Here is a 115,734-nt window from a genome sequence, read left to right as displayed (position 1 = left end):
GAACAAGCAATGGTGCAGTAATCAAAATCTGGGTGCTCAAAGGCCAGGACTGATCAGGCAGAGAGATCTGCGTGGGAGCTGGAGATTCTGGGGAGGCCATAGAGAAATTTGAAAACAAGGCAAGAATTTTAAATTTGAAGTACTGTTAGAGGCATAGGTGGGATGGGAACACAGAACCAAAAGAAAATATTCAGTTTTGCTATGGCAGTCCCAAAGAAAGCTAGCGGAAGAGAAAATGGCACATTTATCTGAATAGGTACAAACATTTATATCAAAAAACAGAAAAATGCATCATTTGTGGAGTTACTGTTTCTGTTGAAGATGTTTCTTAGAGCCATGTTGGACTCATACAAACAAGGAACAACAGTAGGCACACAGAATGTGGAGAAATTTAGGAGGCTTGGCAGCATCTGTGGAGAGAGAAACCAGGTTCACTTCCGAGTCCAGTATATTGTGTGCAATTCTGGTCTCCCTGCCATAGTAAGGATGATGTGAAACGTGAAAGGTTCAGAAAAGGATGTTGCCAGGGTTGGAGGGTTTGAGCTATAGGGAGAGGTTGAACAGGATGGGACTGTTTTCCCTGGAGCATCGGAGGCTGAGGGGTGACCTGATAGAGGTTTGTAAAATCATGAGGGGCATGGATAGTATAAATAGACAAGGTTTTTTCCTTGGGTCGGGGAAGTCAAGAACAAGAGGGCATAGGTTTAGAGTGAGGGGGAAAGATATAAAAGGGACTAAGGAGCAACTTTTTCACACAGAGGGTGGTGCGTGTATGGAATGAGCTTCCAGAGGATGTGGTGGAGGCTGGTACAATTACAACATTTAAAAGGCATCTGGATGGGTATATGAATAGGAAGGGTTTAGAAGGATATGGGCCACGTTCTGGGAAATGGAACTAGATTAATTTAGGATATCTGGTCAGCATGGACGAGTTGAACTGAACGATCTGTTTCCTATGCATCTCTATGACTTCTTCAGAAGACTTCTGAATTATGCCGGACTCAAAACACTTGCTCTGTTTTTCTCTCCATAGATGCTGCTGCAGCTGCTGACTTTCTCCTGCATTCTCTGTATTTGTTTCAGATTTTCAGCATCTGCAGTATTCTGCCTTGATCAAAGGAGCGAGAGGCCCAGTTGACCCTTTGAGCTTGCACCACCATTCAGTAAGTTGATTTTAAAATGTTAATATTTTCTCTGTACCCAGATTCTGCTGACCGTTCTTTTTCTTTTGATACCCATTTCCAGCACTTTGTTTATAATTCATTTATGTATATATTTGAGGGACAGTTGTGGCTGGGAGACGTACTTACCATTCAAGCAGTTTAGATGCGTTATGGACAAAGTTAAAAACCACACAACACCAGATTATAGTCTTAACGGGTTTACTTGGAAGTATAAGCTTTCAGAGAGCTGCTCCTTCATCAGGTCGCAACCTGAAGTGCTCAGAAAGCTAGTGCTTCCAATTAAACCTGTTGGACTATAACCTAATGTTGTGCACATCGGATGCTGCCTGAACTGCTGTGCTCTTCCAGCACCACTAATCCAGAATCTGCTTTCCAGCATCTGCAGTCATTGTTTTTACCTACCTGATTTTTAACTTTGCCTACCCCCAGTCCAACAGGGGAACCTCCAAATCATCGATGTGTTATGACACACCTCTGGAGCAGGTAGGAGTGTGAACGGCTTTTTCCCGAAACGTCGATTTTCCTGCTCCTCGGATGCTGCCTGACCTGCTGCGCTTTTCCAGCACCACTCTGTTCTAGTCATGATTTGCACAATCACTTGATGAAGGAGCAGTGTTCCGAAAGCTAGTGTGCTTCCAATTAAACCTGTTGGACTATAACCTGGTGTTGTGTGATTTTTAACTTTGTGCACTCTAATCTAAACTGTGAACCTGGTCCTCCTGGCTCAGAGATAGGAACACTACCACTGTTCCTTTGTGTTTGGGAGATGATTACTACAGGGGTGGCCGGTCCAGTGTTTTTTATCAATGGGAAGCCAGTCACTGAGTAAGTCGCTACAATGTTGGAGCTACAGATCTGACCAATCAGCGCGGCATTCCGTCCGGCTTTTGCTACACTACGTTCGGTCCTTTGTGACGTCGCGTCCCGCTGATGTCACAACGTTCGGGCCGTGCTGCGGCAGTGATACGTGGCGTTCCATTCTCTTCCTCTCTGGCCTGAAGCTCAGCGGTCCGGCTCTACCATGGCCACGGTACCGGAGCTACAGGCGAAAATCCGAGCTCTCGAAGACGAGCTGGCGGCGGAAAGGGCCGGGAAAGCCGGCTCGGGGGAGCAGCCGTGCCAGCGCAAGAAAATAGAGAAGATGAGCGCGGAGGTGGTGGATTCCAACCCTTACAGGTGATGCTGCATTCTACATTGGCCGCTTGTCTCATGCACCCCGCTGTGAAAGTCTTCCTTTTACTCTCCCGTTACTTGTTAATGTTTCTGCAGTGAACGAACCATGACTTGTAAGTTACCATATGGTGCCAAGTCATTCCCAACTTAATCGCAGCTACTGCAGTCTGACACAACTAACAAATAAATACACTTGTTGTAATGTTGGTGTACGTAAGCTTTCTTCTGTTGATTTAAAAGCTTACAATTTTACTAGTAAGCTGGCCAGCCCCATATCTTGAACTCATCCAGCACTTTTGTCAGGATCGTTCTAATGTCCATAACTGGTTGATATTTGTCAGTGTGTGTGTGTGACAGACTGACGGTGTGTTTGTGAGAGAGTGGAGTGTGAGTAATGTGTGTGTGAGTGACAGTGAGCGCGAGAGAGAATGAGTGAGAATATGCACCTTATTTTAAAAGGGAATCAAAAAGGGCAATTATAGGCCAGTTAGTTCCAAATCAGTTATTGGGAAAATCTTGAGAGTCTATAATAAAGGATGTATCAGCAGAGCATAAATATAACCAAACAGAATTGTAACGGAAAAATTACACCTGATAAATTTAGTGAATTCTGACAGGGAGGATGGATAAAGGGGAGACAGTGGATGTAATATATTTGGATTTTCAGAGGGTATTTGATAAGGTGCCACACGTTAAGTTATTTAAAAAGGGTTTGAGGGTGTAGTAAATTGGCATGAGTGAGGATTGGCTAATTAGAAGAAAACAGAGTTGGGATAAAGGGGACATTTTCAGGATGTCAGCCTGGAACTAACAGAGGAACTAACAGGGAGCAGCGCGGGAGCCACAATTATTTGCTTCATACGTTAATGACTTGGATGAGGAAAGTGGATGACACATGAATAGGTGGGAAGGTAAGTGGTGAGGAGAACACACCAAGTCTCCAGACGGATATAGGCAGGTTAAGTGGGTGTGTTAAAAACTTGGCAGATGGACAATAATGAGGGAAAATGTGAAGTTCAGCACGTAGGCAGGATGGAGAAAGACTTCAGAAAGCTGCACCCCTAACCCATCACTGGCCTACACTGACTCCCTGCCCTTCTCTTTGTTTTGAGTTCTCATGCTTATGCTTATTTAAATCCCTCCATGACCAAGCATCTCTTTCTCTCTCTCTTAACCTCATCTGTTCTGAAAATCCAGGATTTGACAGCCCTTCGCTCATTCAGCCCCCATCCTGGCTTCCTTTGATCTATGATTATTAGCCATACCTTTAGCTGCTAAGGCCCTGGATGGTGGAAAAACTATAATTGTTTTGGCCAAAGGTCAGAGACCAATGTTTACCCAAGACTGGCTACTAATTGAGTGTAGATTAGATTAGCGTGGTGCTGGAAAAGCACAGCAGGTCAGGCAGCATCCGAGGAGAAGGAAAATCGACATTTCAGGCAAAAGCCCTTCATCAGGAAGATTCAGCACCACTCTAATCTAGACTCTGATTTCCTCAATCTGCGGTCCTCAATTGTGCCTTGCTAATTGAGTGTGCAAGCTATGCAAATGTAGACATTAGAGTGTTCTCAGTTCACCAGGTCAAGCATGTATGTAATATTATCTTATTAACTTGTATTGATATGCAAAGCAATTTCTTTGTTCTGAAGTTAATGCAACATAGGAATGTTTACAATCCAGATAAGGCCTTCAGGTGCAACAAGACCTCTCCAGCTCCCTCAGATGGCTGAGCAAGCCATTCAGTTCTAAGGGTGATCCTGCTACCCTCCTTGAGGGCAATTCGAGATGGTCAAGAGTGCCTTCATGCTGTGAATGAAATTTTAAAAATCTTGAATGGTCCTTTCCTCAAGACTCTGAGTCATAGAATTTCTGCAGCACAAAAGGCAGCCATTTGACTCACCATCTCTGTAACAGCTTCCAAATGAGCAACTCACTTAATCCCATTCTGTAACCACCGTCACACTGTAATCCTTTCTCTATTGTTCTCATTCACTTGATTTTCAACCAGTGATCCCAAGTTTGTTTCATGTAATGTACAACATTTATGCAAAGAGCTGATTATATCTTCAGGAAGTTACATTGGGAGCTCTTCATGATATTCCAGATCCCTATTATTGTGTGAATTGATAAGTACTTGTGAAATAGGTGTAGGAGTAGACCATTTGGCCCTTTAAACCTGCTATACTGTTAGAAACGATCGTGGATGATCTTCTGTACTAGCTCTGTTTCACTGTCCTCTTCCATATTCCTTGATTCAGGATTAAAAGTTTGTATCTCCCATTTTAAATATATTCCACCGGAGAGAAATCACAGCCCTTGGAGTGAAGAGACTTCTCTTCTCAGTCCTAACTGATCATCCCATGACCCTGAGACTTAGTGCCCCAGTTCTCTAGATTTCCCCTGCCAGCGGAAACAACCTTTCCATGTCTCCGTCTTCAGATCCCAGTTGACAATAATACTGGACAAGTCAATCTCAGCGTGAAACTTGACTTCGTAGATTGTAAATTTTATTTTTGCAGTTTGGTTAGTGTGGCGGTTGACTACTGGACATATTCACGGCAGGCTGTCAGTGTCCTTTAACAGGACAACACAAGTTATCTCACTAAAGAGAAACAAAGTTTCCTTTTATATAAGGTTTAGAAAGCTCTTAATATTATCAGCAAAAAAAGGAAGGTTTAATCTTGTTCCTTGCATCACCTTTACAGATATTGGGTCCCAGTAAAATATCACCGCTGTCCTAACGCTTTAAGTCCCTTCCTCACTGACATCCCAGCTTTGCTGGTTTAGACATTTATTCACAGTTCTGGGTGCCTACATTCCTTTCCAGTTCTGACAGCTTAACCCTCTCTTCAGTTCTGTTGGCTTTCAAACTTTTACATAAACTCTTATAACTTGTAGACTTCACAAACTAACCTGTCTTCCTTCTCGGGTGAAACTGTTCCTCTGAACTGAAACCTGATTGTGAACTCAAACTACTTGTGGCCTTTGGTCAGTTTTTCTGTCATAAGATCTGACCAAATTTTGAAGTGAAGAAGTTCAGTTAACATCGCCGGTATCCTGCTAGGTGCTGAACCTAAGTCATGTGTTGTCTTTAGTTATCTGTTCCAAATGACTTTATGTTTGAAAGAAATGTCTTCACATCACTGAAACCATTTGTCTACTTCTACTTTAAAATCTAAATTTCGAAATGATGATATACTGTACTACTACATCACACCTGTCAAACTCCACCCAAATCAATAATATTTCACTAAGATTGCCTATTATTCTTCTAAACAATGGGAATACTTCATCTCTCAACATAGGACAGCCTTCTTGTGCCAGGAGCCAATCTAATGAACCTTTGCCACACGGGCTGTAGTGCTGGTACATCCTTCCCTTCGGGGGAACCAAAGGGTTGCATGGGACGCAAGATGCGATCTCACCAAAGCCCTGTGATGTTGTTGAGAATTGATTAAATTCAGTTTACATTCTCTATTTTATTCTAACTTCAAAAACTTTCTATTTTACTCAGTCGGCTGATGGCTCTCAAACGGATGGGAATTGTTGCAGATTATGAGGTGAGCTGACTTTGCAAATAAGCGGTGACTGCGTGACTGTTGGGTGGTTTCGTGATGATAAGACTGACTTTGTTTTTCATTCTATATGTACGAACAGAAAATTCGGGAGTTTGCAGTGGCAGTAGTGGGTGTCGGTGGGGTTGGAAGTGTGACAGCTGAAATGTTGACAAGATGTGGCATTGGTAAGGTAATACAAACTCTCTGCTTCCTTTTTGACCTTCATTCTACGGACTGAATAAACGACAAAACCATTCCACGCAAACTTTTAAATTTGACATTGTAAATCTAGCAGGCATAAGCGTTTTTATATTTCATACTTGTCATATCATATTGTCCAAGGGTGTAAGAAATAGACACTTCCTGAAGAGATTAAGAGTGTGAATGTTCTGAAGCAGCACAGTGCAAGATGTCCTTTAGCACGACCATAATATAGGAGTATGTTACACTGTTAAGTGTATAAACAGGAAGAGACCCTTTGGACTTTCGAGACACATGGTGCTAATCTGTGATGTAACTCCATATACCTGCTTTTACCCCATTTCTTGTAATACCTTTGGTTGTTAAAAGAACTACCAATCAAGAACGAGAAGGGGAGAAACTGTTCCTGCTCATAGAAGTGGCGTGAATGACAGGACTTAGATTTAAAGTGACCTGCAAAAGAAGCAAGGGTGGAGTGGGGAGGAAAACCTTTTCACTCTGAGAGTCGTTACCGTCCGGAATGCAGTTCCTTGAAGTGTGACGGAGGTGGGTTTGATGGGGCCGTCGAGAGCATTAGGTTATTTCAACAGAAACCAGGTTCTGTGGAAAAGGCAGGAGAGTGGTGCCGAGTCGTAATGCCCATTTGGAGAGCTAGTACAGCATGATGGGTGGAATGGCCTTCTGCCCTGAAATGCTTCTGTGAAGTTCAGTTGTTGGTCAAATGAAGCGGGTGACTGGATCAACCCGAGTGATCTTTCCTTTCCTTTCCTTTTCTAACTTGCAGCTCTTAATCTTTGACTATGACAAGGTCGAACTGGCAAATATGAACAGACTTTTCTTTCAGCCTCATCAAGCCGGCCTCAGTAAAGTGGAAGCAGCTAAACACACACTGAGGTAAAGCAATTGTCATTACCACCGAGAGACTCGTGTTCCTCCCTCTCCTTGAGTTGGGAATTCAGCAGTGAACCCATTCTATTCTTTGTTTGATGGAAAGATCCAATTTGCATTATCCATGGAACTTTCCATGAATGTGGTCATGGAAAAGCAGCTGCAGGGGTGAAAGACTGTCTCCCACCCCTACTACCACAACCACCACGGTGGCTTTGTTGGTATCAGGCATTCAGAGCTTTTGAGTCAAAAGCTGATGATTGTCACTGACCTGGATTGGTCACTCTCTGAATAGATATTATCTGATCTTTTGGTATTTCCAACATTTTCTCTCTTCATTATTACGATTTGAGCAACAGACGTACCTAGCTGTGCCCTAAATCATGACAGCAGATGAGCAGTCCATAGATGTGCAGGCCAGGTGAATTGGCCCTGCTAAATTGCCCATAGTGTTAGATGCATTAGTCAGAGGGAAATGGGTCTGCATGGCCTGATTGGGCCGAAGGGCCTGTTTCCACACTGTAGGGAATCTAATCTAATCTCATGAGCAAGATTGAAGAAACTTGTGTGCAATGTTAGTTTTTGTGTGTGTGTGAGAGAGAGAGAGAGAGAAACAATACCTGCACCCACATTTCTGCAGTTGGATTGATAATTCAATATTGTGAGAGCTGCAGTCACCCACAGTGCTTTCTGACAAAGGGGACACATCTGAAGTGTTGACTCATCTGCTTTTAGTTTTTGTCCCCTAATCTCTTGAGAATTTCCAGAATTTTCTGGTTCTCTGCCATCCATCACTGTTGGAATGAGCTTTCTCAAGTTCAGTGAAAGGGGAGGACCGAAGGCTGACCGGGTGGGGGAGGGGTGAGGTTATTAGTGTAAATGTAAGAGAAATCTAAGCTAGAGGTTATCTGTATAAGGTAACCACTAAATAAATCCAATGGGCAATTCCAGAGAAATGTCTTTAACCTGAAAGAGAGTGGAATGTGGAACTTGCTACCACTGGATAGTGCAAAATAGATCTTTCCTCTCCTATTTGTAATAAAGAAATTTTTGACTTTAGCCATCTGAGTTTGAGTGTATCATTTGTCCCTTAGTGAAAGTTTAGGAAAATGAGAGGTGATCTGACTGAAAGAAGATTCTGAGGAGATTAACAGGGTTGGTGCTGAGAGGATGTATCCCCTCATGGGAGAGGTTAATATTAGGGGACACGGTTTAGCGATGAGGGCTCTGCCATCAAAGATGGAAATGAGGAGAAATTTCTTACAAGGATCATGACTCTGTGCAATGCTCTGCCCAAAGAGTGACAAAGGCAGAGTCATCTAGTGTGGAAACAGGCCATTCAGCCCATCGAGGGCACCCGAAGGGCATCCCACCCTATTGAGTCATTTTGAGGCAGAGGGAGATAGAACCTTTGTTAGTCAAGAATATCTGGAGGGGGGTGGGGGAGGAGCAAGTAGATTAGAAATTACGAACAGATCAATCATGATCATGTGGAATAGCATATGTTCATAAAACCAATCCTCCCCTCAATTTGTCATCTTTAATCATCTCATCCTCAATCCTTTAAAGGATCCACTGGGTCATGGTAAAGTATAAGTGCCTTGCACCTTGTATCCAATGTATAGTGTGCAATAGTATCATTATTAATATTGCTAATGTGGTTAGTTTGACAGCCCATCAGGAGCTGAATGGAAATGATCTGTTTCTTGTGTTTTCAGGAACATTAACCCTGATGTTCAGTTTGAAACTCACAACTACAATGTCACTACAATGGACAACTTTCAGCATTTTATGGATCGAATCCGGTTAGTCCTGAGCTGCAAAGTGTGAATCATGCTCCCTCATTTTCCAGATGCCACTTTAAAGTGCTTTTTCTGTCGGATCTTCACAATCAGACGGAAGCTATTCAGCCCATTGTCTGTGCTGGCTCTTGAAAGGCAAATGTCCAGTTACTCTCTCACTCGGTGTTCGCTCTGGTGTGCGTATCTGTCCCAGGGATGATCAAACTGGTTTTGTACGTAGGCCAGATGCATTAGGGGTTGACGGTCCTACACTTCTTATAAACATAAGAGGCGTGGCAGCCAATGTGTACACGCAAGGCTCCGCAAGCACGGGGGTGGTAATCTCCAGAGTGGTGCTGATCAAGGATAAATAATCCGGAAAGCCGACTGGGCTTGTACTTGCTGGAGTTTAGAAGAATGAGAGGGGGAAATCTCGTAGAAACATGAAATCCTGGACAGATTAGATGTGAGGAGAATGTTCCCGATGTTGGAGAAGTCCAGAACTAAGGATCACAGTCTAGGAATAAAGGGTAAGCCATTCAGAACTGAGATGAGGAAGAATTTCTTCACTCAGAGTTGGGAACCTGTGGAATTCTCTCTGACAGGAACCTGTTGGGGTCAGTTTGCTAGATATATTCAAAAGGGAGCTGGGCATAGCCCTTGTGGCTAAAGGGATCAAGGGATATTGGGAGAGGGCGGAAATGGGATACTGAGATTGCATGATCAGCCATGGTCATATTGAATGGTGGTACAGGGGTAGACCATTTGGCCCTATTTCCCATGTTATCCCCTCAGCCTCCCTGTACTTATCCCTCAGCTAACAGGGAGAGCATCCCATTCCAAACCTCTCACTGATGCTTGGTGTTCTCTGGATCTGCTGCTGGGAGAGGCTGGTCAGTGTGTGGACACACTGACTCCAGGGGCTGTTGCAGTGCACAGACCTGGAACATTCACACAGCAACTGGGGAATTGAGGGATTCGTGTGGAGAAGACCTCTGCTCTGCCAAATCGCCCAGCAAAGTGTTGACAGTCTTGAGGTTTTCAGTATGAGCTTGTCGCTCACAGCGAGAATGAATCTTGCTCAGGGTAAGTGCCTGGAGTCTGTAGCAGTGTAGCCAGCACATGGTTCTGGCTGATCAGGAGATTCTCCCCCTCCTGCTACACCAGGAGGAATTACAGATCGACAGTTGACCTGTTTAGTCACTTTATAGAAATGTAGTTAACAGGAAGAGGAGTAAGCTTTTTATTTGCAAAAACTGGAAAGTCTTGATGACTGTGATCAATGTGGTATCACATGAACAGTTTGAACTTGAACAGATGAACTTCACAGGTGTGATAACCTTCACATCTCTCACCATTTATCGTGTGGGTGAGCTTCAATATGAATCTCTTCCAATTAAGGTTCTTCACAAAGTAATCGTGATCAAAAACAGATCTTCACAGATTGTAACTTAACTGTGAATTGGTGCCTGTGAAACCACAGAACAATTTTACATAAACATGTAAAAAACAAGGAAAACAGGAGCAGGAATAGGCCATTCGGCCCAGCGAGCCTGCTCCACCCTTCAGTGTAATCATGGTTTATCATCCAAGTCAACACCCTGTTCCCACTTCCCCTCTTGCATGAGGTGGGACTCGGGCCAGGAGGTAGAGATTGCTATCCACTGCACCACATCCTCCTGTGGTTTTATTCAGTAGGGTAACCTGGACACAGATGCCATAAGTTTTCTTTAACATTCTAAGTAAGTTGCCTGAGTGTTTTGAGCATATTCCCCGCTTTCCAACCACACATACCCCTTGGTGATACGTCATTTATGTTATAGTTCTTTCCAGCCTGAACTGTTCTGCAACAGGTTAACCCGTCCCATGTGATTCTGGTTGCCATTAGGAACGGTGGGTTGCAGGAAGGACAGCCTGTGGACTTGGTACTGAGCTGTGTGGACAACTTTGAGGCCCGAATGGCAATCAACACAGTAAGTTGGCTTCAATCTTCATCTGATTCAGAGTCACTGAAGTAAATGTAGTGGCACTTTTTCAGTTTTCAAATGCAAATTTGAGTTCTCAAATGAACTGATTTTTTTTTTTGTGGGGGGGCGGGCGCGGACAGAGAGTTATAAGATGATGTTTCTCTTCTGCTGGTTGTCCATCTTTGACATGTGTTTATTGGATTACAGGCGTGCAATGAGCTTGATCAGGTGTGGATGGAGTCCGGGGTCAGTGAGAATGCAGTGTCGGGACACATTCAGTTTCTTATCCCAGGACAGACGGCCTGTTTTGCAGTAGGTCCATTGCTGTTTATTGTGTTTCTGTTTCCAAATGTTGCAAATGACCCTTGTCTAAGCTAAAGAAGGAGAACGAGAGGGGCAGGGGGAAATCTCATTGAAACCTCTCTAATTTGCACAGTACTAGACTGGGTAAGCACAGGGTGGATGTTCCTGATGTCTGGGGATTCACAGTAAGGATACAGGGTGGTCCATTAAGGACTGAGATGAGGAGAAATGTCTTCACCCAGAGAGTGGTGAACCTGTGGAATTCTCTGACACTGGAAACTGTTGAGGTCAAAACATTGAAAGTTTTCAAGCAGGAGATAATATAGTTAATGTGAAAGGGATTGAATGGTATAGGAAGAAAGTGGGAACAGGGGACTGAGTTGGATGATCAGCCAGGATCATGTTGAGTGATGGATAAGCAGGAGGCTAGAAGAACACAGCAAGCCAGGCAGCATCAGGAGGTGGAGAAGTTGATTTTTTAGGTGTAACCCTTCAGTATCTGCAGTTTTTCTTTTTGTCTCGAACCAATATTGAATAGTGGAGCTGACTCAAAGGGCCGAATGACCTACTGTTTGTGTAAAATTATTTCATGTTTTCTCAAGCACAAGGTTACATTTGATCGGGGGTGGGCAGATCTGCTTTTGATCACGACAACTTAATAGGCAGCCGCAGCTGAGAGAGATTCATATCAAAGCCCACCCACGTGACAAACAGCGAGAGATGTAAAGGTTGACACACCTTCCTTGAACTGTTAAACTCATCTGTTCAAGTTCAAAGAGCGTTCACGTGATATCACATTGATCCCAGTCATTGAGACTTGGCAGTTTTTGCTGAGAGTGTAAATGTTTTGGACGTATCTAATTCTAATCGGCACACTTTAGGAAGGGTGTGAGGATGCAGAAACTGGTTCCTGTGTATGGGAATGATTCCAGGGTGGAGAGGCTTCAGTTTGATGGATACACTGGCATTGTTCAGCCTGGAAAAGTAAAGGTGGGAGGTGTCAGAGGCAGGAGGGAGCTGGGTAGAATAGAAATGGAGATCCAGGTATCAGCACTTTTTAACTGGGTATCATGGGATATGGCCCAAGGCAGGTATATCTTATTGAATGTTGAATCTTCTGGAATGACAGAGCAGGCTCAAGGGGCTGAATGGCCTGCTCCTGTTCCTATCCATTACAGAGATTCAAGTCTGGAGAAATTGCCCTGTCTTCACTCTTAACTTGCTACTTAGCCTACTCCTTAGTTTCTCATTTCCTTTGGAGACTATTCAGTAAGTCCTTCCCAAGGTCCTGCTGACATGGACTTCTCTCAAATCCGAGCGCTGAAAAATTCTCTGTTTTAATAATCTGCAGAACTCTCATCCAAACTCTCTTCTGGTTTTGGAAACTTTACCGACTAAGCCCTTCTCCTGAGGAAACTGGTTATTCAGCCTCACAGCTCCAAGATGCGCCAAGCGAGTAATTTGTTTTATTTAACCACCAAAATGGTCCATTTGTTTCATGTTGTGTTACTATCCAGAATAAAATAAAATCTATCAGACCTCTGTGTAAGTAATTCATTTACTTGAAACAGTCTGAATCTTACAATAAGTTGGAAAACTGGTTAACTGTTGTTAATTAAACTCTATCCCCTTGATCCCAGAGAACATTGAACAAGTTTTCAATCACTTGAAGTTTTTCTTTACTAAGCTCGACACGTTGTGACATTGCCTGTTGTGTGTGGCCCCTTTGCAGTGTGCCCCCCCACTTGTGGTGGCTGCGAACATTGATGAAAAGACGCTGAAACGTGAAGGGGTGTGCGCGGCCAGTTTACCCACCACCATGGGCGTCGTAGCTGGGCTGCTTGTACAAAATGTCCTGAAGTAAGTCAGACTTTAAATTGCTATGTGTGGAGGGTGGAGTGTATCACAGATCACAGAATCCGTACAGTGTGGAAACAGGCCTCTCGGTCTAACAAGTCAACACCGACCCTTTGAAGACTAACCCACCCAGACCCATTCCCCTACCCTATTATCTTATATTTACTCCTGGCCAATGCATCTAACCTACACATACCTTTACACTACAGGCAATTTAGCATGCCCAATTCACCTGACCTGCTCATCTTTGCACTGTGGGAGGAAACCGGAGCACCCGGAGGAAACCCACACAGTCACGGGGAGAATGTGCAAACACCACACAGGTGCCTGAGGCTGGAATCGTACCCGGGTCCCTGGTGCTGTAAGGCAGCAGTGCTAACCACTGAGCCACCGTACTGACCTGCAGACATGCTGTGTGAGTGTGTGTGTGTGTGTTTGTGTGTGAGTATGTTTGCTGACAGTGGTTTGGTGTCCAGAATGATGCCTATGAGTGTTAGCTGAAATTTCCAAGGGCTGCACTAGTTTCAGGCAACAAACACCCCTGAAACTAACTCAACATCAGCATATCTAAGTTAGAGTTACATATGGCTATTTAATGAGCAACTCTGTTTTCTTTTCAGGTACCTTCTAGGCTTTGGCTCTGTGAGTTACTACTTGGGCTATAATGCAATGCAAGACTTCTTTCCAACAATGGCAATGAAACCAAATCCGAACTGCGATGATCAAAGCTGCCGGCTCCGACAGGAAGACTACAAGGTGGTCCATCAGTTTAAGCAGTAGTCCGTCCCTAAGGTGTGCCCTGTTCACAGACGTCGATTCCTGCTCCTTACGCCCACACCCTTTCGCTGTTTATTTTCTTTTCGATTCCCTGGTCCTTGCACATCATGTGGCCATGGAGATGGAAGGTTTGCCAATTATTGAGCTGCTTGTGTTGCTCTGACCCAGCCATTTGGCAGGCTGGTGGAACTTGGCACTTAACCACAGCCCTTCAGCTCTTTGCTTCCTGAGAGAATTGCAGTTCGTACAAAGGAACTAACTCTTTCAGCTGCTATGATCCCAGCAGATGATAACACTCGATAAATGAGATCCCAACATGAAACCTGGCTTGATAGATCATTTGTTTTGATCAGTTAATGTGATGACTACAAAAGATTTTTTTTAATAGAAAGATCAAGTTGGAAGACAGTTGAAGATCTTAAAACACACTGCAAATCAATGCTTCAACTTGTTTCCCAAAACTCATGGCCGTCAGTGATAATTCTATTGCTAAATTTAAATCGGAGACAAATTTTTATTCAACAAGGGCATCAAGCGATATGGGCCCAAGGCAGGCATATCTTAGTGAATGACAGAACACTCGAGGGGCTGAATGGCCTGCTCCTGTTCCTATCCATTACGGAGATTCAGGTCCAAAGAAATTACCCTGTCTTCACTCTTAACTTGCTACTTGGCTTTCTCATTTCATGTGGAGACAATTCAGTGAGTCCTTCCCAAGTCTGCCGGCATGGACTTCTCTCAGATCTGAGCGCTGAAAATTTCTCTGTTTTAATAACCTGCAGAACTCTAACCCAAATTCTTTTCTGGTTTGGAAGCTTTACAAACTCAGCCCTTCTCCTGAGGAAACTGTTTTGTTGAAGTACTGCTAGAAAACTAAACTTGCTTCTAAACTCTATCCTGGAGTCCTCTGTAGTGAACTAGACTGAACTGAAAAGGCAAATGGTCTTCACTGTTTACTCAACCTGTCACAGCTGCCCATTAACACCACAGGGATCTACGGTCACCTGCTAATGACAAAATGCTAGATTTAGTCATTGTTCAGGAAGAACACTTTGACCTTTACGTTTGAAAAGAGAATTCCTCACTAAAATAACTCTCATATCTTCTATTTTGAAATGCAAATTCCAAAAATGGGAGTTGTGTATATAAAATAAATATACATCTTTTCATCTCACATCCCAACGGATAGATGGTTTATTGCTTTCACTTAGAAATATCAGTGGGGAACAGTGCCTGATCTTTTAAATTCCTGCAGAGATGAGTTTAGAGTTAAAAAGAGGTCTCTCTCTGCTCAATTTAACAATATACCTCCGGTCTGACATCAGAGACAGCAACCTCCCCTCTGACCCCTCCATCCTCTTATCATGTGATCGTAGCACTTTGTTGTGCTTTCTGGGATCTGCAGTGAGGTCACCCCCCCCCCCAAAATTACCTTCAGACAGAACCCTCCCAGTCAACAAGAACAGGCACTGTCAGCCCCTTTTAAACGAGGTTCAATTTAAACTCAAGCACCAGAAGTGAAAGGAAATTTCTGTTCAACTTCTTTCCTTCCTTGTTTACCTATGGTCAAAACATTGTGTTCTGCATGTGTAAGACTTTGTGGAAGGTGGATAAGTGACATTCCATTTCTCTCTCCAACAGAAGAAAGAAGCAACGCATCCAAAGCAACAATTAGTTGAAGAGGATGAACAGATTGTACATGAGGAAAACAACTGGGGTAAGACTGGGGTAACTTGGGACGGTGTAGTGGCTCAGTGGTTAGCACTCCTGCCTCACAACACCAGGAACCTGGGTTCCATTCCACCCTCAGGTGATTGTGAAAACTCCACACTGATATTCTCCCTGTGGTTTCCTCCAGGTGCTCAAGTGCCCTCGCAGAATCCAAGGATGTGCAGGTTAAATGAATTGGCCATGCTAAATTGCTCCATAGTGTTCAGGGATGCACAGGCTAGATGGATTAGCTATGGCAAAAGTCAGGTTACGGGTTCTGGGTGGGAGAGTTGGTGCAGACTCAATGGCCTGTATCTGGACTGTTGGGATTCTGTGATACTAAGATCCATTTGAGTGCGGCTGATTTTATTAATATAAATATTTAATTATTGTCAAAACCCCGCGGGTCCAGATAGTTCTGGGGGAGGGGATGATGAAAGTTCAAGATGTTCTCATCCTGGCGACCTGTGGTTGTGCAGAAGGTCCTGTGCTGATTGGAGCTGAGCCAGAGTGCAGTTGGACAGATGGTGGAACTTTACAGCTGTAGAGTGAACAGCTGGCACAGTGCATCACAACTTCCCTGGACTTGATCTTTTCCAGTGCATCTCTCTCTCTCTCTCTCTCTCTCTCTCTCTGTGTCTCAAGCCATCACTGCCCAACTGCTTGAATTCTGTCCCATATCAGGGACTACTTATACATCATGATGATAACTACTGGTTGTGACCCCCTTTTTCCTGAGATTTTGAAATGGGGCTTCTCTCTATCCTAGCCCTGACTCCACTTAGAGTCTCTGTCTAGTAACAGCCATTATGTTTCTGCATTCTGGATTTTCAGCCTTCTCCTTTGATTTGAAAACTTTTCCATCAGATCTATCTTTTCTTTCCCTCTGACAATCATCTTCCTTGAACTTCTCCCAATTCTTGATTCCCACAATTATCAGATGTTGAATATCTGGGGGGGTTTTCACTGGATAAATCTCGAAGTAGTTGTGAAGGAGTAGGGACTGGACGAGAACTTAGCCAGGCTTTTGTGGAGTTGTCCTGATGAACATAACACCCTTATGTCCACAATACCACCTCATTCCCCCACATCTGGTATGGATTCTCTCTCTCTTTCTCCCCTTTTCTCTCTCTCTCTTTCCCCCCTCCGTCTCCCCCCCTCTTAGTACAGACTGAGGTAGGCCAAGCTTTCCAGTTTGAGAAATTGAGACACTGCACTTTTGTTTGTAAATATATGTTAGCTGGAGACCTATAACTGATTTTGCTTTTTCAGTGCCCCTTCACAGCGTTTCATTTTAAGAATTATCTTAGCAGGTGTCCAGAATGATTTGATTGTGTTGTGCTTTTTAATTTGTGCAGGTATCGAGCTAGTTTCGGAGATATCTGAGGAAGAATTGAAAGCTGCATCCGGCCCTGTGCCTGACCTTCCAGTGGGAATCACCGTTGCATACACGGTGCCTGATAAGGTACGTCTAAATGTTAGTACTGTAACAAGACAAATCATCATCATAACAAATGGTTTTTAAAAGTGTACCATTATAATTCCTTAGAGTAAAGCTGTGTGTTGGAATAATGTTGAAAGAAAATTGATTTTAACAGATCCTTCATTTCGGCTATGTTTTATTTTTTTCTGTGACTGTGCCAATCTGCATTAGCCCTGCATCGGGCTCCTTGGAAGGTTGGGCTGCCCACCTGTTTTGGGCTTTTGTCCCTCGCTTATAGCTGTTAATGAGCTAGGAGAATGATTTCAACTTTACAGTGACTGATCATTTTCACTTGCATTCTTGCTTACTGTTTGTCCTGTAAGCAGGAGGAGGACACAGCTAACAGCGGAGAGACTGTACAAGAGACGGAGCAGAGTCTGGAGGAGCTCATGGCTGCAATGAAACGCCTTTAACATCTTCATCAATGCAATCAAGTTGTTACATATGATGGAAATGAATCAGACCATTTTCAACATGAAGACTGCAAGAGTAGTGGTCCTGCCTCTTAGCCAGGAGGCCCAGGTTCAAGACCCACCTGCTAACATTTCTCATCAATCTGTTCGGAAAATATCTTGACACAAAGACCTTGTTTGACAGAGCTGATTTGTGCAAGTTACTGTCATCAATAACAGTAAAACATGGTGGTTCCATTATATTTAATTTTTTTTAATGGCTCGCAGTTTATGTATTGTCATCTCTTTGTACTCCCCCAAAGCTAGTGTGTGTAAATGTATGACTGTATATAATTAAATAAGACAAACCTAAGTGACACAATAAGTTGCAGTTGACTAAAATTTTAAAAAGTTGTTAACAACAATATAAAAGAGGAGAAAATAGAACTTCGATTACCCACACTTTCAAATGTCCACAATTTCTGTGGGAATTGGGAAGCCGATAAAAACCTAGGTCTCTGGATTCCTATTCCAATAGGATAAGTATTGGTCAGAACCTGGCAGAATTCACTTTCCCTGCAGCAACTCTGCAGACCTCTGGCATTAATGTAGGATTGAGTTGTTTGTTTGAAATTATTATTTTTGAGGAAGAGTCTTTTCTCCTCGCTGACTCGTATTAACTGACTCTGAAACTGATCTGGGCAACCTACTGAAAGCCTGGCAACAAGTCCTGCTCTTATTACTAGGCAGAATGTACTGCAACTAATATTGGAATCTGAATCTTATACTTGTACAACTAACCCTCTTGCCATAACTGCTAACTTCAGAATACAGGGACCAGCAATCCCTCTAATTTTCTTTCTGCTTGCACGTCTCTGAGGTCTGTGAGTAGCAGCAACATGTAGAACCAGAAGTCAGTGTTGTGAACTGAAGTGAGTGGATCAGCTGTACACCTGCACGGCCTACAGGAACTGTTGGCCGGATAGAGGAACAATGGTTCCATCATACAGAGCAAAACAAAATGTCAGCTGTAATTAATAGCCAAAACTTGGGCCTTAACCTAAAGTTGTCACTGCTGGTTTTACACTTTAAACTGTGGAATACATACTGTACAAGTTTTGATCTTACTGTATTGGTGATTTTAGAGAGACCCAAACAAACCATAATACTGGCAGAGTTTAGTAGAACTCAGATTTCTACAGTTTCCTCATTTCCCCTCCCCCCCCCACCTTGTCTCAGTCAAATCCCTCGAACTCAGCACCACCTTCCTAACCTGCAATCTTCTTCCTGATCTCTCTGCCCCCACCCCACTCCAGCCTATCACCGTCACCTTAACCTCCTTCCACCTATCGCATTTCCAACGCCCCTCCCCCAAGTTCCTCCTCCCTACCTTTTATCTTAGCCTGCTGGACACACTTTCCTCATTCCTGAAGAAGGGCTTATGCCCAAAACGTCGATTCTCCTGTTCCTTGGATGCTGCCTGACCTGCGCTTTTCCAGCAACACATTTTCAGCTCTGATCTCCAGCATCCGCAGCCCTCACTTTCTCCTCAGAGTTTAGTGGACTCAGGTTGCAGAAAATGAATGAGCTCTCTGGTAAATGGGCCGGCATTGACACTGAGCAGACATTTTTGGAGGAGGAGAGACCAGTGTTTTCGTGGAGCTGAAAGGAGCACATGAATGCTCCTATTACCTCCATACACTGAGGGGGATTTAAAAACGAAAAACATACCTTTTCAGAGCAGACCTTTTAAATAAATCAGGAGTAATGTGCTCTTTGCATGTCTGGCTTATGTCCCTGTGACATTTGTCTGCGTAGAAGTAATACTTTCACAGCTAAGTTGTATTTCACTTGTTCGAGTAGAAGGACTAAACAACTTCCTGCAAAGTGAATCAGGGCAAATGGTTCTCCAGTTTTTCCAACACCTAAGATGATTTGTGTTCATCTCACTTGCCCTCCATGTTGGTTTAAAGTTTTGACAGAAGTCACAAGGTGCTTTTGAGATTTTTTTTTATTAATCCACGGAATGTACATTGGTGTTACTGACCTGACCAGTATTTACTACCCATTCCCTATCTGCCCTGGATGTTATGAGATATTAGTGAGTATTTCTCAAGGCTCTATAGGGGGTTCAGCAGCTATATGAAGCCAGTTTTGGTTGCATATGTACCTTAAGCTTTCTGTGATGCTGATGTGAATGTTTCACAGTCACACACATGCAGTTGCACTCTTAAGGTTTGAAGGACAGTCAGGCTAATGTTTGATAATGTTTCCACAGAATCTGCTCAAATTAGATTCCTGATGACTCAGTGGTGAACAGTAAATCTGGTCCAAGCAGCCATAAAGGTGGCAGAGGAGAGAGCTGAACATTAAGTTATCTCGCTGCTTTCACCGATATCTCATGGTCACAAAGACAATGGAAGGAAGGAAGGGAGGCTGTAACGGTTGATAAAGCCTGCTCCTTGCAGTGATGGTTTCAGTATCAGTTCTCCCATCTCTAACTGAGAATGGTTTTATAGTAATGTTTTCAATAAATGTCAAGGCTACAGAATGTTCATCTATCCTCACTGGTTTTTTGTCAAAGTAACAGGCCAACACGAGAACCGTTGTCCTATGCATCATTAGACAATCTTAGGCTGTAGTTTTTACCAGCAATAGGTATTTTCAAATCAATCTGTTCAGGGATGTTAGGGGACATCTCTGGAATAGTTGGGACTTAAACCTGGGTCTCCTGGCCCAGAGGTAGGGACACTACCATTGCATCACAATAGCCCTTATTCCCATAATAGAGCAATGCACTGCGGCTATTAAGAATCATAAAATCTCTACAGTGTGGGAACAGGCCATTCGGCCCAACACATCCACACCAATCCTCCAAAAAGTAATCCACCCTGACCCATTCCCCTACGTTTACCCCTGACTTATGCACCTAATCTACACATCCCTGAATACTATCAGTCATTTAGCATAGCCAATTCACCTAACCGACACATCTTTGGTCTGTGGGAAGATAGAGCTGAAAATGTGTTGCTGGAAAAGCGCAGCAGGTCAGGCAGCATCCAAGGAACAGGCGAATCGACGTTTCGGGCATAAGCCCTTCTTCAGGAAAGATACCCATGGGAAGATACCCATGCTGACACAAGGCAAATGTACAAACGCCACACAAACAGGAATCAAACCCAGGTCTCTGGTGCTGTGAGGCAACTGCTATCCACTCAGCCACCATGCCGCCCATAAGAAGCTGAAAACTAAAATTGGAAACGTTCAGCAGGCCTGTGGAGAAATGACCATTGTGCAAATTAGTCCCTGTAACTGGTGCTGAAGCTGAAATGTTGACCCATTTGTGTTTTTCCTACTGGTGCTGGCTGACCTGCTGTGAATTCGCTAAATATGTAAACAGTGACACCACTCTGACAGCAGGAGAGAAAAGCACGACACAGCATTGTAGTGAGAACCACGTTATGGAACCAGAGGTAAGGCACTACTCGAGTGCAGCATCCAGTTATGTACAGGTCGCTCTGCTAATAACGCACAGTGTGTTAATGTAAATTCGCTATAACAGGATTGACGAATTGGGGACACTTTCTATAGTGCGGATGTTTAAATTATGTATTGATTATAATATGATTCAGGCCTCAATTGTTTAAATGGTGCTGCCATTACACTATTTTCATATAACACAGAATTGCACAAGAATAGAACTATTGCATTATAGCAGAAGCAACTGTATAGCAGCATAAATAAAAACACAGTGCTGAAGAGAGCGAGTGTCTTACTCTAGAATATGAACAAACATGGGATACCAGCAACACAGAATAGTAGCCTAGTGAAATAGTGCAGCCTCCAAGAGTACAAGTAAAGATGCCCAACACCACTGAGAGCTGAGACAGTACAAAATCCACAGAAAATGCAGTGACCACAACATGCTCAAAAGTGTACTAATATGAATATGCAAGGAATGAAGGGATATGGACCAAGGGCAGGGAGAAGGGATTAGTTTAATTTGGCATTATGTTCTGCACAATATCGTGGGCCGAAGGGCCTGCTCCTATGCTGTACAGCTCTATATTGTTCTCACAACATCATTTTTTTAAAGCACTTCTCAAGTTCTAGACCTGCTGGCCAGTCTAAGATTTATCATAATTGTCCAGGGTAATCTTTTCTGGAAAATTTAGCAGCAGATAGGCTTTATCTAGAACTTGCAGAAAACAGTCTTGGTTCCAGTAAAACAATCAAGAAGCTTAACATACTACAACGGATGGATAGTTTGAGTGAATTTTATTGTATCCAGTTACATCAGATTGATTGCATCTGCAAGTTCTGCACCAAAATAATAAATGCGCTGTGCATTATTCCATGTCATTAGGGGTGGTAAATAGATTTCAAATTCTTTGTTACAACTTCATTTACAATACTGTATTTTCAGGACTTAATAGCTTATTTCTCAAACAGTAGGATAACATTACATTGCACTATAAATCTAAATACTTCACATGTAACTTTAAAAAATTAACAGTTTTTTTTGCCTATTGGCAATTTTCAATCAAGGCACATTTACCCACATTTCCCCTTGTACCATCTCAGGTTTGCTTTGAAGGGAAACATTCCACAACAACAATGGAACTCAAAATTCAGGCAGTTGCAAGACTTTGTGACTTTAAACATTCGCACATCTGCTGCACAAAAGATTAAGGACAATATCAGGACGATAACGTAACAATGCTCCAGATTACTTCACATTTCAGCGGTTAGACCGAATCAAAAAGGGAGCGTATACTTTAGTGGTAAGTCGGAGTTACTTCTGAAGGTGAGAAAAGATGCCGTAAGACAAAGTGGTAGCAAGGCAAAGTTAGAACTCACTAACATCTCGGGAATGAGAAACTGCAACGGTCAGGTCAGTGTACACACTACTACAATGTAAACTTTACTCTTTACCATCCACTATGCTTATGAACCTCCCACTCTGGGATTATCTAACCTGTTGCTTGTATCCCATCACTCCTTTTTTCCCTCAAACTTCAATAACTGTGCTATTCACCTCAAATACTGTCAGAGAATTCCACATTCTATCTACTCTCTGGGTAAAGAAGTTTCTCTCAAATCCTTCACTAGATTGATTACTGACTCATTCAATTTATTAGAAGATATATGAATTTATCACTTTCAGATTTTCCCACAAGTGGAAATATCTTCTTTGCTCTGTCAAACTCCATAAATGTAAAACTCTCACGTCAGATCACCTCTCCAGGACCAGAGCTCTAGTCTGTTCCGCCTTTTGGGTTATAATTTCTCAGGTTTGCTATGGTGTGTCATTTCTTATTTCCACTTTCTCCAAGGAGTGCCCCAATTTCCTTTTTTAAACATGAAGTCTCCTGCAGTATTCATCTTATTCTTCCTGTGGCTTAACAAGCATTCAATATAAATTTAACACTGTCTCAGTACTTTCAGTTCTGACCCTCTTCTGGAAGGGAACTTTCATGCTTCACATTTTTTCAAAGCCTTATTAACCTGTGTTGCTAATTAACCTTTGCTAAACCCTATGTTGTTATTTATAATGATGTGAATCAATCCCCTAGAATCCTTTGTGCCTTTCTCACTCTACTCATTTCTCAAGAGCCACGTAGTTTATGTTACTCTCACCAATATGTATCACGTCACAATTGTCTACATTGAAAGTAGCTTGTCAATTACAAATCCATCCTACAAATTTATTAACTTGTTGGGTCTTTATTGCAGTCCTCCTTAGTGCAAACAATACCTTCCATGAGTTTCCAGTTAATCAACGGATTTTACACTTGTTAACTCCCAGTGGCTTACAGCTCTTCAGTACTGTCCCTTACACAGGCTACAAGAGCAGCTGTAAAATGGAGGATGCAAGCAGTCACTTGGGTGAAGTGAGACCATGGTCTGAATTGGAGACAAGGTGAGGGATTTCTGGAGGCAGTGTGCTGTAGGATTACCAGTCATTGGAGGTCAGCAAGGTTAGTGTTGAACAGGATACTTTGTTGAACAGATGGAGGATGCGGAGTTTTGGATGAGCAATGGGAGGAGTGCATCTGAACTGTTGAATGAGCTCACAAAAACAGCTGTATTGGCCAAAAGGACCTTTCCCTTCATTGTGAGATGAGGGTTTCCATGGCAAACGGCACGATAGCCAGATATTTATGTCCTATATTTAATATTGAGGTATTGAGCATATCACTGAAATGAGCAGTTGTGTTTTGCTTCACAATACTGCATTTTCAATAATATAAAGAACTTTCACCTGCAGCAACTAAAAAAAATACATCAACATTCTTTTGTACAGTTATTATCTTGTTACTCTCCTTCAAGGTGATCTGTGGAATTTTATTTTGGAAGTATTAGTTTAGGTTTCCTTGAAAAACGTTTTTCCTTTCAAAGAAAGGAGGTTATTTAACATTGCTATATTTAAGCCTGTTTAAGACTGAGACAAATTTATACTCAATTGGAATAAAAACAAAATCAGCACTGATAAAAACCTCAAATGTTGCTCACAGAAAGCTTTGTTGCTTTCCCCAAGCAGTGTTATTGTTCAGTAATGAAATCTTCTTTTACAAATGTGTTCTGCTAATTCAGGACACCTGTAGGGTAACATGATACCAGTTACTAGCTGAAAGGACTTTGCTTTCCATTGTCACAGCTTTACTGCTTGAACCTAATTTTTCTTTCTGATAAATTTCTTTATGTAATTTGTATCTCCTAACATGATTACTTCAGTTTCTTAGAAAATTACCGCTGCAAATTTAAATATAACTCCATTTTAGGCTTGACATAGCATATAGTAATCAAGGCAGCTGTAAAAACGGAAATAACAATATCACCTTGTCCCAATATTTTTCATATTTACAGGTTCTGCAGTCCATTTCTATCCATGAGTCATCTGTATCCCAGTTCTAGGTAGGGATTAGAAACCAGCGCATTTCTTAAGCTGAAAGTGTCTCCCGTGGATGAATGTCTTGAAAGAGCTTTTCCACCAAGCAATGAGGCCTCAGCTTCCTTAATATCCATTGCTCTTTTGTATAGCTCAGCAGCTTTTTCAAAATTGGCCTCCTCATAACTGTAAATTGCAAAATAACATCAGTCTTGCATTGTGGTACATTGATGTGAAAGGGTGTCTGAAAACTACTTAATATTGCAAATATCGAATTAAACAAATTTTTTTTATAAGTTTCTCCACTTTGCATCCTTTTCCTTACTGCCCTCTGAGCTGTAACTTTGTAGGTCACAAGTTCATATCCATGGTTTTCAACAGCATCCGATCTTAGTTCAATTGAAGCTCATTTAGAAACACCAAAACTACATGAATACCTAGATTTTTTTAAAGTGGCTTTTTCTGGTAGTATTTCTACTCTGTAGAATTTGTTTATCATTATGTGTATAATACATGGACATCCTGTTCTCCCTGACTCTCAATCTTCCTGCACAAGGTGGTCCAATAATATGCCCTCCTACACATTCACATGTATGTCAATCCTGACAATTACGTTTCAATACATTGAGCTGTTTTTCACTCCCTCAACTCCATTCTCCTGCCTTCTCCCCATCACCCTTGATCCCTTTACTAATCAAAATCCTAATCAAGGTGTCAAACCAATACTTTACTTGGGTTTGCAAAATTGCAGCTTCACTCATTTCCAACCTCAGCCAAGTAAAACTTCAGTCAATTCTGTTGTGCCATATTTCAGCACTTGAGATGTAGCATGACAATGTACAAAGTGTACACAGGCACTGGCATAATGTTACCAAGCTAAAACAAACTCGCAGCAGTGATATATTTCTGACAACTATAAAGACCATGCTCGGTGCAGCTGTTACCTTAGCACTGCTAGATTCTTCAGTGTCTCCCCCACTCTGGGATGAGAACGACCCAAGCTGTCCTCATAAATTTTCAGAGCACGTTCATACAGTGGTAAAGCTTCAGCGTGTTTTTTCTGTGGGGAAACGTGACACATTTATGGATTTTTTTTTAATGTTAAAGGATTAAAGATTGTTTTACATCAAAGTTGTTCACACCTCAATTATGAAATTGTGTATCATATAAATGATTTTACACTCTAGATTATTTATTCCACATCCAATTGTTTACACTTGGCAAATCACCCATGATGCATGGTATGTTCTCAAAGTACATTGTAAAGTAACTAGTGTCTTTAGAGCAACTGGTAAAAGACTTCCTGGTTAGCTAGTGTCAGCTGGATTCTTGCATCTGAGATAATAGACCACTATTTCAAGAATTACAATTTTTATACATTTGACATCTTGCAAGCACAAGCAACCTTCCCACACTATTAAAGATATTTTTAGTCACTCTTTTCAGATATGGTATGACCCACCTCTTGAGCAGGTGGGACATGAACCCTGGCCTTCTTGTCCAAAGATACAGACACTCACGCTGCACCCACAAGAGCCCTCCCATACGATGATATCTTTATTGTAAAATGTAGAAAATTATGGGAGGTGAATGTTCAAATTCAGGATATGTACTCCAGATAGGTGAGGCTTTGCGGCAAGGCAGTAACTCAACATCAGCCCTTATTATTTGGCCTAGCTTTCCTGATTGCTCGTGTTTGTTTTATATGCCCTGATGTTCCCTCCCTTCCACACTTCGAATACATGACTGAGAGTTCAGAGCCTTGCCCCTCACAATAATGTTTGTGATAATAGTCATGTCCACATGCAGCATTTGCACAGTAATAAGGATTTTCATCCCCCTGTCCTCGGTGTTTTATTCAAAACCACCTGTATTAGTAAGTTTCCTGAAATCTACTTTTGTTTCTGTTCACCTTTCTTAAGCCTCGCCTAATATAACTGTACAACAACATAAAGCAGAGTAACAGCCAGGTATCGTGAGGCTAACAGTTAACATACCAACTGACAATACAGAACAGCCAAATTCACCAGGGCAGTTGCCACACTTGGGTGCTTCGGGCCAAAGGACTTCTGACGAATTTCAACTGCCAGCTGACATAAAGGAACAGCCTTGTCCAATTTTCCCTGCAAATTCAGACAAGGATTAATATGCTAAAAAACAGTTTTGGTATTAAAGGCAACAAATAAAGCAAGAAATATTTCATGCACTTGATGGCTTATAAGCTACAAGCTCTATGGTAATTTATTTGTTCCTTGAAATTAGTCATTTGAAAAACAACTATTTCACATCCTGCCATATAAATCCATCTGCTGTTACATATACAAATGAGCATTAAATATTGTTGAAATAGAATCAATGGATTTTTACACTGGAAAACTGCAGTAAACATCAAATGTACCTCTCACAGTATAAATATAGTTCTCCTTTTAATTAGTATTCACATTACATTTAACTGCATTACAAATTATCCTGATGAATCTAAAACCAAAAAATTTGACAAAATATTTTTTCCGGCAATACTGAAGTTCTGCACTACCAAACTACCAGCTGTCAATAAAACTTAGTGATGTTGTCAGGTGATTTCAAGGGAAATATATAAGAATTACTTTGTATTCCTGAAACAATCTGCAGGTGAACTAGAATTTTATAAGCATCATATTCTAATGCATAAATTTGTGAATTGCACAAGTACATTTCAACGATCCTTACAGAAATACAAAGATTGCACCCCTTGGAATTATAAAAATTGAGGGCTGATTTGATCAAAGTTTTCAAGGGGAAACTGATACTATAGATAGAGAGCACCTATTCCATTGGTTGGGGATTCTAAGGCACAAGCATGTACACTAAAAACAGGAGCCAGATCTTTCAAAAGGGAAATTACTGAAACAATTTTGCAACAAAGGGCAGCACAAATTCAGAAATACGTTCCACAACTGGCAACTGATGCTAGTCATCTGTTAAATTTAACACTGAGATCAACAGACGGTGTTGAGGGATATGGAGCAAGGAGAGCTGTAGAATAATGTTAGAATCTTGTTGAATAGCAGAACAGGTTCAGCTGGCCTCCTTCTGTTACAATGTTCCTCGGGTATGTCACAACGTTTTAGTAATTTTCCTGCCTCCTTGCCTTGCCCCACACTTGCAGAGTGGTGACCTTCAAGCTATGTATAAGCAATTGACTTTCGCTAATAGAGAGAGATGCTTATGGCCCTTTGTGGATTATGGCATAATGTCAACTAGGAGAAAGTGAGGACTGCAGATGCTGGAGGTCAGAGTCGAGAGTGTGGTGCTGGAAAAGCACAGCAGGTCAGGCAGCATCTGAGAAGCAGGAGAGTCGTGTTTCAGACAAAAGCCCTTCATTCTTGCTATGCTTTTCTAGCACCACTCTCTCAACTATAGCATATTATCAATAATTTTCATTTATGGGATCAGCTATATTAAATTATGAAATCATTAAATTATAAAATTATTTAAAAATATATTTACTTTTCTTTGCAAAACAACAATCCTCTTTAGTTTTCCAATTCCTGCAGCATAACACTAATATTCACTCATTTTTGACTTAGATTCATTTCTACTCTAACTGATATATAAGTTTAAGAGGTCAATATTCAGATATGGATAGGGGATATGATTTGGTCTCAATCAGGAATGGGCAAAATTGCTGGTCTCTTAAACAAGTTTATGATACTTAAAAAATGCAATCTACAATTTTAAGGCTCTCTCATCAGGGATGCTGCAAGATGCATGGGAAAATAAACATTTTAAATACTTTAAGGCAGAAATGAAGGGATGAAAGATTATTAGTGATACTCAGGAATACAGAGTTGAGATTAAAAATCAGATCCGCTATGATCTTATTGAACAGCAAAGCAAGCTCGAAGGGCTAAGTGGCCTTCTTTTGTTCCCTGTTCATATGTTCGCAGAGATCAGGAGTTTTCAAAACAAAAATTCAGCAATCCATTGCAGTATGGTTAACTCACTCGCTTTTTATACAACACTGCCAGGTGTTTCACAGTATAAGCCACAGAGGGATGATCAGGTGCCAGGGCTATACGCCGAATATCCAGTGCCCTCTCATACAGCTCCTCAGCTTTCTCATGGTCCTTCTTCTCATTGTATAAAGCTGCCAGGTTATTCAAAGACTGTGCACAGTCAGGATGGTCACAACCAAGGGTCCGCTCCCTCATTTCCAATGAACGTTTAAAGAAGATTTCAGCTGTCCTATGTTGAAATTGTAAAAGAAAAACAAATAAAAAATCTTCTGTGATGCCTGTAGCTGTATTTCTGACACGTTAACTAAAAACTAGGCTTTGAATCCAGTGTAGGGAACCATTACAGCTTACCAATTTTACTCCACGATTACGGATTTTCCTTATAATTTTATTGTACGGGAGACAAGATTCTTATTTGAAGATAGACAATGGCATACACAACCATTGGCATTGGCATTTTCCTTGTCAAAGCTTTCCGAGAACAAGCTCTCAGCAGAATGCACCCCAGCCCACTGAGACACACTCAATCAAAGCAGCTTTGTGCTTGATACCGGAATCCCAGAGCATCATGTTTTCAATACAGATGGGAAAATATTCTGCAAACTAACTTTCCAGGGACAAACCACTCAGTAAAATTCTATTCCACAACCACAACTTGCATTTACATAGCATATAGGGTTACATCATTCAGCCATTCGGACCATCAACCATGTTCCACATTCAACTGCATCATCGTCGATCTTCTACATCAGAGCTATTTTCCTGCACTATCCACATATATCTTTTGATACCTTCAATATCTAGAAATCTACCAATCTCAGCCTTGAATATACTCCATAGTGCTGTGGGGTAGAAAATTCCAAAGATTCACCATGCTCTGAGCAAAACAATTTCTTTGTCATTGCAGTCCTCAATAGGACTACCTCCTGTTAGAGTCATAGAGATGTACAGCACAGGTACAAACCCATTGGTCCAACTTGTCCATACTGACCAGATATCCTAAATTAATCTATTCCCATTTGCCAGCATTTGGCCCATATCCTTCCAACCCCTGCCTGTACATATACCCATCCAGATGCCTTTTAAAATGTTGTAATTGTACCAGCCTCCACCACGTCTTCTGGCAGCTCATTCAGTCCACGTAACACCCACTGCGTGAAAAAGTTGCCCTGTAGGTCCCTTTTAAATCTTTCCCCTCTCACCTAAACCTAACCACTAGTTTTGGACTCCACCACCCTGGGGAAAAAGATCTTTGGTATTCATCCTATCTATGCCTATAAACTTCTATAAGGTCACCCCTCAGCCTCTGATGTTCTAGGAAAAGTAACCCTCCAACCCTGGCAACAGTCTGAAATGGTGTCCCCTGATTCCAGAAGTGAAAGCCAGAGAAAACATTCTTTCTGCATCTACCTGTTGAGCCTTGTAAGAACTTATTACGCCATTAAATCACATCTAATTTTTCTGAACTCCAGAGCATTCTGTCTCCTCAAACTCCCCTCAAAAGACAATTACATCACCCCAGGGATCAGTGTGGTGAACAAACTTGGACACTGAGCCACATATTAGGAAATGTTAGTCTCTCTGATGGGTTTTTAAGAAGCATCTTAAACTAAGCAGACGTGCAAAGATGATAAGAAAGAGAATTCTAGAACTTGGAGTTTAGGCAGCTGGATGCAGAGAGATTGGGGGATATTTCAATACATTCAAATCAACACCGAACATGCCGTTTTGCATTTTACTTAAAAATGTTTTGTTAATTTTATGTGATTGTGAACTAAGGAGCAATACACGGCTCCACACGGACACCAGAGTACTTCATCACCAGATCTCTAGCGTATCAGATGAAGTTGAGCAGACTCTGTTCAGGTTTTTGTTCTTGAATACCGACAGGGAGAAGATTCTCACATTGCTGGGCTAAGTTGAGGAGACAGGGAATTGATGTTTTGGAAAGGTTGAGATCTTTCAGTATTGTTCTGTACAAGATTTGACATTTGCACTAAAACACTAAGAAATATCATCACTGAGCAGGGATAATCAAGAGTACATAAGATGTGTACAATTTTACACGTATGTTTCCGGGTTCTCTGGTTTCCTTCCACAATCCAAAGATGTGCAGGTCAGGTGAATTGGTCATGCTAAATTGGCCATAGCACTTGGTGCATTGGTCAGGGGTAAAGATAGAGTAGGGGAATGGGTCTGGGTGAGTTACACTTCAGAGGGTTGGTATGGACTTGTTGGGCCAAAGGGCCTGTTTCCATACTGTAGGGAATCTAACCTTCTAATTCTAATCTATTCTGAGCACACCATTGTGAAATTAAGGAACTGAGAAGTGGTGTAATCCAAGGTTTATTCTGATCTTCATTGTTGGTCAGTTGATAATCAGACACACAATGATAAATCATTCATTAAATTTCCTTACTCAATATTGTTTTGAAGGTAGTAGAGAACTCCCAGTTCATTCAGTATGCGAGCAGTGTCTGCCGACTCTGTCCCAAGTGTAAGCTCCTCCAACTGTAGAGCGCGGCGGCGAAGAACAGCAGAACCATGCTGAGGTATAAAATATCACTGTTTAAACTTTGCAATTAAGCTTCAAATACTTCAATACAGCAGACATGCAAAACTCCAAAATCCTCCTTTGGGCATAAACGTTATTGCAACCACTACTAACCAAAGTGCTTTTCAAGAAGAAAGAGAAAGCAGTGAAGATAACAGCAGGACACTACAATCAGATGTGTGAGGAGATAAAACAAAGCAGAAAAAGTAGAGCAAACTTCAGGCTGAAAGGAGAGGGCTGGCTTCATAATCTAATACTAGAATGGAGGAAATAGGAGACAAAGCATGCTTTAAGTACAGCGACTTCACACAGGTTTATTAGAGATCACCATCACAGAGTGAAACACAGCCAGAAAGAGGTTAGTGTGCACTGACACAAGAGAGATGATGGCCACATGGAACTTCATGTCAGTGAGAACATGGATAGCAGAATTCTAAATGGAACATTTTGATTAAAAATGAAGAATACGTTGCTCAATCGAATTACTACTTTATCAGACTGCTCACCACCATGAGCAATCAACACTATCAACCTCTCCCTACAGCTCAAATCTTCCAACCCTGGCAACATCCTTGTAAATCTTTTCTGAACCCTTTCAAGTTTCACAACATCCTTCCGATAGGAAGGAGACCAAAACTGCATGCAAAATTCCAAAAGTGGCCTAATCAATGTCCTGTACAGCCGCAACATGACCTCCCAACTCCTGTACTCAATACCCAATAAAGGAAAGCATACCAAACGCCTTCTTCACTATCCTATCTACCGGTGACTCCACTTTCAAGGAGCTATGAACCTGCACTCCAAGGTCTCTTTGTTCAGCAACACTCCCTAGGACCTTACATAGTGTATAAGTCCTGCTAAGATTTGCTTTCCCAAAATGCAGCACTTCGCATTTGTCTGAATTAAACTCCATTTGCCACTTCTCAGCCCATTGGCCCATCTGGTCCAGATCCCATTGTAATTTGAGGTAACCTTCTTCGCTGTCCACAGCACCTCCAATTTTGGTGTCATCTGCAAACTTACTAACTATTCCAGTGCCATATTCCTAACCATGCCCTGAGTTCATTTGCCTTCCATGTTAGGCCTCTTGCATTGAAATAAATGCAGTTTAATTTATCAGTCCTACTTTGTTCTTGTCTCTGCCTGCCCTGACCGTCTGACTCGCTTTTGTTCTCAACTGTACCAGTCTCAAACTGATCTCTTTCCTCACTATCCCACCCACCACTCCCCCAACCCCCACCCCAAATGTGTACCAAAAGAGCTGACAATGACAACATTTAAGAGGAATTTAGACAGATACATGAACAACCAGGGAACAGAGGGATACGGACCATGTGCAGGCAGATGGGATTAGTTTAGAATTGTATCAAGATTGGTGCACCAAGGACCTGCATGTCCTTGGTGGAATGAGAGGGGGAGTTAAAGTGTTGGGCTACGGGGTGGTTGGGTTGGTTGGTCCGGGTGTCCAGAGGTGTTCTCTGAACAGTTCATCCACTTTACCAACACCTTCCACCCCGACCTAAAATTCACCTGGGTCTACCAAAGTCAATTAATTAAAGATTCCAACTCCCTTCACTATTTCTGGTGCTTAAGTTACTGTTTGAGAGAACAGCAGTGTAATTATTTTTTTATACAGAATCCCTACAGTGTGAAAACAGGCCATGAGCCCACAAGTCCACCCTCTGAACAGCACTGCACCCAGGTTCATCCTCCTCCCCTAACCTTGCATTTCCCATGACTAATGCAGATAACGTACACATTCCTGAAGTCTATGGGTAATTTCCCATGGCCAAACCAGCTAACCGGCACATCTTTGGTTTGTGGGAGGAAACTGGAGCACCTGGAGGAAACCCACGCAGACATAGGGAGAATGTGCAAACTCCACACAGACAATCACCCAGGGGTGGAATCGAACCTGGGTCCCTGGCCTTGTGAGGCAGCAATGCTAACCACTGACCCACTGTGCTGCTTTAACGGTCAGCTAAGTCTGGTAAGGACTGTATGCAAGGTTCTCTCTAATTGGGTGGGTGGAGGGAGTGAAGCAGAAGAATTAATTTTGTCTCATGTCAAATTGGAGATTCATTGAACTTACAGTAATTGGCAAAAAAAAACAACAGCAACATGAGAAAAACCTTTTTCATGCACATGGTTAGGATTTGGAATGCACCAGTTGCAAACATGATAGTGCAAGGGAAACTGAGGCTTTCACAAGGGAACCAGATCATTACCCGGAAAGGAAAAATTTGCAGAACTATGGGGAAAAGACAGGGGAGTGGCACAAGTTGAACAGCTGCATCCTAGGACCAATACAGAGTTAAAGGGCTGAATGAACTCACTCTGTGCTGTAACCATTCTAGGATTTGGCAAATATCTCGAACAAAGGATTTGGGTGATGACAACTCTGCATATCAGCAATAATCTCATCAGCAAGAGAAGGAAGTATGGAGATTTTAAAAAGTAGCATCCACAACAAACCTCGAAAATAAGTGTGTTGAATCTTTAGATTTATGGCTTGACTATAGCAATACTTTAGTCCCTGTGGCTTTATCAGCATTCCAAATAAAAACAAAGTAGGTTTCTCTGAATTGACAGTGGACTTTTTGGGCTTAAGATTTTTTCCCTTTTTTGCTGCTTAGAATAAAAACTGAAGTAGTTTTAAATTTGGCAATATAAATAGGTTCCATAAAAGAACCCTAACTCTAATCTACTTCCACAACAAGGAAACATTGAGAACTATAAAAGCTTTCTTCTATTCCAAGGACACATTGCACAAGCGAAATAAAATGCCATTTAAACGGTTGTCCTGTAATTCAAATACATATCTGAAATCAATGGACAGAGAACCCAGCATTATAATTCAGTCAGACTACTTACATCTTTCATCCCTTACCATGTTTCCTTTCTGTGTGGAAACCTTCTGTCGGATCTTCATAGACCGCTTTCTTAATGGCTCCACTTGTTCATACCTCAAAATATGAAACAGTCTGTATGAAATTGAATTGCAGTAACTTAACACTGGCCTCTCTCAGGGATTTTTTTTTAAAAAAGGAGAAACAAAAATTTCATTTGGAACTTCAGAGCATTGCTGAAATAAATGCATGACAGTCCATCAGTAATAGCACATTAGTGAGCAAGTGAATATTGTGGGAGCTTCCAAATATCTGAAAAGAGATTTTAAATAGGAAAATGTGAAATGCCCATTCTGACAAAATGAATAAGATAAATCTAAATTGTGAGGCATTACAGAGCTCTGAGATGTGGGGGAATCTCAACATCCTAGTGCATAGAGTTAGAGAATCACACAGCACACAAACAGACGCTTCAGTCCAACCAGTCCACTCTGAACATAATTCCAATGAATCATAGAAGATTAGTATGCAGGTACAGTAAGTCATTAAGAAAGCTAAATATTGTTCATTGCAAGAGGAACGGAATATAAGAGCAGGGAGGTTATGCTTCACTTATACAGGGCATTGCTGAGAAAATTGGGAAGGGGAGGAAGAGGAGAAAGTTGTCTGTCCAAGGCAGCACAATCTCTCAAACCAGTACCGATGCTAAGCCAAAAGCATTCAACACTTGTGAATAAATTATCATCATCTTGGGATGGTTTTCAAATTATAATAAGGTGCATTATGCACAGAGGAGAGGTTACGGTATGATTTTAGTAAAAGGCATTTCTACAAAATAAAGAAAATCTTCTGGAAAGATAGTTATGGCTTGAGGTCCTTCACAGCAAAATACACCTATATACCTGTATTAGCTACACGGTAACATCCATTAATATAAAAGGTGCCTTAGAGTACCAAACTTACATCAAGAACTCACTTATTTTGTTTCTGATAAAGCATTGCTAGAGCATCCAGCTCCTGAGCCACCCGGGGATGAACCGAACCATGGGCATTTTCACTGATTTCTAGTGCCTGCTTGTACAGCTGCTCTGCATTTCCAAACTTCTTCCACTGTACATACACACCAGCCAACTGGTGCAAGGACTGAGCCACACTGGGATGATCAGGATCCAATGCACTCTCTCGGATCTCCAGAGAACGCTGCAAGGGTGTTACGGCCTATAAATGGAGAAAGTTACACACAGTTAACATATTTTGCTTCTGACCCAGTCATTTACCAAGTTTAGTTTATCATACAATGATGACCCATACTTACAGCTCGCAAGTTAAAGTTACAAGCTGTGACTTGAGTTGCAGTACTGTATTAGAATTAATGTTTTGTGGGACAGTATTAACTTTATAAGGATAAAGCCCATAAACCATGCAAGTAAGACAATGCTGCAGGAAAAAGTTAAATCATTACTCTTATTTACATGGCAACTTTAATGTAATAAAGAAAGTTTTAAAAGGGCAACTGCATCCCTTGGGAAATGAGAAGCAGAAAAACATTTGAGGCATCTAGCAACAAGAGTTTGTGCAATTTGATATTTTGAGGACAGGGAACATATCAAGGTTAGTGAGGAAAAGGTTGATATATAAAGGGAATTCACTGGTGGGATATAATGCAGACATCCTACAGCATTATACAACACTTGGTTGGTTTGAAGCAAAATCAGTACGAGGGGACAGGGTTTAAAAATAAGAGACATTCCATGTAAGATGAAGTGGAGGAGAATTTAGGGACACGAGTCTTTGGAACTCCCCCAGAGAACAGTGAAAGCAGAGTCACTGAATATTTCAAAGGCAGGGGGAAAACAGATTCTTGACTAATAGGGAACTCAGAAGTTATGGGGGTATGCAGGAGCATGGAATCAAATCAGCCACAATCTTACAGGCTACAGAGACCAAATGCTTATTCCTGCAACTAATTCTTACGTTCATTAGAAACTCAACAGATTGCAAGTAAATAACTGGAATATTCAATAGTGATAGTGCAGATAAACATTCAACAATGAAAAGGAGATAAGAGAGAGACAAGAAACGCACGGCAGTGGAAACAAATGAACAGACCTGGATGTGCAGTTTAAAGCTCAGAACAGGATCAAACAGGATCCCTAAGTTAGGTACAGTCCGATTCAGCATAAATTAGCAGTAGAGAAGAAAAATAAAACTGGGTGGTGAATTTGGGGAGTTGAAAAGAATGCAAAGTTTATTCGGTTAAAGAGAGATATAGACATTAACAGACGGGGCCCTGAGAATAAAACAAAACAAAGAACTGTGGATGCTTGAAATCTGAAGCAAGCAAAAACAGAAGTTCTTGGCAAAACTCAGCAGGTTTGGCAGCATCTGCGGACCTTTAGAGTCACTGGACTCAAAATGTTAGCTGTTTTTTCTCTCACAGATGCTGCCAGACTTGCTAAGTTTCTCTAATGAGAATTATTGGCTTAAAAAAAAATCAATTTTGACTCTTCATTCAGAACAGTGTAGATGCTGAGTCTTGTTTATTGTTAACCTAAGAATACTTAGACAGACAGCTGTTCCCCAATTTCTACGTCAGCTGAAAAAAAATTCATCATAGCCTGGGATTTAGAACCGCGACTCTCTGGTTTGTAAAATTTGGAACCACAAAAAAGTACTGTTGCCAATCAAGCCAACAAACGAGCTCTCATATTTGAAATACATTTCACCTATACACTCTAAATTGCTGCTGAAGCTTCTTCAGTAGGGTGGGCTGTTCAGGTCTGGGAGACAGACTAAAATGTATACTCAGTCCCACAAAGACAGTGAGAGATTAATCAGAAGCTCCATCAGCTTATTTAATAAATATTTAAAATTCAAATCACTCGGCTCTCCTGGGTGACCATGATGTGGAGGTGCCGGTGTTGGACTGGGATGGGCAAGGTCAGAATTCACACAACACCAGGTTATAGTCTGACAAGATTATTTGAAATCACGAGCTTTTGGATCGCTTTCCCTTCATCAGGTGATGAAGGAGCAATGCTCTAAAAGCTTGTGATTTCAAATAAACCAGTTATACTAAAACCTGCTTTCATGTGACTTTTGACCTCCTGAGTGATCACAGTGTTTGAATCCAGTGGAAGGTCTGTGCAGAACACAGCTTCTCTACTGCTGTTAATGTAGTTTGGACAGAGCTGATTAATAGAACCATTTGAAACAGTCAGTGACTTATTTTAAGATGTGAAAGCTGGGTAACTTAGGTCCACGTTAAATATAATATTCTGTTGCGTTTTACTCATCAAGTTTTCTCTCCTATACCTTAACAGGACTTATAATAAGTACCTGACTCAGTAGGCCCAAGTCTTTCAAAAAGCGCCCTAATGTTTCATAGAGATCTGCCAAACGTGTGATCATATCTTCGCCCTCACATTTTTTTTCATACTGCTTTAAAGACTCAAAATAAGCAGCAGCCATAGAAGTTTTATCCATTCCCACATATTGCCAGTACGAAAGCAGCTCCACAAAATGGCCCCTGAAAGACAACATACAAATGGTTGAAAAGATGCACAGAAGATCTGCACCAAGCTAATAGGAAAACATTTTTTGACACAAGTACAGGAGAATAAACCTAGTTGGTGCAAAGTTTTAGCATATAAGCAATTAACAATATGATTACATACTATTTCTATAGAATTGTCACAAGCATCTGAGAAATGTTTATAATTACAATCAAGACAGTGTTGTCCACTACTTTAATCACCAATCAGATATGACAAAATCGCAAACTGCATTTCTAATTAGCAATTAAAAAGAATAATGTGCATAATTATTGGGCATGAATAAAATTTATATTCAGATGTCATATCTATGTGAATTTTAACCCTTTTGGGTAGTTTACAGTAATATGATAAACTGAAGAGTTAGCAGGTTTTGAGAAGATTTGTAGCGCAGGTTGAGGTTCCAGATGTAAGTTTACTCACTGAGCTGGAAGGTTTGTTTTCAGACGTTTCGTCACCATACTAAGTAACATCTTCAGTGAGCCTCCAGATGAAGGTGACGAAACGTCTGAAATTGAACCTTCCAGCTCAGCGAGCAAACCTAAACTGAAGAGTGGCAGGGTGCAAATGTTTTACTTCTTTACTTCCTAAAATGTGGTAGGTGGCTGTGAAGTATATTTACAAATGTTACACAGATCTACCTATATTTCAAGTGGAAAAAAATCTTCTACTAAAGTCAGCACATGCAGCTAAAACAGTGTCACCAAGGCCACACTGTGGCTATTTAACAATTTCTAATTGACAGCAGGGATATAGTGTCAGTCATAATTTATTCAATGCTGCTATTCCTTCTTTCCATTCTCTTGTTGACAATCCATTTAATGCCTTAGTTTGGTATTATATAAATGAACCAAGAATATTAAATCTGTGGTTTAGGTATTCACTGCAAGTGAAGTTACAACTACACAGATAGACAGAATTAAATTTATTTTGCCTCTAGTCTTTGGAGACACATAACAAGAAAGCATTTCATGTCAAACAGAAACAATTACATTTTTCTTTCGCAGCAACCTTTGTTGTAAGATAATTTACATAAATAAATAAGATGGAATTCTCATTTAGTCCTTCCACATTATGGAGCAAAATGCCAAACTAGACAAATATGATGTTAACACAAAACAGCCTTCACAAATTTTCATTAGTCGTCAAATAAAAATTTCACTTTTCCAAAACTTGTAATGGATAAATGATACTGTTGAAGAGGATGTTTAATTACTTGTAATAATCACATGTCAAAATTCAATGTGTACAAACCCCAATTAATTACAAGATTAGGCAACACAGCAAGACTCCAGAAATAGGCTCTCAGTTTCCTGCTTTCAAAAGGCACTGAGGTGAAATTGTGTTAAAATAATTACATTTGGTGTCTTTTCCAGTCTACTTCACTAAAGACTTTCAGTCTCAAGCTTCTCGAGATTAATCTCATAGCAAGTGTTTAATAGCATGATCTTTGCAGCCACTATCTTTTAAAACGATAACTGAACTTTCAGTGACCAACTGAAAGGACCATCAAATAAGACTTCAAAATTTACATCTTTTACTGTAATACAAACTGAAAACAGCATTTGCAAAATACAATTTCAGTAGACAACGTATACTCTAAACTACAGAAAGAATCCCCTCCAATTAAAATTTAAAACACCAAAAATTTATAATTATACTTTATTCTGTCCCTTAGATCCCTCCATTATCCTGGAACTAGCCCAAAGTGATTAGTAATTATCAGGAATTTAATTCCTTTCTTTTCCTTCCTCAGTCAGGTAACTCACACTGCCTGAACTGACTTTCATGGAGAAGGATGAGTTGATAACGTTCTCATCACATTTAATTCCTCGTGAACAATTCCTACAGGCAGTACTGCATGGAGACTTAAACCATCGAGACTTACTGTCTGTAACTCATCCAACTCTTGGATCCGAACAGACAAGCACTAAGATAAGAAAACATTTTGTAAGTCAATCTACAATGGCTTCTTATGGACTCTTCCCCCTCTCAAAACTCATCTCCGAAGCAACATAGATCACATGGGCCTCGTATCCACAAATATTAATTAGCTATTATTTGAATTCCCACTTTCATTTGTTACCACAGAGCGGTGAACCCCTGTTAATTAAACTAAACACTCAGAAAAGGCCGCCTCGCAATCTGTTAAAGTACAAGTGACAGAGAACTTCCAAATTCCACTATTTAAGGAAAGTAACATCAATTTATTTTTTAACTGTAAAAGTGAACATTAAACAACTATTCACAACTTTAAGCCCCCCTTTCTCTTAACTGCTTATCATCTGCCTCCAACTCTATAACAATATGCTATTCCTATAAAACACTTAGCAAAATGACATCAACTTAATTTCAAAACCACACAGTCACTGCCATCTTTTGTGTCTTTCTTCTTCTGGCTGAAGATCTTCCTGGGTTGTCTTATTTCCTTTTAATGCGAGTATGTTTCATATGAAAAGGTACCTTTGATAGAAACTGCTTCCTAATGTCTTGGAGAGCAAGATGTTAGCTCTCCATAAGTTTGCCTCGACGGCTGTTACTCTGACCAATTTTCAAAAGGTTCGCATTTTATACCATCCCCTCCCCCATATCGGATCATCTCATTGGTTTTATGTCGGCAAAACAATAAATTCAAACTCGATTGGTTTTTTTGTACCTGGAGCATAATTTAAACTGATTGGTTAAATTCGAATTGCTGTCAAAACAGCAACCAAAACACAGGTATCTATTTCACAGTCAAATGTTACAAATTTTCAATTACTGCCATCTAGTCATGTACACAGATGCTTGTAATCTCTCCAGTCCAGAACATCACACTCTCTCTTAAAGGAACAGTACACACCTTCAACTTCATAACACATTCTACCTTGAAAATAAATGGACAGTTTAAAGTGCAAGTGTTTACAAAATATGATATTCCCAACACTTTCCTGGGACTTTAGAGACCAACAGTCTATCCACATCAGCACAGATGTTTTATCATTGTTATTAGACTTGAAGAACTTGCATCATCTTCTCAGTAAACACAACCTTCCCATCATTAATCTTCAACAGCTACAACCCACTCTGTCTCACTAACAGCAGAGTTTAGAGGCCACATGATCACTTTTATTCCTCCATTTTTCCTAAATTGAAAAGTCAGTCCCAAAATACAAAAAATATCTCTTTATATTTGTTAAAGAGCCCAAAATGCTCTTTCCTTCAACAATACTTTCCTTAGTTTCATATTGAAGCAGTTCTCAGCATTAAATCCAAAGAAGAGCCTAACAGCTAGTTTCTTTTTAATGCACTGATCATGTGCCTCCATGTAATTTTACAATTCTATTATATAACTGCTCAAAAAGAAATTAAAGTCTGTTTCATCACAGAATTGGTACAGTGCAGGAGGCAGCCATTTGGCCCATCAAACCTGCAATAGTTCTATCCATGCACTTTACCAATCCAAATAATCATCCAATGCTTTCTTAAACGCTTGAATTAAACCTGCCTCCACCAGATTTCCAGCAGTGCATTCCATGGCCTGACAAGTCACTGTGTGACAACCTTTCTTCTCATGTCATCCTTACTTCATTTGCACAGATTCTGCACAATAACGTAGACACAAATCATTCTTTTCTATCTTTACTAACTACAGGAGCCGGTTCATTTATCTTGTTTCTCCATGAAGATTTCAAATGATTTACTCCCATTAAATGAACTTTCTGCTGCGTTCTTATGTTCATATCATACAAACAGTTGCTGATGTTACTTCTTCAACAAAAATAAATGTCTCGAAAACAACAGTACAACGTACAGAACAATACAGTTTAGATGAGTATCGTTGTTTTGTTAAACTCTTTAGGTAATAAATCTGAATTAATAGGGCTACGTGCAAATTAACTTTTACCAATGGCATGACATTTCATTTTAATCAAAGAAATGGGTTAACAATTCACATGATCACATAATTACATTTGTTGTGAAGTCTTCACAGTAGATTGTGAACCCAATCAAATTATATTCTCCATTTCCACAGAGTCCAAACTATCAAGACTTAATACAGCCACCCTGGTTTTAAGAGATTCCCCAAAATAAGGATCAAAGCTTTTTTTGAAAAGGGGGATAATGACTGAGTGGTCCAGTTTCCTACCTCTTGTAAAGATTCTGAGAGACAAAAAGGTTCAGCAGGCAATTGTGCAGTTTCTGTTTGTCTCCCAGTTGCTGGAAGAGCCAGGGAAGTTCATCAGCATCACGCCAGGTTACTCTGCCCTGACTGAAAAGCCACAGATTAGTTATGAATAACATGTGCCATACAGTCACAAAGAATAACATTTTATACACTGAAGTAAAACAGGAACTGCCAAATCAGTGATTTAACAATCCATTCAACAAACTTATCTAGAAGACATAAAATAATGTTAATTATAATCCCAAGTATTATAAAGAAAGCAAAATAGCAATTTAGTGTAGAGAGGCTCATATCTGTGGTTTCATGTGGTGGGATTCCAATTTCATTGTATTATATCTGGCAGCATAATACACACAGTATCCATCAGCATTAGGACTGACCTGAAACATTAAGTCACGTTGTTTGTCAGGTTACAATTAATCCTATAGATGGATTGTTACCCTAAAACATTAACTCAGTTTGTCTTTTCATGTGTACTGCCAGGCCTACAGAGAACTTCCAGAATTTTGTTTTTAAACCCAATAAATGAATCATGTTCATTATCAATTTGAGTTCATCCAATGTCCTGTTACCTGTATCTTAACTCAGACCAAGTTCTGAGCAATCGTGATCCTCACTGACCTACAATGGCTCCATGAATGACAACACCCCAATTTTAAAATTGGTAGAAAGAATGAGAAATGGCGAGATAAATATAATAGTACAAATTCACAAGGAGTGCGAGAACAGAAAGCCTTGACCACCCTTTACACATACACAAAGTCAACGCAAGTGATAGGACATATTGGGAAGACTGTAACAAGGCATAACGGGTACTTGGTTTTATGAATGGGTGAATACAGGACAGAATCAAAGAAGGTAAGCTAAATCTTTATAAAATCTGGTATGGCCTCAGCTGGATAACTGTATCCAATTCAGGGCACAATTCTTTACAAAGAGAGATCAAGGTTTTAATTACTAGAATGATACCAGGGATGAGACACTTCAATTACAGGGAGAACTTGAGAAGCTGGGAATCCTTCTCTTTCAGTAGTGAAGACTTAACATAGGTATTCAAAATTATGAAGTGATTTGACAGAGTAACTAAGGAGAAACCATTTTCAATTGCGGAACAGCCAGTATCCAGAGGGCACAGATCTAAGATAACTGGCAGAGGAACTAAAGACAGAATAAGGAAACATTTCTTTTCACATGGATTATTGTGATCTGAAATATGCTGTTTGAATTGGTGGTGAAAATAGATTTAATAATAACTTTCAAAAAGGATTTGTGGATATATTTGGATGCAAGACCTTTCCAGGATATTATTGGTAAAGATTGAGGAAACGGGACTAATTGGAGAACTATTTTAAAGAGTTAGCACAGACACAATGGGCCAAGTACCCTCCTTATGTTCTGTAAGCTGGTGTTTGATTTTATAGGAGTACCAAGGTATACCAAGCCAAGTGTTTCTTTATTAGAAAAGGGCAAGAATGCAAGAGTGAGTGTCTGCATATTATATTTTCTAGCAAAATCTAAGCTGGTCTGGCTGCATCTGTGGAGAGAAAGCGGAGTTAACGTCGAGCCCAGAATGTTGACTCTGCTTTCTCCCTGCAGATGCTGCTAGACTTGCTGAGTTTTTCATTTTGTTTCAGATTTTCAGCTTCCACAGAACTTTGGATTGTTAGTTTGTTTTTTTAAAATATTTTCTAGCACCTGGTTAAAAAAATAACATTAGTTAAGGCATGGAATCAATATGCCTACAAATCCCCTCTGTTGGAAGGATGTAAAGAGAGAGAAGAAAGTTTCTTTTTTAAAAATTGTAACTAAATTGTGATTAAGTTGTTATATACCCTTGTGATTACTTATAGGGCTAATAAATACCTCATTTGATGTGAAAAATATTGCACAAGTTTTTCTCTGTACACTGTAATAGTGTCGGACTCTTCTTTTTCCATATATTGCAATCTCACTGCTTCCCAAGCCTTCAAATAAATCATAAGATCATAAACATTAAACACAAAGTAACATCTGAACTTTACCCACAATGTAGATTGTTACAGTCACTAGAAACAGAATGCATATCTAACACTTTGATGGTGCTCAAATAACTGTGAATACATCAGGAAAGGAGTCAATGTGGTATCAGCATTGATGCTCATACCCAAGTCAAATCATGGGTTCACACTCCACTCCAGAGAATTGAGCACATAACCTGGACTGACACTCCAGCCAAGTAAGGAGGGAGCACTATACTGCTCAAATGCAAGTTTTGTCTATACTTGCAGATCATAGAATTATAGAATTCCTACACTGTGGAAACAGACCATTCAGCCCATTGAGTCCACACCAACCTCTGAGCAGCGTCCCACCCAGACCCAACCCCCTACCCTATCCCTGTAACCCAGCATTTACCCTGGCTAATCCACCTAGCCTGCACATCCCTTGCCACTATAGGCAATTTAGCATGGTCAATTCACCTAACTTGCACATCTTTGGACTGTGGGAGGAAACCAGAGCACCCGGAGGAAAACCATGCCGACGCAGGGAGAATTAGCAAACTCCACGCAGGCAGTCACCAAAGGATGGAATCAAACCTCTGTCCCTGACACTGTGAGGCAGCAGTGCTAACAAGTGAGCCACCATGTAGCCCGATCGACATAAAACATCTTATACATCTATTCAAAGAATAATGCGGACAGGTCACCCATTGCTGCAGCCATCCTTGCCCCATGGAAATATCACTAAACAAAAACAGTTTATTTGATCATTTATCTCATTGCCACTTGTGGAATCTTGATGCATACAAATTGATTGTCATGTTCTGCCCTGTAAATTCATTGGCTGTCATGTCTTCTTCCATAATTTCATTGGCTGCGTCACTGGGATAGTATAAGATTGACAACAGCATGACATAAATTCAAATAATTTCTTGCCCAAAAAAAGAATGTTCCAAGTGTGGTTGACCTATAATATTTACTACTATTTATTTCCCAGTTAATCAGCTGTCAGCAAATTTTCTGTATGATAGTGGGAGTTACCAGAAACCCAGAAGCTAATTTTGTGAGCTTAATGCTTTCCTAACTATGAAAATTCTATTCAGTCCTGTCACGGTTCTATACATCTGCGAAAATACAATAGCTTAAGTGTTTGCATGCCTTCGGAATCTTGAAGAACAGGGAGGTGAATGCTATTTGCAAGTAAGTAATCTTACCTGAAGATGCTGAAACTTCAGCAATCCACAGCTGTATGTTATCACATACGTGCCCTGCAAACTATGAAGAAGAGAGGCTAATATAGGCCAGGAAAGTTCTGGGTAAATCTCTAATAGTTCACCTTCGCTAACACCATTGTGACTCACATAGATTAGACAGAGAATCTGAAAAGGAAGTAAGAGATAAAGGTTAGAAATGACAAAGACAAACTTATCGACAACACAAGAAGCATTTTAAAGAATCTGACTTAAAATCATCCTGTTGGTTGAAAATACGTTAAAAATGATTTTAAACAAAATATACACTAAAATATGTGCTTTAACCACTCAACGTTTACTCACACGACTTCCACACAATTACAAGCGAACAATCATGCATATAACTTGCATTTTCTCAACAAATGTAACAGTTTTAAATATTTTAAACATTTGAGTGGGTTCTACTTAGGTAATGGGAATATAAAATATCAGATAAACATTTATTTTTCTTTTCAAGACTTTTTCAAATTAGCAATATGCTTGCCTCTTCTTCAGAAACACAGAAATCAATTTCTAAATTACAGAAAATTTGATAATCTTGAATTGAAACAGCAAACCTGCACAACTTTGATGTGGACAAGATTGAAAGCAAATTCAAATCCTTTAGCAGGGTTAAAATAAACAAGCCACACTTGACATTACTATTAAGAAGTTTTGATTTACATTCCTTTATAAGTAAAATAATTACATTAAGACAGAAAAAGTTCTAAAAATACGTGGTGGCAGCAAAAACTTGCATGTATGGTACTAATTAAATATTAAAATTACAAATTTAGCCACCAGGCAAACAGATTCAGGTTAGAGCAACTCAAGGTGTTTCACAACCAACTAATTATTGTTTATAACAAAAACAGGAAGTGCTGGAGAAACACAGCAGGTCTGGCAGCATCTGTGAAGACAGACACAGAGTTCATATATCAATCCAATATGACTCTTCTTCAGATTGGGATTTTTCCCCCAATTACTTTTGGTACCCTGCAAAGCTTCTGACCGTGGCGAAGAGTAAGGCTGTAAGGCACAAATCCGTTTTTTTGGGAGAATTTCTTTTCATTCCTTTACAGTGATCTCCACAATATTTTTTTCATGCTGGCTGCCAAATTGCGATAGCGAACAATCAGCCTAATGCACCTTAAGAAACGATGTCAAAACACAATTGGAGTGTTCCACTTTAATGAATTTCAGACCAATCACATGTTGCAACCATTAAAATTCTTAAGTACTTGAAATCAAGATTAGATAGTTAAAATATACCAAACACTATTAATAACATATTATAAGGTCCACCACATCCAAGAAAAACATTTCTTCAGATAATCAATTCCTTTCAGTTATTTATGGTTTATTTTAATTTAATTCCAGGAAACCTTCTCTGTTCTTTATGTGATTTTTAAAAATGTTTGCAATAATCTAACTTTACATCTGTACACTCCTCCAAATTGAAAGTAATTTGCTGACAATTGCCAAAAAAGATCTTCTCACCTCTCTCATCAGCTGCTTGGCCCTGTCAGTAGGTAGAGATTGCTGTATAGATTGCAGCACAAGTCTGTATAAAGAAACTGTATCCTGACACTGGAAACATTTCTGGAGAGTTTGATCTATATCTCCCAAACCTTTGATACTAAACAAATACAAATGCAGTTAACCTCAGTATCTGCAATTAAATAGGTTGAACTTTTTCTGAAATTGAAGAAAATGCAGCACATTCCCTTTTATAAAAGCAACTACTTAAAGTTTATGCTACACAGAGTATGATGATATAATTTCTTGAAGCAAATGCATCATTAATTATTACTTAAATACTTCATACTAAATTCATTTCTGTGTCCAGTAGCAGCAGGAGCTGAGCAACATAAAAGTTGATGATTACAAAATGTAGAATTAATGCTTTAAAATAAAACACCGAGCAGAAATAAAGCATACATTTAAAAATGTTATAGTTATGTCCTTTAGGGAAAGAAACTGTCATCCTTACTGGTCAGGCTTACATGTGACTCCAGACCCACAACAATGTGGTTGACTCATAACTGTCCTCTGGACAATTAAGGATGGCCAATAAATGCTGGTCTAACCAGAGATGCTCTCATCCCATGAATGAATTAAAAAGTTGCTAATTACATTGGTCTATATCTGTGTTAAGAATAATGGTGATGATTCATTGCTTAACGTTATCTGGAGTATATAGCATAGCAACCTCCAGAGTTAGCACACACACAGTCAAATGCAACTATTTTTATTTTATTCCTTCACTGGATGTGGGCACTTTGACGAGATCAACAATCATTAATTGCCCACACCTAGCTGCCCTTGAGGAGATGACAGTAAGCCAACTGAGTACTGCACAGTTACTTGTTGGCCCAATTCAGAGGGCAGCTACATGTGAAACATATTGTTGTGTGACTGGAGTCAAATAAGGGACAGACTGAATAAGGTTGGCAGATGTCTTTCTCGACAGGACATTAATGAACCATATTTGTTTTTACAATGACCCATAAGTGTCTTGGTCACCATAACTGGCAGGAAAATTTCATTCCAGGTTTTTAAATTCATCAAGTGGTGGGAGCTCATGCCTCTGAATCATTCACCCAGGCCCATAACATAAACATTGTGCTCTATATTGCTGTCAAGAAGCCACTTTCCAAATTGTCATGTTCATCCATTAGTTTTGGGTGCAGCAGTACCTCATCCAAAGCATCAACATTAAAAGTTTGGATTTTCAATATTTATCCATTAAAATGCCAGAGACACTTAGAACTGAAGCATTCAGGGTTAAATAAATTTTTAATATTACGATTAATCTTGATTACTACTAAACAAACATTCCAATACTGAAAAGTAATAACCTTCACAGTTATGGAGTCTCATTCCCTCCTCATGTAATCATTGTTCTCACAACCACCAGACATCCTAAATTAACTTACAGCCAAAGATGTACTTCTGAAGTGCAATTAATGTAGTAGGAATAGCTTCTTTTTAACAAAAATAGCAACATTCAATTTGGTTTTCCTTTTCTGTTCCTTTTATATACCTTATTTCATCTCATCATTCTTTCGTTTAGTGTTGCATTCAATACAATTGAACATCGGATTAAATATTCTGTTACACTTCCTGGCTTTGAATGCATGTCTGAATGAGCAATCTTAAATCTGCTTTTGTGAGGAAATATGCTGTCGTTTGCTCTGCCCATACACACTACAGATTCCGTACAATGTGGGATTTGCTCTGAAAAGTATATCTAGATGATAACTTGCCACTCAAAAGTTCACAACATTTCTGGAGGGACCTGTAAGCATGATAAATGAGAAACCAAAAAGTCTGAGCCATTGAGTATACAGTGTAATGTATGGAGCAAGCAAAGATGGATTACAAGCCAAGCATGACTAAAATAAACTAAGATAAAAATGACACAACATCAGGTTATAGTCCAACAGGTTTAATTGGAAGCACACTAGCTTTCGGAGCGACGCTCCTTCATCAGGTGATTGTGGAGGGCTCGATCGTAACAGAATTTATAGCTATCCTAAGGGATGGGCAATAAGTATCAGCCTGGTCAGCAATGTCCATGTCACCTGAATGATGAACTACATTTTCATCCAAATCGTTGATATGTATTTCAAACAGAGGACCCAGCACAGATCCTTGTGGAATATCACAGGTCACAGAACTCCACAGAAAAAAAACAGCTCCCACAACTACCCTCTGCCTTCTATGACCAAGCCAAATTTGTATCCAATTTGCCAAATCACTATGACTTAATCTTCTGGATAAGCCTGCATCAGGGATCTTGTCAAATGCTTTAATGGAGTCCATGTAGATAACATCCACTGCCTACCCTCAATTATCTTTGTCAATTCCCCAAGAAACTCAATCGAATTTGGTAGACAAGACCTCCCCACACAAAGCCAGGCCGACTATCTGTGAAACAAAAATCCCATCAGGCACTGAGGACTTATCTACCTTAATTTTGTCTAAATACTCTTGAGATGGAGAAGTTTCTCATGAATAATTTATTAATTATCATCTTACATTTGAGAGTTAGTTCTCATCTTGTGCTGAAGTGAAAATTCCTCCACAATAGTTTTGAAGAATTCTGTCAGGTCACCCACCCAGCTAGTTCAATCTTGCCTATTACATATAACCTTTCAGCTCTGATATTATTCTAGCATTTCCTTTTGGCAACTTCTTCTGTGCCCTTAGATCCTTTCCTTGGCACTTGGGACAGTATATCCACAGTTTTCTAACCAAACCCTATGTTTAAAAAAAGTTCACAGTTTAAAAGAAAATAGTTGCAGCAATATTTTCCACTTATGCAGAAATAAATAGAGATGGTTGAAAGCATTTTTACAGAATACAAAAAAAATATAATAGTTAATTACATAAGTTTATATTCTCACCTTGTGATCATTTTGCCCAGTAGGGTAACATACAGTGCATTGCATGTAGTCGCAGATCTGCAATGTTTCTCCAACTTCTTCTCCTACAATCAATGATGATACTCAAATAAGTAAACAATTCATTTCCTCACCTCTCTAGAAACGGTATGGTTCCTCAGGGACCAGTTACATCAGTCAAGTGCTACAATTCATGAGCAATCCTAGAGGTGTCTAGAACAGAGTAAGTGCCCTGTTGAGTTCAATCGGTCTTCAGTGTTCCCAGAAGCATAAACAGCAACACTGAGAAGTGCTCATAACACAGATTTGATTGAAAGCAGTTGAGGCTATGGTAATATCTTGAAAAATGTCAATATTACAGAGGAGAAAGTGCTGGGTGTCTTGAAATGCATAAAGATGGATAAATCCCCAGGACCTGATCAGATGTACCCTGAAACTCTGTGGGAAGCTAGGGAAGTGATTACTGGGCCTCTTGCTGAGATATTTGTATCATCGATAGTCACTGGGTGAGGTGCCAGAAGACTGGAGGCTAGCTAACTTGGTACCACTATTTAAGAAAGATGGTAAGGACAAGCCAGGGAACTATAGACTGGTGAGCTCGATGTCAGTGGTGGGCAAGTTGTTGGAGGGAATCCTGAGGGTCAAGATTTACACATATTTGGAAAGGCAAGGGCTGATTAGGGATAGCCAACATGGCTCTGTGCGTGGGAAATCATGTCTCATGAACTTAAGAGTCATAGAGATGTACAGCACGAAAACAGACCCTTCGATCCAACTCGTCAATGCTGACCAGATATCCCAACCCAATCTAGTCCCACCTGCTAGCACCTGGCCCATACCCCTCTAAACCCTTCCTATTAATATACCCATTCAGATGCCTTTTAAATGTTACAATTGTACTGGCCTCCACCACTTCCTTTGGCAGCTCATTCCATACATGTACTACCCTCTACTTGAAGTTGCCCCTTAGGTCTCTTATTGAGTTTTTTGAAATAACAAAAAGGATTGATGAAGGCAGAGTGGTGGATGTGATCTATATGGACTTCAGTAAGTCGTTTGACAAGGTTAGAAAGGTTAGATCTCATGGAATACAGGGAAAACTAACCATCTGGATACAGAACTGGCTCGAAGGTAGAAGACAGAGGGTGATGGTGGAGGGTTGTTTTTCAGACTGGAGGCCTGTGACCAGTGAAGTGCCACAAGGATCGGTGCTGGGTCCACTACTTTTCGTCATTTATATAAATGATTTGGATGTGAACATAGGACGTATACTTAGTAAGTTTGCAGATGACATGAAAATTGGAGGTGTAATGGACAGCAAAGAAGGTTACTTCACATTACAACGGAATCTTGATCAGATGGGCCAACGTTCTAAGGAATGGCAGATGGAGTTTAATTTAGGTAAATGTGAGGTACTGCATTTTGGGAAAGCAAATCTTAGCAGGGCTTAATAGTAAGGTCCTAGAGTGTGTTGCTGAACAAAGAGACCTTGGAGTGCAGGTTCATTGCTCCTTGAAAGTACAGTTGCAGGTCGATAGGATAGTGAAGAAGGCGTTTGGTATGCTTTCCTTTATTGGTCAGAGTATTGAGTACAGCAGTTGGGAGGTCATGTTGTGGCTGTGGTTAGGCCACTGTTGGAACACTGCGTGCAATTCTATTCTTCTTCCTATTGGAAGGATGCTGTGAAACTTCAAAGGGTTTAGAAAAGCTTTACAAGAATGTTGCCTGAATTGGAAGATTTGAGCTACAGGGAAAGGTTGAATAGGCTGGGGCTGTTTTCCCTGGAGCGTCAGAGGCTGAGCAGTGACCTTATAGAGGCTTATAAAATCATGAAAGGCAAGGGTAGGGTAAATAGACAAGCTCGTTTCCCTGGAGTGAGGAGTCCAGAACTAGAGGACAAAGGTTTAGTGTGAGGGGGGAAAGATATAAAAGAGACTTAAGGGGCAAATTTTTCATGCAAATGGTACAGCGTGTATGGAATGAGCTGCCAGAGGAAGTGGTTGCAACATTTAAAAGGCATCTGGAAGGGTATATGAATAGGAAGGGTTTGGAGGGATATCTGGTCAGCATCAAGGAGTCGGACAGAAGGGTCTGTTTCCACGCTGTACATCTCTATGACTATCTGGCCTCAACCCGGGACCTTCCTGAACCTTATGACTCTCTCAATCTCTGGATACGTATCTGCTAAACCACTGGAGAATTCCAATGAGAACATTAGTTTCAAGCTATTTTGACTTTAAAATTATCTATTTAATTAACTCGCCAGAGTTGGAATTCTGAACAGACGTTTGAGTGTAATTGATTAATTGTAATTGTTCTTTGGTGTTTGGGTGTGCAGATAGGCAGAAATCTGGAGAGAGGAAGTTTTAAATTTTACATGAACTAGGATATTTAAAGGGTACTTGAAAAGTTATTTATCAATAGTAGTAGATCAAAGCCACATGGATGTCGAAGGTGAAAAGCTGTGAATTGTGCCACATGTTCCCAAGAATTAAACTGTGCAGATAGGTGACTATACTGAAAACTGCTAAAGAAAGACAGATCTGCACTTATATAGGTAAAACAATGACTGCAGGTGCTGGAAACCAGAGTCTAGATTAGAGTGGTGCTGGAAAAGCACAGCAGTTCAGGCAGCATCCGAGGAGCAGTAAAATCGACGTTTCAGGCAAAAGCCCTTCATCAGGAATGGCTTTTGCCTGAAACGTCAATTTTACTGCTCCTCGGATGCTGCATGAACTGCTGTGCTTTTCCAGCACCACTCTAATCTAGAGACTGCACTTATATAGCACCACTCACAACCAATGGTCATCCCAAAACACTGCAGAGTAAACATAGTACTTTTGAAATGCAGTCTCTATCAGAATGTAGGATAAGCAGCAGTCAATTTGTGCAGAAAACCTCCTATGAACAACAGTGCAATAATGACAAGATAATCTGCCTTTATGGTGTTGATTGAGTTCTGGGAACATACTTTAACAGACACTGGCAGCACGTATGACAGGATCTCGATATGCTTGATCTGTGTGGGTACACTGCTGACTACATCCTTAACATTGCTCCCCAGCACGCCCTTAACACCCCACAAAAATTGAGGTAGATTGGACAGTTTCAGCAACTCATCTGTCCCATTGCCTGTAAGTCCTGTTTCCCTTTACTGCTCTCAAAAAGGGGTTACAGACTTCTCATATCCTACTGAACTGTCCAGTATTACTACACTGCTAGCCTGATTCCAGACAGTACAATTCAGAAGCAACTCAGTGACTCACAGAAGAGCTAAAGAAAAAATGATTCCTAAGTCGAAGACCCTTACAGGTTAATTCAAAGCAGTACGGACTTAGAGATGACCCGATTGATTTTCCTTTTTCACTTCGTTCATGAGATGTGGACATTTCTGGACAGGGTAACATGTATTATCCATCCACAACTGCCTTTGAGAAGATGGTGGTGAGCTGCCAGAGTGCTATTAAGGAGGGAGTTCCAGGATTTTGACTCAAAGACAACAAATATGTGGTGATGTCGTTCCAAGTCAGGATGATGTTTGCAAAGATCAGGCTTGGAGGGGACTCTGTAGGTGATGGCATTGCCATGCACCTGCTCCCCTCGTCCTTGTTTATGGGAGAGATCATGTTTTTGGAAGGTGCTGTCGAAGAAGCCTCGAATTACTGCAGTGTATTTTGTAGATGGTACAAACTTGTTGGAGAGCTAACAGAGAGAGTAGTCAAAGATAATGCAGGTGTTAATGTATCTAGCTTTCCACAAGATCTTTAGTAAGGTGCCATATAATAGACTAGTTGGTAAGGTCATGCATGTTCATCATGGTGACGGAAGTACATAAAATGATGAAAGGGACTACACATCCATTGGGAGATTATCTGAATTTAACAGATTTGAAGGATTGAAGGGCATGTGTTTAAACTGCAGGAGTAGGAACAGACCGGTTGTCAGAAATTTCCTCTCTTTCCTGAGAGATGTGAGCCAACTGAAGGTGTTGCCAACTGCTGCCGTGTGTACCAACTCCCTTCATGGTTTCAAGAGGGAGTTGAACCAGTTCCTGGTTAATGCATAGGTTGCTGACAGATAATATACAATCGCATGGTCAACATGCTCTCTTGGATTGATGTTAATAACCCAAAGATGTAAGGGAGTGTCCTCCTCCCTTTACAAGCCCCAGCTTTCTTTTGTATTGTCTCTCCAGGGAGTTGCAAGGCTTCAGGGAGAGTACCAATTGTCAGGTCATAATGTTCCTGATATCTGGAGTGTGAGGCAGGCTTGTTAGCCTCCCTGATGAGGTGGAATTTAATCAAATGTTCTTAAAGCAAAAATTCTCTGCTCCAGAAACTTAATTCTCAAAAAAGACACTCTCTTACATCTTCAAAGTTCAGAAACAGAATCCTGCTAGCACCAATCTTCTAAACATCAAAGCCTACGTGCTTAACGACTCAAGTATTAAATATGAATTGATAAAAGCACTCTGGCCCATTACACTTTGAGGCTGAAGTTCAGCTAAGAATTACACTCCACATCTCTGAATCTGGCTTTTCACATTCTATCAGCATCTCTGCTCCAGTCTCTTCATAAATGTTTCTATTTGTTAGGAATGCATTTCTTCATTGTTCACTTTAACATACAAGTGTGCAGATTCACAAAAAAATAAAGTTTAATAATTTACAGGTCAGAAATTTGAACTATAATTTGCATATACTTCTGTTTATGTGAACAAATGTTGAAAGAAAAGTCATACTTTATTTAATATTTATTATTTCTTAACCTTTCAAGATGCAAGTAAAAGCATTTTACACAGGAAACCTTGGTTACAAATGGACACTGGATTGCAAACCTGTTCTCTAGTCAATTTCACGTCAGCATTACAGCACTGCAAATTGATCAGAGTCTTGACATCCTTTGGGTTCAATGGATCAAGGTGTAGTGTTGGCCATAACCTGATTGAAACAAAATTAAATTGGTGGATTATGGGATTCTAATTTATCTTCTGGTATACTTAAACTAAATACTACCCTATGTGTTCATTCACCACCGAATATATTACAATGTGTGAAACACACAAAAAAATAGGTCTTTAGTTCAGCCAATCTGTGCCAATGTTTGTGCTTCACATGAGTCTCCACTCATCCTACCTGATCTGAATCCTACCCTCGATTCCTTTTCCCACCATATCATTATGCAGCTCCACCTCAACTACTCCCTGGGGGAACAAGTTTCTCATTCTGGTTTTTGGGTGAAGAAGGTGTCCTAAATTCCCCATTGGATGTCTTAGTGATTACTTTAAATTGATTGCCTCTAGTTTTGCTTTACAAGTGGAAACAACGCCTGTTTCTACTTTGTCAGAACCTTCCATAATTTTAATGCCATCATTGGGTCACCCACTGAAGACATCCAAACTATTCATCCTTTCCTTATAGGTACAAGTTTGCAGTACTGGTATCATCCTTGCAAATCATCTGAGAATCTTCCTAGTCCTCTAAATACTTTTTACAATATGACAACATAGTACTCCAAGAGTGGCCTATCCAAGATTAAATCTGCGTTTAGCATAATTTTCCTGGTTTTCAATTCTATCCCTTTAGAAACAAATGCTTTTACTTCTGTATTTGTACGTCCAGATTTCTTAACCTCTCTTCCATAGTTAGACTATTGTTTTCTAATTAATTTAACATTCTTATTTTCTTTATCAAGATGAAAATCCTTAGCCACACTCATGTCAATCTGGCATTGGCATTTGCTAATTGTATTCCCATTGTGCAAATTTAATGTTGCCTTGCAATTTGTTGCGGTCCACAGTATTGACTGTTGGATGTTATCCAAAACGTCAACTATTTATTAGCTTCATTTTGATTCTGAAGTCTGAATTATTAATAGGAATTGCCATTCTGAATCGCTAAATTTTACCCCAGATTTCGGCTTTAAGTTTTGCAGCCCGTCAGGCTGCATTCCAATATCCCATAATTCTGCATGACTTTACCAGCTAGTATATTACACGGCACCTTACAAAAGGTCTTTTGGAAAGCTAGATATATTAACACCTGAATTATCTTTGACCACCCTCACTGTTAGCTCTCCAACAAATTCAGTACATTTGGTCAAGCATGACTTTCCCTTTTGAAATCCATGCTGATATTTATCATTATATTTTTGTTTTCTGACTTTTTCTATTTTCTTCTTTAATACAGAAACTGTTATTCTTCCTGTGGCCAAAGCTCTGCTGCCTGGTCTATAATTCCCCGAATATGTTGCGAATTTGTTTGTTCAATTTTTTTAATTTATAGAATCCCTACAGTGTGGAAGTAGGCCAGTCAGCCCATCAAGTACACACCAACCTCTCTCAGAGATTCCCACCAGGACACACCCTATCCCTATAACTCTGCATTTTCCATGTCTAATCAATCTAACCTGCACATCCTTGGACTGTGGGAGGAAACCAGAGCACTTGGAGGAAACCCACACAGAGAGAATGTGCAAACTCCACACAGACAGTCGGCCAAGGATGGAACCAAACCTGGGTCCCTGGTGCTGTGAGGTAGCAGTGCTAACCAATGAGCCGCTATATCTGTGCCATTATTTAAAAGATAATGTGAAGCCCCAAGAACGTGACTGGCAATGACAGCAGTGGAGGTGAGAGTCTGATGAAACAGGTTGAGGAGAATTATATCATGTCCACTACAGCAGGTCAAAGTACCGAATGTTGCAAGGTATTACCAACATTCACATTAGAGTGGAGGAGATGAATACTTATGGATGGATGAGCAAGCACTGACAAAATCTAACAAATTTATGATGAAATAATCCAGTTTCTTGTCTCAGTCCCATTATCTGTACATTAATAGTTACTCATTACAGTATTACCAATTCTCTTCGAAAACAAATGAGGTAGTGGAGGAAGAAAAGCAAGAAATTGACAGAAATTGAAATTACTCTTATTAGTGTGGATGGCCCATAAGCTATCATTTTGTAAATTCCATGTCTGAATATAACAACTAGCTAGGTCAGAAAACAAATAGCTAATCACATACAAAACACAAAAATAAAGAAAATAATGTTTGACATTCAAGACTAACTTGCTGGGTTTATTGTAAATGAGTTTTACAAAGTTCAATTTAAAAAAAGAGACAAACTTTGTGAAACATTCAGTCACTAACCTCCATGCTTGGGGACAAGTTTCCACATTTACAGAAACAATCACCCTTACATTGACAGGCAATGGATCAATCAGCCATTTCATGTGCCGTTCAGCTTGCTAGAAGTACATAAATACAACAAAGGTTTTACAACTGATATAGCAGCATTCCATAATGCTCCAAGTGCACAATTCTTAGTTCAAACCCAAGTGGAAGGCTGTACTGGTTTTAAAAAAAAGCAAACAAGCATGTATCCCACTTTAAGCAGATATTTTTCACACCAAAAAATCCCAAATAGACTAATACATACTGAAAGACTTTTCGCAACTGAAGGAACGAGATTTCAGACCTTCTGAATAAGAGGGGGCCATGGACAAGTATCAAAACTATCAATTAGTGGCTAGAACATTCTGTGCAGAGTTTAATGGGTAATTAATGTGAAAAAATACTAACTTCACATAAGTTAAAGCAATTTTAAATATTAGTTTCATAAAGTGCCACAACTCAGAAATTTGTTATGATTTGGAATTCATGGAATATCTCTTCTCACCATATGGTTTTGGCCAATTTACAAATTTGCACAAAGACACCTGGTAGCATCTGTGGACAGAAAACAGAGTTAAAATTTTGGATTCCATGATCCTTTTACAGAATTGTTCTCTCCACAGATGCTGCCAGACCTATTGTGTTTTTCCAGCAATTTCTGTTTTTGTTTCCGATCTCCAGTATCCGCAGTTAGTCAGAGTCACAGATGTACAGCACGGAAACAGACCCTTCGGTCCAACTTGTCCATGCTGACCAAATATCCTAAATTAATCTAGTCCCATTTGCCAGCACTTGGCACATATCCCTCTAAACCCTTCCTATTCATCTACCTATCCAGATGCCTTTTAAATGTTGTTATTGTACCAGTCTCTACCACTTCCTCTGGCAGCTCATTTCAAAGACACAGCACCCTCTGTGAAAAAGTTGCCCCTTAGGTCCCTTCTAAACCTTTCCCCTCTCACTATAAACCGATGTCCTCTAGTTCTGGACTTGTCCAATGCAGGAAAAGACCTTGTCTATTTACCCTATCTACGCCCCTCATGATTTTATAAACCTCTACAAGATCACCCCTCAACCTCCAACACTCCGGGAAAACAGCCCCAGCTTATTTAGCCTCTCTCTTTATCTCAAACCCTCCAACCCTGGCAACATCCTTGTAAATCTTTTCTGAATGCTTTCAAGTTTCACAACATCCTACTTATAAGAAGGAGACGAGTTTTTTTAATCGTTCATACAATATTAGTTTTTCAGCTAAACTTAGCATCATACTTCAAACTATGATCTATAAGTTTCAGTACCAGTATTATGAAAACACAAATTATCCATAATGCAAGGACAAAAAAGGTTAAAATTAATTTGAGGGCTTCTAGTTTTATCCATACCTCAATCTGGTCAATGGAGTCAATGATTATGATAATACTGCCTTGGTGGCGTGCAGACAGTTTCTCCAGCCATCGAGGAAATTCTTCCAGTAACTTATTTGGATCCAGGGCAAGGGCAGACATGGACCACGAATGCTGCAATAGCTAGAAGTGAACAAGAAACGAATTTATGCGTTACTTTGTTTTTCAAGGCTACACTCTGAATTGCACAGGATCTTGGTGTCATGATGCATGTATTGCAAAAGACTAGTACGCAGCAAGAAATTGGGGAGTGCTAATGTTTATTGCAAGGGGAACTTAATACAAAAGGAAGCTATGCTTCAGCTTTATAGGACATTGATAAAATCGCATTAGTACAGCATTTGTGTCCTCCTTTATTTAAGGAAAGATATAAATGCATTGGGAGTTCAGAGAAGGTTTCCCAGACTAATTCCTGTAAGGGCAGGGCTGTATCCTCTAAAGTTTAGAAGCCATGTGATCGAAAATAACATTCTGTGGGCTCTCACGGAAAGGATGCCTTCTCTTCAGAGAGAATCTAGAACTAGAGGGTCATTCAGTTAAGGCAAAATGAGGATAAACGTTAATCTTACAGAAGGTCACAAATGTTTGGAATACTTTTTCTCCAAAAGGCAAAGATAGAAAGATTATTGATAAGAAAGAGGAGAAAGATCATCAGCAAGTGGAGGGTGAGGGGTTTAGCGGGAACGTGGAATAGCCAGATTAGCCATGATTTATTGAATGGTAAAGCAAGGTCAAGGGGGTGTGCATCCTATCCCTGCTCCTCATCCATTTGATTGTATGGCATGAAGCTTTCTGCAAAAGGGCAACAGACTAAAGAATCTGAAATCTTTGGCCCAATTACTTATTAGAATCACTGGCTGTTTATTTTCCAAGATCTGCACTGCTTTCGAGCTTGCTCCATGACAGGAGTGCAACCTTACAAAACTTCTCACTTTATGAACAAAACCGATTTAGCAGCAATGCGCTCCCAGGTAACAAATGCAACATCACAGAGGATGTGAAAACACCGAAAGGGAGCACTATTTATATTTTCAGTAATGTAAATAATTTTCAATCAATACTTTAATGTTTTTCTATCGCATTTTCCCTGAGAACAACACAGCTGTGAACCGAACATGTTGAGAAGCTTAGTCGAAGTTTAGTTACATTAACAAACAAAACTGGCATTGTTTTACTGAACAGCAGCTACAAAGTGGCTCATTTACATAGATCTGGCGCAAAGCTCTTGAACACAGAAAACTGTAAAACAATGTCTTTCAAAGAACAAAACTATTTCAGATTGACACAAAACATTTCTGATAAGGATTGTAGAAGGTTTGGCAACTAGCATTCATTTGGACCATTAATCACATCAACTCAAAAAGTATTTAACTCAGATTATCTGATAATCCAATACAATGTTCACGAGTAAGTAAATGAACTATTCATCAGTGCCTGGTTAGTTAAAAAGAAAGGTTATTTTGTTTCCTTCCATCTCTTAAATACCACGCAGAGTTCGATTCAAGGCATTCAATTCTCTACCTTTACAGTCAGTCGCTTTATTATTAGAGCTGGCTCTGAGCTGGTGGACCGGGGCCTTCCCACAAAGTGATATAAAACTAAAGTGTTTGGGGAACATTTTTGCTGGTGCTCAATCCTATGAAGACAGAAAAAAATGACAAAAACAGCAAATGAGAAACTTAAAACTCACTATTTTAAGTCATGTCTTCCTCAATGATCCTGTATTTATAAGAGGACTAAAGAGCAAATAGCAACCCTGCACATCATTCAATAAATTGTATATTAGATACATAGCAGAATAGGATGCCTTTCACGTTGGGTTTTGAGAGTTGTAATATGATATACCCTCTCAATATGAAAATCTTTAAACAATTACTTTTAGCTTGGTGTTCAGACCCGTTAGAAACAAAGCAATACACAAAAAAAAAAAGCTGAACTAAGACCAGAAAATTCTGATGAAAAAACATTGACCTGAAACGTTGGCCTGGATTTTCACAGAACTGGGAAGACTCAATACATGTGCAAACAATTGCCAGTCGGACATTAATCACTGGATTCCTGTTACCGGTGCTTCCAATTTTTACTAGTATGTAAGCAAAGATGAAAGTACATTGAAAACAGTTCAGAGAAGGTTTCACAGAAGAATACCTGAATTGAGGGATGGGTTGTCTTATGGAGGAAAGGTTGGATAGGCTGGGCTTGCATCCATTGGAGTTTTGCAGCATAAGATGCAATTTGATTTGAAAAAGATGTATCCTCTGACGACAGAATCTAGAACAAGGGGCCACTATTTAAAAATAATGGGTTGCCTTCTTAAGACAGATGAAGAGAATTTGTTTTCTTCCACAGGATTGGAGTCTTTGAAACTCAACAGGCAGCGGAAGCAGAGTATTTAATATACATAAGCATAATATTCTAAGGCAGAGGTGCACAGATTCTTGGCAATAAGGATGTGAAACGTTATCAGGATGATTGGGAATAAGGAGTTGAGATACTATCAAGTCAGCCACGATCTTATTAAATGGTGGAGAAGGCTCGAGCAGCCAACTGGCCTACTCTTACACATAACTCATATGTTCACAAATATGTCCATTGCAAGCTGAGGGCGCAGACTGGTTTGGGTCATGTGCCTGCGTCAACAATATGACCACCTCCAAAAGGGAGATATGCAACTCCTAGGGCCCCACAATTTTGATGGAGTTGAAGGAGCTTTGTAAAGATCTTGGGATTCAAGATCCCTTAGAACCATCATCACGATGAGGGAACCTTTTAATTAGCTAAGTTCAAAAGGTTTCCCCCATATCCATCCCACTTCAGTTTCCAGAGGATTTTTTTTTTTAAATGCAACAATCCAAATGAATTAAAAGTTAGTCAAGTATGAAGCTACTCATTTTTGATTTAGTCATTGTTCTGCCTGTCATAGAGTCATCAAGATGTACAGAAATAGACTATTCGGTCCAACTCGTCCATGGCAGACCAGATATCCTAACCTAATCTACTCCCAGCTGCCGACACCCGGCCCATATCCCTCCAAACTCTTTGTATTAATATTCTCATCCAGATGCCTTTTAAATGTACCAGCCTCAACCACTTCCACTGGCAGCCCATTCCATACCCGTACCACCCTCTGCATGAAAAAGGTGCCCCTTAGGTCTCTTTTATATCTTTCCCCTCTCACTCTAAACCTTTGTCCTCTAGTTCTGGATTCCCCTACCCCAGCGAAAAGGCTTTGTCTATTTATCCTATCCATGCCTCTCATGATTTTATAAACCTCTATGAGGTCACCCACCAGCCCCCACGCTCCAGGGAAAACAGCCCCAGCCTTTTCAACCTCTCCCTATAGACAAATCCTCCAACCCTGGCAACATCCTTGTAAATCTTTTCTGAACCCTTTGAAGTTTCACAACATCTTTCCAATAGGAAGGAGACTAGAATTGCACGCAATATTCCAAAATTGGCCGAACCAATGTCCTATACAGCCACAACATGACCTCTCAACTCCTGTACTCAATACTCTGACCAATAAAGGAAAGCATACCAAACGCCTTCTTCACTATCCCATCTACCTGCGACTCCACTTTCAAGGAACTATGAACCTGCACTCCAAGGTCTCTTTTTCAACAACACACCCTAGGACCGTACCATTAAGTGTATAAGTCCTGTTAAGATTTGCTTTCCCAAAATGCAGCACCTCGCATTTATCTGAATTAAACTTCATCTGCCACTCCTCAGCCCATTGGCCTATCTGATCAAGATCCTGTTGTAATCTGAGGTAACCTTCTTCGCTGTCCACTACACCTCCAATTTTGGTGTCATCTGCAAACTTACTAACTATACCTCTTATGCTCACATCCAAATCATTTGTATAAATGATGAAAAATGTCCACATTCTAAATAAAATATTAATGTTTATTATAGTCTGGTTATAGCAGACAAGACATATTATAGTATGTAAAAGGAAAAAGATATTTTATGAATGTTAAACTATGTACATACCACTTGGAGAGCAAAAGCGATTTTCCAGAGCCTGGACCACCTGACACAAGAAGTGGAGGAATAGGTGCAGGAGCTGTCACCAGTTCATTCAGCCGAGCATAATACTAAATAAAAATTACAACAAAGACCAGAAAACATTGTTTCACATTGGCTGCATTTCATTTTATATCATTGTGCTTTGAAGTTTTCTTTGCTCTGAAAACCATTACAAATGAGTGGAAAATATAAACCAAACTAAGCATTAGATGAACAATTTGCATAATTAACCCTTCAAGCCAGTGAGATTATTTTTCTGATAAGACAAAGAACTACTTTACTGAAAACTAGTGAAATAAAAATGGTTTTATATTTCTATAGATTTTAATAATTTATCATTGTATATTTGAAGTAAATAAGTTTTATTAATATTATTAATAACAAGCTTAGAGTTAACCAACAATTTGACAATGATGTGTGTCATGAAATAATAATCTATTTATGTAAATTTACAAATTATTAGAGATAATGCACAGAATAAATTTTCTCCAATCGTGTATAAGTAATGTCAATTTCCAAAACGCTAATACAAACAATTGAGTAGTCTATTTATATAGCTTTGTCATTGATGGCAATGCAGTTTAAATAGTATGCACAGATGCAACTGAAGTTAAGCACCATTAATAGTTTGCTCAGATGTTCACTGATAAAGGTTGAACCATCACCAGGCTAAAATGACAAGCATTAGTTCCTTTGACAGGATGACTATTAATATTATTTCAGTTTCTGATGTATGACATTTGAAATCTACACATACAGATAAAATACAACTAGTGATTTGTAATTTGTTGAACAATCTGACATTTATCCTAACATTCTAAATGGTTTGATAACAACTTATTACATATTTTTGTCTGGATCACGAATGGCACACAGTAGGTTAATACATCTCTTTATATGGTCTAGACTGATAAGACTCTGCTTTATGGTTTCCTGAGCATTAGGACCAGTGTTTAGAGGCAGCGATTCCACAGTATAAGACTGTAAGCAATTCAACACTAAATGGTTAGGGAAAAAAAAAGTCTGACCGAAGGGAGGATAGCAACGATACCAAGTTTAATCAGTAGCATAATATATTGAGATCTTTACAAGCAGGTGACTGTGTCAGAAAACAACACTGGATTACATCGGATGGATTGAAACCAGTCAGTGACACCAACAACGTAAAGATAATTATGAATATTATCAATATTAAATTCTCTTGTCTGTTATTTAACTTAAGGGGTTACTTTGCTAACACTATTAAGTATGACTTGACCACTCAATCCTCTAGGGCATTTCTGAGAGACCTTACTGTACACAAAAAAGCTGCCACTTTTGTCTATAATGCAGTTACTGCATTTTATTTCAAATTCATGCAGCATGTGAAGTATTGTGTAAAGGCAATTTCTTTACTTAACATTCAGAAATTTCAAATCAATAATGGTAACGTATCTGTTATTCATATTGTCCATGAGAGGAACAAAAAAAAAAATTCACTTGTAGTCCAAGAGTCATACAGCACGGAAACAGACCCTGAGGGCCAACCAGTTCACGCCGACCATAATCCCAAACTAATCTAGTCCCACCTGCCTGCGCTTAGCCCATATCCCTCCAAGCATTTCTTAATCATATACTTCTGCAAATGTCTTTTAAATTTTGTAACTTTACCTGCATCCACCACTTCCTCTGGAAAGTTCATTCCACACATTAACCACTCTGTTACAAAACTGCTTCTCATGTTTTTTTTTTAATGTTTCTCCTCTCACCTTAAAATATGACCCAAAATTAAAAAATAAAAGTTCTCTTTTTTGGAAAATGTTAAGAAAACCAAGGGAAAATGACAAGCTTCAACATAATCCATGGCAGACAATAAGGTAATGGTAACTTCCAATCTCGGTCATCCCCTTCAAACAAGGCACAGACTTGAAAAATCACACTAGTTTAATAATGAATCCTTCTCACAGGATAGGTATGCAGTGCCACTTAAAGTAATCGCCCACTTGGCAGCTATTCTTTGCTCTGTTTAGTCGGTACATTCTAAAGCAGGAAATTACTCCAATCCACTACAGAGTGATCCCTCATGTTGATGACTACAATATTCATTTTTATTCCATTTTCAATCATGTTTATGGTTTGCCATTTACTTTGAGCACCTGTATTTCACCGCAATGGTTATGTAATTTTTAAAAGAATGTTATCGTGAGCATAAAGCGAAGAGTACCTTCTCAAATCCCAATTCACAGGTTGATCCAACTGCTACTTGAAAAGCTTCTAACTGTTCCTGCTCATCATGCATATCCCAAATTGCATCGTCAATGTCCTCCTCTTCCCAGTTGGTGGAATCATCCTCAATTCCAGAATCTTTGTTTTCAAGATCTGTGCTTCCCCAACCCAGCAATTCCTAGACCAAGGAACAATGATTTGGATAAAAGCATTAAGTGATTGCCTTCTTACAGCCAGCAATGCTGCTGAGGAAGACTAAAGATAATGAAAAACACGATGATGTATGTCAACATACAAAGAAAAGTCTGTGGTCATTAACTCATCATGTTGTAGTCTGTACAGCACCTGTTTAATAAGCTTTTCGACTTGGGAAAACACTTTCTTTGCTCCCTCCTCTGCACTTCCATCATGCTCAATGATCTAAAAAAAGATAAGAAAAAGTTGATAATGTTAAAATCAATATTAAACTTATGGTTTTAGCATAATCCCTGTGTAAACAGCAAGTGATACTCAAGTGTTTAAAAATATGAACAAAAAATTGCTGCAGCGTTGAAAAAAATTAGTGTTTGCTAGTCCGCTCTGTCTGCTGACATAAGCATGGGAACTATCTTCACAGAATTACTACTGCCTGACTGATATTATCATCATCTGCTCCCACAGTGGGAATGCTTCTCAATTCCAAACGCTGTGTTTTTAAGGGATTCAGTAAAGTTAAATGTATTGTTTTAGTTTTTCTCAATTATGGTGTATTTTTTAAATAATGAATTCATCTTTACTAAAATTTACTTAATCTCAAGATAGGTCCCAGCCGTCACCCAACCCAGACGAAATATCTTAATGTCTGAAGCACGTTTCCCCAGGTTGGGTTTGTGGAATTGTAAATTGGTCCAATTCTGCGTTCCTATCACAACAGCAAACAGTTAGGCTGCAACATCAATTGATGTCAGCTCCGGACACATGGTGGAGATCATACGTTCCAAGTTTTCCCCACTAATGTTCCCCAAAAATCTGTCTGCAGTGCATGATTCCTTTAAGATTAGCAAACATTTTTGATTGTGCATATCTTAAAAGGAGTATTGCTTCTGCGAAGCTTGCAGTAACATTTATACCCTATGTGATGCATTCCCGATTGCACTGGTGCATCTTAGAGGGAATACTGGTCTCTATTCAAACTGTGATTCGTGGACATAACAGGGGCTTCCATTACCTTTGTTTGGATGCAGAGACCTTGCTATAGTGCCTACTGCTCTCCAGGCTGATGCATTTTCCAGTTAAACCACAAAAGGCCAAAATCCACTCAAAGTGACAATTATCACCTTTGTCTCCATCATCAAAAGCAAACAAAGCAGCTACATTGAGTGATAAGAGCAATAGCAGACTATAAAACATTGTGTTGTTTAGAATAAAAACAATGAATGCAAGGAGTCTCCAATTAGTGCAAATAATTCCAACATGTTACCTTTGCTTTTTGGTTTTGATGTGCATCAGACAGTCTGCCAATCATCTGGAATACTAAGTCTGAATTCCCACTGCTCTCCTCCAATCTGTGGTATATTATCAATGGTCGAGTGTCAGCATTCTTCAGGAAACTTTCTTCACAGTCCTCTTCTATACACCTGTCATTAAACAGGTGAGAACAGGTAATGATTACAATTCCTCAGCATATTTATACATTGTACATCGACTACTTCAGAATACTCCTTTTGGGTTGAATTCAAATATAAATAGAATTAGTCCTATCAACATTAGCATTTGAAGCCAGTTATGCCTTTGTGATATGATTCCACCAGAAAAGATCTCAGTTAACAATTAAAGAAATATTAGTCAAGAAAATAAACATTTTGACAAAATTGTGTGTCTTGGGCTCATCAGGGCAATTTGTAAGAAAACCAAGGTCAAATTCTGAACAGCGTCCAAGCCTGAATGAGACTCCACAATGGGTCCAAATTATTGATAAACAATCAATAACAATCCCGAGTGTGTCAATAACGATCTATCTGATACTGTCAGTTGGATCCACTGTATGGCAGACTTGCAAATACTGTAAGCTATGTTAATGCACTGGTCCTATTCTTTGCAGAAAGAAAGATCACAAACATCCACTGTCCCTGTTTCAACTGGACAAAACAGATGAGAGCCATGATCTGGTTCATTCCTCAGGAGAGTGCCTTGACCATAGTCAACCTGCCTGGATCACAGGAGAATAAAGCTTGGCAGTTAACTGTCAGTCATCATCAACTATTACATTTCCATAGCAACACCTTTACCAATCAGAGTCCACTTGCCAACCAATCAGCACATTCTGCTCACATAGTATAAATATGTTGTTCCCCTTTAAGTTGACATGCTTGCAAACTGTCCTGATGAGTGCAAGACAGCTTCAAAAAACTGTTTTCAAATAATACCCATGTAAGAAATTCTATAATCTACCTTTACACCACAAAAGTGAGTGAAAAACATCCCCCACTTTAGTTAAGCAAACCCAAGATTTGTCTTTTTCTTTCTTGGTGTGGAGGACACTGAATAATTAAAAATTATTATTCTACACTCAGGGTAAATTAAGAATTCCAAAAATAAGTTTAATATTTAATTTCCACAGTTTTTGCTACACTTTACAAAAAAAACTCATAATAAAGTACAATTGCAAATCGTCCAACAATGTAAGCTGCAAAAACAAAAACAGAAATGGGCTTTTATCACTCTGATCACTGGCTATTTCCATTTTCATTGGACCTTGACATTTGAAATGGCAAATCAGAAAATAAGGCAAGAAATACGTTATTTTCAAACTTTAATACATCATAAAATTGACATTACTAAAATAAAAATAGGCACTAAACGTACTGCAAAAAGCTGTTACTTTGAGTGTGAAAGAACATGTAGACACATCATTGAACACAGGTGCACGACTGGTAGCATAATGATTATGTTACTGGACTGGCAATCCAAACACCCAGATGGATCAAGAGACACAAGTTCAAATCGCACTATACCTTGAGAGAAAATAGAGTTCCGTTCGTTAAATGAATAAGGAATTTAGTAAAGTGCTCTTAAACCTACTGAATCACCTTTTTTAAAAAGTACTATCGGTTCACTAGGAAAGGAAATCTAATTGTCAGCGACTCCAGACCCACAGTCATGTGGTTGACTTGAAACTGCTCCTGAGATGGGCTGGTAAGCCAATCAGTTGAATTCAAGAAGGCAGCTCAATATGATCTCTCATGGGCATTAAATTCCAGCCTTGTCAGGGACACACACACACATAGCGAAACCTTTAAATAAAGTGTAATGAGTTAAGACCAGCCTTATCCTTCAGGTGAAGCAATTTCCTTTATGGTGGGGGAATAATTTGACTAGGAGTTATAAATGCAATCCAGTCCTCATTTCAAAGTCTTACATTTTGTTTTTACTTTTACATCTTTTGAAATATAAACTCTACTATTCACATTTATAATTAAAGCTGACCATATAAACATAGTTAGCTATACTGTATTAGCATTGCCCCAATAACAGGCATTGAGCTGCCTTCACACAAACGTTTGGTAAAAGTTTGGAAGTCACTGTTGCAAAGCAATTCATCAATATAACCAATGTATCAATAATGATTCCCATCAGGAAATCTGGGATACAGCACATACTCAGGCTGAACGAACAAAATGTAGTTCCCATATTCACTGATCTAAATTAAAAACATCAAGCCCTAGTCCATTCTTTTGAGAAAGGCATGGTCTTTCAAAGGAAGTTGTCAATAACAGCATAATAATGCCAAAAACATTCAATGGATATATTTACATTGTGAAAAATTTAACACTTTTGTTCAAATTTTTGTTTAGAAATAATTTTTGATATTAAAAATCTCTGTTCTAAGAGGACCTGAAAACAAAAGAAATCAGAAAGCATTATGTGCAAATTGTGACAACCCACAGGGCAGGTTGCCAGTGCAGGCTTGGTGATTGACAAGGTCCATTGCAATTAAGAGTAGAATTTATAACAATATTGTTATAAAGCTGTGGCAAAACATAACTGGAAATCAAGAATCAGTAGTACTCTCATACAAATGCAGAATGCACATATATAATTTTCTTCTCTACATTACCTTTAACAGCTACAACAAAATTAAAATAAATGGGCTAATGCCTCAGTTAACAGCACCAAGAAGACTTTAGTGTGAAGAGAAGCAATCACAATTTCAATTCTATATTTAACAGTGTAGAACTCTCCTTACCGAGGTAAAGCAGAACCCAGAAGGAAAAGACACAAGGAGCTTTTCTCTATCTCTCGCTTTCTGTCAGCTAGATACTGACTGGCACACTCCACTGCGAATTGTACTGGAAGAAAAAAGTGCCCAAGACTCTCGCACATCATTTGCAGCTTCGGTAAATATTCCTAAAAGAAACAGACAACACATGTTGTAGTAAAATTAAACTTCAAACCAGATTGAAAGCAGCAAAATTGATTCTGCTCTTTTAAGGGCTTGCAAAACCACAGCATTCAGAGTGAGGAAAGCTCTAACCCAGAACAAAATCAGCAGCTATTTACCCTTATTATGATGATGAAACAAAATCATCTTTCAAAGTCGTGTTTTATGAATCCAAAGGCATGCAAGTGAGTGCTTATGCTATGTAAGTACTATCAATGGCATTCTGAGTCCTAGACATTTCTACATAAGATACAGGTTAATAGCCTGATAGTTTGAACCTGCTGAAAAGCCAAATTGGTTTCTAGATTTTCCATCAAAATCCTCTCCCTAAACAACTCCATTCCTCAAAATACAAGAGTGAAAAGAAAGCAAGACCTGCATTTGCATCATATATTTCACCAGCTCAGTCACCAATGTAACGTCTTTAAAAGTTCAATAATCGTTGTAATGAAGGAACCTCAGCAGCCAGTATAGCAGACTTTCACAGCCAATAGTGAAATAAATTATCCATTTTCGATTTAGATTTATTGTCACATGTATATAAAAATACAGTGAAAATACTTTAGTATATTGTACACCAAATGTTGCCATGTTCCAGCGCCATCTTAAAACAATTAATACAATGTAAGATTTTACTGCAATAGAATTCATCTTTCTCTTTTCTTCTTGATCCCCCTCTGCTGCTCCTCCTACTGAACATTTGCTGGAATCTCTGAAATGGGCTCCTGGGTCCTGCACGGGTCTCCTCTGCTGTCACTCCCGTGACCTTTGCATCCAGGCTGGATCCATGGGCCTGAGAATGTGCGGGTTCCGAACCTCTCATTCCCCTTCTAAGGCTTCTCCTGACACTGCCGCCAGTTCACCTTCCATCCTTTTCACTGATGCTTCCACTCTTTCAGGTGCCTGAGCCTATCTGCGGACCTGGAGCCTCGCCTCTGCCTGCATGTCTGGGCTGGGTGAGGCAGCTTGGGACTTGCTCCTCGCTCACCAGGAGACACGGGGCTGGGGTGGAGCCACGGTCTGGCACCTCCTGACATTGCTGCCACTGCCTCCTTCACCCAATCCCAGGCTTAAAAAGAGAAAAGAAGAAAAAAAAGAGCAAAAGTAAAAAGAATACAAGGCGAAAAAAAAGAAAGAAAGCAGACCGGCACAGACGAGCCCCAGCTCAACCCTGCTACGTTTTTAAATATAAAATCTGAAAAGGCTGGAAATACCCAGTTAAATTTTGACAGCATCTGTGGAGAGAGAAACAGAAATATAAACTCAGTTTCTCCACTGATTCTGCTGATAATCTGCTAGATAATTCTGCCATTCGATTTTTATTTCTGATTCCCAACATCCGAAGTAATCTGTTTTTTGAATCTTTTTAGGTGTTGACTGAGAGATGGCCAAGCATGAGACTACAATCTCAGAGAATTTACACTGCTGGCAGCAACTCTGATTACATTAGGCAAGTGGCATTTTGAACCTCCAAATACGCAGGTTATGTTATTTACCTAAATGCACGTAAATGACACATGACTATGTGAGAAAGCTGCATAACTCAAGAGTATAGAACTTGTTTTTCCCTTAGTTATGGAGTATCCATAACAACGCTCAGGCCATTGGAATGTAGACTTTTGACTGAAGCGGTTTTTCATATCACAGTCATGATCGTGGCTGGAGTCCTCCAGCACCCCATTTAATGAGAACTGTTCACAGGTGAGCTTGGAATGCTGAAAGAATATTCAGCCAACAGGAAATATATCGCTCACAGGTTCAGTTAAAAGAAGCATCACTGGACCGTATTTTATTTTAACAGAAAACCCCTGGAAGTTAGACCTTTCACCACAGAGAGTAGTATCGATGCTATATCCAGTTGCCGAGTTTGACAATTTCTTCTGGAGCAGTAGTGCTATGCTTCAAACAACCACTAAAGAAACTAGCAAAAGGAAGGGGATATTACCTTCGATACCATCATCACAGGTGAATCACATCTTGTCCCTGTAGCATCCAGGCATTGTACATCCCAACATTGATTATGTGATCTTGATGTACCAAGATCAGTTATAACCACCCCCCTGCGATTTCGGATCTGAAATGACTGCATTCAGAGCAGATCACAGGCAGTAAAACAAGATCTTCTTCCTCTGTCTGGTTCAGTAGTGTTTCATGCTTAGCCACAGATCCAGAAATGGACACTGAATAACTACCCAATCCTTTGATGCAAATGACAATGAAGGTACTAAACTAATATTCGATAAATTTTGCCTTACTTGTAGAAGCAAGTCCACTTCAGGCTGTGTGTCTGCAGAATTCATGAGATAACAGCGCACTGTATTGCTCCAAAGGGTCTGAGGAAGAAATGGTGTCGTCTGCAGCAAGCTAGCCATAGCAGCATCCCAATCATCTGGAAAAGTCAATGCAACAAAATAAACCCCCTCCAAAATATGATTCACATATCCTACTATTCATCTATGGTAATGTTTTCATTAATGGCTTTAAAACAAGTAAAGAACAAAGCACATTCAAACTTTTGCTTCATTTTAGACTGAGGTGCAATTTCAATAAGTCACACCCACATGACTTAGGGTCACTTGGTTCATGCTAAAACTCCAAGTTACTCCCTCTCCTAGCAACAACTGCTTTCTTCCACTACCACTGACACAAATCTGGGATTTCTACCAAATTAATTCTAAACTTACGCTTTTTAACAATCAACTCAAGTTAAGTCACTGCCCTCCACCTACATCTGGCCTCACTCAATACTTAACAGCACTGGCAACTGACAAAAGTGAAAACACAACGATGCTTCCAGAGATGTTGCAATTCATCATTAACTTCATCAAAATAGCATCTCATGTTCAGACACACCTTTGAATATCATGAAGTTCCTTGACTTACATGGTAGATACAAATGATACAAACTAATCAAACCACAAAAAGTTAACTCTTGTTGGTTAGCTCAACAACATGATAAGCGCTAGTTGTCAGTCACCCCTAACACTGAAAACAAATGTGAAGTTCAATCCTTCACACGTTAATTATTGGCGGAAAGGTTTCTCATGTCAAATGGATTTTGTTTTCAACTTTGCTTTCAGACTTTCTTTTTATCCAAATTCCTCTTTCTCATCTCTTTACTTTACTTACTGTACCTGTGCTGACATTGAATTAATCCATTATCCATCATAACTTGTACAATCATCTCAGTCCTAATGTAGTTAATTTCATGATGCTTCAATCACTCGCCCTGAGGAGGCACACAGTTGCTTGCCCCATTCTTTCAGGCCATGGACGCCCAGTTTCCCTCACTGAACTGTTCACAATCCTGACACGTTGCCACGCAGAGATTCTAAAAAGCTTTGAAGTTGTCACTAAATGTCTTGCCCGGCCGCAGCAAATTATAGGCAGTCCCAGGTTCCACCCTGGAGTCTGTATACAAGTTGGAACACAATGCAGGACAATGAAAATCAGCCGTCATAAGTTCAGGAAATGTTTGTATGTCAGGTCTTTAAAAGTTAAAATCCTGTATGGGATTGCAGTCATAAGGATAAGTACTCGTAAGTCAGGGACCCCCTGTATAGCCTAATATATGTAAAGCTGTGAAAGGAATGGTATTACCTCAGTATTAGCAACTGATAGATTACCTCGATTAACATTGGCAAACGGTCCTTCGACATCTATGGAACTATGTGCGAACTCTGGACCTCGGAACGTCTGTTGAAGCTGTATCATGCTGCCCAAAGATGGCTCACTTCCCAAGACTCCACCACTCCAGTATTCACACTGAGTGCCTGTGGCTGAAAAGTTCAAAGACAGTGTCAAGCTTTAAAGAGGTACAACTAATAACATAACTGAAACACAAAGTCTGGTCTCAACAGAACCAAAAAGAAATTTAGATTGCTGACGTATGCAGAATCACAAATCCAACGTCACACATGCAGCACCAAAATGGAGTAATTGCATATTAGCACCTGAATTACAAAGGATCCTACATTAAGCCCATTTTGGTATACACTTAGACAAATATTTGCAATAATTCTCTTAATACTCGCCACTCCTACTTTGCAGGAGTTCCTCAGGGGATTGTCCTAGGCTAAGCAGAAAGTATCTGCTTGGACTTTCCTCACATAAAATTGGAACACCAACAGGAGCAAACCATTTCGTCCTCAAGCCTGTTCTGCCATTCAACTGTGAATCTAATCTGTAATTTAACCACAATTGTCCCATATACCTTGAGACTTCTGACAGATTCTCATTATGCAAAATTCAATTTAATATTATCAATTGATCTAGCAATTGATTGTGACCTTCTGCTAATGTCACATTGATTTTATTTTAAAATTTCTTGTACCAGAAAATACTTACCCTATCTTCAGTACCACTAATTCACATTCTGTGAGAACGTAAACGTAATTTTCCAATATCACAATGTTATAAAGGAGATGGAAGTGGTTAAAACAAAGACAAGTAAATACTTGTCAGAAGGATTTATGAAACTTTGTAACATCATGATTGAGAATTCAGCTATAAATGATGGAAAGCAACTCTAACAAAAAGATCAAAGTGGATTACAAAACAATTAATTACAACAAAAATAGAGAAAGAAGTCAGGCAGTACTGATACTTGTAGACTCTTTAACCATCGCAAACATTTTAAAGTTTATTTCATAGTAAAGAGTGCATACTGCAATAGATTTTATTAATTAATATATGTTTCACCTAATATTTAAAATCTGCCATCATAACTGCAGATACTATGAAATGACTGAGTTTAATAAAAAAAAAGAGATGATATTGTTCTGTCCTTCAGTATCAACTCAAGCAATCGGACACCATTCCAACACATTTCTTCGAGATGACAGACAGGTTTTGGGGAGTTAGGAGGTGAATTACTTGCTGCAGAGTTCTGAGCCTCTGACCTGCTCGTCACCCCTATATTTATATGGCTAGTCTAGTTCAGTTTCTGGTCAATGGTGCTTCCCAGGATGTTAATTGTGAGAGATCCATTGACGGTAATGCCATTGAATGTCAAGGAACAATGGCTAGACTCTCTTTTATTGGAGATGGTCATTGCTTGACACTTGTTTGGCATGAATGTTATTTGCCATTTATCAGACCAAACCTGAATATCGTCCAGGTGTAGATGCTTTGGGAAGTGGACTGCTTCAGAATCTGAAAGGTCATGAATGATGCTGAACATTGGACAATGGCCAGGAAACATACCCACTTCTGACCTTATGATGGATGGAAGGTCGGTCACTGATGAAGCAGGTGATGATGGTTGAGCCAAGGACAATCCCCAGAGGAACACCTGCAAAGATGCCCTGGCTGAGATGACTGACCACTAATACCAAAACCAGCTGCCTGTCAGGTATAATTCAGCCAGCAGAGAGTTTCCCCCCTTATTTCCATTGATTCTAGTTTTATTAACCCTCCTTGATGCCACACTCAGTCAAATACAGCCTTGATGTCAAAGGTAGTCATGCTTAACTCACCTCTGGAGTTTAACCAGTTTGTCCATGTTTCAACTAAGGCCGGAAAGAGGTCAGAAGCTGAGTAGCCTTGACAGAATCAAATGTAATGCCAACTGCTGGTGTTTTAGTTTGTGTATATGCACAAAGCTGCTATTTTTCTTTACGTCTGTGCATATTTATATACTGGCAGACGTCAGCCTTCTCACCTCCTCTTGGGGAGGTGCAAGATCCAGCATCAACTACCTGTACAACCATAAGTCTGTTTGGTGACAACTTCAATTTGATATGTCCCCCTTACCCTAAACAGCCAAATGTGAGCTAACACCTCAGAGTTTTAATGAAGGTCACAACAGAAAGAGAAAGAGAGAGAGAGAGAGAGAAAGAAAGAAAATGAATGTGCAAAAATTGAGGGAAGGAGACTTCAAGAAAAGTGTCTAAATTAATAAACATCACCACACTAAAGCTTATATAACTCAACCAACTGTTAGGTGCGCTTCCCACTCTGTGCAGGGTTTACTGAGGGTGCTAACAGATGCATTAGCTAATTTAAAAGATAATCAGTTGAGCATAGAACATGGCTCATTTATGCTTGCTAGATTGGTAGAGGAATTGAGTTCCGGAGTCCTGAGGTCATGTTGCAGTTGTATAAGACTCTGGTGCGGCCGCATCTGGAGTATTGTGTGCAGTTTTGGTCGCCATACTATAGGAAGGATGGGGAGACATTGGAACGGGTGCAGAGGGTGAGTTCATGGAATGCCCTGCCAGTAGCAGTGGTGGACTCTCCCTCATTATGGGCATTTAAGCGGGCATTGGATAGGCATAAGGAGGATAGTGGGCTAGTGTAGGTTAGGTGGGCTTGGATCGGCGCAACATCGAGGGCCGAAGGGCCTGTACTGCGCTGTATTCTTCTATGTTCTATGTTCTAAGCACCATGCATTCTGACACAAGGGCTCCTTCTCTGAAAAACAACAGGAATATGTACAGGTCTTGCACTTCTTTAAAATTACCTGGAAGTGTGGGGAGCCTATCGCTCCCTCATAGCAATACCTCGGCGAATTAAAGACAACTTGTCAACCAGTGTTCTTTTGCACTACAGTATAAACGGCTGTGATTGTTTGCAATTTGTCATTCTTGAGTTTGTCCTGATGACTGCAAAGACAAAGCTTTGCAGCCATACAAGTTTAAACTGTCCATACAATCCAACAACCGTGGATACTGCTACCTTATAAAATGATGAAAACAGTGAAATGTATGTCAAGCTCTCAGTGTTAGCTGGAAATTGGCGCTGTGAAGCAAGAGAAAACACAGTAGGATTAAACATTAAAGTGTTACCTGTAACATCAGTATGATTATCGTCTGAGTCAGAATCAGCAAGATCAAACAGTTGAACACCCTGAGCCTGCAGTCTCTGAAATTTGGTTTCTAACTCACGCTTGGCTCGTAATAGATCTTGAATCTCCTTCTCCTTCGTTTCCCTGAAAATCTGAAATAAAATAGAGCCCCATTTAAAGCTAATACTCAGAGTTTTGAAAACCTTTCATTCAATAAAGTAACAAGAGCGAAGGTTATAAAAATGTCTGGAGTTAAAAAATCTTTCTCTGCAAGCAAAGATAACAAAATACAAGAAAGAATGAATGCAAAAAATACGATCATAAATTCAACTTATGGTTGCAAGAAATGTTCTAAAATTTCACAATATGAAGCAGATTGAGGATTAGAAATGTGTAAGGTAAAACAGTATCATTAAATACACATGGACACTGAAATAAAAAAAACTGATAATTTCGATTAGCAATTAGCTGCATGGCATTTTTCAAACTTCCTTTAAATCGTGAGGTGGCAGATACTTAAACGCAAAAAAGGCCAGAAAATAATACAATAACTTCTTGATTTACCTCAACTAAATGAAAGAAAGCACTTTCACAGACAAAAACCACTTTTTAAAGGTGAAAATCATAATCTAACATGGTGAGTTTTAATAAAAGGAATAATTAGTTCAATCATGGTTTTGCCTTTTTGTAAAAGCACAGATGTAAAGGAAATCATTACGATACGAAATGTAGGGAAGGATGGAGCCAATTTTCACACCGTAGGTTCCTACATGTTGCATCACATATGCTAGTAACCAGACAATCTCACATCTTGTATACAGAGGAACCTTGATTATCCGAATACCAGTTATCCGATCTGAAAATCAGATTATCCAAAGGAGATCTTGAGGTCCCGATAGAAACATTACATCAAAGATGTGTGTCCAACAGTGATCCCGTCTTTTGTTTACAGCGATTAAACAGGCACCGTCCCCAAATGACTGACCTCCCGTCTCTCTCTCTCTCTCTCTCTCCCCACACTTTCCCTGGAGTTCTACACAGGGGCGTACCCTAAACCCACCTCCCTTCCCCAGATAATCTGACCAACATTGTCCTGTAGAGGGAAGAAGTGGAACCTGTCAAAAAGTTTCAGTAAAATGTTGTGTGTGTGGCTGTGTGCGTGCACTATTCGGAGACTCACCCCACAAAGGCAGCAGCAGCAGCCTTATTGTTGCTGTCCAGTCCGGCTGCCCGGGGGGAGGGTAAGTGGCGTGGTGTTGGATGGGGTTGGGGCAGAGGGAGGGGTGGTGGCATTGGACAGGATTGGGGGAGGGGGTGGGGTGTTGGACAGGGCTAGTCTTGGGGGCAGGGGCTTGCGCTGTGTGCTACTGCAGTCTCCTGAACAGGGAGCAGACTTTAAAAACCCAAGCCCCAGAGGAAAGGCATTTAATCAATTAACCAAATAATCGATTATCCGAACGAAATAGTGCCTGCCCAACTCTTTCAGATAATCGAGGTTCCCCTGTATTACAAACAACACTGATTGTGGAAGAAGTCTTGGCCTGGACACCAAGGATACCTCCACGACTCCTCTTCAAAACAGATCTTTAATATCCACTGTTATCAGACAGTGCTCAGCTTTACATTTTATCCAAGAGACACTGCCTTCAAAAGACATCAAAGCTTCTTCGATTGCACCTTCCGAATTCACAACCCTACCATTGAGAAGGACAAGGGAGGCAAATGTGTAGGAATAGGTTCCGCTCTGATCAACACACAATCCTGGCATGGAAGTATACAGCCATCCTTTAAATGTCACTAGATCAACATCCTGGAACTCCCTCACGAGCAGCAGGGTGGGAACATATACCAAATGGATTGCAACAGCTCACCATCACCTCCTTATGGGCAACTAAGGATGGGCAATAAATGTAAAGACAACAAAGCCTACATTGCATGATTAAATGTAAATAAAACTCTTCCTCATTAGTGTTGATTTGTGTTCAAGTTACTACAGTAAAATTTGAATGCAGAACAATAGAACTTCAACACGACAACTCTCCACACCGTGCAATAGCTGGCATCCAGGAGGAGAAATAGTCTGGCTATCTTCAAGCCTGACACACCTTTTTTTTTGCAGAGAGAAACACAGCTTTTTTCCTTCTGGAGGTACAATTGCTTCTGCCCAAGTGTTCATATCACAAGCTGTTCATCTATCTAGGAGCTAATCACATCATTGTTAGCAGCAGGCAGCCTTGGTCATTGATAACTGGTCACCAGTCCACAGACCAATCAGTTAATTACTACTGGCCAAATCTCCATTTGTACACACCCCAAGCTTCTGTTCATCTGGAATTGAGGTGTCCCCACTGCTTGAACCAACAGCTATATAAACAGCACTTACAATGAGTATCACGTAACTTGTTTTTAAAAAGCCCAGAAATCCTTCAACAATCCTTGGCTTTAAATCAATCCCCTTTTTATTCATTTCAGTCCACAATCAAAAATACAGAAAAATATAAAGATATGGTATTTACAGTTCCTAATGGAAAATAATGCCATTCCATCCAGCGCCCTTGCTCAATAGTAAAGAAATGCAAACAATGAACAGCAAATCAAGACACTCACACTAGCTTCTAGGGCAGATCACAGATCACACCCCAAGATCTGCTCATGTTTTTCAAGCACGTAAATTCACTTCAATATTACTTTGATTTGTCAACAAAGAGATTGGATGTGGCATTGATACACCAACCATTTTTTTCTTCAATCTAGTGCTGGTGTTTGTTGGCTGAAATTACCTTGAACTGCCTTTTCACTTTATCCCTGTCATGCTCAAATGTGGCAGCTCTCTCCATTGCCTGGTATTTTGCCTCAAGGGCACTTTCTTTTTCTCGAAGTATCTTCTGGTAGGTTTTCTGCAAAGCCTATTAAACACAGTATCACACAGGTTAAAGCAAGTAAAGAGCACAAATAACCACCCATTCCCTAGCCCCACAGTGCTCAGCAAGCTTACTCAGTGAGCAGAAAAGCTCTTGAACATCAGGGATATCCCAGACTTGATATTCAAAACGTGAGTTTACAGTCACAAAATCTTTCAAGCACTTCTGCAAGATGTATACACTCCTAATACAACCTAGTTTAGTATTAGACACAGAAAGCATTGGAGAAACTTTTCAGGTCTGGCAGCATCTGCGTAGAGAGAAATAGAGTTAACATTTCGAGTCCCTTCTCAAACCTCATCACAACTGTTTCCACAGATGCTGCCAGATCTGCTGCGTTTCTCAGCATTTTCAGTTTTTAGTTCAAATTTCAAGCATCTGCAGTATTTTGCTTTTATTCGCGATGTTTAGTAATATGTTTCCTTAGCGGCATCTATGTGACTCAGATGAAGTTCACATTTTCACTTTAAAAAAAATACACCAAACAATTTGACTTCTTAAAAAGATCTCATCATTCTTTTGTTCTGCAAATGATAATAAATGAAATGCAAACAATGGTTTAATACATAATGCAGTTTTAACAGCATTGGACAGCATTAGAGTGCATGAACAGAACATATCAAGGATCTTCATGTCAAAGCAAAATACTGAAGATCCTAGAAACAGGAGCTAAAAATAGAAAAACATCAGAAAACATCAGCAAGGTAGGGAGCATTTGTGAAGAGAGAAACAGTTTTACACTTCAGGCCAACAATCTTTCACAGTTTACGGTCAAGTTCTTACCTGAAGCTCCGCTCTCAATCTTTTATTTTCCTTGTCAAGTTTGGTTTCCTTTTTCTGCATGGAGGCAATCTCATTATTTTTACTGACACGGAAGATTTCATATTCTTTCTTGAGTCGCTCATATTCCGCAGCATATTCAAGGTCAACTGAAGTTGTTGATTTGAAGCTTGCACCAATTACCCGTGGACCCCTTCTAAAGGAGCTGCGCAACAGTCTGGCCTTCGGTTTGAATTCCACTGGGATCTCGCAAGCCTCCCCACCGCCACCATCCGTGTCTTCAATGACTTCATTTGGGCCAATCAGCGAAGACGCCGTTCCCATTGTGTCAATGGGTTTGCACACATTTAGCCCATGATTCCTTTATAGCTGCAGTTGAGAATAAATTTCTGTAAATAAATGTTGGAACAGCAACAAAAATAAAACAATTGGTTTTAACAATCATGCTGGTAAGTTAACAGCTCTGGCAATGAATTGCCCAAAATTCAAAGGAAGCTTACAAAAAGGAACATTTCAGGCTCCAAACGTAAGAAGCCACCTACCTTTGATCAAAAAGTTGAATTACCTATCACTTGAATTGACTATATAAATAAAAGTAAATGTAATGCTGACAAAGTAGTGCACTTAGAATAGTGAATCCAGCTTTTGCTTGCCTTACTTTAGGAAAAGGCCAAGATCATGGATGGTGAAAGAACAATTCACCATGGGCAAACCTTTAGCTGTGAGCAAAGAGGTGATAAACAGAGGCTTTTCCCTTCTAAGAGAGGTCAAGAGAAGAATAATTAATATGTTCAGCATGTTGAAGCTTTGATAAATGTGAATGATGAAAAAGTATTTCCAGAGTCAGCAAGTTAATAATCGGAAGGCATAAATTTAAAATTGCCCAACAAATTAAGGGAGAAGTTAGAAGAAAGGTTTTAGCACATGCGCTTTGTCAACACGCACATTCGCAAACAATGATTCCTGATGAAGGGGTTATGCCCAAAACATCGACTCTCCCGCTCCTTGGATGCTCCCTGACCGGCTGTGCTTTTCCAGCACCACACTCTTCAACTCTGATCTCCAGCATCTGCAGTCCTCACTTTTTCCTAATGATTAATTTCCAGGAGAATTGAAATGAAAAGCAGGGGAAGTTTTGTTATATTTTCAAAAACTGAATCACACTTGGATATCTGAGTAGTTTTGGTCACAAAGTTTTAAGGAGGATGTAATGGCTTTACAAAAGATGATACCTGAACGGAGGAGAAACAATCGGGAAATACTGTCCAGACCAGGAACCAAATCTCTAGAAAAGGGAAAAACGAGGGCTAACTTAACAGTGACATTTAAAATTATAAAGGGGTTTGAGGGGATAAATACAGGTGTTTTTACTTGCAGAAGAAGCCAAAACCAGGGCCATAAATAATAACAGACATCAATAAATCAAAACAGGAGAAACATCTTTAAATGATTGAGTGGATAGCATACAAGACATACCCACCTCGAGGAGTCAATGACATAGATTCATTTAAGATGTAGCTGTATAATTACTAGAAGAAATAAGGAACAAAAGAAATGCTGACAGGATGAGATGACGTAAGGCTTGGAAAGATTTTTGTAAAGCATGACCACTGTAACAGTCTAGTCTGGGTGAATTCAAAAAACCAATGACAGACATTTTAAATGAAAACAGGCAAATATTCAAAAAAGAGAAACAATGCTGTAAATGAAGAAAATGCAAGGAAAAGGGAATTCACAGTTACATAGCAGTTTACGTTTACAGAAAACCAATGTACTCATTATGGTCAAATAGCCTTCTTCTAAACAGTGGAATTCCAAGATTCTATGAAAGTTCAATTATAAACTTTAATCGCATTTAAATTAAGTTTACATTACAAATGTAATATTCTTATATCCAACCTGCTGTGATATTTATCTCCAATCAACACTGCACAATAAAAGTGACTTTTCCATTGAAAGCACAACTCGCCTTTTAATGTAATATCATCTTTCACCAGTCCTGTGCATTCTTTATTGTAATTCAGCACATGCTAATTTTTCAAAAAGTCATTATTCCTGCTCTTTTCATTCATGGTATTTGGATGTCACTGACTAGTGCCCAACCCTAAATGCCCTTGAGAAGTTTGTGCTGAGCCATCTTTGTGAATTGCTGTAGTTTTTTTGTGGTGTAGGTACACCACAGTGCAGGTGGGAAGGGAGTTCTAGAATTGAGACCCAGAGATGCATAGTGAGAATACATCTTCCCTGAGACAAACAAGCACTGCATCAAACCTTCACAACACACATAAAAGGACAGATCCATACAATTGCCCACATTTTCCAGTAAGCTGTCATAATGATATTTCACAAGAACACATCTCCAAACCTTGATTCAAATTTCTCTCTGTAGCATACAGAAGTGTACTGTACATATTCACTGGTTTGTCAGCTGCTTATCTGGATTATAAAACTTTAACACCTATTGAATGTAAAGATAAACATTTGAGTTTGATAAGAAGCTGTTTATTCTGGAGCAGGCACATTAAAGTCCTCTGAAAAATTAGAGATCTGCTGTGTACTCTAGAGAAGGTTAACAGCTCAACCTTGGTTGTGAAAAGATATGACCTTGGACTTGATGTAAGCTATTGCTTTGTCTGCAGTACTTCTGATCTGTTCCTATTCAAAGTTTAGGCATCAGCCTTCAGGGATACTACCTTATTATTTAGAAACACCAAAGCTGCATTCTCTTCACTAATACACCTACTGAGTACATCATATAAGAACCACTATCTATGTTAAAAATCCTTTATTTACAAACACTTATGTGGATGATCTGAATTTCAATTGTCATGCTTTTGGGACATTTTCTCAATTTATAAATTACCATATCCAAATTTCTAATGGAAAATTGCATATCCAAATTAAAGGTTAAAAATTTTAAAAATATTTGTGCAAGTCAATGCTTCAATTAAACATCTTCCCTTAGAGACCTCCACCACCTTGTGTCAATTTCAAGGCTGTGAGTTTATTTGCACAGCACTGCAAATCTGCAAGTGGAATTTGAACTGTGCAGTATTTCAGGATGTCAAAAATGCCAGTCAGACATATAAAATAGGGTAGGGGCAAATTACTGCAGATGCTGGAATCTGTACTGAAAACAAAAAAATGCTGGAGATCACAGCAAGTGAGGCAGTATCCATGGAGAGAGAGCGAGAGAGCGAGCAGCAAACTCTCAAAACATTAGTTTGCTCTCTCTCCACTGATGCTGCCTGGCCCACTGTGAAAACAAAAAATGCTAGAAATCAATGTAAAATAGGTTGTTTTCTTCAGTTTTATGTCCCACAAAATTGTTTGAACTATAGGACACATTACAAAGTTCTCGCAAGCTAAAATTCACCTGGACTAATTTTTCACTGAATGAAAGAAGTTTTGTGAGAGAGAGAGCATGGAACTCAACACTGATTACAAGTTTTGTCTTGAATTCAATTAACTTAAAAAAAGGTATGTCTGATAGAAGAAAGGAAACAAATATCTTTTTTCTAAACTTCACTTTAGCATTATTAAAACAGAAGTTAAATGTTGAAGTCAGCTATAACTTCATCTGTTTTGAGAGATAGAAACAATGAGTGCAAAACAGAGATTCTAATTTCCAACACAGTTAGTGGGAGCAGAAGACAGACAGGAACAAATTGAGGAAGAAACAAAAAGATAAAACGAGGGATTATTTTCTTTTAAGTTTTGCTCTTTATTAAAAGCAAATTTTAAGGAAAGTAACTAGGAAATCAGTGACAAAGCTGACTGAGGGTTTTGGGTTCTTGGCCTGTCATATTTACACTTGGGAGAGGCACTGGACTCTGGAAGCAACAAAACTATGATTGAGAGTTTCAGTACCAGCGAGTTTGGAGAAGATTTGTTTCAGTACCAAATAGGGGAGGGGGAGATGAGTATTACAGAAGTGAAATTAAGAAGTCTTTACGATCGAGGAGGAATAGCAGCAAAAGCTGCATTTGGAGTCAAAATGAAACCAAGTTCATAAGTATTTTGTTGTGGTTCTGTTCGCCGAGCTGGAAGTTTTTGTTGCAAACGTTTCATCCCCTGGCTAGGCGACATCATCAGTGCTTGGGAGCCTCCTGCGAAGCGATTCTTTGATGTTTCCTCCGGTGTTTATAGTGGTCTGTCCGTGCTGCTTCCGGTTGTCAGTTTCAGCTGTCCGCTGTAGTGGTTGGTATATTGGGTCCAGGTCGATGTGTTTGTTGATGGAGTTTGTGGATGAATGCCATGCCTCTAGGAATTCCCTGGCTGTTCTCTGTCTGGCTTGCCCTATGATAGTAGTGTTGTCCCAGTCGAATTCATGTTGCTTGTTGTCTGCGTGTGTGGCTACTAAGGATAGCTGGTCGTGTCGTTTCGAGGCTAGTTGATGTTCATGTATGCGGATTGTTAGCTGTCTTCCTGTTTGTCCTATATAGTGTTTAGTGCAGTCCTTGCATAGTATTTTGTACACTACATTCGTCTTGCTCATGTTGGGTATCACACACAAACGAAGCTGCATCAGGACACTATTCAAAAGGGCCACAACACACTGCAGTACACCAGAACTGCAAAAAGAAGAAGAGGAACACCTATACAAGATATTTGCCAAAAACGGATACCCGCGCAACTTCATCAACAGATGCCTAAGAGAAAGACCACGGAACAAGGACATACCACAACCAAAAGGACTAGCCACACTACCATACATCAGGAGCATCCCGGAACTGACAGCCAGACTACTGCGACCCCTAGGACTCATAACGACGTGTGAATTTGACTGGGACAACACTACTATCATAGGGCAAGCCAGACAGAGAACAGCCAGGGAATTCCTAGAGGCATGGCATTCATCCACAAACTCCATCAACAAACACATCGACCTGGACCCAATATACCAACCACTACAGCGGACAGCTGAAACTGACAACCGGAAGCGGCAGGGACAGACCACTATAAACACCGGAGGAAACATCAAAGAAGCGCTTCGCAGGAGGCTCCCAAGCACTGATGATGTCGCCTAGCCAGGGGACGAAACGTTTGCAACAAAAACTTCCAGCTCGGCGAACAGAACCACAACAACGAGCACCCGAGCTACAAATCTTCGCACAAACTTTGATCATAAGTATTTTGGTTCAGCCCACGAGAGACTGGGAAGGAAAATAGAAACAGTAATGAGTGACATGGCGTATAGTGGGAGACCAAAGGCAGTGGCTTTGGACTTCCAAATTAGAAAAAAAAGCTAGCTCATCCAAGCCTGAATGTTGGGCAATAAGGCTAACAAGAAAAGGCAGTGGAGGAGGCTTAGAAAACTGGGGCATTATAGAACTGGGTGTTTCATCAACACATACATGGAAACTGAGTCCATGTCTTTGAATTGACGGAGGCCATGTAGATGAAGAATAGGAAGAGAACTAAGGTTAGTTTCTGGAGACAGGAGAATAAAGAGATAGAGATTTTCCAATTATACCTTATTCGTCAATAGTAAATCAAAGTGTATGCAGTTGGAATTCTTTCAGTTTTTAAAAATAATTCTTTCATGGAATGTGACTATCACCGGCTGACAAACTTGAAGATGTGTCAAAGGTCACAGAGCATTCATGAAGTTAAGAAAATTATGCACTACATCCACAGATATATCATACATGGTTTTCATTAAGGGCTGCTCTGAGCTGTGACTGTGACAAGGCAGCAAGTTAACTGGACCAGTTCAATCATAGTGTTGAGGGAGAGACAGGCAGATTTGGAAAATGACAGCAAATCAAAGACTAAAAAGGGAAGCATGGAAAAGAGGAGGAAAAGAATGAGAAGGCAAAAATGGATAGATTACAAAAGTTGAGACTAAAGTTTTCAAGCTAGCGTTGAGAAATTTATTCTGTAGTCCTTGGCAGCACCTCCCAATGTCAAAGCAAAACAGAAGTGACAGAATAATAGGAATAGTGTATTTGCCCCAATGCACCTACACAACCACTCAATAAGAGATTGTATGCTTTTCTAACAAAACACATTGGAGACAGTGAGGACCGCAAAATGCTGAAAAGTCAGAATTGATAAAGTGTGGAGCTCAAAAAAGCACAGCAGCAACAGAGGAACAGGAGCGTCAATGTTTCAGGTCAGGACTAAACACATTGCCACACTATTCCTTAATGCACAAAAATCTATTGACTGCCAACTGTGCAATCACAGCCCCCCAGGTAGACAGGTCTGAACTCAGATTTCTCCAGTTTCCTCATTTCCCCTCCCCCCACCTTTTCTCAGTCAAATCCCTCAAACTCAGCATCGCCTTCCTAACCTGCAATCTTCTTCCTGACCTCTCCGCCCTCACCCCTACTCCGGCCTATCACCCTCACCTCCCTACCTTTTATTTTAGCCTGCTGGACACACTTTCCTCATTCCTGAAGAAGGGCTTATGCCCGAAACGTCGATTCTCCTGTTCCTTGGATGCTGCCTGACCTGCTGCGCTTTTCCAGCAACACATTTCCAGCTCTGATCTCCAACATCTGCAGACCTCACTTTCTCCTCCCAGGTAGACAATGCCAAACATCCACAAATAAAGATATCTCTCATCACCTGAGTCTTAAATACTCAGCCCATCGTACTTTTGAATGTGACCCTGTACTGTTGACGGCCAGTAACCCCCAGGGATTAACTACAGCAGTCATGTCAAAGATTGTCAAGGAGAGGGAAAGTGATGTGACTTACTTACCCCTGAGTTCTGTCTGAAAGCGGCCAGCACAGACTGTCCAGTCATCAGCAGTAACTCACTGTCCTTCCATGAGGGGACATGTTAATAACCGTCACTCTGACAGACAGTGAATGATATTCGAGGAAGGAGGAGGCAGCAGCTGAGGTTTCCCTCGTAAACACCCCCCCCGAGCCAGTGTGCTGCTGCTGTTGCCGAATAGTCAGGGCATGGACCGCACGGAGAAGTTCAATTTGAAGGGGGGGGGAAGCAAGGAGCGGTGATATCTAAAAGCAGGCGAGGGGAGCGGGGCGGCGGGCTGCACTCCTTCCCTTCAGCCCCGCGTTCGCCATTTTCCCCTCTCCGCTGCCCCTGGTTACGCCGAGAGCGTCACCACGTCGCAGCCGCGCGCCGGCCGTCTACGTCACACGCACACGGCTCCCTGCCCACTATGGCAGCGCCAGAGGGACAAAATTCCTCCTCCTTCGAAATCCTTTTGGGAACCCGATCTGCCACCACGGCTCTCTGTTCCAACCCCGCACAAACACACACCGCTCACTTTAACGTTTGGAAATTTTAATAACCGTTTTAATAATATTGTCGGCGTTTACTAATCAAATGATTTCTTTAAAAATATATATATAAATGAGCGGCGGGTGGGTGTGGAGGTCGTCGACCAGCGGGTGGGCGGGGCCTGACCTTTCACCCCTGTCCCGCGGTGCCCGGATGGAGACAGACGCCATTCTGAGGCGGACCGTGAGCGAGCGAGTGAGTGAGGATCCGTGAGAGACAGAGGGCCGCTTCCTTCCTCTCAGCCATGGGCAGGCTCCACAACCTCCTGCTCTTGTTGCTGCTGGCCTCCCCCCTCTGCCTTTTCCAGCAAGGCGGCCCCGGTAAGAGCCGTGAACGGTACCGAGGCGGCCCCGGTGTGTGTGTGTGTGGTACACGGCGGCCGGGGGGGGGAGGGGCAGAGCTGGCCCGGCCCGGCCCCTCAGTCACCGGCTGCAGGCTCGGCTTTTAACCGTCCGGGGAGCGGGCCTCGCTGCCTTCCCCACACAGGGGGGAGGGTGGTTTGTTTAATCTCCTGTCTAACTCCGGGTTTTAACTGTGTGTGTGTCTGTGTGTGTTTTGGGGGGATGGGGTAGGTGCAGCTCTGCCAGCTTTAGAGCTGACGTGTCAGTGCTGACTTTTCACATGTTCCTCTAAAGGAGCTGGTCTCCTTTGGCCAAGAGCGTTGTCTCATCCCCTTTCATTGACTCCCATCCTCAGGGGTCTGTCTTTTCTCATCCTCTGTGGTTTGTCATTCAACTTTTACACTTTTTTTCCCCTTTTTCAGTGTTAGAGTGGCTATGTTCTCTCCTACTGGCCTTTCAAATTATATTTCTGCAACTAATGTTTGTCATTGCTTTATTGCAATGGTGACTTTGGCTGCCTTTTTTTTAAAAACAGAATAGGCTGAATTGGAATTTTTAGGTGTTATCTTTTATTGAATGATGGTATGGTTTAGTTAATAGCTGAAAAAGGTTTCATCAGACTTGAAACTTTGTGCTCTCCACTGATATCAACAGACCTGCTGAGTTTCTCCAAAATTTTCACCAGTTAATAGATCTAACAGTTCTCAAAAAAATCTGAGCTATGCACTGGAGGCTTTTTTGATTTCACTTTTCCAGAGTAATTGTTCAGTTTTCTCAAACTTGTATCGTTCAAAAGGTAATGTCAACAAGGTAGTGAGTTCATAGACTTTTTAACCCATTAATGGTAGCTATATGTTATCTGCTGCACGTCTTTCCCAGAAGAGCCCTTTTAGGAGTTAGCCATGATGCTATTGAATGTGATGCAGACTTGAAGGGCCCAAAGGCTACTCCTGTTTTTATTTCTTAAAGGAACTCCATTTGGAAAGGTATGAGGTGTTTACACTTGAAAACAATCACAGCAGCCTTTGTGCTAACAATAGATATTCCCTCCCCCAAATCCCAGAAAAGTGTTAAGAATGCTGGGATTTTAGTAATTGTGCTTTAAATTGCCCATTTAGGTCAAGGTAATGGGAAGTTGGGTTCTCGAGAATGGTGAATCTGCATCTCCATCTAAGTGCAGTATAATGTTTTCACATCGCCATGGTGATTGAGTTGTTGGTATATCCTTTTGGTTCTCATGAAGAACATGTGGTCATAGTCATGGCCATGCAGAAAGGAGTCCATTCGGTCAACAACTCCAAGCCAACTGTGTAGAACAATCCAATCAGTCCCATTCTCTAGCTTAATCAATTAAACCCTGAAAGTTTATTTCTTTCTCCATTTCGTACATCATTGATGACACCAAAGTAGTACCCAAGCATTGGTACATATTCTGAAGAAATGCTGGCTGACTGACACCCTGTTGCATTGCATCTGCTTTTGCTATAGTAGCTCAAGTCTACTTGTAACAATTTTTCAATCTTGATAAACTAATGAGACCATATTCTCTCAGACTTTAATATGCTTTCAATAATCGGTTATTCACATAATTAAAGTGCTCTTAGCATAATATATTAATTGTTTCCCTTTTAGTCTTTTACTTTGGTGCACCATTGAACAAAATAGAGGCTTCTGATGTTAACCTCAATTATTGACTTTTATTTATCTGCATGCCTTCACATTTTTAAAGAGAAAAATTGTTAAACTCTGTAATTTAAATTCTTGATTCTGTATACATTAACCATTTCAGCAACTTTTATATCTATGGATGCTTGCATTCTTCTTTTCCCCTCAATTCAAAATTTCAATCCTGTGCAAACACAATTGCCGAGTTTTATGTGCTGCATGCAAGTTGAGGCATCTTGTCAAATGTTCTTATTACAAGCTTATAAGCTAACTATTGGGATAATTCCTCGACAGAGACTCCAGATTGTGACTGGAAGCTTGTGTAACTGAGCATGTCTATTGGAGCATATGTTGTGGCTACATGTTCCTTGGGTGGAATATAATGAGGGAATATTTTGCTGCTTTGGTCTTAGCTGAGCAAGGGTGTTTGAAATGGACTAGGTGCGCATAAAATCTTTCATCATTATGGACTGCTTCATTGTTTAACATTATATTTTCATATTATATACAAATGTTATCAGCATTATGTACATGTCAGAGCAGGAGTAGACTATTCAGCCTCTAGTTAGCTCCAACATTTGAATCTGCTTTTGTACCCTCTGCCCTGTATATGAAGTGCAGGATATGTTTTATTAACTGATTTTTTTCAAATGCCCTTCTCCTTCAATGAACTGAACTAATACTTCCAGGTGTTTATGTTCCTCCGTCCCCTTTATAATTCTTCTCTTTGTGCTGTCTCTCCATATTTTTCCAAAATATCACTTAACACATCTCTGCATTAAATTTCACATGCCATTTTTCCCATCCAATCTGTTTCTCTGCCCTTTTGAATTTAATGATATCTCTGCACTTCGTATCATCGCTAATGTTTTAAATAGTGCCCTGTGAAGCAGTCTCAGTCATTACTGTGTCAGGAAGTGATACTGATTCCAAGGCTGTCTGTTCTACCTAATTTCTTGGCCAGTAAGGCTGTTCAGCTAGAATTATGAACTTTGTACTCCATTAAAAGCACTCTCTCAACAAGGTATAGTTGTAATTGTTGAGGTTTTTGGAACAGGGCTGATGTAAAAGGGAGAATTATAATCAGTTTGAATTTTCATTTGATCACTGTCTGATGGCGTGATGGAAGATAGGGTGCCCACTTGAAAAGCTTATCACAACAAATTTCTGGTCTCAGTGTTAATCATTTTGAGAGAATTACTGATGATTGCAAGCCACAAGATCTGGGCCTTTTTTTAATTTGGGAGTTTTGATTTAGGAGGAATGAGTACCAATGTTTTGGGAATCTTTTTTCTTGAAAAAGAAATGTTTAATTCTCCAATTCCAATGGCATTTGCATTATGCCTTATCTAAACATTTTGCTGCCTTTTGTAAGGGGTGGTAAAGCTGATCACAGACATGTCAAACACTTGAGGCAAGCTTGAGCTTTGACTTTCAGCTGGTGGTACTTCAAAACATTCTCCAGTCGCCACTGATTTGAAGACGAAATATCTCTGGTTTCTTTTCTGCAGATAGTAATGGAAAACAGATTTACTAAATCAATCTAGTCTCTTGCATTAAAGCTCATCCTTTGGTAAAACGTTCCCATATGCAGTTATATATTTTTGGGTTTGTAACTCTGATGTTGGCACTCAAACTGCACTAATTGTGCAAACTAGTCCAGGTTCAAAATGGAACGCTTCTGGTTTGTATATGAAATCTTAATTGTCGTGCAAGTTCACCTTATATTTCTTTTCCAAGCCTCTAACCCACAGTGCCTGAATTGCCTAGTTACTGAATCAAGTCTTACCTGTTTTCCTGGTTCACTTGAAAAGCATTTTTTAAAAAAATATCCTCTCATAAGGTCTGATTTGCCAATGTCTAATTGTCCTCCAGCTAGGTGTAGTTTTCTGGCCATTTCACAGGGCACTTGAGAGTCAATGGCATTTCTATTAATCTGGAGTCACATGTAGGTCAGACTGGGTAAGAACAGTAGATTTTCTCCCCTGAGGACAACAGTGAACCAAGCGGGTTTTCACAACAGTGAACGGTAGTTTCGTAATGGTGTAAAAACAATGACTGCAGATGCTGGAAACCAGATTCTGGATTAGTGGTGCTGGAAGAGCACAGCAGTTCAGGCAGCATCCAAGGAGCAGCGAAGTCGATTTTGCTGCTCCTTGGATGCTGCCTGAACTGCTGTGCTCTTCCAGCACCACTAATCCAGAAGAAGGTAGTCTCGTAATCACCAGGACTGAGTCTAGCTTTCGATTCCAGACTTCTTAATTTGGTTAAAATTCCTGCTGCTATAATGGGATTGGAGCCACTGTTCTCAGTGTTAGCCCAGGTATCTGAATTACTAGTCCAGTGGCATTAACTTAATTCTAGAATTCAACAAATGGTTATGCCGAGCTGGGCTGGACTGAAAGCTAATCGGAAATTCAAAGGGAATCAAAAATCTTGTTCAGTGACTGGGGAAAAGAAAGAACTAAACTTTAGTGTGGTCTGCCTTTAATTTCTTACACTTGCATAACTTATTTTCAGCTGTTGATCCTTGAGTCACAGCAAATGCCATGATGGAAGCGATCCATTGAATGCGCTTGTTTAAAAATATAGGATTGACTGTCATTGCTTGGATTGATCTAAGAATAAATGCTGACAGAAGTAAAGTTGCATAAGTCCACGCAAGCAGACAGCACGGTGCTAAGGAAATGAAGAAAAGTGCACCTGCAAGTGGAGCAATATTTGAAATTTAAAATATCTTTCTCCTCTTCAAAATTTCAGTCTTTCATGGAAGTAATATACATTTTTGTTTGGGATCAACAGGAGCAAGACTTGTTGCTGCAGATGATCCAACAGAGGATGAGGAAGGTATTGATGATTCTGTCGTGGAAGATGAAGATGATGAAGCAGAAATAGAAGAGGATGAGCCAACAGACATTGTGAGTTTTTCAGTTCTGGCCTGATGTAAAACGGCAAGCACTTCACATTCACAGCATTTCTGATCATATGTTTTCATCATTGCCATAGTCTCTTGTATGGTTATGATTGAAGACGTGGATTTAAGTTTTAGTTGTGTATAGTGATTTCACAATGGATTGCATTTTTATTTAACGTTCCAGAGAACAGGTTCTCTTAAAAAATTGACCGTGGATATTAATGTGTGCATGTTCACAATTAACTTAAACGCCTTTTACCATGTACTCATATCTCATTTTTCTTTGCTTTTGTCATTTCAATTTACACCCACCTGCTTTGGATTTAATCTAACTCGTTTAAGAATTTAAGATGTTAATTTTTGGTCATAATTTAAAGTTTAATCTATTGAAACATGCAAAATTTTCTTGGATTTCTAGCATAATTGTGAGCTTGTTTCTATTTAACAGGTGTTTGCCATTTCAGTATTTGATACTGTAACTTAATTCAGGATTCTCATGATGCAGTGGTAGTGGCCCCACTTCTCATCCAGACAGTCTGAATCCCAAGACCCACCTGCACGAGAGCCATTTAATAATGTCTCCGATCAAATTGCTTAGAAAAAAAATTAAACCTTCATTCAAGTAGAATAGGTCAGGTACCCATCGTTCATTGTCTGAGGATGTTCTTGACAGAGAAAACATGCACGTTGTTGGGCAGTTTCAAGAGCTACAACGAATCTCTTTATTTTTGGTAGCTTTTCTGAGTTGTGATAATGTGATCTTGTTTGCCAATGCAGATGGAAGACGAGAAAGAAGAGGAGGAGGAGGAGGAAGAAGATGACTTGACATCTGGAGAACCCAAAGCTTCTCCCAATGCTGACACAACGATTCTGTTTGTGAAGGGAGAAGGTAGGGAAAACAGTTGCAAGCATAAGATACATTAAGCCATCTAATCTACAAATGCCAAAGTATAGTATTGATCAGTTTACATATTCAATAGATATCACGTTGATTGCACTGTTAAGTTGACTGTCCTTGTTCTTTTAGCTTCACATCTATTTTACAAGTTTTTTTAAACTCTTGCTGTTCAATATTCCTTGGCTGGAATGCAGAGAAGTGACTGGCTCTGCTAAATCGCTTAAATTCTTTTCTGTCTTAAATACATCAGAGTTCTGCACAATCCTTTGGATTCTGTTTCACTATCTAAGTCCTCTGTGATAACTTAGAGCCACTCTAGTCAGAACGTTGCAGGCTTAACTTCCTTCCAAAGACTCAGAACAAAATCTGAGCTTATCCTCCATCAGTGTTTGGAGTACACAGTTACTCCCTTTTTGGATAAGGGGTTCAATGAAAACCTTACCTGCTCATCCACATGAACATAAAAGATCCAACAGCATGGTTTAAAGAAGAGTGAGGATTTCTCCTGGTACTTGGCTGTTGCCATTGTTTATACAGTGGAGAAAGTGAGGTCTGCAGATGCTGGAGATCAAAGTTGAAACTTTCCTGAAGAAGGGCCTGTGCTCTCCTGTTCCCTGGATGCTGCCTGACCTGCTGTGCTGTTCCAGCAATAAAGTTTCAACATTGTTTATACAGTGTCATGTAAACTGGTTACTTGATCATTGCTTGTGGGACCTTGCTGTGCAAAAGTTAGCTGCCAGTTTTTTTTAATTGCAACAGTGCCTGTACTTCTAAAGCGCTTAAATATAACCAGAAAATGGTGGAAACACTCGACTGGTCAGGAATTAATAGTTTTTCGTTGTGGAATGTGGGCGTTGCTGACTTGCCACCATTTATTACCCATCCCAAGCTGCCCTAGATGCAGAGTATTACTATTTCATTTTGGTGCCTTTTCATTAGAACTGGAAGAAATTAGAATTGACTGTTTACTGCAAGTATAGAGCCAGGATGAAGTTGAATGATTTATTATCACTTGTATTTAATAAATACAGTGAAAAGTGTAGTATCTCGCCATGCTGTGGTGCCATTTTGAGTTGCAGGAGATATTAAAATACAACTAGAATACAACAACAAATAGTTCTTACTCCCTTGTACTCCATTTGACATCGGATGGGGGCGTGGGGTGGGGAGCGGTGGGGGGCTCCGGTGCATGCTCTGGGCACACCAGTCACCCCACATCACAGTCCGTTCCAGCAGTCCCATTCTGGGGCTGCTGCTAGGAGTGCCACACCAGGCCTACTACGCCTCTGCCAATGAAAATGCCGCTCCCACTGATCCGCTAGGAGTACCACGTCCCAATTCCGATGCCAACCGCAGAGGCTGCCTTGCCATCTCTGACACCATGAAGATTGCTATGAGCCGACCAACATTGAAGTTGCTGTGGTGCCATCTCTCACCATGGAGCCAGCACTTGCCATCATGAGCTGTTTGAGGGCTCGCTTTCCCCAAGGAGCCTCTCTTGCTGCTGCACATACTCGGGAGGCTTAGCCTGCTCTCGCTCTGCCAAAATGGCCTACAAAGAGTAGGGAAGAAAGTAAAACCCAAAGTAAAATAAAACAAAGCAGGCAAGCTCCAGGCCAGGAGCTAGGGTGCAGTGCTGCTACTCCACTGCCATCTTGGTTCTAAAAGCAGAAGGAAAAGATAAAAGCAATTGGGCCTACAGTCTTGACATGGTCAATCATACACTCATTCTCCAACTCCTCTCTGCTATCATGTAGCTGCTACCATCTGCTTCCTCCTTTTCCATATATTGCAGCCAGTGAATGACTTGCAATGATTTATTTTCTTACTGATGTCTGCCAAAAGTCGATGCTTGGCCCCATCCTACTTCTCCAATACCTACCTTCACAACGTCTGAAGACACCACATCAATAACCACGTGTACACTGCCACCCAGATCTTCCTCACCACTATCTCACTCCCACCATTTATTAAATGATCAAACTTTTTTCTGCACAGAACTGGGTGAGCACAAGTATTGGGAAACCTGAAGCCCTCGTTTTCAGTTCTTATTACAAGTGCTGCTGCCTAGCCACTGACTCTCCTCTCCCTGTCAACAAACATAAGCCAGTCTGTTTGCAACATTGCTATCACATTTCATTCGGGGATGAACTTCTGACCTTGCTTGTGTTATTATGAAGACTGCTTATTATCTTATTTCACTGGGCGATTGGTTTGTGATGCAGAGTGACATCAATAGCATGGGTTCAACATCTATATTGGCTGAGGTCAGCATGAAAGATCTGCGTTCTGAATGTCTGAAATGTGGTGACCTTCAAGATGAACTCCTTATCAATCATTTTTCTGTAAAGAGAGAGCAGCCTACTTTCCTCCTGACACTTTGTATTTCCACCTCTGTATTATGGCTTGGCTTCTCCCCTGCCTCAGCTCATTCATTCCTATAATGTTCAGTCATGCCTATATTATCTTTAGACTTTGATATCCCATCTTCTTAATTTATCTCCTTCATTCAAACCGCCGCCACCACCATCCCACATGCACAAAAAAAAACACCTGACCATCAAAACATTGTCCATGTCTTAAGTTGTGTCACAACCACTTTGGAAATTATACTGATACTCAGGCCCCACTAATCCTGGGGTTAAAGCTCTGATCAAAGTACCAACTTGGGTGAACACAAAACTCTGATCATGTTTCGAGCAACTGTTTATTACAAATAAATCCTAACCACAGGCAAAATAAAATATTATTTATTGATATAACTCTACTAGTTAAACTCTAACCTCTTTTTAGATACAACTATCACGTACAGACAAACAAACATCCGTATAATGAGGGGAGGAAAAAAAATTGGGAGCACAGTTCGAAAGCACTAGTCGATGGGATCTGAAGAAGTGTTCCTTTGGCTTCCTAGTCATTCTGATCAAACTTCATATCCAAGTTCTTTCAATTCCTTGAAGGGGGTAATTGACTTAATTTTTCAATTTCTCAGTCACTAGTTGGAGGCAACTAACAGTTACAGCAAATGGTGGGAGAGAATAGCTAGCTATCTTTCAGATTTTGGTTATATGCTATAGATAGAGGAGAATAAGAGGTGCTGCCTGTTGTAGTCTAGAGACCTCCTTCCTCTGTGCTGGTCTCACACAAACGTTGGCTCCTGGACTGATGAAATCAGAATTGTTGACATGCTGATGATCTCTGACCACCTCAACTGGTCCTGATTGCCCAAACTAATCAGTCTGTTTCTGATTGAAGTTTAGTCTGAGCGTGTGCACATTCCCTTACTGCTTGAAGAAAACAACCTGACGTTGTGCAATGACATTTACTTGTTTTTAAAAGTTAGTAATTCCTTCCATAGACCTTGATTTTGAAATATTTTGGTCCACACATCAAAATAAGAAGCTGTCGTCTTTACACACATTGCAAGTCCTCTAAACTCCTCTGGCCCCACAGTCTTCTGATTTTTGTGCTGTTCAAATAGTGGCCTCCTTTGCATCCCCAGTTATCATTATGCTATTTGTGCCTGCACCTTCAGTTGCTTAGGTCTCAAGGTCTGGAGTTCTATCCCTACGTATCTCTGCTTTTCTACTGTGCTTTACCTGATAAGACACTTCACTACCTCTTTGATCAGACTTCTAACCTTCCAATGTAATATCTCCTTAAGTGGTTTGGTGTCACACTTAGTGGTCCTGTGAAGTACCCTGGGTTATCTTATTGCATTAAAGGCTCTAAGTAGATGAAAATTGTTGAAGTCAGCAGTGGTTAAATTATTAAAAGGCCTGGGTCTGGGAGGAAGAGACCCTCTGACTTCAGGTGGGAAAGAGTAGAGTGTTCCACCACTGGTAAGGTACTGCGAGTCAGGTGGTGGAGGGGAATTGTATGTCAGGCCAGGCCAGGAAAGTCAATTGGGGGTGGCATGGGGGTGAAAGTTAAGCCACCAAATTGCATTGTGTGATTTTTCTTTTTTAAATATATAAAATTGCATTTAAGACTCCATAGAAAAGAAGAAATTTGGCTACTTTCATTGCAAAATGTTTCACATCAGGATAAAAGCACTCGTGAAAATTTGGAGTGCAAAGCAAGGTTTTTTTTATTTTGAAATTATACAGGGTTCAGAATAATATAGGGAGGGTGAGAGAGAAGGATGTGTGTGTGGTATAAGGAAAGGAGACAGAGGTAAGGAGGAAAATAAAGGCAGAATGTTAACTCCCTCCTGACCCCCACTTTCGAGTAAATTGTACCGAACCAGTTTGGAGTGTGTCCCACCAAAGGCAATCCAAATTCAGCATAAGATTTCACTAACTCCTTAGCTTGGCCCCAGTTGTCACCCCATCTGCTGCTGATCATGCAATTTAGCTGTTTTGTTTTGCTCTTTAATTCAGCTTTTTAACTAAGGTAGGTTTATTATTAAGCTAATGATGTTGGTTATTCTTAACTCCTAATTACCTGTTTAAATTATAAAATGTATTGCTTTCAAATTTGCATTTTTAAGCTCATGTTTACTATCGTGGCAATTCTTATCTTTGTAAAATTCTCACCCCTTCAATCTGCATGGGGGTGCATTTGAAAGGTTATTGTAGGTTCTCTTTAAAATAAGCACTTTACTTGTCTTTTAGATTTCCCAGCTAACAACATTGTGAAATTCTTGGTTGGTTTTACCAATAAGGGCAACGAAGAATTTGTTGTGGAGTCTTTGGATGCCTCGTTTCGATATCCTCAGGATTATCAGTTCTACATTCAGAATGTAAGCACTTTACCTTTTCAATGAGACTCCTGACTGAATTAGATGCATCTGACGTGATATGAAAACTTCTAACTGAAATCAAATTGGGTTGGTGGTCAAGCGATCTTGCATACATTTCACCCATTTTATTAATTGTTGAAAGTGGAATCTCCTAAATTCTGTGGCAGCTCATTCAAGTCTTGGTTTCAACAGACTTCTAATGTAGCTGACTATGTAAACTTCAGCCATCTGGATGCTGACTTTCCTGCAGAAGTCTGTTTCCCAATGTGTGTTCCTTCTTGACCAAATGGCCTTTACCTGTAGTGCAGAATAATGCAAGAGAATGTCGCAAATGGGGAATAATGTAAGTGTCTGTCTTCAATTGCAGTTCACAGCACTACAACTGAACACGCTGGTACAGTCCCAGCGCCAAGCTACATTTGAATATTCATTTATCCCTGCTGAACCAATGGGTGGCCGGCCATTTGGACTAGTAATCAACCTGAACTACAGGGATGCCACTGTAAGTGCTTCCACCTCAATTTATAGTTAATTTTTATTTTGCGGAGGGTTGTGTGGCAGTACCATAAAATGTTGTCTGCAATTTGGTTGCTGCATATGAATGACATTTTTCTACCCTTTAGGGTAATATTTACCGTGATGCTGTGTTCAACCAGACGGTTACGATAACTGAGCGAGAAGATGGGCTTGACGGAGAAACGTAAGTGTTTGAGAAATGATCTTTTTTATTTTCTGCACTAGAACTTTAACTGATTTTTAAAATCCGGTTGAATGTTTTCTATTGCTAACTAATTATTGTATTTAATTTCAGACTGTACATCCCTAATCCAGCAGCCTTTGGTCTGGACCTTTCCCAGGCCTTTGGGAGATCACATGTGTGATTCAAACCCACCATAAAATCCAAAGCACGTTACTGACTATAGTACGATGGTCAGTGACTGAAATCCTGACGAAGTATTTTAAGCCGTAAAAAAAATATCAAGTATTTTCAATGCATGACCACTTAATTTCACAATTGAGCAAAGACCTCCTCTTGACTTGTCAATCACACACCTAATGGATGAACAGTTTTCTGACCGCATGCCAAAAACAGGATTCTGAGTATTCAACTTGGACAAAGTTTAATAAAAAGTAATAAACAAAGATTGACACAGAGCTCCTAGATGCTACCAAAGGGTGAACCAGAAGGACTGGGTACTGGACCGCAGACTGGAATTAGGACGCTAAAACCTGCACTATAATACTTGTGTTGGTGAAGTGATATATCCTTGTTTGGCTCCCAAAACTTCTGGTTTTGTGAACAAAGTCCATTCAGTTTGTAGTAATCTTGTAACTGATTAACCTGGAAGACCTTCAAAAGGCTTTTTTCATTGTTAAACAACTTAATTAAAATTTGAAAAGGGCATTGTAGGAGAGTACTAGGTATTTAGTGTGTAAGTGTTAAAATGGCCAAAATCATTGTGATCCATGTTTACATTCTGGTGTTAATGATGGATAAGTCCGCTTAGACAAATAATGTTTACTTTTAACTGAAAGTGTGTCTGCCTTTTTGCTCAGTTGCATGTATGAGTTTGTGTCCATCCGTATTTAGACCAGCTTTTTAAAACAAAACTTATAGGTGAGGCAATGGCCTTGTGGTATTATCAATACCCTATTAATCCAGATCCCAGATAATGTTCTGGGGACACAGGTTCAAATCCTACCCTGGTAATATTTGAATTTGGTAAATATTTGGGATTAAGAATTTAATGATTTTCAGAAAAACCCATCTGGTTCACTAATGTCCTTTAGGGAAGGAAACTGCCATCCTCACCTGGCCTGGTGTGTGACATCGTATAGATTATATTTTAAGATATACTGGAATGTATCAGTGAAGCAAGTTTTTGAATAAACCATTCCAATCGATGTAACAATTGAACATGTCCAGTCTACTCAATTTGCAAGTACTTGCCTGCATCTCTGCAGACTATAAATCTGTTTCTACTTGAAATCTATGATTTAGTTTTTGTTCGAGGAAGTCTGAATGAATTCACCTTCGAATATGTGACCATATCGTTTCACACTTTTACTACACCATTTTGATCTTTTGCAAACAGTACGTTAGATTTCCTACATAACTTGGGGGAAAAATCTGCCGAACTTTAAAGCATGTAGGCAATCTTTCTCCAATTAAGTATTATTTAGCTGAATAGCTTAACAAAATTCATATTGAAATTACTCCGAACCAGTCAGCACTTTCTCAACAAACATACCATAGGGTTTCCCATTTAAGGCCTAGATGGGAATGGTTTTGACATGTTCTGAGGTTTGAAACCTTCTTGCACAGAGAAGTTAAAGCAAAGTAGAATGACTGACACCTTTGGTAGTCAAGTCCCTAAAGTTATTGGGAGGAGGCAGGACTGTGGAGTAGGACCCATAGTCAGATGAGTCCTGTGTTCCCTATACCTTTTTGCAATTCTTCCAAATGTTTGTAGGGTTACAGCTCCTTCTCAATAGTAGTTAGTTATCCTCAATTAACTGCTTTTTCAGTAACCTTTGGCTGATCGTGCACATATAGTCTGTGGTCATTTAAAGAAAGTCTGTTGGTATAAGTTTCACTGTCGACAGGCCTAACTATTTATGTAAAACCTTATGTACTGGTGCTTATATTATAATGCTTATCACAGAACTTCATTTCTAGAGGAAGCAATGTGTTTTGAGGCCAAAGGAAAATTGGCATTTCATTTTATATCTTGGATTTTTTAAAAGTATAAAATAGCCTACTTTTCTATTCTGTTCAGATGGATGTACTTTTTTTTTGTGTAACACTCTGCACTCCATCCAGGTACAGAATTTTAATATTAAACACTCTTATTTCTAGAATCTTCCTGTACATGTTCCTGACTGGCCTTGGTTTACTTGTTGTGGTTGGTATCCATCAGCTTCTGGAATCTAGAAAAGTACGTCAATTCGTTGAATTTAATTTCTGACATTTAAGTTTGTTATCTCTATGAATTTTTTGGCATGTGGAGCTGCAAAATATTATTTCTTGTAGCTGTGTTTGTATTCCAGAGATGTATTTGATGTTTGTACGGTGGCTAATTAAGCACGTGACTTCAGGTACAATGCACAGGTGCAGTGTCCACAAAAAACTAACACTTTGGGTACTACTTTTGATTATGTTTAATTTTTTATATCCGGTTAGAGTCCATCTATGTAATGGAAAAGTAATGAACATCAGATTGTAAAGTAACTTTCCACATGCCTAGACTTTTATATAATTTGATAAATTAATCCATTGTTTGACTTTATTAGAGCTTGTATTGTTTTAATGAAACTTTTTTTTTCATGAAGTACTTGTGCTAATTTAATTGGTCAAACCAATTAATTTGAATTTGTTGGGGTTGTGACACTACAGAGGCAGACATTTGACATTTTCCTGAGGGTAATTATTCCAAAACAGTGGTCATCAGGTTTAACATTGAAGTGTTTGGAAAATGCACCTTGCTTCTGATAACACAGACATTCAACTGTTAACCAAGCAATTTACAGTTGGGTATGAAGTTAAAGTAAACAGCGTTGATAATTTCAGTATTAAGGTTCTTTTTTCCAGCCATCAAACAATGCCAGTAATTGTTCTTTCTGCAGTGTGATTCTGATCCTAATCTGATTTAACCAGGATAGATATGAAATTCCATTCACTTGGTCATGCTGCTGAACCTGCTGTTTAGTGGCACAGTTGTCATCTTTCTCCCCCCCCCCCCCTCCAAAACTTTGACTCGTTCATCTCTTTGTGCCCAGTTGACCACATTGGAAAGTCTGCACCACTGTAATTGTTTAATTCTGCACTGCAGCAAGCCTCACTACCACGTAGTCATCCCTGGGCGTTCTTATTGCTCGTCAAAAAGTTTTAATGGATTTTACCATCCATTTTTTAAATTAGGCCTCGTGCTTACTATGATTTACATTCAGACTGGTAATTCTTGAGTTGTATCCTTGCTTTCAACCTGCAAGTTCGACAATTTAAAATGTTAATGTGAATAATAGGAGTTTTTAAACTGGTGGCATCAATACATTTGGTGGCTTTAACAACTCTTTTCTTTTCCCAATCAGAGAAGGCGACCAACTTCCAAAGTAGAGATGGGTACATCTAACCACAATAATGTAGACATGAGTTGGATTCCTCAGGAAACCTTAAATCAAATCAGTAAGTAACATACAGGTTATGGAAAGATCTGAAAGTGGACAGAGTTCCAGTTCCAGGTTCTACATCAAAACTGCTTTGTTGCCTGGCCTTGATTGGTTTGATGTTTGCCATTAAGTTGGTGTTAGTTTTAAAATTATGATAAATAAGAGACTGACTCTGGTGTTATCACTCGAGATTAGTGACCTCTTAAAATTACCAAATGTAAAATGGCTAAGTGTATAGAGAACTTCTTTATCTATGCAAAGCATCCATGTAGGAGTCTGATATAATTGTGACTTGGAAGAAACTTTCATAAACTGACAGTCCCACTAATAAAACTTGGAAGAAAAAATGTTCTAAATGGCAATATATATTACCCTCCTCTCCTTTTTTTTAATAGGGGTTGGGAATTTTTAATTAATTTGAATTGTGCTGCAGAATTCCCATCATACTTTGCAGTATACTATTTGTATCACTAATACGTTTTGTTCAAGTGTTTATATTGGTACTGCAGCTTGTTTAAGCGCCCCTTCTAATCTGCCATATTTTGCATGAAATGAATCTCTCATTTATGCAACTACAATGTTGCTGACTGAATGTGGGTGAATCTTTTGTAGCTGCATTGTTGCTACTGCTGCCCTGAGTGTTTTTTTTGTCAGCCTCTCTTTTGTATAAAATTTTTGTACTACTTCATTTTAAAAACATTAGTAAAATTCAGTAATTTATAGATTTCTTGCAACATTGTTTTGTTGTCTTGTAACTACCGGTAAGTGCAGTTCAGGCCTTCTACACCCTATCATTTTTATTCCCATGCCCACCTAATTCCTGTTACTTAACAATTTTTAAGAAATTGCAGCATTAGCAAGTAATGAATTTTTAAACAGCACTGATTTGATTGATGCCACTGAAAATAATTTTGCCAATATTTATAAACCTATACAAACCACAGTATGTTGATCTTTGTTTGAAAACAGCAGGATCTGGACTGACCCTCCCAGCCCACTTAAGATTAATATACATCAGCCAAGCACTGTATTGCTGTGAAAGAGATTCCATCCATCTGGAACTCCTCTCACCACACCTAAAAAAAAATGGTAGCTGCATTACTGAACATAAACCTGAAATGTATCAAAGTAGCTTATCAAGTGCTGTCACTTCTGCTTTGGGCATCTGTTAGCATGTGCTTATTAATTATGAAAAGAAACCACCAAAGCTGGCTTTCTGCATGTTTGAGTGGAAGCACTTCCACCAAATTTGAGAAACTCATCTTGCTGCTCTTCTATGTATCTATGCTTCAGAGTCTGTGTTTCAAAAGAAAATTATATTCAAGATATTGATTCTAATATATTTGCTATCTTTTGCTTTGCCTTTCTTATGCCTTCAGTGCAGAGTAGACGAGGTGAGATCAAATGTTTCCACTATTCCTGTATATTTTACTAAAAGCTCAAAATTGAGGTTGGAATACTGCTATTTTATTTGTGTTGGATGGGGTATATGTTAAAATTTTGGGTACACTATAATTAAATGCACTTGGAATCTGTAATATATGATCAGAGATGCATTATTTCTGCTTCGTACCTCCTTGCCATGCCAGTTTTCTGTATGGTAAAGTATATAGTTTTATTCAGCATGATCTCCTCCATTCATATAAACATGCATTAGGAAAGTCACTCTTTAGTAAGGTTGCTGACACTTTTAATGTTTCCACTTCCATGATCTTCAGGTATTCCTGTACGTTGTGGAAAACAGGGTGATACATACTTTGGGCAATATTACTTAATCCTACAATGAGGGGCATAAGCATGCAGAACCAATAATAGTACCACTGATCTATCAGGTACAGCTCCGTTGGTAGGACACTTCTCCAAGTCAGAAAGGGTCAAGTCCAACATCAGGATTTGATCACAATTCAAGACTGACATGACCGTGTAGTATTGAGGGAATACTGCGCTTTCCAAGTTGCCTTTTTGCACAAGGTAGTTAAACCAAATCTTCCTCTCCTCACCTCAAGTGAGTGTCAAACAGAGTCTATAGTGCAACATAGCAGAAGAGCAGGGGAGTTCTCCCTGATGCCCTAGCCAATATGTGCCCTTCAATCAATGTCACTAAGAATAGATATCACTTCATTACCAAATTGCTGTTTGTAGGAACATACTGTGGGCAAATTAGCTGCAATATTTCCTTCATTACAATAGTAATAACATTTCAAACTAATTTGTTGGCCATAAAGCACTTTGGGACACTAAGATCATGAAAAGTGGTATTTTCAATGCAGATCAGTCTCGTTTATGTTTGTGGGTCTTCTGAATACACTGGAGTGCGGAGGCAGTGCTATAGCATGCTTGCGTAGCATCAAAAGAGATAAAGTTGAACAAAATTATGTATGGTACCAAATTCTAAAATTCTACAGATGTTTAAAGCTATTAGCCCTTGGTTTGAATTTTTTTTACTTTCAATTAGTTTATAGTCACCATAAAGTTGTATCTAGGATTGGCAACTGTTAGAAAATTAATCCTCCATATCCACTTATGTTGTTGACTTGTTAGTGGGATAGTCTTAAAGAGCAAGTCTAAATTGTACTAATTAAATACTGTGGGTTTGACATTATCTTTGCACACTGCAATCCAGTATTTTAACCTTAATTATGGCAGTCAAATTTCAGTACCTGTTTGTTCATAGGTACAGATCTTCCAGCAATTAAATGTTGGAGCCAAAATATGTTTCAGGTTCATGATATTTGACTGTGGGCATTTGACACACTTTTCTACTAACAGTATATTGATTTAAAGATTGGGTTTCTTTGTTTCATCTGCTTGTTACCATCACATTTGTAAATGTTTATTTTGAAATAACTGCGTAGCAACCTGAAGTACATTTTGCTGTGAACAAGCACTGAATGAAATTTTGTGTTACAACCATTGAATTATTTTCTGAAATGACTGAGATTCCAAATGTTTGGTCCTGATTTAGTCTGGAAATTAAGATGCCCATTCAACAAGAGCATTTTTGTTTAAAGAGGGTTCAATTCATCAGGTACAAATGAAACTCCCCTCTATTGGTCTCTACAGTAAAGCTGTGCAGCTTCATGAGGAAAGGGAAAAATTGTTACACAAGTGCATATTTATTTGAGAGCTTGGACTGTCAGTAACAGGAGGCAGAAAACAGACTGTTCACCTCCTGTTTATTACTTTTTAAATCTGCGAAAACTGCAGCAGGAAATGAAAAGTGACACTACAATTCTTTTTCAACTTGTAGATGAAAGAGAGTTGACTAGCTCAGTTGGTTAGATGGCTAGAGTATAATGCAGAATGGCACCAACAGTGTCCATTAAATCTCCATTCCATCTGTGGTATATTGTTGGGGGATTACCTCCTCACCTTGTCCTGTGCTTGTGTTACCTCTCTAACTATATTTAACAATCCTCTTTGCGATGTAGAGAAATGCCTGTAGTCCTTTGACATACAGCTAGTTGCCTGACCTTTTTACCTCCTAGATGGCAAATGACGAATTTTGTCTGTCTCACTGCGTTGTAGGTGTTATATTGTTATAAAACACTTCGGAAAATTTGGTTTGCATTTCTCAATCAGTAGGCACTCTGTAAATTAGAGCAGTTCTAATTATGGATTAATTTTATTTCTCCACAGACAAAACTTCCCCGCGGAGGTCACCCCGTAAGCGAGCGAAGAGAACTGTGGGATCAGACGAGTAGAAACTCCGTTTTTAACCTTCAGTGTTTAATCCTGTCCGTTTTTTGGAGATAATGCAGAGATGCCATCTAAACATAGTTTTTTTTTAAAAAAATCAATGGACTGAGCAGGAGAACCATTTAAGAATGTTTATTTTTTTGAACAAGAGCTTTTCATCAAAATGCACTTGGCTGTATGCAGAGTTGGTGGGTTTTTTTTGCCATTTCAATCAGTTTTGAGCTTTTGTTTAAAAAGAGGAACTGCAGCCGGTCAATATTTTGACAACTTAATGTGAATGATTCTATGTGAATTGTTTTTGGCTTCTTATGTACTTTTGCAGTGGTGCAGGGAATTTAATTTTGATAAGGGCAATGTGTGTTCTTCTCCCTTCCCTCCAAGATGTCAGAACAGACGCCATGTTACAAGTCCTGTTTTCCCCCCCTCCCCGCCCTGCCCTTTGCGCAGACTTTTACATTTTAACATGCTGGGTTGTCATTCTTTTCAGATTTCAGTCTAAAATGATATTCGCATATGTGCAAAATCATTGCATCATCCTTTAATTTTATCCTACTCCTGTATGTTTCTAAGGTGGATGTTGTGAACTTGTGTGTATAGTTAAAACACTTACGGTAAGAGATCCATTGCACAGACTTGAGTATCTGTTTGGCTATTTGGCTATTGCAATACTACAGATCAGTGAAATGACTGAAAATGTACGTGTGCACATCTGTATATCAAGAAACCAAACAGGATTGTAAAGTGTATTTTTTAAGATTCAAATACTATCCGATTTGAGAATAATTTTAGTTTCGGATGTGAACTTGGAATTTGTGCACTCGTTTTGGTTTTGAGTGCACCATGGGTGTTGAAATCAAAGATAACTTTCAAAACCAGATTATTTTCTCATTGTTGGGAGACCATGTGGCAAAATGTACTTGGCCAGAGTTTTAAAAACTCACACAGGCATTAAGATGTTTTCAACTTCAAAGATTACCTGGAAAGAGATGGCTGGTTTTAAAAGTGGATGAGAAGATATTAAAATGAACAAACTGAGTTCCTGTTGTTTCTACATTTTTTTGCTTGTTTTTTTTAAATCTTCTTTCCAGATTCCTTCCACTCTGTCTTTAAAGGTGACAGGAGAGCATGTGGAGGGGCAGTATGTATATAATTTTTTTTTTTTACTTTTTAACTTCAAAGATTACCTGGAAAGAGATGGCTGGTTTTAAAAGTGGATGAGAAGATATTAAAATGAACAAACTGAGTTCCTGTTGTTTCTACATTTTTTTGCTTGTTTTTTTTTAAATCTTCTTTCCAGATTCCTTCCACTCTGTCTTTAAAGGTGATAGGAGAGCATGTGGAGGGGCAGTATGTATATAATTTTTTTTTTTACTTTTTACTAAGCAGAGGGAAATTCATTACCTGAGACATTCTCATGTTGTGTTGGTCTTCGGTCATTTCTTCTATTTGCATCTATACTTTTTTTATTTGTAGAAGGAAACCCTTGATGAATCAACTTATTCAGTTGAACAGATATTATCCTGTTCCCTCTGTGAACAAAAGGGAACCTTTGGAATTGACATGTTCTTCACTTGCAGCTGCTGTTAAATGCTTCACTTCCATGCAGGGAACTAAATTTCCTTGTGACCTGATCGCAGCTGTGTTTTGTTTTCTAAATTTTAAAGAGTAATCATGAGTTTAAATAAACTGGAAACTTCTAAATCCCACCATTCCAGACCACACAAGAATTAAAAAGGAGAAACCATTTAATGCTAATATTTGTGCATTTCATCAATTTAGTATTTTTCTTGGGGTTTAATAATTCTTCCCTCATCCATTGGTTTTTAGCTCCTCGTTTATATTGAAGATGTGTATGCTGTCCCTGTAAAATTCTCCATGTAGTATTGAGTGCTTTGGTGCTGAAAAGTTATTACAAAGGGTTCATGTCACTTCAGCCTTCAGTATGCTAATAATGAATTTGGTGGGAAACACGAGGAAAAGGCCAATCTCTCTCTTTTAAACAGTGCTCCCCTCACCTGCAGGAGGAAATATCCTTTTCATGTCTACCTTGTCAGAAGCATTCAGAATCTTGTACACTTCAATCATGTCATGTCTCACACTTTTCTAACTAAGAAGCTCGCTCACTCCCTCTTCACTGTTCTGTCTCCATTTTTCAGATGAGACATTAAACTGTCACTGCCCTCTGGGAATGTAAAGATCCCATGACACTATTGTGAAGAATAGTGTGGGAGTTCTAAAGTTGATCCCTGACTGACTTAGTGAAGGTATCTGTCCATTTGTAACACTGGTAGTTTGATATGGACACATTGACTGTAAAGTGCCTTCGGCTGCCTGATTTGCAAAAGATGCTACAAGTCACAGTCTTGAAATTGGTCGATTGGGAGTTTCAACACTAAAGCCAAATGTTTTATTTAGGAAAATAAAACAGCAAAGAACAATATGCTGCATTGCTTGGGCAAAAAAATCCAACTTTCAATTAAAATAAGTGAACATTTAATGCCCCTGAATACTTACAATATGGGTCATACATCCATTTTTGTGAATAAACATTCCTGAGAATACAACTTCAGAGCTTGTGCTTAGTTCTAGGAGTTGATATATGCAACTCAACTTTAATGAATGCATAATACATACAATCCAAAGAATAACTTTAATTGGTTGTGGAAGTTTTTGTTGACAGTACATGAGGGCAGAATGACAGCTGGAATACATTGATTTCTGGTAATCTTAGTTAGAAAAGTTAGAATACTCTTGTAATCAAGGTGAGTAAGTAGGTGAAACTGATCCCAAATGTGATAGGAATTATTAGACCAGGTGAAGGAATTCAGAAGTAATAACAAAGTTAAATTTTACAGCCACTAGGTATTTGTGTGCGTCATGTGGTGCCAGTTGACCATGAGGGATATATTCAAAAGGATTTTGCAGTGTAAGCCACAGCTATGGAGATGTGATGTCACCGGCTGGCACATAATAGCTCTTCTGCCAGTGAATGCTTGAGTTGTTTAGAGATTTGTGCAATGTTTTTGTTTAAGGCCACAAAAATCTCTTAACCTTGTTTTTCTCTCAAACAAGTGTGGTGAGGGTGGTTCAGTGCATTTCAGTCACTTTCAATCTGCTGCTCAAGAGGACAGCATTTTAAAGTTGGTTTTTACTTGTCCTGTGACAGGGCAACTCTACTATCAACCCATTAACTGTAAAAATAAAAGTATGAAATTTTGGATGACTTTTCAAATGAGCTACTATATTTGTGAATCCTAAAAAGAACTTGGATTCATGTTGTTCACAAATTTTGCAAAACACAGCCCACTTGACTCAACAGCGTACAGCAACATTCTTATGTAGAGAAACATCACTGGTAACTTGCACAAATCAATGAGATAAATTGCCATTTAATCTTCAGTTATGTACTTGCATTCTCTCATAGGCACAGTGTCTGATAACATCTCTGAACAGTTTGATTTTTTTTTTAAATAGTTAAATAAAAAATAAAACACGGGTTCTTGGATGGTAGTAATGCCCCTGCCTCTGAGCCAGGTGGGTTGTGTTCCAGTTCCATCTGCTCTACGGTGTATAATATTTAAGTACTGAAGGACTATAGTGTAGGTGCTGAGACTGGTTCCCCATCTGTGGGTATTATCCCATCAGATGAACTTGGCCTCATTTCCCTGAAATTTGATAAATGGGAGAGATGATCTCTTTTTAAAACCTATAAAGTTTTGAAAGGGTTGATGCAGAGGGTTTTCCACTCCGGTGCTAAAGAGCATCTGGCCATCAAATGAAACCCACTTCCATGGTTAGCGTCTGGGCTTTCATGCTTGCTCCTCTCAAATGAGTCTGTTCTGAATTAGTGAAAGATTTTGCATCTGTAATCTGTAATTTTGCATTTTGAACTTGTCCATGTGCTATATAAGGGGCCTTTTTTATTCTAATGTCTATAGTCAGGGACTGGATGATGATGGGTTGACTATACAAAGATTGAAAAGCCAGTATTATTCTTCAAGCATCAAGGAGCAATGACATGTGGTCAACAGCCCAGAGCAGATCTTGATTTGAGTGGGACAACTGCCTTGAGGACAGTGGCAACAGCCAGCTGTAATTTGGAGACTTAACCATGGGATGTAATTCCTATGGTGTGACAGGAGAATTAGGACCTTTTCGCACACCAGATGCTGAGATTGTGGGCTGCACAGAGAGCAAGCACATGACCATAACACAGCACACAGACATTTAAGGATAGGTTATGTGGGAGTTACGATTATGGGAAGAGAGTGTACTTCTGGCACTGTTGCTCCTAGGAAGTGCGAACAGCCATGTGGTTTAGTATGAATGATCTGTTTCTACACTGCACATAGAGGGTAACATTACAATAAAGGAAAACTTGTATTTGTATAGCATCTTCGTGACCATCAGAAACATTTTATAGCCAATGGGATATTTTTTAAATGTAGTCATTGTTGTAATATGATTTATGATTTGGTTCCACTTTTGAATCCAATTTTCGATGGCTTTTCTGGTAACTTGTGACCTGGTCTATAAGGGTCATTCTAGTTGGATTCTGGTAACTTTCCACACTGACCACCGCTGGAATATTGGGAACAGTTGGTCCCATTATCTCGGGTAATGTATACTGGCATTGCAGAGAAAGTTTACAAGGCTGATTGCTGTTTATGAGGAGAGGTTGAGTAGATTGAGTCTGTGCTCATTGGGAGTTTAGAAGTCTGAGAGGTGACCATTTTGAAATATACAGATTTCTTTGGGGACTTGACAGGATTGATGCGGAAATATAATTTCCCCTTGTGGCAGAGCCGAGGACTGGAGGACATGATCTCAGAATAAGGTGCCACACACTCAAGATAGCGATGAGGAATTTCTTCCCTCCACAGGTGGTGAATCTGTGGAATTTTTCACAGCGGAAGCTAAGTCATGAAGGATATTCAAGGCTGAGATGGACAAATCATCTGTCAGGCAATCAAGGGTTATGGGGAAAAGGCAGGAAAGGCAAGCAATGATCACATTGAATGGCACAGCAGAATCGATGGGCTGAGTGGCCCACCTCTCCTGTGTCTTATGGCTCCACTATTCATTGTTACTGCTCTTTCCACAGGACCTCGCACAGACTGACAATGTCAGCATTACATCATCATATACATTGCTATCAGATCACTCAGAGACAGGTGGGCAAGCCATTGAGCTACAGCAGTCTAGATTAGAGTGGTGCTGGAAAAGCACAGCAGTTCAGGCAGCATCCGAGGAGCAGTAAAATCGACGTTTCGGGCAAAAGCCCTGAGCTGGAAGTTTGGAACTGGGGTGAGGTGGGGGAAGGGGAAGTGAGGAAACTGTTGAAGTCCATATTAATGCCCTCTGGGTTGAAGTGTTCCGAGGCGGAAGATGAGGCGTACTTCCTCCAGGCGTCTGGTGGTGAGGGAGCGTCGGTGAAGGAGGCCCAGGACCTCCATGTCCTCGGCAGAGTGGGAGGGGGAGTTGAAATGTTGGGCCACAGGGCGGTGTGGTTGTCCCAGAGACGTTCCCTAAAGCGCTCTGCTAGGAGGCTGCAGCAGGCAGTCACTCCTTCCCCCAATGATACGCTACAACAATGATTAATAATCCTCACTCTGCAGTTTAAATTTTATAGAAAACAGGTAAAGGAGCTAATTCTAACACCCACATGCACGCATACATATATATGTTTTTCAGGTGAATTTGTACTTGTGGAATTGCATTTTACTTTGCTCAGAAACTATGAATCAATGTAAGATTCTGTAAATCTTTTTTAGATTAGAATCAGTCTGACTATTGTGGTCAGACAGCCTCCCACAGGGAGCTAACACCTTCAATACCTTGTCTGAGCCGACATGACGTTAATTGTTAAAATTCACTTGAGAATGTAACTTTAAAAAAGTTTTGCAATTTACATATGAAAGAACTGAAACCAACATGGTCATTCTAAAAGATGAGAGACTTAACAAACAATCCAGGTCTTTTTCAATATATAATTTCAGTTACATTACACTAAACTTTTGCTATAAATTCTGTCTTACAATCTTATTCTCCACAACCACCCAATGAGGGAGCAGCGCTCTGAAAGCTAGTGCTTCCAAATAAACCTGTTGGACTATAACCTAGTGTTGTGCGATTTTTTTTAACCTAATTCTAATCCTTCTGTTGTCTTTCTAAACTTTCTTTGCAAATTTGGGAAGCATCTTCAAACCTCAGAACATCTTTAGCACCGTTAAGAGCCATTTCCCTCACCTTTCATTTAACCAACCACAAGAAACTGAAATTAAACAAATTTTTCCACCTAGTTTTATTTAAAGATCTAGGACACTAATCAGCAAGTGTTTAAATCTGCTGGGATCCTTTGTACCCCAAATCTGTTCAAATCTCAGATTGGATCTGTCTAAACCTGACCAAATCTATCACCCAAGCCCCCAAACTTTCACGACAAGAGGATGTGATCTGCTTAGCTTTTCAGAAGCTGTTCACGGGGTGGCATGGTGGCTCAGTGGTTAGCACTGCTGCCTCATGGGGCCAGGGACTCAGGGTTCGATTTCAGCCTCGGGCATCTGTGTGGAGTTTGCACATTCTCCCCGTGTCTGTGTGGGTTTCCTCCGGGTGCTCCGGTTTCCTCCCACAGTCCGAAGACGTGCAGGTCAGGTGAATTGTGGCCATGCTAAATTGCCCATAGTGTTCAGGGGTGTGTAGGTTAGGTGCATTAGTCAGGGGTAAATGTAGAGTAATAGGTTAGGAAAATAGGTCTGGGTGGATTACTCTTCGGAGGGTCGGTGTGGACCAATGGCCTGTTTCCACACTGTAGGGCTTCTATGCTTCTATTCTATGAGTGGGCAACAAATGGTACACATTTTGGTAAAGTGCAAAGATTTCATTTATGACAATAAGCTCATGCATTTGGACACCATTCTCTTTCACATCATGTAGATTTATGAACAATCGATTAAGCAATAAACATCAATCTGTTATGAATTGGGGTAAAATCTCCTGCCATATTAAAACCAGCAACACAAAAAAGATTTATCCTGTGCAGTAATCTGTAAATATTCGAGTGGCCAACAACTATTTAAATTAAAAATTAACATTTATTTATTAAAGTGTAACAGAATAATTAATTATGTACAAGTCCTTACTCTAACCTATCTTTTACCTTCCTTTCTATAATACTAGTCCAATAAAACCACCGTTATGATTTACAAAACAGCAGATTTTGGTTCTTCTATTTGGATCTTCCTGTGTCATCTTTTCTTCTTAGGGATTCTGCTTCACAGAATACTGATCAAAAAGGTACCTTTTAAGAGTGCTAATTTTTTCAGGCAGTCTTTTACCCGCTGGAGCTTGGCAATTCTCCTCTCAACTGTGCAATTTTCCCAGGTCTTATACCCCCAAAGCAGCGGCTTTTAAGATTGTCAATATACTAAATTCAAACCGGATTGGAGTTTGGTATTTTTGGGGGTATAATTTAAACTGATTTACCAAATTTGAATTTGTTTTTGCCTCAAGGCAACGAACTAATTGAGTTGTTTGACCAAGTGTTATATTGTAACCTTACTGAGAACATTTGGTGCTGTGTCGGGTAGTTCTGCTGCTTTTAACTCTCTCGAAGTACACCCACATCTTCATAACAAATCCCTCTCCAGCACTGCCACTGAGATTTCACTCCACTACATTACACTGTATGTAGCTGCTGCATTCATTTGTTCACCTTCATCAACAATATCAAATACAGGGCAGCAGTCATTACACTTTGGAAGTTTACCATTGCCCGAAAAGGGCTTTGGAATGTCCGGAGGGATACTATATAAATGCAACTTCCTCCTTTTCCCATACTGTTACGTCTATGAACTATTTGCACCGTGTCACTGCTGTACATCAGCCCCAATCAATATTGCTTGGGAATTCCAAAAAAACGGCAGAGATTGTGTCTCAACTGAAAAACTGGAATAGGAATAATGGTGAAAACAGTATTGAACATAAATTGTTGTTTGAGCCTTGCAATGTTTTATGTTGAATGCATACAAATGTACAATGTCCTATGTGGTGCATGCAGAAGATTTGGTAGCTGTAGGTGGTGTTTATACAAGTCAAGGTCCATCATTATTCTGCAAAATCTGCCCATCCTTTGTGGCTACAATTTCTAGGGAGTGGTTAGTTCCTCCATTCGTAGTGCAACATGATATGAAGCTAAGAGCTGCCTGTTGAACACACCAGAGGATATCAACTTGCAGGCTGTACTGGGTTAACAGATCTCCGCTGAGAAAGCAGGAGGGCCCGCAGAAGTAGGAGCTGAATTCCAGCCTCCACCCCCACCCCCACCCCACCTCGATTATGAGGTAGAAACACACATTTTGTGCTCCTGGCCAATGTGCCAGTCTGCCAGCAGCTTCCTAACCCCTTGGCCAATTTCCCCAGAGGTCAAGGTGGAAGGCTTACATGCCTGCAAGGTCAGAGGTCAGGAATATTCCAGATGATAGCAGCATCCTGTACATGGATTCAGGAAAGGGCTGCCCCCCTGGTGTGTCCTCCTACCAACATGGAGGGCGTTGGCATCTGCCAAGCTTTGGGGCCCACCGCTGCCTACTTTGGCCATAGCTTTGGCTGTGGGCTGCACAGTCCCATTCTGTATTGGTTGCCTGGCAACTGTGGCCATTCATTAATGAAAGTGTTTTAAAGGCTGCTGCGATGGTGCCACCTGGTGGAAGTGGCCTCGTGAACTTGCTCTCTCCCCCTCTCTCTCTCTTCCTCTCTCTCTCTCTCTTCCCCTCTCTCTCTCTGTCTTTTCCTCTCCCTCTCTCTTCCCCTCTCTCTCTTCCTCTCCTTTTCTCTCGCTCTTTTGTTCTATCTCACTCTTTCTTTCTCTCTCTCACTCTAATCATAGGCCACAGCTCTTTTAATTCTGAGGGACTCCAGCAAGCCATCCAGCATGAGGCCACCTCTAGTGAGAAATCCAGACACGACACAGACTCAGGCTCTCCATTTCACCCTGACCCAAGACCCTTGGTTTCTGCCTCTGTTCTCAGCCCTTTTGGCTAGACAGGCACAAAGTGGCCAGATTTTTTATTTCTGAGTTCTAGATAGTATTGTGAAGAACCTTTTCATGGGATCAAAGTATCACTGACACAGCCATCCTAAATGCCCTTGACAAGGTCATGGTAAGGAGCTGCTACAAACACAATGTTGCTGGGAAGGGAGTCGTGTGAGTTGTATTGTGCTGTTGGCTGAGACTTTAGAGAAGATTTGTAGCTCAGGTTATGGATCAGGTTGTTAGTTTGCTCGCTGAGCTGGTAGATTTGTTCTCATACATTTTGTCACCATACTAAGTAACATCATCAGTGAGCCTCCAGTGAAGCGCTGGTGTTCTGTCCTGTTTGCTATTCACGAGTCTGTTTGTTGTGTTTCTGAGAGGTTGGTAAATGAGGTCCAAATTGATATGTTTGTTAATGAAGTTCCAGTTTGAATGCCAGGCCTCTAGGAATTCTTGTGCGTATCTTTATTTAGCCTGTCCCAGGATGGATGTATTGTCCCAGTCAAACTGGTATCCCTCTTCATCTGCGTGTAATGGATACCAATGAGAGTTGGTCATGTCCTTTGGAAGCTGGTTGGTGCTCACGTATCCTGGTGGTTAATTTCCTGTCCATCTGTCTAACGTAATGTTTGTTGCAGTCCTTGCAGGGTATTTTGTATATGACGTTCATTCTGCTGGTTGTAGTTTCAAGGTCCTTTTAAATTAATCAGGAGCTGTTTCAGTGCGGTGGAAGGTTTGTAGGCCACCACGATGCCTAGGGGCCGGAGTAGTCTGGTCGTCATCTCTGAGATGTCTTTGATGTACGGTAGGGTGACTGCGCTTATCAGGTACCCGTTGTTCCTGAATACCTTGTATGGATGTTTTTCCTCGGCTTCTCGTAGTTCCTGGGTACTGCAGTGTGTTGTGGCTCGTTTAAATAATGTCCTGACGCAGCTCCGTTTGTGGGTGTTGGGATGATTGCTCCTGTAGTTGAGTATCTGGTCAGTGTGTGTGAGACTTTCCTGTAGACGCTGGTCTGTAGCTCTCCGTTGGCTTTGCGTTCCCCCATGACGTCTAGGAAGGGGATTCGGTTGTTGGTCTCTTCCTCGTTGGTGAACTTTATACCAGTTAGGATGTGGTTTAAGTGTTTGTCGGTATCTTCTAATTTGTTGCATTTCGTGATAATGAAGGTGTCACCCACCTAGCGGACCCAAAGCTTGGGCTGGATCGTGGGAAGGGCTGTTCGTTCTAACCTCTGCATAATTGTTTCTGTTAAAAGTCCTGATATTGGGGACCCCATAGGCATCCCATTGATTTGTTTGTAGATCTTGTTGTTGAAGGTGAAGTGGATTGTGAGGCACAAGTCTACTAGTTTGAGGATGCTGTCCTTGCTGATGGAGTTGGTGTTGTCAGATGTTTGTGTCCTTGGTTTGTCTCGCAGTGAGGTCAGTGTTTCTTTGGCTAGGGTGATGTTTATTGATGTGAATGGGCGGCCATGTCAAAGGAAACCATGACCTCATCACCCTCTACCTTGGTGTCTTTGATGATGTTCAGGAATTCCTGGGTGGCGTGGATGGAGTGGATTGAGTCTTCTACTCGGTGTTTCAGTTTGTGTTGCAGATCCTTCGCTAGTCTGTCTGACGGTGTACCGGGAAGTGAGACCATGGGTCTGAGAGAGGGGCCTTGTTGATGTACCTTTGGTAATCCGTGGAAACGGGGTGTGTTAGATCCTTCAGGTTTCATTCTTTGGAGGTCTGTCTTGTTAATTTCACCTGCCTTATGTAGTTCCCTCAGGGATGCAGTTTTCTCGCTGTGGACCCAAGACCATCACCACCTGTTGGTAGGTATTGGTAACTGCGAGTAGTGTGTTTGCTTTTTCAATGTATTGTGTCAGGATGACTGTCATGTGCCCTTTGTCTGCCGGTAGGATTATGATATTTCTGGCTTTACTGAATCCTTCTAGGGCTTTCCAGTGTGTTGAGGGTGTCCCCTTCTTTCTTTCTGCTTAGTGTTGGTGCTGATGACCTGCTAAAATTCTTCCATAATTCCATTCTCTTTCAGGGTGGATTCCAGTGCTGCTAGGATGTCCTTTTAATCTGTGTCCCTGTGATTGAAGTTTATCCCTACAACTAGGACAGCTTTATCTGTGTGTGTGTGTGTGTGAGTGGTCGGTCTGACAGGTTCTTTATCCAAGTCTCTGAATTGTCCATGTCATTGCTATTAGATTACTAATACGGGCGGCACGGTGGCACAGTGGTTAGCACTGCTGCCTCACAGCGCCAGAGACCCGGGTTCAATTCCCGACTCAGGCGACTGACTGTGTGGAGTTTGCACATTCTCCCCGTGTCTGCGTGGGTTTCCTCCGGGTGCTCCGGTTTCCTCCCACAGTCCAAAG

The 115,734-nt window shown here is 40.1% G+C and overlaps 3 protein-coding genes across 7 annotated transcripts; 2 read left to right on the top strand and 1 right to left on the bottom strand.

Annotated features, from left to right (window-relative positions):
- Window positions 1-2,119: 2,119 nt before the first annotated feature.
- uba5 (ubiquitin-like modifier activating enzyme 5) lies at window positions 2,120-17,655 on the top strand. 2 transcript variants are annotated; one of them, XM_043719517.1, is made up of 12 exons: window positions 2,120-2,360; window positions 5,872-5,917; window positions 6,015-6,104; window positions 6,900-7,009; window positions 8,722-8,808; window positions 10,673-10,757; window positions 10,959-11,063; window positions 12,787-12,914; window positions 13,532-13,667; window positions 15,330-15,405; window positions 16,757-16,863; window positions 17,205-17,655. In XM_043719517.1, exons 1-12 carry the CDS (start codon window positions 2,206-2,208, stop codon window positions 17,292-17,294), a joined length of 1,215 nt encoding a protein of 404 aa, XP_043575452.1. In that variant the 5' UTR covers window positions 2,120-2,205; the 3' UTR covers window positions 17,295-17,655. The 2 variants fall into 2 exon arrangements, with proteins under 2 accessions (XP_043575452.1, XP_043575453.1); XM_043719518.1 differs by having other exon boundaries at window positions 2,121-2,360; window positions 17,208-17,655.
- A 3,879-nt stretch (window positions 17,656-21,534) lies between these two features.
- Window positions 21,535-85,776, bottom strand: nphp3 (nephronophthisis 3). 3 transcript variants are annotated; one of them, XM_043719513.1, is made up of 28 exons: window positions 85,347-85,776; window positions 78,638-79,023; window positions 77,714-77,839; window positions 74,935-75,085; window positions 71,773-71,925; window positions 70,402-70,535; window positions 67,952-68,112; window positions 65,186-65,342; window positions 64,072-64,146; window positions 63,725-63,904; window positions 61,486-61,589; window positions 59,011-59,125; window positions 57,469-57,612; window positions 56,063-56,160; window positions 53,746-53,848; window positions 48,912-48,994; window positions 46,000-46,138; window positions 44,482-44,646; window positions 43,152-43,252; window positions 41,250-41,372; window positions 36,906-37,095; window positions 34,543-34,784; window positions 33,608-33,701; window positions 30,583-30,710; window positions 28,152-28,392; window positions 26,163-26,288; window positions 25,110-25,225; window positions 21,535-24,351 (listed from the first exon to the last, which is right to left on the bottom strand). In XM_043719513.1, exons 2-28 carry the CDS (start codon window positions 78,956-78,958, stop codon window positions 24,171-24,173), a joined length of 3,951 nt encoding a protein of 1,316 aa, XP_043575448.1. In that variant the 5' UTR covers window positions 78,959-79,023; window positions 85,347-85,776; the 3' UTR covers window positions 21,535-24,170. The 3 variants fall into 3 exon arrangements, with proteins under 3 accessions (XP_043575448.1, XP_043575449.1, XP_043575450.1); XM_043719514.1 differs by having other exon boundaries at window positions 78,638-79,003; window positions 85,347-85,775; XM_043719515.1 differs by having other exon boundaries at window positions 33,608-33,683; window positions 85,347-85,768.
- Window positions 85,777-86,023: 247 nt separating this feature from the next.
- ssr1 (signal sequence receptor, alpha) lies at window positions 86,024-105,361 on the top strand. Of its 2 annotated transcripts, XM_043719520.1 has the most exons (10): window positions 86,024-86,215; window positions 90,704-90,819; window positions 91,593-91,704; window positions 96,330-96,457; window positions 96,825-96,959; window positions 97,081-97,157; window positions 99,318-99,396; window positions 100,550-100,643; window positions 102,007-102,021; window positions 104,267-105,361. In XM_043719520.1, the coding sequence occupies exons 1-10, from the start codon at window positions 86,140-86,142 to the stop codon at window positions 104,329-104,331; spliced, it is 897 nt and encodes a 298-aa protein (XP_043575455.1). In that variant the 5' UTR covers window positions 86,024-86,139; the 3' UTR covers window positions 104,332-105,361. The 2 variants fall into 2 exon arrangements, with proteins under 2 accessions (XP_043575455.1, XP_043575457.1); XM_043719522.1 differs by lacking the exon at window positions 102,007-102,021 and having other exon boundaries at window positions 86,026-86,215.
- The last annotated feature ends 10,373 nt before the right edge of the window (window positions 105,362-115,734 follow it).

Source organism: Chiloscyllium plagiosum, chromosome 29 (assembly GCF_004010195.1).
Source record: "Chiloscyllium plagiosum isolate BGI_BamShark_2017 chromosome 29, ASM401019v2, whole genome shotgun sequence".
Taxonomy (NCBI): domain Eukaryota; kingdom Metazoa; phylum Chordata; class Chondrichthyes; order Orectolobiformes; family Hemiscylliidae; genus Chiloscyllium; species Chiloscyllium plagiosum.
This window is presented reverse-complemented; position numbering and strand designations above follow the sequence as displayed.

Coding starts and splice junctions, on each gene's coding strand:
- uba5 (XM_043719517.1), top strand. CDS start 2,206: ATGGCCACGGTACCGGAGCTACAGGCGAAAATCCGAGCTCTCGAAGAC. Junction 7,010..8,721: donor GCAGCTAAACACACACTGAG/GTAAAGCAATTG, acceptor TTGTGTTTTCAG/GAACATTAACCCTGATGTTC. Junction 12,915..13,531: donor CTTGTACAAAATGTCCTGAA/GTAAGTCAGACT, acceptor TTTTCTTTTCAG/GTACCTTCTAGGCTTTGGCT.
- ssr1 (XM_043719520.1), top strand. CDS start 86,140: ATGGGCAGGCTCCACAACCTCCTGCTCTTGTTGCTGCTGGCCTCCCCC. Junction 90,820..91,592: donor AGGATGAGCCAACAGACATT/GTGAGTTTTTCA, acceptor TTGCCAATGCAG/ATGGAAGACGAGAAAGAAGA. Junction 91,705..96,329: donor TCTGTTTGTGAAGGGAGAAG/GTAGGGAAAACA, acceptor CTTGTCTTTTAG/ATTTCCCAGCTAACAACATT.
- nphp3 (XM_043719513.1), bottom strand. CDS start 78,958: ATGGGAACGGCGTCTTCGCTGATTGGCCCAAATGAAGTCATTGAAGAC. Junction 46,139..48,911: donor CTGGGCAAAATGATCACAAG/GTGAGAATATAA, acceptor GTATTTGTTTAG/TATCAAAGGTTTGGGAGATA. Junction 33,702..34,542: donor CTTTATCAGAAACAAAATAA/GTGAGTTCTTGA, acceptor AATTTCATACAG/ACTGTTTCATATTTTGAGGT.